This window comes from Aptenodytes patagonicus, chromosome 6, assembly GCF_965638725.1.
Source record: "Aptenodytes patagonicus chromosome 6, bAptPat1.pri.cur, whole genome shotgun sequence".
NCBI classification, from domain to species: Eukaryota; Metazoa; Chordata; class Aves; order Sphenisciformes; family Spheniscidae; genus Aptenodytes; species Aptenodytes patagonicus.
The window spans coordinates 4975939-5097834 of record NC_134954.1 but is presented as its reverse complement, the minus strand read 5'-3'; the positions used below and the strand labels follow the sequence as shown (position 1 = coordinate 5097834).

Here is a 121896-nt window from a genome sequence, read left to right as displayed (position 1 = left end):
TTAACTAGTTTAGAGTGAACTGCACTATTTTTGAAGAAGGAGTTACGCAAGTTTCATCCTTACTGTTGAATGTAGAAAAGTAAATACTACAAATGAGCTTAAACAAATAAAATATGCAATCAAATCAACCTTGGAACGAGAGCCAGAACATAACTGTGTCGATGTGATGGGAGGGACAGAGAGCCGGGCTCTTCTCCATGGTGCCTAGTGTCAGGACAAAAGGCAACGGGCACAAACTGAAATACAGGGAATTCTGTTTAAATGTAAGAAAAAATCTTTCTTGCTGTGAGGATGGTCAGACACTGGAGCAGGTTGCCCAGAGAGGCTGTGGGCTCCATCTGTGGAGATATTAAAAACTCGCTTACCTGCTTAAAATGGGGGGAGGGGGTGGACTAGACAATCTCCCGAGGTCCCTCCCAACCTCACCTGATTCTGGTTTCTGTCACCGACTCGCCCTGCTCACCTTGTCTGGGTGCAATAGGAGTGGGCTGCTACCGGGGAGGTCACTGCCCCTTGGCACCCGGCTCCCCTTCCCTTGCAGAGCAACTCGTTCTTCCTGCTCCCGGACAACTTGATTCGAACTCGGAAGGAAATGGAACAAAATAATGTTCAGAAAGTTTTGATTTCCTGACCTGTTGTTTTTTCATGAGATTCTGCCCAGAACTAGAGTTTTTTTTATAACTGTTTTAACTGACGAGTTGGATGTGGAAGGTGAGATCAAGTCTTCTAGGAGCAGCTGGGGGTGGGGGTTAGAGTAAGCAACTTGTTGGTCAGTTGGGTCTGGAAGGTAAATTGACGAAGCTGATGAACAAGAGTCATGCTGCTTTTCTTACAAGCTTACAGTGATGTAACTTCACCTTTGGGGAATGTTTCTTTTGGTTTTATCCTTGTGAGTGAGACTTTCAGTGGACTCTGAAAGTCTAGAAGAAAATAATAAGACTAACACCCTTTTAACAGAACAGTCAGGTGTATAGAAAAGTGAGCAAAGTGCATAGAGATGTGTCAGAGGAGAGAAAGGTTGGGAAAAGAGAGCAGTAAAAGCAGGTGACAGCAGAGGAAAAGAAGACCAACAGCCTATGACAGTCACCTGAAAAGATAAATGAAAAGTGGGGCTTTTTTCTTACTACATTACGGGTGCATGTTTAGTCTTAACTCCTACTTTCACTCCCTTGTTCATTCAAATGTAAAAAAAAACCACAAGGAGCTAGAAATAGAATTAACTCAAACCCTCTTTTTTGCAGCTAGCTGAGAGTCTATATGTGAACTTGTAAAGGTGGCTTCAAGAGAAACTAGTCTTCGTTGTAATTTAGAGCAGCACTACATCCTTAATATACTATTGGATGCTCACAGTGGCCTTCCCGAGGTGCCATTCCACCAATGCAGCATTACCAAAACACAAGTTTTGATTATCTCATGGTCCTTAACCTATCTGCTCTGCCAGGTTCGGTAGTGACACAATAGGAACTAATTGTTTCAAGCACTTTATGCCTCATGGGATTACCCTATGCTAAATTAATCTTCAACCACTTACTACGGCAGATAAAAAATGGGAACTTTGATCCTTATCTGTTTTATTATACTCCTTTCCCTTCTCTACATCAAATAATTACGTTGTCTCTGAAAGAATGGTTAGTTCCACTATATTCTGAGGTGTGTGATCTGAACATGGGGATGACGGGTACTGCGGAAACTTGGTTGTGTGGAATTTAGGGTTTGGACACGGATACTAAAATAGCAACCTCCATTTCATTCAGGTTTATTGAAGCTGAATTTCTCATATAGAGAGACAGCGATGTAGTGTGATAGCCATGAGTATTTATACAGCGAATGACGTCTTGCTTTTCTGCCAGGATATTCTAGTATTTGAACCCCTTTGCAATTAATTGCACAGCCCAAATTCTCAATAGCTCACTGTCAAAGCAGGGGGAGTATTTAAGTAGGAAAAGCAAGGGTACGTTCTTCTCTTTGGTGTGCACGCTTATGTACCTTCCAGAGAAGTGCAGTACTTCAGAGCTTTGGAACTCAAAGAGCAAGAAAACAATTCCAAGATGTGGTCTGGTGCGATGCAAACTATCTCTAAAGAAGTAGTTTTCAAAATATGCTGGAAGTATTAGTTATTGCCTGTTATTTCTGCTGGACGAAGGACATGAATCTGAATATAAAGTTTGAAAACACTTCTGGGACATTTACTGAATCCCCTTGAAAACCAGATAAGAACAACCAAATTTCACTGTATCTGCAAAATCAGTTATTATTGAAGAGAACGTTCCCAAGATGAACGGAGCACATTTAAATACACTGTCTGCCCACATACTGTGGACAGGACATGGTATGAATGGAACGAAACTGCATCGGGGGAAGTTCAGACCGGACATGAGGATGAGGTTCTTCACCGAGAGGGTGGTCAGTCACTGGAACAGGCTCCCCAGGGAAGTGGTCACGGCACCAAGCCTGTCAGAGTTCAAGGAGCGTCTGGACGATGCTCTTAGTCATATGGTTTAGTTTTAGGTAGCCCTATGAGGAGCAGGGAGTTGGACTCGATGATCCTTATGGGTCCCTTCCAACTCGAGATATTCTATGTTTCTAGGACTATCGTCTCCTGCTTTTAACCTCAAATCCATGTTCCCTTGTGCAACACAATGCAAACCAGGTGGTTATTATCCTCCATCAAGAGATCATTCCGCTTACATGCGCCTATCAGTGTATCACTTGCCAAGGGAAAGAATGGGGCAGAGCACATACAAGTTTTTATTTAATATTTATAACCTTACCTACTATGTGCAAAATGTTTAATTAAAAAACAGTGCTCCATATATTTTCTGTCCACAAACACGCATCCCCGTGCTTGTGGGGGGAAAGGGAGAAGAGGTTTAGGAGCTATCCTCTTGCCACAGGACCCACTACCTTTTTAGCGTGTACAGTGCGACATGTGTGTACGGTGATGGTGCCCTCTGCCCACAAAACATACCTGGTCATTAATGACAGCCACGATAGCTGATCTTAATATGCCTAGAGGCTGCAGTTCCGTCCCGCAGCTGGGGGAGCAATTTCCTGTCATTCTACTTGTTGAAGATGGAAATACGTTTGGTTTGTAGTAAGCTTTATCTCAAGGTATGTATAACGGATTTATTTTCAATACAAATATTTGGTTTTGTCATGACAAACTACAGTGTGAAGTGGAGGAAAGAATGAGATGATGATGTAGGTTATTGTTACAGCGTGGATTATTGTTATCTTTCCTTCTGCTCCCTCGTGTCTTACCAGCTAGACTCTGCTCCTACATCACAAATTGTCATCCTGTGTTTGGTAAACACCTTTAGGCAATGCTGTGTTTTACGGTGTTACCTATAGGATAACATGAGGGGGCGGCTTGCAGTGCTGCCTGTTGTCCTCTCTGGGTTCTCCATGTTTTTCTGCAACTGTTTCAGGGGAATTTTTCGCCTTTTGACCACCTAACTTCTCGTCTCAAATAATTGTACAACCATGATCTGCCCAACAACAAACTATGTAACGCAGATGCATTAGAAAAGCCTCCAACTTATTTGTTCCCCGTTTGGACCTACGTAAACCCAAACAAGAGTATCCTTTTGTATTGCATTTCAACCTTAAGGGTAGGTACGAGCGTTGCTATCACGCTTTCACCTCTAAGCAGCTGGGGAGCAGCCTGCTTCGGCAGGGCAGCGCCAGCAAAGGGCGGATTAAAGATGCACTGCACGGGGTGTCCAGAGTCACCCGTCGAGAGAAATGGCGCTGGGGGGGGGGGAACCAACAAACAAAACCAGAAGATAAAAACCTACAAGCAGGTCCTCTCACCTGAATGCGGAAGAGATGAACTGGGACCGTTTTGAACTGTCCTGGAGATGGCAGCATTGAGCAATTTATTTTTCAGACTTGGCTTGCAACACTTGTTTCCTACTCGAGAGGCAAAAGTTACGCGTACGGTACACCTCAGCCCTGTAAACAGCAGATCGCCTTGAATATGCAGCTTAAGTTAGCACAGAACCATTCGGGGAAACGCACTTAACTGCTTGGCACGACGCGGGACCTTTCCTCGACCACCCTGCCGCACGCCACGGAGGCAGTGCCAAACCCACCCCCCCCCCCCCGCTCCTCGCCAGGTCTTTATTCGGGGAACGACCGCACCGGCAGCGCGGGGGACGCGCCGCTTCGGGCCACGTATCAGCCGGAAGCCTTTCCCGAGGAGCGGAACGAGCCCCAGCCGGGCGGGGAGAGCCCGCCGAGCCCCCCGAACCTCCCCATGGCCGGCAGCCGCGGCTCCCCCGCCCCCCTCACGGCGGCGAGGGCGCGGCTGCCTCGCCCTGAGGGGCGGCGGTGAACGGCGGCGGCTCCGCGCTCGGGCCTGCCCCGCCGCGGGGGGCCGGCGGCGAGGGCTGCGGGAAGGAAGGCGGGAGGAGGCTCATCCGCCTCACCGGGCCCGCCGCGGCGAAAGCCGCCACGCCGCGGAGGCTGCCGGCGGCGGTTATAAATAACACGCCGCTGAATGGCGTCTACGCCTCCTTACTACGCGCCGCGCCTCAGCCTGGCCGGGCACCGCCCCCCGCCGCCGCCGTGACGGACAGGCGGCGGCACCAATGGGGGCGCGGCCCCCGGCGGGCGGTGCGGCGCGGGGCCGGGCCCGGCGGTGGCGGCCCCCGCGGCCGCGCTGAATGAGGGCAGGGAGGGAGGGCGGGGAGCGCCGGGGCGGGCCGCGGGGCCGCGGGGCCGGGCTGGCCGGGAGCCTGGCGGCGGCGGCGGCGGCTCCGGGGATGGTCCACGCACTGGCGCCGTCACGTGTTGTTCTCCTCGGAGTCAGCCTGAGCCGCGGCGGCGGCGGGCGGAGGGGGCTGGACTGGCGAGCGCGGCCCCCGCCGCCTGTTTTGGTGCGGGGCGCCGGGAAACTCCGTGAAGAAGCCGGCGGAGAGGGAGTCGCCGCGGCGGTGCCCGCTCCCCCGCCGGCCTGGGGCACGGGAGGGGGCCGCGCCGGCGGCCGCTGAGGCGCTGCCGACTGGAATGAAGAGGAGGAGGAAGAGAGGATGTTCCTTCGGCACTCGGGCTGCCTCCCCTCCCGCCGCTGCCGGGCTGCGCCGTGTGTGGAAATGGCACTTTCTCTGCCTAACGAGATGGGACTGAATGGGGTCGCCAGCCTCCTCCGCACGCCCGAGCGGGAGAAGCCGCAGCAACCTCAGCGCTGATATTTGGGGAAGGGGGGTGTGTGTGTTGTGGGCGGCTTTTTTTTTGGTTTTCTCTTTTTTATTTTTATTTTTTTTGGGGGGAGGGGGGAGAGGCGGGGGAAAGCAGCGTGTATTTTTGGGTGCAAACCCCCGACTTTGCAAAACAATCTCCGCCCCCAAGAGGATATTTAATCTGCAACAGAAATCGCTACTCGCGGAGGCAAACTTGAGCCGGGGAAGGGGTGCAGGGAGCGGAGGAGGGGGACCCCCGCCCCGCTCCCGGCCCCGGCGGAGCCCGACCCCTGCGAGGGAAGATGCGTTTCTCTTTCCCGGCGGCTGCTCTTGGGACGGGACTTTCGTCTGGACTGGTCGGGACTGGACTTTTTAAGGACGCGCTTACCCATCTAAGGGCGATTTGGGCATAAACAGCAACGCAAACTCTGACTTGGTGCTGGAAGCTGCCTCTGCCACTGAACAGCTGCTCTCACCCTGCTTCTGTCCCTCCCCCGTCCCGCTCTCAAAAGAGGATCCTGAGCTATTTTGCTTCTTTTTTTCTTCTTTTTTTTTTTTTTTTTTTTTCAGTTGTTGTTGCATGAATTTTATTTTAGGTGGTTGTCTTTTCCGGCTGGCTTGGCTGTTTTGGGGTCTTGCGGACTGCTAGCTGCAGTAACAGCTCCACCGCCTCTCATCATGGCCAGCCCCACAGATAATAACGAGGGCTTCTTCTCAGATGTCAGAAAGGTGGGTTACTTGCGCAAACCCAAGAGCATGCATAAACGCTTTTTCGTGCTGAGGGCAGCCAGCGAGTCTGGACCCGCCCGGCTGGAGTATTACGAGAATGAGAAGAAATGGAGACACAAGTCAGGGGCCCCCAAGCGCTCCATCCCACTAGAAAGCTGCTTCAACATCAACAAACGGGCTGACTCCAAGAACAAGCACCTGGTGGCCCTCTACACCAAGGACGAACACTTTGCCATTGCAGCTGACAGCGAGCCTGAACAGGAGAGCTGGTACCAAGCGCTGCTGCAGTTGCACAACAGGGCCAAGGGCCACCACCACCTCCATCACCATCACCACCATCACCACAGCGATGTCACCTTTGGAGGCAGCAACGCGGGACTGGGGGAAGCAGGTGAGGACAGCTATGGTGAGGTGGCCCCTGGCCCGGCCTTTAAAGAAGTTTGGCAAGTAATTCTGAAGCCTAAGGGCCTAGGCCAGACAAAGAACCTGATTGGCATCTACCGCCTGTGCCTGACTAACAAGACCATCAGCTTTGTGAAGCTGAATTCAGATGCGGCTGCTGTGGTGCTGCAGCTGCTCAATATCCGCCGCTGTGGTCACTCCGAGAACTTCTTCTTCATTGAGGTGGGGCGCTCGGCTGTCACTGGGCCCGGTGAGTTCTGGATGCAGGTGGATGACTCGGTGGTGGCGCAGAACATGCATGAAACCATCCTGGAGGCCATGCGAGCCATGAGCGAGGAATTCCGGCCCCGCAGCAAGAGCCAGTCCTCCTCAAACTGTTCCAACCCCATCTCTGTGCCCCTTCGCAGCAGGCACCACGTCAACAACCCTCCACCCAGCCAAGTGGGGCTCAGTCGCCGGTCCAGGACTGAGAGCGTCACGGCCACCTCTCCTGCTGGTGGTGGGGGTGGAGGTACGGGTGGCAAACCCAGCTCTTTCCGGGTTCGAGCGTCGAGTGACGGGGAAGGCACGATGTCGAGGCCTGCCTCTGTGGATGGTAGCCCGGTTAGTCCCAGTGCCAACCGGACCCATTCGCATAGACACCGTGGCAACTCCAGGCTCCATCCTCCGCTCAACCACAGCCGGTCCATCCCAATGCCTTCCTCGCGCTGCTCTCCTTCAGCCACCAGTCCAGTCAGCCTGTCATCCAGCAGCACTAGTGGCCACGGCTCCACCTCGGACTGCCTGTTTCCACGAAGGTCTAGTGCTTCGGTTTCCGGCTCCCCTAGCGATGGCGGATTTATTTCTTCTGATGAGTATGGTTCCAGCCCGTGTGACTTTCGCAGCTCTTTTCGCAGCGTGACCCCAGATTCATTGGGACACACCCCACCAGCTCGGGGCGATGAAGAGCTCAACTACATCTGCATGGGGGGGAAGGCCACCTCCTCTTGCTGCAGCCTGGCAGCCCCCAACGGCCACTTCATCCCACGTACCTGCCACCCGCAGCAGCAGCCCCGCTACCCTAGTACGCCGTGCTGTCCTCGAGGCGGTAGCGAGGAGGTTGCTGACTTGGAGAAGGCGTTCAGGAAGCGGACTCACTCTGCAGGCACTTCGCCCACCATCTCCCACCAGAAGACACCTTCACAGTCTTCGGTGGCCTCCATCGAGGAGTACACGGAGATGCTGCCTTCTTACCCCTGTGGCGGCAGCCGGCTGCCCTCCTACCGGCACTCAGCCTTTGTGCCCACTCACTCCTACCCAGAGGAGTGTCTGGAGATGCACCACCTGGACAGTGGCCACCATCGGACCAACTCCGCCCCGCACACGGATGACGGCTACATGCCCATGTCACCCGGCGTAGCCCCTGTGCCCAGCGGCGGGGGGCCCCCCAAGGGTGGCGACTACATGCCCATGAGTCCCAAGAGTGTGTCGGCCCCACAGCAGATCATCAACCCTGGCAGGGGGGGCCGCCACCCTCCAGCCACGGTGGACTCCAACGGCTACATGATGATGTCCCCCAGCGGCAGCTACTCCCCCGACAGCGGCTCGGCGGGCTACGGCAAGATCTGGACAAATGGCGCCGGCCACCACCCGAAACTCTCGGTGGAGAGCAACGAAGGGAAGCTCCCCTGCGGCGGCAGCGACTACATCAACATGTCCCCAGCCAGCGGCTCCACCACCAGCACCCCGCCTGACTGCTACTTCGGGGGCGCGGGGCAGCCGGGCATGGAGGAGGCCGCCACGGCGGCCCACCACAAACCCATCTACTCCTACTTCTCGCTGCCACGCTCCTTCAAGCACGTGCACCGGCGGGGCGGCAGCGGGCTGGCGGTGGCGGGCGAGGAGGGCAGCCCCCAGCCCCGCATCGCTCTCGGCTCCGGCCGCCTCCTCTACGCCGCCGAGGACTCGTCCTCCTCCACCAGCAACGACAGCCTGGGCGGCGGTGGTGGCAGCGGCGGCGGCACCGCGGGCGGCCCCCCGCTGCAAGCGCAGCCCCCGCGCAAGGTGGACACGGCCGTGCAGACCAAGGGCCGCCTGGCGCGACCCACGCGCCTGTCGCTGGGCGGCCCCAAGGCCAGCACCCTGCCGCGGGCCCGGGAGCAGCCCCCGCTCCTCCTGCCCCCGGAGCCCAAGAGCCCCGGCGAGTACGTCAACATCGAGTTCATCGCCGGCGAGAAGCCGGCCTTCCCCTCGGCCGCCCTGGGGCTGGGCTTGCCGCCGCCGCCGCCGGGCAACGAGGGCGCCGAGGAGTACATGAACATGGAGCTGGGGCCGCCGCGGGCCCCCTGCCCCGCCGGCTTCGCCGCCGCGCGGGCGGCCTCCGCGGCCCGACCCGGCCGAGGCGCGGCCCCCGGCGGCCGGGACTACGTGGCGATGCAGCTGGGGGGCGCCGCCGCCGCCGGGGGCTCCTGCTCGGACTGCGCCGACAGCCCTTCCCCCTGCTCGCCCGCCCTCCCGCTCAGCTACGCCGACGCGCGGGCGGGCCGCTCCGCCGCCGAGAAGCCCCCGCCGACGGCGACGGCTTCCCCGGAGCTACCGCGGCCGCCGGCCGAGCTGTCGGCGGCGCCGCCGCGCTCCTCCTCCCTGCTCGGGGGCCCGGGCGCGGGCAGCGCCTTCACCCGCGTCAGCCTCAGCCCCGGCCGCAACCAGAGCGCCAAGGTGATCCGTGCCGACCCGCAGGGCGGCCGGCGGCGGCACAGCTCCGAGACCTTCTCGTCCACGCCGAGCGCCGCCCGCGGAGCGGCGGGCGGCGGCGGGCTCGGGGCGCCCTTCCCCTGCGGCGGCGCGGGGGGCGCCGAGGAGGTGAAGCGCCACAGCTCGGCCTCCTTCGAGAACGTCTGGCTGCGGCCCGCCGCGGGGGAGGCGGCCGGCGCCCCCGCCGCCCGCCGGGAGCCGGGGGCCGCGCCCGCCCTGGAGAACGGGCTCAACTACATCGACCTGGACTTGGTGAAGGACTTCAGTCACCGCCGCCACCACCACCTCCACCCCCCCGCCGAGGGCGCCGCTCTGCCGGGGGGGAAGCAGCCGCCGCCGCCGAAGCCCCCGGGCCAGCCTCGCGGGAGCGGCCACTCCAGCGACGACTTAAGCGCGTACGCCAGCATCAGCTTCCAGAAGCGGGAGGAGATGTAGGAGCCGGGCGCCCGCCGGGGAAGGTGAGCCGGGGGCGGGGCGGGGGGGGAGCCGCGGCTCCGCTCAGGGAGTTGAACGACGCCGGGCGTCTCTGTGAGGGGAGAGGGCCGAGGCTGCTGGTCGCGGTTCCTTCCCGTGGGGACTGCCAGCTCGCAGTCCGGGGAGGCTTTGGGAGACGCCGCAAGCCGAGCGGCGGTGGCTGTGACACCTTGGGTTAGTTTCCCTGTGCATTTTGGCTTTAATATCTGCAGCCTGTTCCGGTGGCAGAAGCGTCCGGGAGCACAGCATCCCTGCGGGTGTCCCAGCCGCTGGCTCTCACCTGCGCGGGCCGTGTTGCTTCCAAAGCACGCTGGATGCTCCTGTTGAGGCGGGGGTACGATACCGTGCTTACCGTGCTTACCGTGTTGCCACATTTCTTTACTTTTCAGAATTAGGTGTGCTTCAAAAGTGCGGGGGGGGGGGAGGGAAGTGAATTAGCTATAGCATAGGGCTGGAAACGAGAAACTCCCACTGTAATCCCATAGTTTGGTCAGGAATCGCTCCTGTGGCCGAGGGTAAAGCAGTCAACCACGCCGTGTGCGTGGTTGCTTTCCCATGTGCAAAACACAGCTAACGGCATCTACCTCACAGGGCTGTGATGAGTGGTAATTAAGTTTTGTTTGGAAGGTGCTTTGAACTTGAAAAAGACTTCAAAGCCTTATATCTGTCACTTGTGTTGCAACTGATACTAAGCGTGGCTTGTCCCACGCTCACAACAGCGTTACACACTGCATAGGAAACGGGCCATATGAGCCCTTGTCTTTGTCATCGGCTGATGTGTTCTTTTATGTTTCCTTGAAACTTTTCTTTTTTAAATTGGGAGAAACTTCTGCCAGGCTGTTGCACGTTGGTTACAGGCGTGTAAGATGAGTAGGAGCACTGCTGCAAGCAATGCGATGTTTCGGCTACGTGGGAACTTCATGCAGCACGCAACAAATACGTCTTGTTTAGAGCTCACGAAGTACAGTGCACCTGTGTGAGTCCTTTCACGAAAGGTGAAGACTGTTTCGGCGCAGACAAGCATTAGTAGATAGCTAGCCAGTTAGTCTTGTTGCGACACTCGACTTTAGCAGTTTTGTACATATTTGAGCAGCAGCAATCACAGTAGTTTAAGTAGTTGTTATGAATATGTGCAACGACATAAGGGGATGAATCTCATACCACTGTTTACATCGTAAGTGTAATAAACTTACTATTTGTATTGCTTGTTTGCTCGGCTCAAGGGAGCGCTGAAGGCTGGTTGTGGTATGATGCCTGGGATCATATGTTCACCATTTTTATATGTTTTCCATCCTTACAACCTGAACAAAAGCAAAACAATCTCTTCGCATTTGCTACTTAAGCACTTGCTGCTGTTGCCTGTCAGAGCAATGCACTATTAGGTGTTAGTCTTACGTGACCTGTGAATACCAGGTTAATTTCAAAGTTCCAGGTAAGGTTTAAGATCAGCGCAGATATTGCTGGTCTGGTTCAAATGGTAACTGGTAGGAAATTATTATTTTTGTGGATATCTGACAGGAGCGTGCTGGCTGTCACAATAGGTTTTCTGTGACCAGACTTAGGCTGCCACACCCTTTCTCTGTTCTGGGATGTGCTTGCAACAGCCTGTCTAGACGGTCTTCGAGATGCCTCTCGTTACCCTGGGAATCCGTATCTGCCTAGGGCAGCGTTGGTGTTACGAACTCTTCAGGAGGGGATTTTTGCCAAAGGATGCAGCATGTTGTGCTGTATGTCACATTGCTAGGAGCATCACTTTTTTTACCCCCCCTGTTGTGTGCTAAGACTAAGCAAAAATCCTCTGTCAGCGTGTGGATAAATAATCAACGTGTGCAAGAGTATCAGAATGCAGGTCTGGGGGGGAGCAGTGTCATAACTGTTTACTTACACAGGTTTTTTCCAAATGCACTGTTTACTTTTGCTGTAGACAACTTATTTAATTGATCCTGTGTGTCATCTTTAACATAAAAGCTGTGGCAATGTTCTCCATCGTGGTGGCAGGTAGATACCTGCTGTGATTATGCTGTTCAGTGGAGGATCAGGACGTGGAAGACCTGATATAAGAACATGCTTAATATTATGCAGATGTTTTTCAGGGCAGCGTTGTGAAAGGTAGTGCCTAATAGAGTAATTGCTGTTTGAAGTCGATTCTTATTTCCCCAAATTAGGATGGGACTGAGCAAGCATGGCTTCTGGGAGGCAGGGGAAGAATCAGGCTATAATTATGTGGGGAGTTTGTAGCTATGGCTGTTCCCTTTCCCTTCCTACTATAAAGCTGTGTTAGTTGCTTGTAGCTTTCTCAGACATTAACCCTTTGGACTCTTATTTCCCAGGCTGGATTTCTTGCCATCAGCTGAAACTCTCCTCGCAAAATTCAGCCCGACTATCTCAATCTGCTGTTGAGCATGTTAAGGAAAAAAACCCAACAATGTTTTGTCCGTGTTAAACCATTTTTACAGCTGGTTTTTTGACATGTTCTCATACCTTTTTTGCTTTGGAGGTGGAACTTCGGTTTGGCAGGGGAATCAGCCCATGTAGGTTATACCTCATGCCATTCTTGAGAAAATCTGCCTGGAGGTGAGTGATTTACAGGCCTGCAAACAGTCTGTTTGCACATGCCTGAAAAAGTTGTTGAGCACCTTCAGCTAAACTGTTCTCCTGAAAACTCCATGTGCAGTGAGGGTGCTCCAGTTCCCTGAAGCTTTGCGTGCCCTTTCCAACGAGCAGCCGAGTGGGCTGTGCTGCTTTGGCCTCGGCCAGCTTCCCCCCGTGTTCCTCATGGCAGGTGAGGCTGTTCAGGCTCTGGCTGAGAGCGGGGAGGCTGTGGTTGTTGTTTCTCCTGTTGGTGTCTGAGCAACGTGAAAGAGAACGGAAAAGCTACTTGGTATGTTGGCAGGTATGGCGGAGAGGAGACAACATCCAGACTGGGGAAGGGAGAGGTGAAGCTGCAGGTATCAGAACAAGGGATGGGGAAGGCTGCGTTAAGTACCCTTTCTTTGCTCTCCATCTCTTTCATGGGTTATTATTTACACTCTTAATCTCAGAAGTGCCAAAGGGACTGCACGTGCTCTTTTTTTTTTTTTCCCTCCTCTCCATAGAGCAACCTTCCGCACCACCCCAAAGGCCAGAACTATCTGGATAACTCTTGTTTTTACCCATGCTGGAATTTTCTTTTGTTCCAGACTACAAGACAAGGACCCCAAATGTTGGCCATTCATCTCCTAATGGGTAAAATGATTGCTGCTGCTTTGCTGCAAGCTAGCTAACTCCTCTCCTCTTCCCTGCTCCCCTGTCCTCCCCCCCAGCCGCCTCCAAGTTGCTCAGGCATTACATTCTGAAGTATTTTTAACCTCTTTCAAGTGCACTTATTTCTCCTAACATTAAAGATACTGGCTGAAACGATCACATTGTTTTCCAAATTTAATTAAAAAACGTTTCTCTTGCACCCACAGCATTCCTCTGCACTCTCCAATCCCATTGCCTTCCCTGTTGTATATTCTTGGCTGTTTCCTAACAGCTGGCCCTGCCCTCGCCTTCCTCGCTCTCTTCTCTCATCCTGTAAAAAGCGCAGCAGTTTCAATGCAGTCCTGCATGCTCCCCTGCCCAAACGCTTCCCTCTGCTTCCGAGAATTGGGTACTGGTGTGTGTGCCCAGCCTAGCCAGTGACTCTTTGGTGCTTGGATCCTCTGATAAGTGGGCTGTTACGCTGTGGCTGGAAGGCCACATTGCTGCAGCGGTCAAATCATGCTGGGAAACACCAGCCTATGAGATGGAGAAAGTGAGGCGAGAGCTAGGGAGAGGGGAGAGCAGTGTTGCTGTAAGGCGTTTTCCTCTTTGCATGCACCGATGAGCAGATGTTGTGGATCCTGCTTTTGGGATTGCTGTGAGAAGAGGAGGCTCCTAGAATGAGCAGGGGTTTTGAAGATGAACCGCTGATAGCTTGTGTTCTGAGTATATAGTCAAAAAATATTCCGAAAAGGAAACCATTAGATGTTGGCTCCGGAGAAACAGGAAAGGCTGTGGTAGGATAGTAGCATGAATCCAGGTACGTGGCTTTGATCTCCGGAGCTTCAAAGCAAAGCCATTATTCCCCTCATTTCCATTTTGCTGATGAGTCTGAGAACTCGTGAAAGTGGGTGCTAATAACACCGAATAGAATATGTGTAGTGTGAGCAAGTGGTAACTTGGCTCGCTGGCAGCTTTAGTGATGCCTATTTTACCCAGTGTGTGGGTGGGTTGGGTTTTTTTGGTGATGTAAGGAAATGGAATACAGTATAATGGGAACACAGTACAAGGGTATCTATATGGTTGTTATGCCTTTTGTCTGGTTCCAGTTAAAGCAAAGCACTACTGAGGGGAAGAGCTAAACATTCATTTGGGTCTCATGAAAATATACGTGATGGTAAACAGAAAATTACTCATGCAACTCTTGTATAATATACCTGGATTTTTTTTGTTGGGACGTTGCTTGCTTTTTTATTTTATTTCTTTAATAATTTTCAATAGTTGGTTCTGTTTCCTCAAGTTGAAAACTTAAGGTGGAATGACTGAAACACAGCAAATGCCAAAACAAGACGTGTACAATTAGAGTAAGTTTTTTGGGGGAAGTTGTTTCCAGAACTGAAAGAACAGAAGTTTTTGTAGTTTTGGGTCAGCACCAAGGTAAATACCAGTAAGTTATGAAAGTTTTCCATGCTTTATGGGTATTACTGTAGACAAAACAGTGCATTTCTTACTGTAGGCACACACCAGTTTTCCCCCATACCTAATTATTTGCCAAAATTGAGCCTGTGTCTCCACATACTTGCGTATTTGCAGTTCTCCTGTTTAACAAGACCACAAGCTTATAATTAATGTTTTTTGAGGGTTTGTTGGGGTGTTTTTTTGTAATTTAGACAGTAGATCAGTTCCTTTAATCTAGCTACATTAAATAGTAGTATTGATTATTTCCTCACCCCCACCTTGATTTTAATGACAAGTTTCTTGGGACTTTTTTTTTTGTTTTCCTGGCATAAAAATAGGAACTGTATGTTTTATAAACCAATTCAGTCGATTATGAACTACTATCTGGACTTCTTTAGCACATAGGTTTCATATTTAGTCAATGCTTAAACTGGTTTCTGAATGTGGTTTAAATTTGAAAATGAAACAGGACATTGCAGGACAAGGATGATGCTCATTTTTAACTAGCAACTGTGGAGATATCGTATGTTTCCTTAGATAACACTCGTAAATAGAGAATTACAACTCTTAAATAAAATGCAGCAAGCAGCTGTGGAGTAGGAATGTTATTTGACCAATATCTTCAGTATGTTGCGTTGTTTCAGGAGTGCTTTATAATAGCTGAAATTTTGATACTCATTAGGACTATGCAGTTTTCATGATTTTATACATACATGGATGCAAGTACTGAAAGTAAAATATACTTGAATGTTCTTTTGAACAAGTTGCAGTAACTGTATAATAGCTTGTTTGTGAAGAAACTGGGGTGGTTTCTTCCAGTTTATTGAAGCTCTTAAAGTGGATCTGTTCAGTACTGATTATTGTGCAAATAAAGTCACTAGTGAACATAAACTTTAAAAAAAAATATTTTGGTGTCCAGTGATAGATATAGAAAGAAATAGATATTCTTTTCCAAAACTAATTTGATACTAGATTTAACCTCTGTGCCAAGTTTCACTGAAAAGTAATTATTGCGCTTGATTGACAGAGTTATGAACTCTTAAGAGATAGGAGGGAAAAGGGGGGGAAATGCTGTTCACGGGACCCATGCTGTGGCTAGAAGAGAGACTATGGGATGCTGACATAAGAAAATGGGGAATTAAAGGTACAGGCTGGGGCATAGTTGTAGGAACTGGTATGGGAGGGAGATGGAAATGAGACATAGAAATTACGTAGAGGGGACTTAGAGGAACTGTGGTTCGATGACGTGGGTGGAGAGAATTGCAAGGTGTTGGTGGTCTGAAGGGAACTGGGGTGGTGGTATGTGGAAGTTTGAGGATGAGTATAGAGGAAGGCGGAGAGCCTGGATATATACAGGGAGTTTATTCTAGAGGCGCTCATTTTGCATGGTACTGCAGTTTTCTGAAGGTGTTTTTACTTCTATATTTTTCTTTTGATCTTTATTACTGGGATAGACACTCTGTTTAGAAAGCGCATGTGTTCCTTACTTGTGATTAGATTTTTTTTTTTAATATTATTTGGATATTCTGCTGACCTTAACAGGATGATGTGCATGGTAAGGTAAGCAGAATTTGCCTCCAGCTCTTCTTTCCTGAATTCTTTGTCTTCTAGCATCCCTGTCACAACCACCGCAGTAAACCACAGGTAAGAATCTGAATTAAGTACAAGACAAATAAGAATGAGTGAATTTTAACATTAAAAACCCTTGTTTTTATAAAATACATATAATGAAAGGAGAACTATATTCACACAGTTTTTTTTTAACTGCAGTATTTTGTTCTTTACAGTCTACTACTTGGACAGTTACTAGATTTGATTAAAAATGAGGTTCGGTAGTTTCATAATTTGACTTACAGATTAGTAAGTATCGGTGCCCGTAAAATTGTTTAGTTTAAAGAATATCTTGTAAAAGAAAATTTCAAATGGCAAAATTATTGTGGCTTGTTACAGGAGATCTTGTGGTTTTCATTTTGTGGTAAGAGCTGCAACACAAATATATTAATATTAACAAATACATCTAAATTCCCAATTTGTCAGAATGCTAAAAGCTGGCTTTTGGTCATCTGTACGTAATCTGATATGTTAGAGTAACTGTTCATAAAAGTGAATAGCATTATTTTATTTTTACATCATTCTGGGTTTTTGATAAATGATCATCGTGATGATTATTATTCTGAATACATGAGATAGAGGTAGTAAAGGAGAGGTGTTGGTAACTTAAAAAAGATTCTCAAGTTTAACAGCTTTACTCTCCGCTTACAGAAGTGATGGGAAATACAACAAAAGCCAAGGTGTGAACAGATAAAGGAGATTTAAATAAGCCTGGCACTCTTAACTAACTAAAAGATGTCTTGATATATATCTCTCTGATGATGTTTGACATATCTAGGTCATGTTCTCTGAAGACTATTATTAGAGATTTAACCTTGGGTAATTGCAAAGTGTATTTTCGTCAGAGTAGTTTTTGATCAGGTAGGTGAGACAGTGAAAGTTTGTGTGTGTTCAACTGCTCGTAATAATTTGGGAGTCTAGTTAAAAGATCTGGTGTCAGCCACCTGAGCTGTAAGGTGAAACGTACCGTTCCTGTGGTGTCCCTAGTAGAGCTGTTGAAGTGTACTTGTACATTTGAACTGTCTGATGATACATGTTATGAAATGCAGGAAGGTAGTAGTCTGGGAACATCTACAACTTGTAATTTACTGTGTTTCTTCTTCCCCCCCCCGATCTGTGTAGGCTGGATGTTTGTAACCCACTAGGGCACCTAAGCATTGGACAAGCTTTCTTTGAAATGTAGACTCTGTGTGAATAGAAAAAATGTGAATTATCTATCAGCCTTGGTTCTTGTCCAATTTCAGCGGTCTGGCTTTTCGTGTGGTGCACAAATACTTGTTAAGACATAACTATGGGGTAGGAACTCCATAAGCTGGCTTTGCCAGTCAAGAAAATATGTAGCTAGTCTGTGAACGGGAGCTTTCCTTCAATGGAACAGTTCCCTGAAGGAGTAAAAAGCTCAAACATGTGGAGTGGAGGAGACTAAGCCAGTGATTGTATGGGTCCCTTCTGCCCTTACTTCACTGAATTGTAGACTAAAAAAACCCAAACAAACCCAACCCAAAGCTGCCCTTCATTCTCCTCACAAGATCCTGGACATCTTTACCTCACTAGTAACATCCATGTTTAAACGCTGTGCCCAGAGTTGTGGAGAAGACATGTGTCTTGGTTGAGACAATCAAAGAACCTCAGGAAGTGTAGGTGGAGGTAGAAGATTGAGTTTGTTGCTCCTCTTATGGCATATCTCAGCTGGGGTCTCGCTGTTTATCAGTTTTTAAGTGACCGTGGAGGAGTGGAAGGGAGGTGGGGAGCTCAAAATGCCATGGCTGAAGCTGTGACTTGCTTGCTTCAGTTCTGACTCGAGCTTCCCGTGTCCTGCGCTGTGTACAAGAGATGCAAAAAGACATTTAAAGCAACAGCTGATGTCTATCAGTGAGGGAATCTTTTAGATTAAAACACCGGATGGTAACTCATCTTCAGCGTAGCTGGCCTTCATTCTGAAGAGAAGGTTGCTATGTTAGAAAAGGAAATTTTAATCCCTAGAGAACAGGGAATGAGCAACAGGTGAGATGTTTTGGCTTCAGAGACAAACTGGGAGCTCGGAAGCCCTCTGTATGCGCTGCACACCAGGGGAGTGCTGGTGCCCAAGCATAAGTAATGTTCAGTCATTTTGCTGAAATACCTTGAAAATTACTAGTGAAAGGAGACTGTGGTCTTCCAGTAACTTCCTAGTTTAGTTTGATGATTCTTATGCAAGTGATCGACAAGGTGTTTGGGAGTCAGTGTCAGCAGTGATGCATGTGGTATGCAAGAGCCTTCATACTGATATTAAAAAAGGAAAAAAAAAAAGTCTTCTCTTTCCTGGAGAAGATACAGGTGCAACACAATCTCCTTTGCTGTGCCTGTGCCTACGATGACATAGGGCTGGTAGTGTCTGCTGCCTTCCCTGGCATGGTACAATGTGCTTTTTCATGGTACTCATTCTCTAATGGTGATACCCAGAGAAGTAAAGTTTGGGCACTTCTGCTGAAATGATGGCTGTTGTTCCATTTCTGACTCTTGCAGGCGCTGTAGGTAAATGATGGAGATGTTGGCTGAACGGTCTCTGAAAGATGGGATTAATTTTCATTTCCTCAGAAAAGTTTGTGCTGTCATAAGTACAGATTCCTCTCCCGTAATTCCTGATCACAAATTCTGAATTGTTACTTCAAAATAGCAAAATCATAGAATCATACTGTTTGGGTTGGAAGGGACCTTTAAAGGTCATCTTGTCCAACCCCACCTGCAATGAGCAGTGATGTCTTCAACTAGATCAGGTTGTTCAGAGCCCCGTCCAACCTGGCCTGGGATGGGGCATCTACCACCTCTCTGGGCAGCCTGTTGCGGTGTTTCACCACCCTCGTAAAAAATTTCTTCCTTATATCTAGTCTAAATCTACCCCCTTTAGTTTAAAGCCATTCCTCCTTGTCCTGTCACAACAGGCCCTGCTAAAAAGTCTGCCGCCATCTTTCTTATGAGCCCCCTTTAAGTACTGACAGGCTGCAATAAGGTCTCCCCGAAGCCTTCTCTTCTCTAGGCTGAACAACCCCAACTCCCTCAGCCTTTCTTCACAGCAGAGGCGTTCCATCCCCCTGAGCATTTTTGTGACCCTCCTCTGGACCCGCTCCAACAGGTCCGTGTCTTTCTTATGCTGAGGGCTCCAGAGCTGGACGCAGTGCTCCAGGGGGGGTCTCCCCAGAGCAGAGCAGAGGGGCAGAATCCCCTCCCTCGACCTGCTGGCCACGCTTCTTGGGATGCAGCCCAGGATAGGGTTGGCCTTCTGGGCTGCGAGCGCACATTGCTGGCTCATGTCCAGCTTTTCATCCACCAGTGCCCCCAAGTCCTTCTTGGCAGGGCTGCTCTCAATCCCTTCATCCCCCAGCCTGTATGGATACCGGGGGTTGCCCCGACCCAGTTGCAGGATCTTGCATTTATGTAGCATTTATGGAGCAGAATGTTATGGAATAATGAGGAAATAAACTCACAAGTTGTTTAGCCTCAACTGACTAAGACAATGTTCGTTCTCTTACTTTTTTTTCCTACTTTGGAATATATCCATGAGGGTTTTCCTTTCATAGTACAGTTGTATTTCATGGAAGTGACCAACAGCAGGTAGCCCAGCTGCACAGTCCTTGAAAGAGGTAGGAGAGCTCGGCTTGCCCAGAGGATTTGACATGACTCGTAGATGTCAGTAAGGTAACGTAATGCTTGTTTTGGTGAGAACAAAGATCTGTACGATGGCTGCATGAAGGAAAAATGAGCAATACTCACCTTTTTGCAGTGATGGTAAATTCAAACTGAGCTATTTTCATCTGGTGCACATGAAAGTGACTAATTGAAATCCTTAGGAGGATGAAAATATGTTTTGGACAGGTAGGAACTCCTTTGTTAAAAGTGAAAAAATTGCTTCTCTTTAACCTGCTACATTTACCTTATTTCTCTTTTTGACTTCTTTGCTTGCAAAGCACAGGCACAGTATACCATCCCTTCATGTTTTGCTGTGTTATGGGATTTTTAGCACTTGATCCATTTTTGATTTTCTGTATTGCAGAAGAAAGTTGATTGATTTTTTTTTTAACAAGTTGTCGTGGTTTAACCCCAGCCGGTAACTAAGCACCTCCCAGCTGCTCTCTCACTCCCCCCCGGTAGGATGGGGGAGAGAATCGGAAGGGTAAAAGTGAGAAAAACTCGTGGGTTGAGATAAAGACAGTTTAAGAGGTAAAGCAAAAGCCGCGCACAAGCAAAGCAAAACAAGGAATCCATTCACTGCTTCCCATCGGCAGGCAGGTGTGCAGCCATCCCCAGGAAAGCAGGGCTCCATCACGCGTAATGGTGACTTGGGAAGACAAACGCCATCACTCCAAACGTCCCCCCCTTCCTTCTTCTTCCCCCAGCTTTACATGCTGAGCATGACGTCATATAGTGTGGGATATCCCTTGGGTCAGCTGGGGTCAGCTGTCCCGGCCGTGTCCCCTCCCAACTCCTTGTGCCCCCCCCGCCTGCTCGCTGGTGGGGTGGGGTGAGAGGCAGAAAAGGCCTCGACTGTGTGTCAGCACTGCTCAGCAGTAACGAAAACATCCCTGTGTTATCAACGCTGTTTCCAGCAGAAATCCAAAACAGAGCCCCATACCAGCTACTAGGAAGAAAATTAACTCTATCCCAGCCACAACCAGCACTCTAGTGGCAACTAAATTGCAGAATAATAAATATTTGTTGCCCTTTGAAAAACAAAAGGAGGTGCACGAGTACTGAACAGTTAATTGCTTAATCACATACATAGAATGAAATACAGGTAAGGAAACCCTAGCATTTCTAAAGCTCAGGTGCACTGAAAATGATTACAAAGGGAACTTGCTATCTACTGTATGTCGCTCAGGAATCTCAAAAAGCAGGCTGGCTGGCACATCTAGGGTGTGGTCCTGCAAGATGTTTGGGCAGACTTAAACAGCTTGCTGTCCTGAAAAGGGTGGTCTCACCTCAGCCGCCTTTACTCTCATCTGCGTGCTCCCACTGTTTCTCTGCACTGGTTCCATACAAGTGAATGGCAACTATAGTTAGGCTGACATATTATTTAGTGTAACTGTTTATATTTCCTCATTTTGCACATAACGGCATTCAGATTTCTGAGAAACAGCAAAATAACATGTATAAAGAGGAATTTAGTTTGTTTAGGAAGCTGTAAGTATTTTTCTCATTGAAAGTTAATATTTGTTCTAGTGTCAGTATTTTGGAAATAATCTTGTATTTTGTTGACTTTATCATCATCTGGTGAACATGATGCAGAATGTTCTTGAATTCCTTGGATACCTTGATATGGGTGGATAGCCATGTGTGATTTACATCTATCTTACCAGTTCGAGATGAAAACAGAGGCAGATGAAATTAAATAGAAGAGCAGTGACGGAAACCAAACAGCTCCAAATCATCCCTCTTCCTTTTACAAGTGCTTTGCACACTCCTTCCTCCCACGGCTGCTGCTTGGGAGCAGAAGTTAAAGAACTGGTAGCTGCTAGCATCGGTGCACTGTGTATGACCATTGTGGTTTCAATATGTAAATGATGAAACTTTGTTCTTAAATGGATTAACATAGCTGATCAATTTATATGCAAGACAGTCTTGAATACTTTAAACAATATAAGGGTTCTTAAAAATGAAACAAAACTCTCAAATACATTTAGTTCCTTTCTGTATGAAACTTCTTTCCCTAGCAAGCTCTGATACAAGGGAAAAGCCCTTCTGAAGGTGTGCAGGCATGTAGCTAGGGCATGTTTTTTCAGGCCTTTGAACTAGGTTAGGAATGTGTCTCAAGATGGAAGAATGAATAGTTACTTGGTGCTTTTAGCCTCCGGGCTTGAAACTCGCAAGAGGAATGTTATTGTGTCTTCAAAGCTTGTTTCACACAAGTCTTTGTTGAGCAGGAACTTGGAGAGTCTTTGTATTATCATGCACAAAACAAAAACAGCCAGCCACCCAATTTGATCTAACTGGGCAGCGGTGGTGAGATGTTTCTTCAGTAGGAAGGCTCTGGAAAATGGGGTGCATATTTTTCATTAGGAAATACCCTTTAGAGCGAAGGGATTGCCTACACAGACGTTTACCAGCTTGATAAAACTCTCTAATTATACTGATGCAATTCCCCCTATGCACATCCCCTCTTCTCCCCTCCTCTCTATGTAGTGCTTTCCCAGGAAGAGAGCAAATATTTTCATTTCTTTTAAATTCTGTTTTGACCCTGAGGTGGTGGTAGCACATCCCTGGAGAAGGCAAGCTGAGGTTGAGAAAGTGGGGTGGCTCAGGTTGAAGTAATTTTTGTAATGCTTTCTCAAAAATAAACCTGCATTCAGGACTAAATGTGCTGTAATATACTAATATTACCTAAATTAAGACAGACCTTTCAATCAATGTAGCTATCAAGTGTTTAGAGGAAATAAAACCATTTCCCCAGTGAATGTGATTGGTGAAGTATCCAGAATCAGGGTTTGAAGTGCTAAAAACTCGTTTTTGAGAACAGCAGCAGCTGTAGATATCTAGAGAAATTTATTTTCTTTTTAGTATATGACTAGCCTCATTACATGAGTAGTTTATTCAAAGTTGAGTGAGATCAACTGAAACTGAAAAGATAGGAAAATGGATTTTTCTAATTTTTTTTAGTTAAAAAACAATCATGAACTCTACTAAATCTGAAATTTTGAAGTCCGTAATAGCCAAGCCCACTCAATTTCACCTACTAAATAAAGAGGAGTTTTTTGTTTAAAAAAAAAAGGAATTGTCTCTTTATGCAAGGGTTTTTTTGTTAAGCAACTTTCTTATGTGTTCAGGATATTTTGTTAGTTTTTAGTTAGCTGATAACTAAATACAGAGCATACTGTTTTACAGTTTCATCCTGATTTTCATTCAAACACAGCTTGAAAAGTCATAAATATAAAATTTAACCAGCTAGTAAATAGTGACCTGTATTGGTCGTTAATTTTATGTCAAGAATCTGCATAAATATACACTAACAGTATTGTCTAACTAGGGGCTATACCAAATGCTAAATTAAAAGGTTATGTTGCAGATCAGCATGATTTAGTGGTTATCGCTCTTCGAGAATGACCATTAAGAACATAAAAAGATAAGTTTCCTCATTTGCTAATCTAAATCTGATTATTTTAACCACTTTAATTTGAATTAATCCACCGTGAAGCCAAGTGTCAGTATATACATGATAATTAAATATATTTGAACCGATATGATCGTGCAGAAATAAAGCGTAGGCACAGAAAAGACCTGGTTACAGGACCTTGTCTGATCCAGAGGAGGAGGAGCAGATAATGCATGAAATGGTAGGAGGTTGGGAGGGTGAGAGGAGAGGACAAAACCACAAGTAGAGAGAGATGGTGGTTAAATGTATTGAAGGCTAAGAGTGACAGGCAGGCTGTGTAAAATGGCTGGCCAGTTAGTGGGTCTTCTGTAAGAGAAGTTTCACAAGGTTAGAGAAGGCAAAGTTGTGTAGGAAGGGGTACGGGGGCCGAGTGAGCAGGAGGAGAAATTGGAATAATTCTGGGAAGCTCAGATTTCAGCTGATGTAATTGGGCTTTAATGGCTTGAATGATTCATGATATCTTAGCTTGATAGGCTGTTATAAAATTTTAAACATAGGTATGAATGAAGTTACTTAATGCTGATAACGTTGTGGGATTGCAGCACTGATGTGCCAAGAATTGTTAGAGGGAAAAAAATTGTATAAGATGTTGGTAACATTTGTGTAAACATATTTTGGAGGAAGGTTTGAATGATGATCCTTCTGCATGAGTGTGCTATGAAGTATTGCTCATCTTGGCGGGGAAGGGGAGGAATCTTCAGCTGATGTAAGTTGCTGTACCTACTTGAAGTCAATGGGACTAGGGCAACATGCCTCATTTTAGAATGTGTCCCTTTAACTTTTTTTCCTTTTTTTCCTGTAAGCTGTTACTACACTGTTCTGTTTGAATTAATAGCAAGTCCCCGTTAATTTTAATTAGCTATAGTAATGAGTTAGTTCTAAAGTGCTACAAAACGATCTGTAATTCAATGTCTAATTTATCGCCTACCTTGGGTTTTTAATCTTTTCCAAAAATTCTTCTCCTGAAGATTGGTGAGATGTTTGATCAGTCTTGATCCAAGCTTGTTTACTTCTATGTTTGTTAAAGTACCTCATCAGCTTTTATTCCTTTATCAAATAACTCCTGTGATGTTAATTGTGCTTTATGGATTTGGGTCGCATTTCAGCATTTGCATTTAGGTTGAAGGAACAGGTAAAACAAAAGACTATTAGCAGGACTGCTATATGCTTAGAATAAACAGGACTACAGAACACGTAATGATAGCCCTTGCGTTATAGGACTCCTGTTGTTTCTAGAGCTTTGCAACCTGTTTGTGTTTTTAACTGATACACTCTTATAATAGCTTCTTACTGATCTTCACTGTAACTTTTTGAAGGTTTTTGTTTTGTTTTTGTCAAGTCAGGAATGATACACTACCTAGAATCTGTTTGTTTTCACGTCTCTGGCTTTATCTGCATATCCTATAGTCATACTTACAACTTCTACCATTGTCACGACTTTCTCTGTTCCGAGTCTTTAGGCTTGGTTCATGCAGGTACGTGTGACAGATTTAAGGCCAGAAAGAGCTGTGATAAGTACGGGTCATCGTTCCACTTTAGGAGCAGAATGCAGGGCGCAGCTTTGCCACCAGCTTGAAGTAATTGAAGGCCACCCTGGAGTTGCCCTCTCCTTGACTGTGTATTCCTCTGGAGAGTTGGTTTAGGCATCACCTGTGGTTGCTCACAGGTGATGGTGCAGGGGAGCACTTGGAAATGTATTTAGGAGGGAATGCCGGCCCACTTCTCTAGGCAGCAGCTTGCTCCTAGTTTGGTTAAAACCAACTGTGAGACCTCATCTGCAATATTCTTTCAGGCAGCATTTAAACTTCTTTTTTTTCCCCCAATCTGGACTTGGGTTATTTAAAACTTCAAGTGGAACACCTTATGTCATTAGTGCCTTATACTCTCCTTGAAAGCACAGTTGTCTTGGCCTACACTACTGCTGCTTCTGGCCTGGGTTCTCCTTTTGCCAACTGCAAAAACTGTGTTTGAAACTGCCTGCCTGCACAGTTGCTGTGAAACTGTGCCTTTAGTGAGGTATGATCCTGATCAGCTGCGAGTTGGCCAGAACCAGCTGTACCACCAGTCCCTCAGCCCCAGAAGCCTTCGCAGGTATGCTGGGTTAGAATCAGAGGGGTTTTATCGAAATGGGTTTGCTTCTTCACTTGCCCTGGAGGTACTGCTTTTAAGTGTGAATGCAGTATAGGTGTATTTATGCTGTTGAAAAAAAAACTTCTCCATTATGGCTTGTTTTGGTTCAGGTGAAATACAGTAAGCTGTATCTGAGAAAAGGCTGCTTTTACTGGCAAACCTGCACCTGCTGCTTTAGTATTCATGCTAGTTTAGCTGTCTATATTAGTCATCTTCTCAAACAAACCTTTACCACCAAAACCAAAATCCATGCTGACACACTAGCCTTTCTAGTTTAGATAAGGTCATATGCACGTGGACAACATTTTCAGGTGAAAATGAAAAATGTATGTAGTGGCTTCAGACAGCTGCCTTTCAGACCTTCTGATACAGTTACTCAAGATGTCATATGAGACATCCCTTCTGTTCCTCCCTTTCTGCACCCAATTCGCATTCAAATTTAGTGATTATAGGAGGATTCAGTAAGTAACTGACTCCGATAGAAGGAAACATCAGTCTCCCTGAAACATTTGCTGCTGATCTTGTAGCAACTCCGATGAGTCTGGGGAAGAAAATTTTTGTTCTTTTGTTAAAAAAATCTTTTGCATATTGTCCCCTGTGGTGCGATACAAAACTGAATGCATGTTGTCCGGCAGATGCGTGACTGTAAAAACAAAACTTGCTTTTAACTGTTTGTTGAACTTCTAACGTTATGATCTACGTTAGGAAGTAACCTCTTAAAGATAGCTCTGCCTTTCTGCTCCTCTGTGCAACGTTTCCAGATGTATTTGAGTACAGTTGGAGGATTAAAATGCTCCAAGAGCTATTACAGTCATCTGTAGCTTGGCATTTTTTTTTCTTTGCCTCAATTTTCTGTAGCTTTCTGTTTTAAGCCTTATTTATTAAGAAGTGTTACTGTGTTCTGTTTGTTTTTTTTCAAACTACTGGGTCATTTATTTGGCAGGAGAGGGGGAAGGTTAAAGTTCCTCCTTACCTCCTCCCCCTCTCTCCAGTGAAATTTTTGATTGTTCTGTTTAATGAGTCATTTTCTCTACAGCTGAAGTTAATTTAGTGGCTCATCCAAACAATGAGTATTTTCTGAGCAAGGAAGTGAGGGAACTTTAGTTCTTTCCCTTTTTTTTTAACATAAAGGTGTGTCTTGGGTGTTTCCAAAAAACCATGGAAGAGAACACAGACACAGGTTTCTTACTTCTTTGGAAAAAGAACCTTAAATTTTGTGTTGCATGAAGTTGACTTACTGTGTTCAGGTTATGTTGCTTCTCTTCACAGACTTAGGAAATCCACCGATCCAGATGGATGAGTAGTTTTCTTCCACCTTAAGTAGCTCTGGCAGTGCAAACATTTGGCATCTTCTAGTGGATGTGTTTGTCTGTCAGCGACAGGATTCCCCCAAGTTCATTCTGCTTCAGCAACTGAAGGTCACACAATGCACTCTTCCCAGTTGCCATCTGGCAGTTTATTATTAGCAATGGTATGGAAACGAGAAATAAAAGCTGGACCAAAACATTTGACGTATTGTTACAGATGTTCAGTGCAAGCACAGTTCACCTACGCTGTGTGGTGGCATCTCCTTTCCAAGGGCCATCCAGCCCAGCTGTTTGGCATTTGAAGCAGCTTCACTTTCTGCTCGAGACACATCTCCCCAGGGTTTCTTCCTTGCATCCGCATATGCCTTTGGATCTGTTTGCAGTTTGACTTGCAGTGCCTTAGAAAAATAGGCTTAGTTTTGATTTCTCTGTACCACAGTTAACTTTTTAAGCCAGGTAGTCCTTTGTACCATTATCCTGCAGGCAGCAGGAAGAGATGACTTTGCTAATATGTTTGCACGCTGTTGGAGGTATTTTATCATTTAAGAATTGGTAGCAAAATGTCCATTGACTTCACTGTAGCAGAGTTTCCTCAGTAGTATAGACAGAGCAGAGGGAAGTAGGTAGGGTTTGCAGTGCTGTAGTGCTGCCGTATGTTCAGAAATGCTCTTTTCCAAGGGTTCTTTATCAGTATTTAGAAGCTGATAGTGAATGCTATTGAACTCTTATTTTCTCAGTTCTTTCTTTCCTGCGGAAGTGTATGTGCACATTAGAGTGAGAGTTGTGTGCTTTGTTGCTGTTTAAGCCAATCTGCCCAAGAGCATTGTTTTCCAGAGAAAGAGGGTAATCAAAGATTTGAAATGAAAATCACTTGTGAAATATTTCTGATGTGTATGTCATAGATTTGTAAAATCTGTTTTATACTTCTGTTTGTTGAACATAGGGTGTTCTGATTTGGCTGAATAATACCAAGTTATTGTGTGTCAGTGTCCTCACGCACAAGGCTTTGATTAAGGAAGAAAAAAATGCTACAATATTAAAGGCTGGCCTATGTACAAACTTGCACAGAGAAACAAGTGTGAATTAAGGAAGCTAGCATTTTAATACAAGTGTCTTAATACCATGCATAACAGTGACTGGTCTGGGCAAAAGAAAACGATGGCATAAAGTGAAAGATTCATTTTTGACCTTTGGGGAAGACACAGAGACATTTCATAGCAGATCAGGGTGGGGTTGTGTTGTTTGGTTTTTTTTTTTTTTTACAACTGGGTATAATTTTAACTCGGGTAAGTTCAGTGACTTTGTTTACTTATGTGGACCGCAGGTATGAACGGCTATTCAAGGTTCAGTCATCAGCTCAAGTTCCATCTGACTAAACCAGATTTCCCCCCCTCCCCGTAAGCCCTTTACGGTTTTGATCACAGCGTATGACATTATGTTCCTGTGTCGAATCAGGCTGCTGGGCTGAACATGCTGTCTGATTTGGACCGCCTCTTTCCTAGGAAGAAGAAAGGGTTGCTGGAGCAGGTGCGGTTACAGACGTGTCTCTGAACAGCCTCTGGACAAGGGAGAGTTTGTGCCCTGTCAGTTCAGAGCACGGATGGGACTTGTACACGAGGACCTGCGCCGAGGCTTTGGGCATGCTTGTACACCCTCCTTTCACTCTGCTACTTTTTAGACTGTCATTTTGAAGAAGTATTCTTACGCCTGCTCCCATGCTGCCACCTCCTTCGTCCGAGTACAAGCATTCCCGTAGCTGAGCAGGCAGCTACATTGGGGACCTCATCCAGGCTAAAAGTAACCTGGCTTGAGGAGGGGAGATACCAATTTTTAATTCAGATCCGATTCATCGTGCTGCTACGCAGTCCCGTGTGCCTGGGCAAAGGAGGGGATGCTGTGTGTGGTGGGGCTATGTAAAGTAGGTGGGAACACTTCAGGCAACAGCAGGACAGGCTTGTACTGGTTTCAGGTAGACATGAAACCGTGGTCATCATCTTGCAACGTTTTCATTCATTTTTCAGAGTGCTTATTTCATTGGGGCAGGACGATAACTGTGCCTTGAGGCATTATACTGATGGTGTGAAGCAGAATGAGCTTCATCTTTTCCTGCATTAGGATCAGAGAAACTTTCTAAGTCTAATGGCTGGAAGTGAGCCTTATGCACAAAGGTTCTTTTGTTTTGTTTTTGTATAAACCCATTTGATGTTAAGCAGCCAAATCTCATCCTTTATGGTTAGTCTAGTGTATTTTTTTAGAAGCTCGCGGGCTTCCTGTTTAGCTTTCAGCCCCTGCTCCAGAAGGCTGTGCATGTCCTTACATGGTCCTGTCTCATACCTGCTGGGTCAGGGATACCGAAATGGCACTGGGCACCTCTGGTTAGAAATCTGAATTTCTGCTTAGGAGTGTTAATTAGTGATTTTTCTGTCTTTCAGCTATGGAGAGTTTGGTGGGGTTTTTTTAAGAAGAATTCCAGTTATTAATAGAAATGGGAGCGGTTGTGCTGAATTATGTGGTGAGATGGGGGGTTTGTTGTTGTTGTTTTGGTTTGTTTTCTCTTGAATAGCTATCCTGAAAGGATATCTGTCTTCTCTCTCGGTGCTTGCGGAAGCGTATGATCTCTTGCTCCTTGGGAAATGTGTCACACTAAACTCTCCGTAACACTTAGCTAGTAGAACAAATACAATGTTTGAGGCTTATTCTGTAAGCCTGTCATTATCAACACAGATGAACTGGTAGTTTACCTTGCCCAACATATGACTTTACTGATCTATTCCCTGCGTATCAATTTACTTTGCTGTTAAGCACTAGAAGGGGACGCACTTTTTTGTGCCACAAGGCAGATTCTAGATTTTGTTTCTCAGATCTACAAGCAGGTATTTTGATTTGGACTTTTTTACCATCTTACTACTTATTTGAGAGTTAGGAACAGGTGTGTGCTTAATTGTTTTTGTAACAAGGATTAAATGATTAAAACTCAAGGCATTCTTTCAAAGAAGGAGAAATAAAGATTTTTTCCTCATGTTTCAGGACTAGAAAGACAGAGGAGGGGAAAAATAATGAACTTGAAAGAAAAACCTTCTGGATCTTTTCAGGAAATGCCAAATAAAGAGCAGGTCCCAAAGACCAAAATTAGTTAACGAAATTTTTACGTAAAAAGGAGAAACCTAGAAATTCATGTATGGATACCTGATGGGTGACCTGTGCTGTGGGCTCAGTGGGCTGAGTTTGGGAGCAATAACCACATCATCTCAGGCCTCTGGCCATGAAGGAATTAATAGAAGCCGTGCCACTGTAACTCATTGCTCATCTGCTGACCATCCAAATGCTAATCTAGTGCATCATAATAGTGAGGATGTATTTCTAAAGCTTTAGATGATGGTCACTTTAAAGAGAAGTGGGGGAATGAAAACACCCAAGCCCAACTCCAAGCACTCTCTCTGATGATGATGTGTCCCCCTGCACTAGTCTGCTAAGGCAAGAAGCCTCACTGTTCGGATGGAATTTCTCTGATGTGGATGTAGGAAGGATGTTGAATAGTTACGCAATTGCAGCCGAATGTTCATTAATTAATGAGAAATAGCCCGGCTGTGGCCTTTGGTAAGTTGTACATGCGGCTCACGACATGTTGAGAAATATTACGCTGTTATTTCCCTGTGCTCTGATGTACCTTGTCTCTTTTTTCTTTCCCTATAGGTCTGCTGGGGCAGGGACTGTCGTTTTATTTTATTTGTTCAGCGGCCAGTAAAGTGAGGCCTTCAGCTGTGACTGAGGCTCCTGTATGCTGTTGCAGTGCAAACAATACGAATAATGATTATCACTTGTTATCACTTCAGTTCCTGTACAGCACTGGCTGGGCGTTGTCCGAATACGTAACATTCTGCCGCTGCCGAGGTTCAAAGTCTTCGTAACCCCCAAATCAGTAAGCCTCACCTTGTTCACAAAGCTCAAGTTGTCAAGCTTTCTCCTCCTCCTCCTCCATCCTGGCAGCTGTTTCTGCCAAAACTTGTCCAGAAGTGCTGGCACTAGGATTTTTTTTCAAGCCTGCATCATAAAGGTTGTAACCAGGAGTATGACATCTATACCAGCTTCCTTTCCTCTGTATTTAACTTTGAATCGCACGTGTGATTGCTTTCATTGCCCTGTAATCTGTCTTGCTGTCTCTACTCGCTGATTGGTATTTAAGAATAACAGCAATCTTCTTAAAAAGCACATCTGTCATTATTTAATAAGAATTGGGTCCTTTTTAACATCAAGTGATATTTTGTTAAAAAGCAAATGGCAGATGATCTGTCTTTTTTCCTTCCCCACAGTCATTACACGGCTTGTGTAGTGTGCTCCATATACCTTGTGTGAGCTACACTTGGGGCTTCTTCTCAGTGCAGCGGAGCTGAGACAAATGTGGTCGTTCCCCTAAAACAACCTGGAACTGTAGCATTTGGAAGAGGGAGGAAAGCTTCTAACTCTTCAATTTGATGACCCCAGTCATCTAAATTTAAATCTTCAGTGATTTCAGGGATGATGAAACCAGATAGCTTGGGAGGTTCCTCTTTTGGGGGCACCTGAGAGAGAGCACCACCCAGACAACTGGTACAGACGAGCAAAAGGCATCGAAATGCGCAGCGCGATCACTCGAGCTGTGCAGGAGGGAGGGTTTATATTTAACAGATACGAGTGCTAATAATGAGACTTGAAAGAGAGCACACCCTTTCCTTCCACAGCTGTGCTCTGCCACACAGAAGAGACAGGGTAGTTTTCCAGTGGAAGTTTGCTTCGTGCCTTTGCCTTGGGGCAGAAGTTCAGAGAGCTCTGAAATTAGCTTAGAAAGGCGAAAGGGAGAGAGAAGATATGAGGGTAATTATGAATTCTGAAACAGAAGATTTTTTTTTTATTCCATCGTGTACTTCAGGGGATAAAAAGGTTTGGGATTTTTTTCCTCCCCTCTGTGTTTCCTTTTACTTTGAATTTTTACTAGCTTTTTTTACCCACTGCCAGTAAAAGATCTCCTCTGTTTCTTGCTGAAAGCTGTTTGCTTAGCTTTATTGAAGCACAAATAGACAGTTGGGCTATCTTTTTGGACAAAACATTCACAGTCCTTCTATAACTGAAGTCCTTTCCATAAGGTAGGGTATAGCTGTGATTCTGTTTATTTTCGAGTGGTTTTTCCCCTCACATATGAAGCCATAAACTGTAAAGGGAACTTGATATACTCATACTGTATTTGCAATTTAGATTGTAGAGAGTGTTTTGGAGTGCACATGTTTGGCTGCCAGTGAAACCACTGGCTGTGAGTCAGAAGGCATCGAACGTTGTTTTCAAAAGTGTCCTTAAGGATGAGGTCACGTAAATGATGGAAAAATATTTCAGAGTGTTCTGAGAAGCAGTAGAGGGGTATTTTGTATCTTGTGAGTAGGTGACCTGGGGGGCTGGAGGGTACATGTCAGCTTTCCTAGCCTGTATCAGTCTAATAAACCATTTTAGAGGAACTAACAGGGAATCTAAGCGTTACACTTGTGTGGGGCAATTTAAGGCTGGGAATTAGTGGAGACTTAGTTTTCTATGCAGCTTTCCTTTTTCTTTCACTTCAGCTGTGGTCCCATTTCTTGCCTTTCTAAGATAATTTAAAAATATTTCTAGATCAACCTTTTAACTTTTTTTGTGGTTTAGAAATCATCAAATATTTACTTTTAGATGTATTTTGTTGTTGTGGTGTTAGACACTTTTAAATGCCTCAAGTCAAGAACTGTAGTGTCACAGGCACTGCAGGAAGCACAGGAAAGCTGTTTAAATGAGGTTTATTTGCTGCCCGGCTTTGCTTTTCCTTCACGGATATGTTTAATGAAGGACTAAGGTGCTCGCTGAGAGGCAGAAAAAAAAAAATCCTCTTTTTGGTGCTACGTATTCCACTGGTTTGGATCCTGAGCTGGAAATGTGTCACTTAAAAGCGTTAAATGTGAAGAAAATACCTTGTTGACTGTGAGCGCTGGGACCGTTTTGTTCCAGTCCCTCTCCCGAAGCTGCGGTACGTGAGCGCAGTAAATGGGGCAAAGTTCAGTCCCTCGCCCTGAGCTCGCTGGTGCTCGCTGCGTCTGCTCCCTCCCGCCAAATGCGATCCAGCTGCCGCCTCAGCAGAGCTGGGTTGCGATTTCTGCTCCTGAGCCTGTTTATTAAGGTGTATGCTGTTAATATTCCAAGTCGTTATTATTTTAAAAACATTATTACATGCTGAAGCTGGCTGCCAGGACAACTGACAGCTTTGTTTTTGCTGCTGCTGGAGAGGCCAGAAAGAGTTTTGAGCAAGTAGGAGGAATCAGCTGTTGGAGGAAAACCTGTTCCATGGATAAACGGGGGATTGCATTCTCCTGAGTCAGCACAGACTTGAGTGAGCACAGTGCTCATAAGCACTAAATTAACTTCTTTTTAAAAGTGCATGTGCGATATTTTTTTTAATTATCACTGGCAATATATAGACTGTTTCTTTTGCAACGTGGCAATTTGTTTTACGTTGTAATTCTTTTTTTCTTCAGACTTGTAAATTAGTACTAGAATTCCTATCCCATGCTACAAAATGCCACTTCTGTAGACCATCGAATCTTGTATTTGTTTTGTGCAAATCACATGGCTTATATTTCACTAGAGCAAGTGACAGGGTTATCTGTAGTAGGAAACTTAAGTGCTCCACCTCTGTGAGCATAATTAATGGCAGGCTCTGCGCCACTTGCATGTGTAGTCCAAGCTATGCCTGTAATGCTAAGGGGTTGTATTGTTTCAGTTGCAGAAGCGTCTTTTCAGCAACACGTACTGGCACATCTCTGTTGTGCAGTCTCCCTAAATGTTTTGTAGGTTTCCTGAGGCTCGATAACGAGGATGTACTGATCTACCAGCAAAAACCATTATCATTTACTTAAGAGGTACTCTTAAAGGATTGACAGAGTGGTGTAGTTTGATCTTGCTGAAAATTCTTGGATGAAACTGTTTTAAGTTTACTCCTCTATACTGCGTCCATTACCTTGTAGTCAAGCATGACCAGTTCATAAAAGATGTAGGATAACAGATAATCCTCTTAGATGCACTAACCTGTCATCATCATGTGCCTCATCTCCCTTAATAACTTAATGCCTTAATAGATGCAAATCCCAGTCCAGGGAACCTCAAATTAATAATTGGCTCAAATGGAATAGAACAGATAAAAGTGAAAACACGTAAACACTATAGTCAACTGAGGGTAAATACATCCATTTTGACATTCAGTCTGTGATTTGAGACTAGACGGACCACTGAAAACTGACCTCTGAAGATGGGCAGGATGGGCTGTGTTCAGCTCAAGCATTCCTGGGGCAGCCTTTCAGAGCCTTTAAAATGACTGTGAATGTTTCTTTGCCACTGTGGATAGAGGTATAAAACAAGAGGTATCAAAGTTGTAAGCGCAGCTTTAAGGCAGTATCTTAATTTCGTTTGTCAGCTCCTCAGTTTTCTCTTATTAAGTACTGTATGTTTTAAAGGGGGTTTAAATCTAATGTTTTTGTAATGGCAAATGCAGATTAGAGAAACCGAAAGATTTGACCTAATGAATAGAGCAGAGAATTGGAAAGAGGAGGATGAGCTGTAATGTTTGACACATAGCCTTTGCCTGTCTTAAACAGATTATAAATGATGTTATTTATTGCCTCTGACTTATGTGGGGCAGATTGCTTTTTAGGGGAGGACTAGATATACGTGCCAAGGTAAATGTGATAGTAGTAGTCTTTTTCTGCTTTACTAAGTTAAGCAAACTCAGGATGTGCAGGGTAAAGAACCAAAAACCTGATTTAGCATGTGCTAGTATCGCAAATGTGTGTATACTGGCAACTTACTTGTTAACAAGTTGTTGTTGCATATACAGGTTTCAAAATGTTTTGAAAATAGATTCTCCATACAAAGGTTGTAAGGAAAATAAAACTTGGAAGAACTGAAATAGAAGCTATGTTAAGGTTTCAAAGTAAGAGACTTGTCTCTTAAGACTTAAACTGTTCATAAGGAAAAGACAGCAGACATAATGTGAAGTTAGCAGTGGAATTTTAGTGTTTTCTTCAGTTTATGAAATTGCATCTAAGGTTTTCTGATGTCTTGTGTGATTGAAATACACAGAACATCTGGAGTTGGACAAGGTAGGAAAGAATTTGGTAGGATGAAAGGAACAGCATTTGAGAATGGCTTAATTTTAATGAACTAACTGTTTGCACCTTTTGTTTAAAAATGAAACCAGACTTACTCTGAGTGCAAAGCTCATTTAAATTGTACGGAAAATGGACGACAGAAATTTATATAGGTAGGAATGTTTGGGGTTTTTCCCAAAGAGAACTGTATCCTTTAATAATGTTACAAATTGTTTTTACTTAAATGTTGAGGCAAACACCATTCCCTATTTAGAATCGGAAAATAAAAGCACATTATGTGAAGAAACAGTGATGCAGCTGAATTGCTCTTTCCCGATACTCAACAGAGGAATTCAGAGCTGCTGATTCTGTGGTCAAGATTGAGAGGCTGCAACATGTAGCACCATGCAACTTAATGCTTCAAGCTATTCTCCCTTAAGTAGGCACTGCAACAGCATTAAAATCTACTTTGTAAAATTCCTTATTACACAAACCCTTCCTTTTTTTTTTTTTTTCTTCTTTCCCAAACTTACTGATGCTTTCCATGTTTGATGGCCTTTAATTTGCTCCTGTTCTGAACTCTCCTGCTCCTTCCACAGGCTGATTTGCCTTTTTCATCTGCTTGGGAAACTGAAAGGCAGCTCTGACTCCTTCAGAAAAACCCTCTGGCCACTAATGCTGGTGGAGGAAGAGGAGGGAAGCTGAAACGTAACTCCCACTTCAGCTTTCAGGCAGGAAAGCATCGGAAAGAGATTTCTTTCTTGTTCTTTGGAAGTAGGTTACTAATAGCGAAGTCACTTAATACTTTTCTCTCCATTTAAGAGTGGAGGCATTTCTTGGTTTTATTTCTTTCTCCTGGAGTGTTTTTTAACATCCAGCTATTTGATGACAGGTGCGTGGAGAATATGCCAGTAGTTTATTCAGCAGAGCAGCAGGTTGTGAAGAGTTGAGAAGAGCGACATCGCTTTGCATAGCTGTCTGCGTGCTCACAACTTCCGTACTCTGCACTGGACAGTCTTGGTATTGAAGGGAGGGCTTGCTGCGGTCATTGCTAATCAGGTTCAAAAGCTTCTGTGTACTTAGTGTGACTTTGCCATACCCATTACTGGGCATGTTTTATTACTTCTGACTGGCTGACTTGTAGGAAAACAAAACAAAAAACTTCTATTTAAGAGACAGTGCACAAGAGTTTACAAGATTTTCCATTTGAGAACCAAAAGTAGGTTTTCTTCTTTTATAGGTTTTCTCCTTTTATTATTCATTATGTCTAGCTTTAAATTCGTACTGGGGAAAATAGAGTTAAGATGATGGAAACTACTCTAGAGGACAAATGGCAGACCAGGCTTCAGCACCCTTGACAAAAGTGCAGTGCTTTCAACAACATTCAGTTGCAGAGATAACACCCCATTGGTACCAGGTACTCCAGAAGCACTTGTTCTGGGCTGCTGCAAGGTTTTCTGGGCTGCTGCAAGGTTTCTTAGCAATCAAAAAGTCAAGAAAAGAAAGTCAGTACCCATCCATCACCTGATCCCAAATGGAAGATTCTGAGAGAATAGGGGTTTCTGAAAACAGATCTGCTGAGCACAACATTCAGAAAATCCCAACACACACGTTAGGGGGAGGACGGAGAAAGTAGATTTCAAACCTAAATCTGTTGGAATCAGAAATTCATTTGCACTCTGGAATCTGGAAGTTAGTGGGGTTCTTCTGTTTTGCGGGGGGCGGGGTTAGGGCATTTTTTCAGTAGGTACAGTATATGCTAATTGTTACGTGCAATGTATAAGCATCTTTGAAGATGAAAAATCAAAATGAATGTGATATTTGTATTTGTTAGGAAGCAGTCTGTGCCAACAAACCTGAAACAGACTCCCAGGTCTACTAGGTATGGCTAAAAAAATAGCTTTCGCTTGTAAAATCACTGTCTAGTCAACAGAATCTGATGAAACTAATTTTTAAAGTTGAGGATTTTTTGTCTGAAATTGTCTGATGCTTGAGAGAACAGCCATAAAATGGTCCTTTGACTGAGAAAAGCGGGAATCCAGTTTTGATAGTTAATTTAAATTAACTTTTGAGTCTGAATAAAGGTGTTGAGGTTTTGTTTCTTTTCTTTTCTTTCACAGAGCAAACTGCAATCATATCCAGAAGTGGAAATTACCAGTTGGTTGTTTTTTTTTTTTAAACTTTAGATCTGCTACTTTTACCATATGAAGTTTCTTTGATACATTTTAGGGGACAGCCCTCGGCAATGCTGCACATGATAGATGATGATTCCTTTGGTGGTATACAGTGCTCAGGATGCAGCTGAGCCAAAATACTTATTTTCCTAAGAAGATCTTACATTAATCACAGAAGTTTTTAAGGCTTTTGTTTACTGTTGCTGGTTAATTTTCTTGTGTTAAAAGCTGTTGTAGCCCTCTAATTTGAGTAAGTTTTTGTTTAATTTCTGTTGGTGTTGTGGTGATTCAGCTTTGCCCAAATACAAAATTCTTTAGCAGAAGAATCCTGCTTCAATCTTCAATATGATTTTTAATTAGAATATTTTTTTTCTCCAGTGTTACTTTCATTTTTACATTAACTTTTTAAAAGGTAGTTTTGAAGATCCCCTTGACAGTCATTTTTCATTGTAAGGTAAAAGTGAGGACTGATAGCTGACATACAAAACGACATTAGGAACCCTGCTGTCCGGTTGTCATGCTAGAGTATCGCCAGAGTTGGTGTTACAAGAGATCTGATTTCCTCCATAATAGTGGTCAAGCAGCTACATCCATGAACAGTCCACAATTCTATGAATAATCCATTGCAGGTTTTGTAGTTCTCCATCATCAGTCATGGAGGTGTGATGTGGGGGGGGGTGGGTGTTTTTTGTTTTGGTTAAATTTTGCACCAGATTTCTGTCCTGCTTAATAAAACTCCTGTCTCTGGTAATCTTCCCACAATGATAAAACTAGCTCTAGTGGTCTTGATTGATCTCAGTTGCCTTCCCTGTGGCTTCTAGGCATCACTCAAACCAACAGCTCGATTTGTTAACTTGCACCAGCCTCAAAATAATTCCAGTTCTGATGAAAAACAGTATTACTGTTACTTTTGGGTAGTTAGATGCTGTGTCAGTGCTGAGGAATTCCATAAGGCCATCACGTAACTAAGTGGGCAAAAACGCGGTAGATGAATGTCAGCATAGGTAAACATAGGTTTTTAAACATAAGTTTTTTCCAGTGAGGAAAAAATTATACTAAACCGTGCTTGTGTGATGCTGAACTTGGAACTGAGGGTTGCAACTTGGAAAAGAGGCCTTGTGGTTGTCATTGACAGTTCTCCAGAATCATTGTCTGCAATGTGGAGCAGCAGCAGCCAAAAAAAAGCCAGAAAACCATGGGCAGTGCCTTTTGGCATCATCAGAAAAAGGTACTGAGGACAAGAAAAAGGTGTCATTTTGTCAGTATTTGAAACAGTGGTGTGCCCGCCACCTTTTGAGCACTGGGCACAGTTTTGGCGTCCACATCTTAAGAAGGTACAGTTAGTACCCTTAGTTTAGGGAAGGTACAGAGAAGGGCAACTCTCAATCCAAGGGGATAGTATCGCTGCCTTGTGTGGAGTTGTGTCATTTAAAAGGCTCGATTTAGGAGATGAGAGGCTGAGAGGGGCAATGTGATCAAGGTTTACAAAATCATGAAGGTGGTGGGTAAAGTGAACATAGAACTCCTGTCGACAGAAACCTTGCAGTACCAGAATTACAGGACGCTTGATGAAACTGGTTGGGAATCAGTTTAAGACAGATTAAAGAAAGTATTTGTTTACACAACAGGTAGTCAATTTATGCAACTTGCAGCCAGAGGATGTTTTGAAAACAGGCCGTGTAGGCAGGTTCAAAACCGGGTTAGGAGAGTTCATGGTCAGCAGGTAGAGTGTGAGGGGAGTGGACCACAGAACACGGTTTATGGGTTCTCTCTAAATAGCACCTTTTCTGCCCTGTTGGAGATGCATTCTGCACTAGGTGAACCATTGGTCTGACCCAGCTGGGCATTTCTTCTGTTCCTGAGCTCTCAGGCTTAATGGGATCTTTTTGTCATTCACTCAAAATTATATTCTCATTCACGGCGGGGTTAGCTGGGAGGCATGAAGCTTCTCTCTTTTTTTTCATGTTCAGTAAGCTGCACCTACAAGGGAGACTCTTGATCTACTTGCTTAAGTTCATCGTTACTGCAAGCTGAGATGGCTATTGTTTCATAGTAAGCTGGAAAAAATTTTCGTCTTTCTAGCCAGGAAAAAAATACTGGGAAGTCCATCTGGGAGCGTGATTCATCTGGGTCACACTCATCATTTTCCTTTCAGATTACAAGGAGAGGTTTGGGATAGTGCTCAGCTACTAGTGATAAGATTTTATTTAGACTTAGCTGCCTTCAGTTTGTGGTGGTAAGCAGGTACGCTGCTGTTTATGCAACAAGAGTCCAAACACACTTTTTATCACTTCATCGGTGGGACGGATTCCTTGGTATTTGGTTATGTCCCAGTGTGCTTTGAGAAAAGCGAGTTCTTCATCCCCTGCCTCATCTCAAAGTTACCAGCGCAGCATATTGATGCAAGTAAGTGGGTGGATCTTGCTCGTGAGCGAGAGTAAAACCCGCAGCTAGAAGGCATTGAATTATAATCTGAAGAATGCGAGTAGTTCTTTTGTTAGTCTGGGATAGTATATTACACTATTTTCAAGTAAATGTGTTTTTTTAAAATCCTCACAAAGTTAACTTCAGTATAGCAGTGGCTTGTAGGGTGGTAACCACTGGTAACTGGAAGACAGTGAGCCTAGTGCTGTTAGTGGTTTTCTTTGTTATATTTTTAGAATTAATTTGGGTGGAAATCACCTAAAAGACAGATTAATAAAGAGAACTTGGAGTTTTTGCATAATTTTAAGACTGGAGAGACTGCAAGGCTGAAAAATAGCAATTTGAACAAATGCTAAAAATGGCATAATAAGAAAAATAGAAAAAATGGTGAGGGCATTCCTTTCAAAAGTGGTGGGTTTTTGTTTTATTTTTAACTTCAGTTTCTTACAAGAGAGGAATAAATGTCCCATTTTTAATGTAATGTTCTACAATATGTTTTACCTTGCAGGAAAACTTCATTAATGAAGAGAGCTAGGTTATATCTAAATCTGGACACAGTCGGGCTTCATCTTAGTCCAGTGTCAAGCTGCTCTAGAATCTGCCACTAAGAAGGCTATGCTAGCAATAGTTACTATTCATGTGGATATATCCATCTGAATTTTTCTTGCTGCGGCATAGTTGCTTTGGAAGAACTCTTGAGTATGAGCCCTGTGAGAGCTTGTCTTGCTTTCTTCCTGCCTTCCCTGTCCCCTCTTTCTCTTTCCATAACTGCAGTAAAATTTGATAGCTCAAAGTGTAAATTAATTCTGATTTATATGAAAGTCCTTCCTTGAAAGAGGCCATAAATGTCAGTAGTACACTACTTAGAATACAGAAAAAGAGCCTCTGTTTGGGGAAGGGGGGTTTACACCCCCCCCCTTTTTTTTTTAAATGCTGAATTGAAGTGTATAAAGTAAAGGTTGCTCAATAACTTCAGAACCAAACAACCAAAAATAAACCCCAGCTTTTCTTCTTTGGCCAAGAGAATACTTTCTTATTAAATTATGAGATACCTACATTAAAAATGTCAATATTTACTATTCTGTGAACAGTCTTTAATTTTTACTGTTTGAGCCAGCTCTGTACCTTTTTTCATTCATTTTTGAGAGTGTCTAGTGTTTCCACCCAGTGCAATGAAAATATTCTTAAATGTTGATACTGTATTTAGTGGTCAGAATAATCTTTTAATTTGCATTAAATGAGTTCAATGAGGTTATCTAAAAGCCATTCTTGGTGGGCAGGAAAAAAGCACTAAAAGAACACAAACAGATTGGTTGGTAACATGATGAGCACTGACGCTGGAGACCTGAGCTTAGAAGTGTTAGGATTTTGGTTGGTTTGGTTCCAGTCACGGCATGCAACGGGGAAGAACAAATGTGTGGAGAAAACCTCCTTTGGTTTTTGTCCCTTTCTACGATGCGCCTGCCTGAGCGACTCTGGAGAACTTGACTTTCGCCACTCTATTACCATATTACTGCTCTAGTGATGGGGAAGGAGGAGGATGGCGATGTGGATTGTTTTGTGACTTCTTTTTGCTCCCTAGAACTTACCAGCTGTTAAGGAGTGAAGGAAGTGGGCGGGAATGAAGTCTTCCTCAAACCTGTTTGTTTTTGTATGGAAGGCCACAGTATGAAGCTCCTTAGACTGCTTTGCTGGTCCGTTGGTAGCCCTTCCACTCCTCGAAATATTACATTGCTACCACTTGGTCTACACAGGGACAGGGTCCTGGTGGCGGCTGGCCAACCTCTGAGGGTAATGTGGAGCCCACCTCTGCAGCGCAGGGAAGTGTGCGGAGGCCCACCTGATCCTGTTTGTTGCATACAAGTAGTCAGGGATAAGCGTCAACATCTTTTGATCAAGGGGAGCTGAAAGTACGTGTCTGAGTATGCTTTTGATGGAGAGAGCATTTCACAAATGCAGCATAAGAGGAGGTGCAAGATGCTGAGATTCTCTCTGTGGCTGAGTAAAGCCTTAAACTGCATACCAGCAGTGGTGAATTCAGTGCTCTCAATATCCATTCAAGCGGCCTTGCTACTTAAAGCGTAGGTATTACTCCTCTGCGGATGGATGCTTACAGATAACGTTACAGCCTGATCACTACTGAAAGAAGAGAGCTAGAGCTCGCAGCCTAGAAAACTCTAGCAACTTTGTTCAGTTTCTCTGTTTCTATGGAAGTTGTCTTTTTCCCCAACTAAATTTGTAGAGCAGAAACTGAAATCCAATCCAACTTCCTAATATATATGTATTCCTATTGGCAGTTGGATGTGAAGCTTTGCTTGGTTATTTAGTTTTGAGAGATTGGCAAAAGCTGTCCGAAATACTCTTCTTTAATAATGAGGTAACTGACCATAATGTAGCATGTCGGGAAGGCTTGGGCAGCTGCATCCTACAAGCAGCTAGAGGCATAGGAGAGGCAGTGGAAAACATGCAGCTCCAAACTGGATGGAAAGAGGGGACAGACAGATCTACCGTCCCCAGCTGCTGCTGCAGGCTGCAGTATGTTACCACGAACAGAAAAGATGCAGCTTGGCTGTATCAAATGTAAAAGGAGCCTGTTAGAAAGGGAGAAAACCCTCTGATAAACTGTCAAATAAGCCGTATTCCGAGTTCTGACTAGCGTGGGGATGGCGGCAGCCTATCTGTTGCATTTGAGGTTGGAATGGAGGAATTATTTTAATAAAAAGATGAAGTGCTGAAGGCTACAAGCCTGTCTGCAGGCTGGATCCCTGTCCTCTCCCCATTGCAGGTTACTGGTGCTGCAGAACGCCAAACGTCGCAGTATTCCCATGGCAGCCTCGCTAATCCAGCTGCCGCAGTGAGGAGTGACCGTAGCCCGGTCACATGCAGAGATTACCGAAGCTACTAGCTGAAGTCTTGCCATTGATATTTTGCACAGTCAGGTTCTCATCCCTGAAGTTCTGTGAGCAGAAAATTCCTGCTGTTACTCTTGGAGAAATATGTGAAGTATCCACATAATCTCTTCAGCCTTTCTGTTCCCACAAATCACGGGGTGCTTTGACGGGCATGGTTGTGCTTTCCTGGGTGTTCTGCGATAACGTATTCGTTGTGAGAAGGCTGAAGTCTTGTTGTGTAGTTTCAAAGTTAACTATAACACCTCCTTGGAAGTTATCTCAAACTGTGAGATTCGTGGCTTTTTATATTTAGCTCAAATTGTCTGCTATAATTGGCATTTAGACTAGTTATAGAAGGGTAGCTGGCTCGCCATGAAATGCGCTTGTATTTCATGTTACTTAAAAACACGCATCTGTCTCTTTGTCATCTCAAAATCTGCTTTGCAGGGTAAGATTTATTGGCATAACTCTTAAAGTTACTTCCTTTATTTCCTTGCTTGAGTAAGAATGAGATCAGGCTCCCCCTGCATCTTCTTACTTGGCTACACACTTGTCTTGACACCCCCACCCCCCCCGATGGTGCTCAGCTTGGCTTCTAACTTTAGTTTCGCATAAACAGCCAGCAGTGAAACCTAGAGGTGTTGGTTTTCATTGAAGCAGATAGGAAAATTCCAGCAAACATCGAAGCTCTGCTGAAAGAGACACACACAGCTGTGCTGCAGAGTACACCCTTACGCTGTGCTGTGGCGGCGTGTTGACTTGATGTAGTCTTTTCCCCAACATACCGTATCTTCTAATTATAGAAGAAAGCAAGGTAATTACATAGTTGCTTGACTTTGACTTTTTAGGAAAAATGAAAATACCTGTATGGCTGTGATGTTTTATATTGATAGCTGTTCTCAATGCCTTGTCAGGGCCTTTGGGTGATACGGAAAGAAAAATTAAGTTGATGAATTCCTTCAAAATATTCTGTGAATGGTGTGAAAACAAAATACAGTGCAGGTCAGAAGTTTTTGGGTTTTTTTCCCGCCACCAGTAAATGTTTTTTATTAACTTCCAGTTCAGTTGCACTATCTCAAGGTTAGTTATAGTCTTTCCAAAATTACAAAAATAGATACATGCAGAATGATCATTCCCAACTGATCTGCAGGGACATGCAGAGGAGCCAGCAGGCTGTTAGATATGCTTTGAAATCTGAAGTAATTATAGCTGTCTCTCTGAAGTGTTGCATTCAGTTTATAAACACACTTACGGAAGGATATTGGCCAATGCGTGTAGGTATATCATGGAACAGTTAATGAGCAGTTAAAGGATGGAGGAAGAATGCTGGGAAGAAGCACTGCTCAGGAAAGTTAAGATATCATGGGTGTCGGGTACTCATCTGGTGTGAATCTTACTTGATGCTTTGTTTTGTAGTGACATGAACTCATGTTGTTTCTTCTTAGTATAACTTGGAGCTCTTCATGCAAATGTTTGCAAGTTTGTGGTAACTAGAAAAATTGCAGCATAACAATCATATTAGTGACATGTATGATACTCTTGCTTGTTCTTTATTATATGTGGTTACTATAAATATCTTGCTGTACATGAAACAGAACTAACACCACCATCTCACTTTTTCAAACAAAATTTCCCTCATTTGATGATTATGCACTGAATTAGAAAACCCGATGCTATGGGTTTCTAATATTAGTGTAATTCTTCCTTTGGAAGAGCTGTCTGGCTTAGTTACATTCTGTTCATACGATCTTCGTTCAGTTGTAATGTAGAAATAACTGGTAGTGCATACCAAAACATATAGGAGGTGCAGCAAGGTTTCTGAATTTGATTTGCTGCAGCTGCTGTGCAGTGGTTAATATGTCCGGGTGTTTATCAGCTGCTGAAGTGTGCACATAGGCACATGCGCACACGCACCCCAGTTTAACTTGGTATTGTAGCCTAGGGCTTAGTGCCTGTCTTGTGTGGTTTGAACCCAAGTATCTGCTTTTTCCAAAAGAAAAGTGTACATGAAATGATGGAAGAAAAACGTGAAGCAGAGGACTTTAAGGTAGAGTTGTTGTTCTGCACTGTGCATAGAACGTGTTTAGTAATGGCCTTTCAAAATTATAATCAGTATTTTTCACAAACGATAATATAATTAAAAACTAAGTAACCCATTCCAATCCACCCAACTGGTAAATTTAACAATGAAGTAGCTGCGGCACAAGGAGCTGCACGTTGTGGAGCAGGGAGCACAGTTAGTTTCCCGAGCTGGAAAGGGGCCAAATCCACAGAAGGTGAAGAGGGGCTGGCGGGGCCTCTCTGCTGTAACTTAATCCGAAGAACAGATAAATTCTTTTCAAAGTCAAAGCAAGTAATGAGTTCCCTCCTGGTATACCAGTGTTATACCGATTTATAAACGGCTGCTGTTTTCATGTCGTCTTTACAACCTGTAAGATGGAGGGGCTTGAAATTTGTTTGTTTGGGTTTTTTTTGCGTGTGTAGACACTAGATTAATTTTTTGTGTTTCATTTTATGTTGGCATGTATGGGTACTAACACTTTATTTGATCTTCACAGAAACAATCGCCACCAACTGCAGAGAATGGTTTAAAACTATAGGAAGGCCAAATACTGCTTGTTAACATAGTTTGATTTTAGTATTGTGTATACCAGGGCCTCTCTTAAGCTTTTTTTCTGATAAAGGTTAAAATCACGGAAAGTAAAAGTCAAGTTATTTTCTCACAAGAGACCTGAGCCTCTATAGAAGCTATCTTTTTATTAAGTTAAAATAAAAACTATACCGAGGAATTAGAATCAACAAACCTACTAGAAACATTGTTTGCAAGTGAGTTGCCAACTCAGTTAGCTGCTAGCAGCGGCTTATTTTGTAAGGTGGTAGCCGAGATATCATTTGGCAGCTACAGGTAATTTTGGGATACGTGGGAAAGAAAATCATCAATTCCTGTTGACTTCAGGTAGGTTTGCAAACAGCGAATTGATATGATTTATGAAATGTCTGAAATCCCAGCTGCAAGTTCTGTGTGGATTTATTCATGAGAGTCTGCAGACACACAGAAGATTGTATCTGTGGGTTTGTAACCACGTCCGTTTTCCCCTTTTGGGGAAATCTAGGTTCTTGCCTAACCTAGCTGCTTTTGGATACTGCTATCGTGCAGGTTACACGATTATATTCAAATATAAATGAATATATAACAGAACACTGTTTTGTGGCAGATGAAGGCAAAAGGTAAGCTAGGTCAAAGTACTTAGTATATTTTGAAGCACTGTTGATCACACAAAGACTGTCCCTCAACTGTTAAGTGATTTTAGTGTTTCTGTTTTATCTCTCAAAAGGTTAGCCTGTAAGCTGCTTCAGGACAAGAGTGATGAGAGCTTTGAAAGCTTCTGGATCGTCTGTTTTGAGTGCATTATTTTCTAATGATTGATAAACCTGTGCACATAATTTTCACCTGTAGTTGGTACTGACATGGAAGATGGCATGTACTGTAGACATTTGAAGGAAATGCTGAAATAAATCTTGCTTTATGCTAACCTATATCAACAAAGTAAGAGTGCTTGGATATGTTGAATTGTGTTTGTATATGTATATACTCACGTGTATCAGTCTCTGTGTGGGCGTACCTATGTGTGTATAGAGAGGGGGAGAGAGATAAAAACTGTGTTGTGGCAAATGAGGGCAAAAAGTGGGCTAGCTCACATAAAACCACACATGTATAAATGATTGCAATATCAAGGTTGCTTGGGTGGTGGTACGGGTAATCTGTGCAGTGGAGTGAAGCATGCCTTTTTCTCCCTGCCACCTGACCGCAGTAACCTTTCTTGTTGCTATACCCTTTGAAGTACCCTGTCTACTCGGACTGAAGACTGAAGTTTAATTTGCATAGTATTGCAGGAAATGCAGCGTTTGAAAACGACTGTTGTTTTGTCCTTCATTCAGGCACAACATGTTTTGAGTTGTATGGAGAATATTTTAAAGAGTGGATGCTTTAGAAATACAAACAATTGGAAAAGGAAAACGCAGCTGTTTTCTATTACTATTTAATATTATGCTCATCTGTGGCCTCTAAGTAATGGGTACCTGTTTACGTATTACAAAATATGAATTATAATTTTATAAACATACTGTTTATATATATAAACCAACATACTGGTTTCCTAAATAAAGAAAAGCGATATTGGCTTATAGAAAGACTTGCGCTGAGACAGTCATTGAAGTCAAAAGAAGCAGCTGGTATACAAGGATGGGAGCGGGGAGGAGCCTGGGCTTTATGGACTGCCCTTCCCGTAGCTCAGGTACCAACTCCCTTTATGCTCAAATCTGTTTGTTACTACCAATGACTTTCGCTTACTAAATTTAGGGTTTGTTGTAAATGAAGATTGCAGCATTGTTTTCCTGTAACTGAATCTGATTTGTAAACCCTTAAGCGAAGGGGAAAGTCTTCTTTAAACCTTTTAAAGCAAAATGTCAGTAGACATCTGTGTTCTTCCCTGGTTTAATCACTACATCTAAATCGCAACTGTGGGATGTTTCCAAAACCTTGTTCTCCTTTCTTATATTTCCGTTAATTTTGTGATCTCACTTTCAACGAAGCATGGCTTTGTTTAGTGAAGTGGGTTAATATTTTCTGTATTTCATATACATCGTATAACTGAAGTGGCCAGTTCAACATTTAAAATATACAGCTTTGAAATCTTACAAATGTCTGAATATATTACTACTTTTTGTTGTCATAAGATTGCTGTTACTGAAAAGACAGTGCAGAAAAATTTGGTTGTTTACTCCTCTCTTGAATGTTTAAGCTGAGAAATAATATAGCAGCAGCAAGGAGGCATCTGAGCACAGAAAAGGAAATAAGAGTATGGAAGCATGGGTGGACGTATTCTTAAGCCCATCTGGAAGACACTAGACAAATAAAAATAGTAGCAAAAGAGGGGGTTTTGTGGGTTTTTTTAATAAGAAGCTGTGTTTACAATTATGCAAAGATTGTGCTAGCAAAAATCTGATTGTCTAAGATGAGCTGGCTTTAAAATAATCGTTATGTTGTGCCCTACAAGGAAGTTTAGGGTATTTTAGTTAAGTTGCTTATTCTTTTGAAAATGTGTATTACAAGAAGATTTTCACTTTAAAAGTCATGTGAATGTCTGTATTGTCTATGTTTTGGACGGTAAAATAGCAGAGCATCTAACTTACTCATATTTTTGACAATTTTCAGTGCTTAAGGCTGAAATTTCCCATGCTTGTTACCAGTCCCCTCCAGTCAAAATTAATTGGAAAGCTTTATCTAATAGAATTTAAGCATCCTCAGTGAGGTGAGAACACTATTCCTTTTTCATCCTTTCCAACCGATACTTCGGACAGCTCTGATGTTTTGCAGCTTTTGAAGTGACCTTGAAGTTTGGAAGGAAGTAATCGCTACATTTCAGGTGGTGTATTTGTTTGAAAGCCATGCTTTATGTCGATACTCTAAGTAACTGAAAAATGCCAAGTTGCGTTTACGATAGAACTTGCTACCCCTTTCAGTTATTATTTCTAAAAGCTGTGGCTCCCACTGTGTGTGCTTCCACAGACCCTGATGCATCTTTTCCTAGCAGCTGGGACTTTTAGCTAGAAGAGAATCACAAACAAAAAGGAAAGTTTGAAAGGTTGTTTTACCTTGCTGAAATACCAGGACTCAGACTTACAGTAAGAAAAGGTTCCTGTGTTTGTGTTTCATCATATTGTCTCTGTAGAACAAGATGCCTACAGATGCTGCAGAAACTCTGACTCCTAATTGTCGTGATTCTTAATTAAAATTAAACATTGCGTTAAGCATTATGCATGGTTGGTAACTAGACATGAAGTAAGTTTGAAAAGTTGAAAGGAATGTTTTTGAAGAGAGATGAATATGCAATTATTGGGAGTGGAGAAAATGTAGTAGAAAACAATCATTACCAATGTAGGATGTTATTTATCTGTAGAAAATAAGTGTTCTTTGTTGTTCCCTTCTCTTCCTTGCAAGATGATTCTTATTTCTAAGAGTCCTCGGAATTTGAACTGGGAATCATAAATTGTGTCTGGCAATATGGAGGTTTGAGGGTGGGTGAGTGTCTGGTTTTGTTTTTTAGCTGAGGCAGGGAGCTGTCCTGGTTTTGAAGTTTTTTGTTTTTTCCAGTAATGCAATTGAACTTTTTATTTTCATGCTACTATAGCCTGCTTTAGGTCCTTTTTGTATATATGCATACTTATAGGCAGTGGTGTTATCCTCTCACATTTTGTACAATGCAGGTGTTAAGTAGAAAACTCATGTTGCAGAAAAGTGTGATAAGCGATATATCTTCTGATAAAATTCTAAACTGCAAGATACGTATGACGACACAGTTGCAAAGTTGTTTTATTTTGTTCCTTATGTGATTTAAAATTATGAAATGTACCTTCAAAAAAACTTTTTAATAATACGAAAAATCTGCTGTTGTTGGAAAACAGATGGACAAAATAACGTAGACTGAGATCTCTTTGGTTGCCGTGCTGTGTACGTTGGTTTGTTTTTTTTTTTTCCCAAAAGGCCATGAAAATGGAAGTTTTACAACAAAAATACTAGCTTTATCTTAATTAAAGCCTTCATTTAAGGGAACTGGACCTAAAATTAGACTTAGAGTAATTTTGGTTCTGGCATGACGATACAGATGGAAAGTAGAAGTCAAGATACTTTCTGCCATTCTTCGTATGTTCTCCTTACTGTCGCAAGGACATTCAGACTCCCTACCACTGGAGCTGCAGGGAGTTTCCAGACATATACAAGAACTTAAAAAACAAATGCAATAGCCTGTTGGATTAAGGGGAGGGATACGGGGAAAATTTCATATAGATAGCTTCTGAAAGCAGAAAAGGTTTTAAAAGGGACCATGCTGTAAAACTTCGTTACTGTGGAGCCTTGGCTTTGAAAGTAACTTAGTACTAGGTATCATCAATGGCATAGCTGCTTGGTTGCAGTCTTATTGTGGTTTGGGTTACCTTTATAACAAAGGTCAGAGTGACGAGAACTTTCTTGAAAATCACACTGTTGCTTGTCACAACCACTGATTTTTTTTTTTTTTTTTTTTTTTTACTACTATTTTTTTAAATTTTATTTTATTATTTCCCTCTGCTTTTCAAGCTGCCTTCTCCCATCTCAGGCATATGTTTGATCTGCACTTGCTCCTTGAAGTATAATGCAGGCTTCTGTTTTTTAAGTTATATCTATAAGGCTGAATGGAACATTACCCTCCCTGTTTGACCTCCCACGTGTGATACACTATCCATTAAATCTCATGTAATATTTAAGAATTTAATACATTCTTTGCATAACATAACAGTAATAGTACTGACAAAACACTGCTCCAAGCAAAACTGCTTATACACACAGATGATCTGTGAGCAGTGGAACTAATGAAGCCCTGTTTCCTATAGGTTTGTCTTACATATATTAAGTGGCCCTTGTGTGCCCGCAGTACACCCTCTGCCGCTTTTCCTCTGCGGTGTCTGCCAGACGGTGCTGGGGCTGTTGAGGAGGTGGGTGCAGGGGGCTGATGGTGGGTGCTGACCAGCCTGCTCTCCGCTCTTTGTGGAACACGCGGGTGAAAACTGCGCCTCGGAAAAGGAATCCTTTACTCGGCCATGGATTTTTACAAAACGTACAGCAGCTTAGTGTGTCTGAAACTTTATGTCTTTGCCAAAGTTAAACTGAGTTTTACATCCTGTTTAGAAGGTCTGCTCTCTATTCTACCAATGACATAAGCTCCATTTCTTCAGGAAACCAGACCAAAGAAACTAGTGTGAGCTAAGTTTCTGGAGTATGGCACGACGTATTTTGTCGTCTTGGTGACCGTGTTACTCGTGCTGTCCATGCCCTCCTTTCCTCTCCTGTCACTTCATTGTCTTTGGGTTTTGGGCTGACTGTATTTCTGCTTTGCAGCAGATGAAAGTCTTTGCCCCTTGACTGGCTTCTGTTTAGCTGCCGGTTGGGCAATCCACTGAGCAGTCACTGAAGGAAAAGACAATATTTATGTGCCTAGAATAGTTATTTTCAGGGTGTTTTAGTCAATGGCTTTTCTGTGGTATGGCTGAACTATAACATAGATTTCAGTAGTGGGATACCCAGTTGTTAGAAAACCTGATGGTGAAAGGAAGCACAAGGTAATGTTCGACTCAGTAATTTGTCTTGAGGACCTTTACTTCTGTATGCCAAAGTTCATCGTTTTTCCTAATCCTGCTTGCTTCTCCTTCTAGCACATTTTAGTTTTTGAACTGCGAAGTGCCAAAAGTATGCCTAGTTTTGGACGTCAAGGAAACTGCTCCATCATCATCACTCATTTAAACAGTACTATAGTCAGTAAGACTAGCAGTTTCAGTAACTACTTGTCAGATACTATTTTGTCAAACCGTTTCTAAAACCCTTATTGGTGCTTAACTAGTATAACATTAAACCTCTTCGTGTTTCAGGAAGAGACCTTGTTCTGTGTAATGTGTGTTTTGAGTAACTTTTTGAATTAAGTTGATATTAAAGGATGATTAATAGAATTCATTTTGGGGAGAGGTTTAAATGTAGCATCAATTACTTTTGTAATCGCTGAGACTATCAGCAGTCCAAGATAGTTAAAAATTCCTCTCTTGGTTAGGAAGACTGGGTGGCCGATGGTGCAAGTTCGTGTCATAGGTTATGAGAACATGGAGAACTTTCCATTTTATGAGATTATATCGTGCGGTCGTACAGTGTAATAAGGCTGAATTTTTATATATTTTGTTAAGGTTAATGTTTAGTGGATGTTTTCAATCACTGATTAACCAAGACATCTTAATGAGATGTGATATCATGTACAGATCCTTTTGTGTGCATGATAAGACTTTAATCTGTATTACTATATGCTTTTAATTTTCAATTGACTTATGCTAATAGCTTCTAAAGGGTTATCCTTAATACTAGATTTGACAACTGATGAAAGATTTACGTGTCACAATAATACGGTATCTATCATCTAGTGAGATACTTACTGATACTGTTGTGAACAACTTTCATTATATGGGAAAAATTTCCACTCGGCATGTTTTTTTAAAAGAATTGAAGTAAGAATTATTGAATTAAAATGTCTGACTGCATATTCTGAGATGAGAAGAACTTTCACCTACTTTGACTTTTGCTTGTGTAATTATACAGTTTCATAATGCTAGATTGGTGTTAAAATTATATCTGATAATTAACGTGACTGTTGATTAGTTTCCCATTTCAAATCATGGCAACTGAACAAGTGAAGATTAGTCCATTTAAGCTGTTAGTAACTTTAAAATATAATATTGGCAGCCATTCAGGCTTTTAGGATTTCACTGAATGAAACTCTAAAGAGACTTGGTTTGTCTGATTGGTCTTTATAATTTGGATTTAATTCACAGCTGTATCCAAATAGGGCTCCCGCCTCCCCAAGAGCCTGCCAGGTGCTGCTTCCTCTGCCCATATACTTCAAACTCGAGAGAGCTCCATTGTTTTGAATCAGAATTACATTTCCTTTGCGCTCTTTCATCACCCTATATTTACTATTTTCTTGTTACTATGGTTTCTGGAAATAAATTGGACGACAATTGTTTTGAAAACCTAATCTATATACAAACAAGTATTTCGGTGTTTAAATGGTACAGTGAATAGTTTAGCCATGAACTACCTCAGAGCTCATTAAAGTGCTCGGCATTGTTTTTGAGGTTAATCCCATCGCAGTCCAGAGTATCTTGATTGCTAAATCAGTGGAAGTAGAAGGGTAGAGCTCTTGCTCTACCAGTAAAGGCTTATTTTCTTATGTTGGAATTTTGTTTCTTTTTCCAGCTAAAAATTCTATTTGCATGTAGAGTTTACTTAATTTTATAAATTAGTTTTAATGTGGAATAATGCTTGGCAATATATACAGTCTCAAAATTCTCAAATGTTATTTATTTTCTTAAGCATTGATGCTTTTGCCCCCACCCTCATGCATATGCATTCTTGTCGTTTAAGTCCATGTAGTAAGAAACTAGTATTTCCCACATATAACGTATTCTTCTTCAGTTTGTAGGCAGCGTTCAGGGAATGAAGTGTTTTTTCAGTTCTTTTTATTCTCATCAATGTATGGCTGGCCCAATGTTTTATTTATAGCACCTTGTCCAGATGCTGCCCCGCATCTGTCGTCATGCAGGCACTTATCACCCTGCTGTCTGGCCCCTGCCACCGTCTGAACTCTTCTGTCAGGTAGCAGTTCTCATCTCACAGTCAAGACACTGAGATACGGGAAGATTAAGGCACGAACCTAATTCCCTAGACGTTATAGTGGCTGTGTGTGTTTGAGATATCATGCCTTCTTCCTCCCCACGAGAAAATTCTGTGTAGAAAATAGATGGGGTAGATGTCTTACCTATTTTACATGAGACCAAGACAAAGTAAATTGAGTAGAATTTTACAGCAAATCAAACCAAGAAGCACAATTAGATTTCAGGTCTTTCTGCATCCAGTTGTGCGCTTATCCACCTACCCCTAAATTGCATACAGCAACCACAGCACTTCATTGCTGAAGAGCTTTTGAGCATGGCTGATGCTTTGGATTTCAGTTGTCACCTTAAGTGTCAAAGGATTCTGAACATCAGGTTTGAAGTACTGGGAAGAGGAAGATGTCATATGACTCCACCTCGAAGTTTTGCGATTTATGGCAGAGAGAGAGAAGGTAAAAAGGTCAGGTCAAATGGGTGCAAATTACTAGAAACTAGAAATAAATTGTGAATGTATGTGGATGTACATGAAAATACATTCTTACTGAAACAAATTTATGTCAGATGTCTTAGACTTGTAAGATTTGTTATCTTCCTGGTCTACAAAGGAGAAAACAATGGGTCAAAGCAGTTCATGTAATTCATTTGATGTCAGACTGATGGTGGTATCTTGGCGAAAAGCTAAATCTGTAGTTAAGTAATTGTTTTCTAGTCCAGCTTCAAGTTGTAACAAACTTTACTGTTGCTTTTTGCCTTTTACCAAAGGCCTTCTCCTTTACTTTATGAAAGCGCTACCTCTAATTTGTTTTCAGCTGTTATTTCTGCTGTACAGTACAGTTTTTGTATTAAGGCATAGCAAACTATCAAAATAATGGATGCTGTGTATCTACCCTGGCTTTCCAAACTTCTTGTTACAATTTTGTCAACTTTATGACATTTTGTTTGTTCTTATCCCCTCCTCTGTTTTCTTGGTGTGTTTTTCAGAACGTGTTTTCCAGCACCTCCCTATTACCCTTTTTTGATATTTCATGCGCTGTTGTTGGGAATTGAGGAAGTGTTTCATCCAAAATCACTGCAGAACTTCCTTCCCACGCTGCTGCCAGAAGTGCTGCAGACTAGCTACTTCATTTGCACTGGCAAAATTTCAAAGGGAAGGTCAGCTGGCCAGGTTATCCCCCTGCGGGGCTTCTGTGTGTCTTCCTTTTAAATGCCATTTTTCTTCTGTCTGTTCTACTTTTTCCCCTTACTTGTCCATTGGGAGGAAAATGGCTCCAGCTAAGCTGAATGGTGTGAATCCTTGCTTTAAGGTGGAACTCTCACAATTTGGTGTGTATCACGAGAGTAGTTTCAAGGTAGTTCAGACTAATTATGTAGGGTTTTTTTTAAGATGTCAGAGAAAAGTAAATCTGGCAGAAAATGAGCATGATAAAGTCGGGTCAGAAAAGCACGGGAGAAAGTGGCAGTGTTTGGCTGCAGGAATGGGGAAGCAGTCCGCAATGCCAGAAAGGCGTGCGAAATACAAATTCACAGGAGGATAATGAAAATGAAAATTCAGCAGCTGAGATCTATTCTGATTATGTGGTAGCTACGCTGGGTGTAACGTGTTGCTGAGCTCCACTGCTGATGTAATTTAGTTGATATAACATGAGCACAGCTTCAGTGCACTCGAGTTTGGTCAAATTTAATTGTGTGTGTTTAAACTGATAACAAGCTGAGGAGGTGTGAGTGTATCTAAAGGCACACAGATCATCTGCTTCCCCACAGGGAGAGCAGTTGTAATGGTTCCCAGCATTGGTGAGTTTTATTGAATTCCAAACTACCATAAAAGTAATTTAAAAAAAAAAAAATTGTGCTAAGAAAACTCCATTGAGAAGCAAATTGCATAATGAAGTTGTGTGTCTGGATTCCCCTTGTTAATATGGTTGATAAATGGTTGTATGTTTGATAAAGATAAATACTGTGCAGTGTTTTCCTCTTTCAAGGATACAGCTGTACGAAGTGCACTTCACTGTTGCTTTCTTGAACTGGGAGTGGGTTACTGAGTCGTCGGGGAAAGCGTGAATGCCCCAAATTCTTCAGGGTTAGACTCTGAAAACTGGGTGAACTGAACAGTACAAATTCCGAAATAATGAATGACACTGGTCGTTGAATTTGCAAGTTTCTTTGAATCTTAAAAACAGAAGCAATGTTGTCCTGTGAAGGCTGAAGCTATTAACTAGATGATACACATTTAGGTTTTGATGACCCTTCTCATTATTGCAGTCTGGTGGAAGGGAGAAGACCCTGGGCCAGCAGTGGATTTATCTGAGGAACATCAAACACAAACAATGCTGCCAAGAGTATTAGAGAAGCATTATGAGAAGATTTGGGATGAACTTGGGGTATTAATATTCCCTGGCTTCATAGTAACATTATTATTTTCAGTCGTGAAACAAAGGGAATTTCTCTTCATGTAAGCTGGACTCAACCTTCAGCTGATTACTCAGCTGGACTATTAGTAAGAGGAAGGGGAAAGATCCAGAGCTTCAGTCCTTACAAAATTGGAAGAAACAAACATGAGACTCCCACTTATAAGGTAGCACTTTTTCATGAGAGATACTCTTCCCATATTTCCCATTTCATAAAAAACAAACAACAAAAATCTATGGGCTGCATCTTGTTTTTTTGTAATTTGCAACTGTTAGGCAGTTGTTTTGCTTTACCGCTTAGCTATATCACTGCAAGAAAAGTTGTAGAATTTCTTTATAAAACAGACTCTTGAATTTAAGCTCTTTCCTTCTAGACTTAGTCATATCTTGTTTCTTTTAGTCTTCAAGAAAAACAAAAACTCGGTAACTCTTTTTTCCAAAATTGAAAAGATTAAATATTTAATCAGAAATTCAGTACTTGGGTCAAGTCAGTTTTGTTCAGACCCCTAACTGCTGCTGATTTTGTGTAATAGAGCAGGAGATCCCTTAAATAATTTTTATACATACAAATTTGGTGAATTCCTTTTTCCAGTATCTTTATATACCATTGCGGAGAGCTGGCTCATTTCCTCCTCGTCACGGGTGGAAACGGGCAAAGCTGACCTCCAGCAGTGGTCACGTTCCTTGTGCTAGGTGCTTGGGGCAGGCAGTCCTTGGCTTCCTGGCTATGGCAGCAGCCTTTCTTGCTGACCCTCGTGATGGGTTTAGTTTTTGTCTTGAGTGAGTTTAAATCAAGTTGACATGCTGTGAAGTTGAAATCAAACGTGAATTCTTTGCTGGGCAGAAGCTCATCCAAAGCACGTGTGTGGTTTAGTTTGTATTTTCCCACTGTACTTACACCCCAGGAAATGGGTTCTTAAATGTAAGAACCTGGTTCTGCTCATCATCTTATTTTAAAAGTCTCTTAGTTTTTGGTTTTTCCCACCTTCTCTTTCTGGGGAAAAGAGGAAAATCTTCCTCTGTGGTGAGGATGACTTGTTTTCAGTGCTATACATGGAGTGAATTTTGTCTGAACTCGTAGCAGAAAGACTGTACCATCTATTACTGGTCCTTAGGTTCCTCTGTCAGTGAATGACTACCTATATGAAGAAGAAAAAGGAGATGAAAACACCAAACCCAGTTATTCGGCCTGATAGGAAAGGACTTGGTGAAACCAAATCGTCGGTAATTCCCCACTTAGGACATTCACAAGAAAGCTGAAATAGGCATTTTGGGGTACAATGAAGAAAAGCTTATCTAGGCTTATTAAATGTAGATTATAGCCTGTCAAGTTAAATAGCAATGTTGTAATTACCTTGTTTAGTTCTATTTTGAATTCCTTTTGTTAGTACTCAGGCTGCAATTAACATACTAGAGCAACCATTGTTTCTTCTTGCATTCCTTTACTCTTTCTACGGTCCATGTGAGATTGGGGAAACTGTACAATGTATTTCCATCTCTTTGAAAAGAAGTTATTTGAGCTAGTTTAAATTTTGGTTGATGTTTTTAATTTATCCGAATGGGATACTTCTCATATCTGTGTGCACATTAGTAATACCAAGAAATATGTAAACAGACACTACTTACGATCATCGGTATGGTGAACACAAAAACAGGTGGATAAATTCAGCTTTTAAGTAGGTGTGCACCGTTTCATTAGAATTAGGTGATGACTCATGCAAATGTCACCAAGACAAGAGCTGTAAATGAGCTTTTCAGGACTACTTCATGTGTTTACTTTGTGTCAGATTTCTAAAGACACTTGGTTATACCTGCCCAGACAAAGGGTGCCCAGGCTGCATGCCGCCCTCGACTTGTGAAATTCGGCTGGTGTATTTTCATAATGGCTATCTTTTTATTTTCAGCTTTCGTCCCTAAGCTTTTTATTTTTTACTAGGTAGATGTGTTCATTATGCAGTAAATCACAGAATGGGATGCTCTATATGATCCCAAAGTAAACAACAAGTGCACGTACTTTTAAAACCTTTTGTTTCTAGCTAGTAACTTTGACAGGGAGTCTTCAACAAGTCCTCGTTGTTCATTGTTTCAAATGAGATGCTGGTGGGATGGGTACAGCTTTGGAGAATACGTTTGGTTTAGCAAGGTTGATGGCAGAGTTGGGAAATGATCCTCCTTCGGTAGATCTGGAAAAGTCTGTGGTTTCTGCAGTCAGGGGTCACCTTTTCATTGACCTGGCTCTGTTATCTGTAGAGTTGTTTCCTAAACAGATGTCCAGCTAAAACTGGAAAGGTGTCACAGGGTGCTAAGCAGGTCTGGTGTTTGGGAGCCGCGTTTTGCCGTTTTGAAATGAATTGACCCTTTGGAAGGGCATTTCTATTGGTGTTTTAGGGACAAGACACATTATTGGCCCTTAATAGCAAATAGAAGTTTAAACTGGTGACTGGAAAGTCTTTTGCTTGAAGATCGCTTGAGTTTTCACTTTCATTTCTTTTGATATATTTGTTCCTTCTTGGTTACTTTTCAAAGAGAATGGATTGTAAGGAAGGAGTAAGGATTACACTTTAAGTGTATTTTAACAACACATCTATTTTATGTATGGAAATTCTGTTAACTTCAGGAAAGATATATTATTAAATTGTCTAGACACTCTGCTCTTAGAGAGTTCAAATTTTAAGTACTCCTCTCCTTCTCCAGCTCCCCGATAATGGAAATAAAATGAAGTATCAACTTATTTTTAGTTACTGGATTTAAGAATGGGACTTCAGCTGTAATAGGAACTACAGCTAGCTGTGTCGTATCCAGCCTGGACTAATAGATTTAAGAAGAAAGCGTTGCCAGCTGGAACGTGCATGAGTGTTATCTGCACGTGTGTTGTAACAGATGTTGAGCAGAGACTACTTGTCAAAGGTACCTTGTAGTAACTTTTAAAGATGCTTGTTTGTTTCAGTACATTTTTCTCGCATCACTAATTTTTTCCATAAAGTCAACCACAAACTGCATTATTGGGGACTCCAGCTGAAACTTGTGGTGAATAGGAAATAGATTAAACACAGGTTTTCCCTTTTCTCTCGTTGCCAACAGTGATGTCAGTAGTTTTAATGGTCCTTACCTCAGCTCGCTGCAGTCCTAGCACTCTCTATTAAAACACTTGTCTTCTGCACTGTTTTTATATGTTGTTAAGGAAATGCTGATGGCTGTTGATAAGAAACAATGAGGTGTCCAGCCGATGACTTCAATTCCGAATAAGGTGCTTCTGCCTTGAAACGTACTGTAATAGTTCACTGAGGAGAGAGGAGATTCAGATTGTTTCGTCAAAAATTTAAGAAATATTCTTTTAAGTCCAGCAAAGAGCATTTGTACGCTAAAATTGAGGATGGGGCTTTTGGCTATAAGTTATGCACAAACAAGAACTCCCTGGATCCAAGGCCTTATAGGTTGACCGTATTTCCAGTGACCTTGGAGGAGCAGCTTTGCTCTCAGAATGGCTGTTTTCTAGGCATTTTTGTGCATTCAGACAGAACGGGCACCGCTGTCCTGTAATAGTAGCACGGGTTGTCGTTCTCAGTTACACAATTTTTGTTTTGTGGAAAGAGATTTGTCAGAGGAATTGGGGATGTGAAAGCAAATAATTGCAATGAATAATTTCAGACAGTCCATAGCAGAGTCTAAATTTATTTTCCTTCACAAAATTAGAAGAAAACAAAAGCTGCCGATACATTTTTATCAAAGGGTTGACAGATAGATTTCCATGTTGTACTGCTAAAGATCCTCGAGGTGTAATTACAAGCTTGAAACTGCTCTGTGCCCCTGCGTCCTGTCATACCTGCAGCTGAAGTTTGTATGAAATGCAGCCTGTACCAGCTCGTGTCCTACATGATTCTGGCTCTCAAGTCTCAGACTCTTGGATATTTCAGCCTGCTGTGTTTTTTCACTCTTTTTACACGTGCGCAGGACTTTAATATGTGAGCGTCTGGGTTTCTGTAACTGTGGGTTTCCTCAGTATTATTTTCTTAGTGAATTCCTCTAGGAAGTGTTCTGTTTTCCAAATAGACTTGTTAGTCTCTTTCTTCCTTTGCTCTTCTGACTTCTGAATCGGGGAATGAATGCCCGCTAGTAGCGGTCACAATGGCTTCTTGGTCATATTGGTTGAATCGGTGAGGAATTGGATTGGACGGGCCATTTTGTTCAATACATGATGTATTTGAGATTAGGTGACCTGAATACTAGTGAAGAGGCGTAATACTTGGCCCTGATACTGCAAATTATTATTTATTTACTTAAAATCTCTTAGAAGAATAAGGTCTAGCGATGTAGAAAAATTGTGACTTGCTTTCCTTCCGCTCGCCCTGTACGTGCAGGGCAGGTCGGGCTGTGGGGCCCCGCTGGTGGGCACCCAACTGTTCCTGGGTGCTCCTGGACAGGAGCCGGCTGTGAAACACCCGCCTCAGATACGCAGCACGCAAATCACGGAGCATGCTTTGCTCCTCCGTTTCAATGAAGCCATTTCTCCTTTGTCGCCCGTCTTTATTAATAAAGTATGGCATTACTGGCTAATTTTAGGTCCAACATAGTTGAAAGCTGCAAAGCTATGTGAAGCTGTGTATAGATATTTGGGTAGGAACATTCCAGTAGATCGCAATGTGAGTGCAGAAGAAAGTTGAAAGTAAATAAGAGATCTGTGAGATAATTCTCCAGGGAGTTTTCACAGCATACCACACATCATTTGCAGGGATAGGCTTTCCTTTCACTTGAAGGACCACACAAAGTAAATTCTGTTTCTTGGGCAATTAAAGAATATAGGACAGGAGGTCTTTTCAGTTTTTTTACTTCAACGTGTCTATGGGAAGCCTTTATTTGTACTGAGGAAAATGCACTGTTTACCTATCTTTTCAGGAGCATAGTTAATATCGAATATAGAAATAGACACACTTTTATGTAAAATCTAAGTCTTGCTTCATCAGAATTTAGGCGAAACTCCTGAAATGTAAATGATGGTAGTCCTCTAACCCCAGTTAAAACAAAAATAGTATTCATTTCACTGGCGCGTTGTTCAGTCCCCGGTGGGTATGGCTGCATGCGACTGTAGCGTGAAGAGAGGAGGGACGGGGCTGTGGTCTGCGGTGGCTCGGGGATCGCATGCTTGGTGAGAGGCGCACGCTGTGCGTGCGTGCGGCCAGCCATTGCGGCAGGGCCTGGGGTGCAGCGGGGAGGCACCCCACGGCACCCCGGCGTGCGGCCTCAACCCTGCGTCCCCCAGCAGGGACACCACTCCCCGCTGGGGGCCAAAGCATCTGCCGCAGGATTGCCGGCAGGACACGAGGCAGATCGGCACCGAGCGCGCCCCGCTGTGCGCTGCATCGCTCGTGATCAGGGCCCTTGTGCTGATGACCTGCCTGTGTAAAATGGACTGAAAAGCAGAGTTGAGAGGACTTGTTGACAGAGACAGTTGCACCGTGTGCTAGATCAGGGAGGCTGGAGCCATGAGATGAGGAAGACTGGTGGGACAGGGTCAAAGGCAGCTTCTGACACTCATTCCCCAGTAAACCTGTGCTTCGCATTATTAGGGTTGCAGGGCCTTGTTATTCACCCAGTCCTCTGTCAGAGAGAGAAGCAGAATGTAGATAAATTTGTGGACTTTAACAGGATTTTCTGGATACAATTTTTTTTGTAACTTGTATGTCTAGAGGGAACGGTAATGCTGCACCCCTAATGCTCCATTCCTTGGTCATCCTTCTCATGCAAGCCGTGGCATTTGCAGGTGGCCAGGAAGCCCTACAAGGAGGCCTAATGAATCTTTCTTGTAGTGAGTAAAAACACCACCAGCAGGCTAATGGTTTGAGCTTTTCTTTCTCTTGTCACGGGAGCTTGTCGGAGTTAATCAGTATGGACACTTAAATTGTTTCTGCTTAGGTGAATCTCTTGCAAGTTTTAAATGTATTTCTGACTGCTTTGAATTTTATTGCCAACATCTGTTCTAAATGCTTTTGGGATTGAGATGCTTGAGTACAGTTCAACTGTGTATGCCATAATTTTTCAAGGTGCTAACATTTTCGGTTTGGATGATAACTCTTTTAAAGGAGAAAAAAAAAAAAGGAGGGGGAGGGAAATAAAAGCTTTTAAAGTGCCCATGATGCTAATTTTCTTTCTCTTTCAATTTCAGAATGATGACCTATACAACCTCAGCAAATCCTTCTTTAACTCATGGGTATCAAGACTATAAATGTTTCATGCTATCACAACTAGGACCTCACCTCCTCCTCCTCCTCCTCCTCCTCTTCCTCTGTAAATGGGTACGATGCATCCAGTTCAGTTTGTTTACTTTACACAAACCTCAGGAGTTAGTTGACTGAGCTGCACATCCTGTGTTGTGCCAAGCAGAAGCACTGTGACACCTGGACAATGAGTCTCTCTTACTTCATCCTCTACCATAAGGACTTAGCTGGCCACAATGAACTCATGTGCCCACCACTATGTCATGGTGAGAATGGGTATTTTACTAGCACATTTACACAACTTCATTTGCTGCTGAAAACCTGTATGACAAATCATCATTGTAAATTATTACATACAAAACTTAATGTTGGTTGAAGAGTATTAAATATTTAACATAGGTTTTGATTTATACATGTACTTTTTTAATTAAAATGTAACTTTTCCTACAGCACATCTTTTTTGATGTGGAACTGAGGTATACTATATTCTGTTGTAAACAGAGTGGGAAACCTGCTTAAAACAAGGCTTCTAAGAATAGAGTAGGGTACTATTCTTGTTTTAAGATTGTAATTCAGAAAATAATATAATATGAGTCATTGGTCCCTGGGCCTTGATTGTACAGTCATATTTACTGATACTATCAGTTGTAAGATAACCCTGATGTTGAGTTCTTTCCAAAAGAAAAATAATTTTGTACTCCTTGTAAAATAATAGTCTGTATTAACTACAATGAAGACAAACATTACTGTACATGGTATTTACAAGTGTCAACTTGAATTCATCAATTGCACAGGAACTGACAAAAAAAATCAGAAAAAAGAAATCAAAGTCTTCCATTGTATATATTGTAAAGAAAAAAAAACAACCAACAGAAAACCACAAAACAAAATGAAAACAAAAAAGGGTGAACTTTTCGAATTGACTCTTTCCCTGGAATGAAAATGTGGGTGTTTGTAAATTCTGGAAATCTCTTTCTATATGTAATAAACTAGATACTGTTTTATCCGCTGTAGTGTTTTTTGGGGTGTTTTGTTTTCTTGGTAAGCTGTCTCAAATATCTCAAATTGTCCCACCAGGTTTCTTTGATGTTTCCATTGTGTGTAATTGAGAATGGCTGTGGATCACCACAGCTCAAGAATAAAGTCAAGTGTAATTAGGTGTAGTAGGGAGTATGCTTCCTTGAATTATTTCACTAAAGCTCTTGTTTCGGTTTTCTGGAGAATCTTCAGGATACAGCCCTCCTTCCGCTTAAGTTGGTGGAAGTGTTCACAGCAAGTGAAATCACTGGAAGCCGTAGCAAGACTTCAGCATAAAATTTAAAAAGAACGGCCCAGATGATTGTCTGGAAATCAGTGCAAGAGGAAGGATGAGGAAGAATTCTTCGGTGACTCGCCTGTGCTCCACTCTGGTTCTATGCAGATAGAAATTCTTTTGTGCATAGCATTTGCAGAGCCTTAATTCTTTTTGGGACTGGAAAAATACTGAGATCATGGATTCCCAAGGAAAACGTTGTTGAAGTGATAATTGAACTTGAAGCCATGTCAGGTCCCTGATGGTCCCTCCTCCTGCTTCTCTGAAGCAACTCCATGGACCAGTGCACATTCGACAGGATTCTTGTTATCAGGAAAAGGCAGGCACTCAAAGCACCAGCTCTCCCTGCAGAAAGGCTGTCAAACCCTCAAAGAAGGGGTTTCTTTCCCCCGAGATGTTTGTGATGTCTGGGGTTAGGCTGTGGTTAATGCCGTGTCCTCTTCTGACTGCAGTATAGATGAAGGGGCGCAGCTATTTTTCACCTCTCCTTTTGCTGGAGGCTTACCATTCCCTTAGATCTGCTGGTATTATTGCACGTACATAACCACTTTGACCCTGTGAAGTCAAAATACTCACTTAAGATAGGACTTGCAGCGTAAGAATACTTAAATCGTTCCAGATCACTGGGAACAATTGCTTGAGTGGTGATGCTGGCAGATTTGGGGATGTTGTTGCATGGTGAGGCTGCAGCCTGAGAAGGACCTGCGACTGCCCAGGGTGCTGCCTTTGGAAATCTTGGCCTTTGCTGACAGAAGAGTTGCCTCCCAAAGAGGCTGATGCCAATCAGTAAGACATGAGGCTTTGCTTCTTTTTTACATAGGAAGGGGCAAGTCGATCCACAGTAGCTTGCCTGTTACTCTTGATGAGCATTGGTGTGTATTTTTCCAAAGACCCATTAATATCTAAGGCGGCAGCACTCGCTTTAAAAAGAAAGCCACGTGCATCAGACCGGTATTTAAATTTGTAAGTTACCCATTTTCATTTTATCTTAAGATCCTTCTTTTTTGTTGTTGTGTTGTTTTTTTTTTACATGGGGTTTAGTCGCAATGAAAACTTGCGTATGTTCTGAAGTAAAAACATAAAAACAACTCACCCCCAACCCCTTTGCCCACAGCCTTCTCCAGCTTAATGAATTAACAAAAATGTTCACTGTGTTGATTTGGTTGCTAAATATTAGCCCGTGTTGATGTTAAAGTGCCTTGGATAGAACAGTATTTTATGGCCATTGTGCTTTGCATTGTTGCAGATAATTTGCATGCTCTAGCAATTACTGAATAATAGGTTTGTAGGTGCTGGAAGCTACTGTTAAGTTTTAAAAGACATTAGTGAGCACATTTAATCCTGGTAGAAGTATTTCACAGTGATACATCTATGAGCAAATTTTGTTCGTAAAATAAGAATTTTAAAAAATTGTAGGAATTGGCAATGGTCATTACGGAAGGGAATGGTGAGGGGAGGATAGTGCTGATCCGGTGGGTTTCCGTTCATGTTAATGGTAACGTACGGCCAGAGAAACAGCTTGTTAATGATGTTAACGTGCATTGTTTTTATGTTAATTGTTATTTTTTTCCTAGTAAAATTAAACATGCCTGTTTAGCAAATGTTTTGAAAAGGCTTTTGAAGCAAAATGCATTCATAACCAAACCTGAAACTCTTGGTTCTTTTCTTGCATAGATTTTTATTCTTATAAATTGCAAACTTTAATAAATAGACCATTATGAACCGAACCCTTTTAAATTAAAGCATAAATGCCTCAAAAATATGGTACTATACTATCTTACCCTTTTATGAATTCTTTTGTTGTGTCTGCCACAGAACAGGTTATAATTTCTTTAAGTTTGAAAATGAGCAAATGGGATCAGTCCTATATCGGCTAGTAAAACTGAGATGCTCGGGAGTTTATTTTGCTTTGAATTTTTTTTCAAGTGGAAGTTTCTGGTTATGATTTGAGTTCCTTTCTGGCTCCATTACTGGGACAACTTCAGTTTTCAAACCCTCTGTACTGAATGCGTTTCTTGGTGCTATTGGTTGAAGATGAATGGGGTTGGAGAAACCATTTGAAGCAGTCTCCAGGAGGACAAGCAACACTTACACGCTTGGGTTTTTGCAAGGATTGCTGTGTTCAAGCTCAATTTGATGCTGAGTTGACATGTATGTTGTGGAACTCTAAATAAATTTTCGTCCGTCTGGTCTTTGATATTAACCTCTTTAATTAGTATTTAAAATGTCATGTGTCTCCTATAGTGTTTATTAATTTTTTTTTCCAGCAAAAGTACAAATGCAGAAAGCAAAAAGGAAACTCAGGCCACGTTTATAAGCATATTCTAGTGCTGTAGCCTTACTTTCTGCATATTTAAGAATTAAGCATCCGTGTCCATCTTGCTACCAGCTGACTTTTAGCTGAAGCTATTATTCATGCCCTCTGTTATGCTCAAGGGCTGTGTAATGAGTAGTATGTGCTGAAATGGGTCCTATCAACTTCGCGTGTGCCGTATTTCAGTTACATAACTCCACTCTGCAGCAACAGATTAATGCAGCAATATGAACAGCCTTCACGTTTGCTTTCGGAATGATCAGCTGAAGCTGGTGCTTGCTGGCAGCTTACGTACAGCGTGTCAGCTGTTAATTCAGTCAATCTGGCTAGATGTTTGAGTGCTTTGTTCTGCAACTTAATTCACCTAAGCTAGATTAGTTTAAAGAAGCAATACTGAAAATAATGAAGTTAGGGTGAATCTTTTGCCCATCCCTTGTGTGACCTCCAACCCATCTTTGGGTGCAGCTGATGGTTTTTTGGTTTTGGGGTTTTTTTTCAGCCTGCAAGCGTTGAGGCTAGTTCACTGGTGTGAAGTGACGGTATTCACCCTTGTCCGGTTCACCTTGTATTTACTGGCTTATTAGTAATTTCATTAAGCTGTGACTTTGAAGATACCATAAATAAGTTGTCTGTGAACTTATTGGATGCCCGTATGAAATTCTTCAGGGTGTAGGATGGAGAATGGGAAAGACTGGAAGTGGAAAAAAAAATCGGGATTTTCAGTTTGTAGAAAAGCTCGCTCTTTTCTGTCTTTGTACTTCTAAGGTGATACTATTCTCAAAAAAGATTAAATGAGGAATCTGAGATGGGGAGGACCATGATCTGTCATACTTGCTTCTTTCCGAATGTATGTTCTGAAGGAATGTTTATATATAAGGAAAAGGTGGAGGCTAATCAATGACTACTTGAGAAAGCAGGTGTTATTCTAACTTCTGTATTTAAGTACTTTCAGGTTGGAAGTTTTGTATTCTACATTTGGACTGGCAGTAATGGGATAATCAAACGCTAGTGTATGCCTGCAATGGGCAGGCTCAGATGTTACAGAAAACAACCCAAGAACTCTGCATCTGTGCTGTAAGACAGAGTAAAGCTGGGTGCAAGGCCTCTTGGAGGGAGGGGGAACTCGAACACCTTGTGCCTCGCGAAGCTCGCTGGGAACATGTTTTCTGTAGAAGGTTCTTTGCCATTCCGAACTCCTGATCTGAACTGGTAGATGGTTTGAAAATTGGTACTTTGCTTTACCCAAGGGCCATGGAAAAGTAACTGCTGGGAAATCCCCTTGACACTGCACAACCTATAGAAAGGCTCTGTTTGGTGGGTATCCCTCTGGCTGCAAGGATCCCCAAAACTCCCATTTCTGCTGTAATTAGGTACTTGGCGCTTATATTTGGAGATGGACAGTAAGAGAATCAAATAAAACCTGTATGCCTTCTGTAGATTAAACCAATTGAATACATTTCAGAGAAACGAAGTTATCTGTAGGCAGGTAAACTATATTGAATCAGAACAACAGGAAGAGGAGTTACTCTGTGTCACGGCTTGAAAAAAATGGTTATGCTTTTTCAACTACTCTTAGACCCTGCTTCTATCTATAGAAATTGAAGCACTGATTATTTAGAGGAAAGAGACCTGACTGGAGAACTTGCCTACTATGTTTGTAGAGGGTAGAGTGTTGCAAGGAAAAACCATTAAAGCAGCAGTGCTTCTACAGAACTGATAAAAAATTAAAAATACCAGATAACGTCTTAGATATTTTTGCCAGTAATTTTTGAAAAGGAAAAGTTCTGCCTTACTGCTCTGTTCCTGTCTGACTATCCAAAGGCTTGTGGCATTACAGTGTATTGTACACGGCAGTCACAATCTCTGCCTTTCTTTTATACTTTTATTTTTTAATTTCAAAATCAGTCTGGCACGGTTTGGCTGTTTGGTGTCATGATTGAACCTTCCTGGTATGGAAGCAGGGCTGAAAGTCCCTCCTGCTGCGCATAGCTGTGCTGTACAGGGCCGGGGGGGGGGCAAATTTCTGAGGTGCCCTCCTGTTCAACTAGGAAGCGATAGCTCCTGTCTCTCGTTCTCTTGTTTGGTTTTTTTTTGGTTTAATAACTAATTATTAATTAGACTGAATAAAATGTCAGTTGTGCCATGAATTATTTATTGTGAATAAAACACAATAAAGTTGAAATGTCGGGGGTTTCCTCCTCAGTTCATTGTGGACAGTGGTGCTGCTGCCCCGTTAGGTTTCCTCACTGCCGTGGTAGTGCCCTGTTTTTCCATTTTTTTAAACATTAACTGAAAGAAGAAATGATAATTATAACCATTTCTCAATTTGCTGTTTTACCTTCAGCTGGTGAATTTAGAACAGCATTTCATTTTTCTTTAAACTGTTGTTTGGAAATTTGATTAAGGCAGGCGTTTGAGAACAACAACAACATTTCTCACATACCCCGATTCTCTCTGCAGTCAGCTGAGGTGGCTGGAAGGCAAACTTGTCATTGTTTTTTTTTCCTCGGGTCATATCTTCTGAAATCAACACCAGGTTGCTGGCTTTTGGTTTTAAAAGGCTGATGGAAATACGGTAAGTGTCCAGTTCCTGCGGGCGCGGTCTCAATCCAAAACATGGATTGAGCCCATGAAGGGCCAAAAAGTGGTTATTTGTCCTTTAAATATGGATAAGACTAACCTGAGAGAAAAAAGGGTGTCCTCTAACAACCTTTAGATACTCGCGCGGTTTCAATAACTGGAGTTTGATTGTCTTTTCTCCAGAGCAGCCTGAAGGCCCCGTGCACTGAACCTGCATGCTTTTACCTCCTCAGAGGAGGAAGTCATTGCTGTCCTGCCCAGCCGGCCATTTTAACACAACATCTGGCTTTCCTCAGCTACATGGCAGAGCAATCTAGCTCATACTGTCAGCGTGCCTTTATCAGTAGCATGTTTTGCATTAATTTCAGCTTCTTCACAGTGCGTCTGTGGTTGCCGTAATGCAGGCTGCTGGTGGAGTTCTTGCCAGCTTCCCTTAGTCAATCCAGTCCATCTCCTTCATCCACACCGCCGGTGCCACCTCAGCGGGATCCCGCAGGAAAAGGTAAGCTGAAATTCTCTTTCCTAAATCTGCCAGGAAACAGTTTGCCTGGGCTTCTTCCTTGTCAGGCTTTCTCTGTGTGAAGTGGCCTGGTAATCTGTTGGCTCATCACCAGTCTCCCAGTCACGTGGCTAATCCTGAGGGTTGTCATCTGAGGTGAAAGATAAGGAGAGGGGTCTGAACATGACACATGTATGTGAAAGATCAAGAGACTTCTGCCTGCTGTGTTATTTTTAAAATTGGAGCTAACAATGAGACATGAGTGATCTGTTTTTCTTACCTCTTCCAAAACGTTGTATGAATGTGGACAAATCATTTAATATTATTGCCTTAGTAGTTTTGTGTATGCAAAACAAAAATGATTTTTACCTTCTTCACCTAGTTGTTAGGAGGATTAAGTAAAGAATAAGAAATACTCGACTCCTGCAATGTTGGGCAACGTAGAAATGCTTGTAAAGAAAATACGTAAACTTTGTTGTTGCAGAACAGTAGTACTGTCCAGCCCTTCTTACCTCTCCAGATTTCAGCGTCCACTTCAATGCTTCCTCTGTTCTTTTTAATATCAGCTTGCTCAGTCAGAAAACTTCATTGCTGGAAGGTTTCGTTCTGTGTTTAGTCCAGCAGTCCCTTCCACCCTTGAGTTTCGTTACAACTTTTGCACCGTCAAAGTGTTCTCACCAGAAGATAAGCGTTTTAAGCCAGGTCTGCAGTTCTTCTCAAAAAAACTTCTTTGTAATCTATTAATGGAAGTTGTGCTTGACCGTGACTCAAGAGACTGCTGCTATTCAGGGAGACCAGTGCAATGCCTGCTGAAGATTCATAAAGTGATCTTTACTAAACAAAGCCTATAAACTAAATACAGAAGCTTAAAGCAAGTGTATCCTTGAATTAAGAACGGCTCTATACACATACATAAGTGCTTTGGGGTGTCTGTGTTTGTTTTTCCAGCAGTTTCATTGTGAGAGCTAGAAGTTCTATGAAGTGAAGGTCTTCAAAGCTTCCTTGAAGGTATGATGCTCTTCACCACTAATGTCTTGACTCTGTGCCCTGTCAAAACAGAAGCCTCTTTTAGTCACAGTGAGCTAGTCTTTGTCCTCCTCTTAATACCTCTGCCCATGGATGCTTCAAGGAGGGAGCTTCTTATTGTTGAGCTCCTCATCTCTTCACCTTACTGGCGAGCTCCTCATGCCTTCTTGAAACTATTTTTCTTTGCTTTCCTCTTTTCTGTGAAACACTTTTAGCACCTGAACGTCCTTTGGCCGTTGTACGCTGGCTTTGGGGACAGTGCTGGCTTAGTGAAACCTTGCCCTCTACACAGCTGCTGCTACTGCACTACCACAACATGCCAGCAAAACTTTCTGGAGACGTAGTGTGAGCAGTATCACTGAATTGACTTGGACTTAAATGACCCAAGAATAGGGGAAAGTGTGAAATCCTTAACTTGAAATTGCCACTGAAGGCAGTGGATCCTGAAACTAGAGCCTCTCCAATTTTACTGTGAGTAGATGGACTTGTAGCATTAAATTTTTTGGGGAAATAAGGCTGTTTTTCCACATCATAGAATTACTTTGGTTTTAAAAAGCTCTGTCCTTTCTGGTATCTCCAGCTGGAAATGATGGCCTGACGGAATACTGCGTGGTTTTACCTGGTTGAGTAATTTTGTTCCTGACTAGATATGTGGAATGATTTCACTGGAAGTAAGACCTCCAAAATAAAAAGTGAGCTCACTTTTTTTTTTTTAAAACATCATTTAATAAATACAATTTAGAACATGATTACACAGGTTATAACGCTACTCAAAAGGCGGAACCTTCCAGCGTGAGACCTAGCAACCTATTAAACTTATTCTGGCTTTAGAAGAAGAGAAGCAAGAAACTAGAAGACTAAGAGCTCAGCGAACATGCTACTTTCTTTTTGATGGGATCCAAAATGAACTTAGTGTTCGGATCAGTCTCTGTCACACAATGTGTTTGTTACACACCTTGCTAGCTGGCAGCGCAGTGAAATTGTTTCCTAATGCAAATTCCATCACTGTAAAATAATCGCATATCCTTGCTAAGCAAATAACATTGTCATAACTGTGATGTGGGTTTGTCAGTCCGTTTTCTTAAAGTGTTGGTATTTAAGCAGGATGTTTGTCACATATAACAGTAATATAAATTGATGCCCAATAGATTAGATCTTTTAAGGCGAGCTGTGATCAACATCTCTATGAGTTTCATGGCTTTTTGGGGTGTTTTTTGTTTGTTTGCTTGGGGTTTTTTTCGCCACTTATTACATCTGCGTGCATGCATAGTAGAAACCACTTTCAGAAGCTTGTCAGTGAAGAATCAGTAATTGATCGCATCGCAATAGACATTCAGATAGGTGTTCTCTAATAAATTCACATTTGATCTTTCTGTAGACACTTCAAGTGTCGCTTTCCAGCAATCAGCAGCTCTTCTAGCTCCAGTGATCACCAGAAGTTATTTTGGGAAATTACAGGAAGTACACGCTTAGTCTGAAAATAGTTAAGGCCAATTCTTAAAAAGAGGACTTAAGCCATGAATTACTTACAATTCACATAGATAACTGTCATTATATTAAAATACTTCCCTAAAAAATATTTCAATAGCTATAATGAGAAGGAAACAAGAAACAAAACTCAAAGGAAATTAATTACAAGTCCAATGTGCTCAAATTCTCCCTTTGTCATCTTTGCACATTTTGTTGTTTTCAGTGTTTCTGCATATTCTTTTTCAAAGCAAACTTTACCCAGCAAGCAAGAGTCAGATTTCTCACGCCTATCATTTGCATTCCTTGGTTTCGTCTCTGTTGTTTTCTAAGGTTGACAAAGATAAATTTAGATTGACTTTCTTTGATTTAACAGCCTTAGTGTTCTAGTCTAATTCCACCTTTAGGATACCTATTTGGTGCTATTGTGGTACCGCAACGCTGTCTCTCTAAGTGTAACACTGTATACATTTTCATTTATTATGAAGGAAAATAATTCAAAAACAAAATTGTGAGAACTCTTAAGGCTGTGCCTTCCGAAACAGGTTTTACCTCCTGTGCTCCTTCACGGGAAATGAAAGGTCAGGAGAGTAGAAACAGGAGTGCTTGTTTTGCTGCAGTAAAATACAACGCTTCCGTATGATCATGATTTTAAATTACTTCTCCAACTTTGTCACTGCCAAAATTAATCAGGGTAATGTATGGCAGAGTGAACTGAAATACACAAACACAATAAGGTATCCTGACTTCCTAAGACAGGAAAACAAAGCGTTCGTTTCTGAGGGGGAGTTGAATTAACAGAAGATAATTCTCTACCACACAAAGTGTTCCATAAGAGATTGGTGTGTTGGTTTGTGTTGCATTTTGTTTAAATAGCGAGGCTTAAAATGGGGCTGCTTAAAGGAAGAGGGAGTTCAGTGTCATAAGGATTCTTTCTTTGGGGGCGAGGGGAAAAAATCGTGGTTCCCTGCCAGTTTTTTTAATATGATAATGGGAACGGTACATGGGTTGGTGTGGGAGTATGCTGTGCACAGGCTTCCATAAACCAGTGTCATGAGGGACACAGCAAATGAAGACTCCAGATTATAATTATTGCTTAGTCGATCCCCTGTTTTAGAGCCAGTTTAGAGAGCGGAGAATAGAGGTAACCCTTCCTCACACCAGCAAAATTTGAAGGAGCTGGAAGCTAGGCGATAGGCTCAAGCTTGGACACGTGTTTACGCAGGGAAGCGGTGGGTTAGAAAACGTAGCCAACAAGGATTGGAAAAAGCCTAACAAAATCCACAGTTGTGATCTTTGCCCATGGAAATGGCATGATCAAAGCGGAGCTTGGATGCTGAACTTAACCCCGCTCACACCAGAGGGATGATCCTCTCCTCTCTGGCCTTATCTGATCCCCCCTCAGCAGAAGTGACCTCAGGAGCAAGGTGCACCACGTCATCGGAGGGCTCAGCCAGCGGCCACTGCTGTCTGCGACCATGCCGATGGCCCTCCGCGTGGAGCATGCGTGCTTGCAAGGGTGACGTGACAGGTCTGCTGCCCAGGCAGTGGCTGCACCCACTCCTGCTCTAGTGGGAAACCGTCTGAGTGCCATTAATCACTCATCCCTGATGCATGGAGTTAGCGGCCACCGTTCAGGTGTACAGTGGTAACGTACCTGAATAAAACAAATGGGAATTTGGCTGCAAGCTTCTGAATGCCTGCCTTGGTCGCAGTAGCAGGCAGAACATGTCATGACTAAGTAAATTCCTGCAGCCCACACAGTCAAAATGGTCCTTTTTCGGTTTTATAATTTATGAATACGTTGCTGGGAATAAACATAGGGCTTGTGTGCTCCAGGCAGTGTTTAAAGCTCTATCTTGCTCTTGTTTCACTGCATAACTAAATCCCCGTCACAGATGGTAGCCAGGCCAGAGACAAAGCTTATAATGAATTGATGTTAATTTTTTTTTAACACGTACAGTTAGATTTTTTTGTAAACATTTCTTTGTTCGTACCTTCTCATGTATAGAATATCCCCACGTCCTCTGCACCTGCGTGGAAAATCTGCCACTGCTCCTAGAGTGACGTGACCTAGATTTTTAAAACAAAAACTGAACCCAAGAGGTTTTCAGCTGTAGGCTTACATTTTCACTGGAACTGAACTTTCCCAAAAGTACATTGGCCTTGATCAAGGTCTGGAACGGGTGAGCCGAGAAGGGAATTCTTGCAACTCAACCCTGACTTTCAGATCCAGCTAGCATAATTATAGTTTAGCTACTGGCCAGTAGTACTGCTCTGGATAGCATCAAAGCATTCTTGTAAAACATTTTGAACTGCTCCCAATGACCACTTCTGTGGTCGGTATATAGTAACTTCTGAGCGCATATTCAACTGTGCCTTGTCCAAAGAGTTATGCAGTTTCTATATACAGACACCAGCACAGATCCGTGTGAATTACCCATCTACCAAAAAGCTCAGTTGTAAAGACCGGATACTTTGACTACCCGGGCGTTGTGGCATCCATTGCATAACTGTACTTCAAACGCTGTCTGGAGTCCGTGGCAGCGTCCCAGGCGGGATCTATCATATCGGCTAATGCATCCGGAATGGGCTGTATCAAAAACTTTAGCAAATCAATGCCTACAGAAATGTAATTTGACTTTAATCAATGTTATTGTTAGAGTAAAAGAGGAAAACGTAGATAAAAGCTTTAGGAGTACAGAAGGGAAAAATTTAATTTGTAGGAAGCTAATTAATTTGTTTTTAAGATGCCTTTTTTCAGTCCTTTGGCGGAGTGCAGATTGTTTAAAGAAACTGACTTGCTGGAAGGAAAAGATGCACCCATAGCAGTGCTGTTTCTCTATGCAGAGGTTAGCGTGAATTATTTGTATTTATTTTCCTCTTTCTCTAAGGACCTAAAATACATTAAGGTTATTCAAAAGAAAATAAAAAGAAGGAAAAAGGGAATGAGGTGAAACTGTAGAAGATAAGGAAAGACGAAACAGGAAGAGCGTCAGAGAGCGTGTCTAACAAAGCGCATGCGTGTGTATGTGAATGTATGTGTGTAAAACCAACAAATGCTCCAACAGCACTGCCTGCAAGCTAACCAAAAGTCACAAATCACCCTTGAAAACTCAGTTCCAGTTTTATCCCACAACAGCCTTAACATCTGTATTTAGTAGACATTTATTCATTAGTGAATTACACGAAGTGATGGTTTTTGTATGGGGTTCAAGCCATGGTTTGCTTTATGTTGTAGTTGTGATGCACGCGCTCTATGGGTTGTATTTAAAGATGAATAACTGTTGGAGGAAATGCTGAATTACAAGTGTTTCAGAGTATGTTAAATACTCACCCAGGACTCAATTTCAGTAATAGACCTGTTTCTGCGAGGTGGGGTGCAGGTCAGCAGTTTCTGTTGAACCAAGGGAAGTCTGGAGTTATCTTCCTGCAGGTGACAGTCATCCTGGATCTCTGTCAGTGTGAAAGAGGTCAGTGTATGATTCTAGCTTCTACAGCGGGCTGCTTAGTAAATTAGATAATCCTCTTCTATTGCTGTTTGATTTGAGGGATATCTATTCTGGAAAAGACCAATACAGGTAAATCTGCCTACCTGTTTAGATGATATCTGAACAATGTCTATGAAATTAAGAGGCCAAATATTTACATTTAACTGTAGTCATTGCATATTAATTCCTGTTCATATTTATAATACTCTGTGCAATGAAAGAAATTAAGTAGTGAAATTTCCTGTAGATGTATGTAAGATTATCACAGCTGTCAGTCAGCCTATTCTGATAATACTGTGAATCTGGGCATTAATTTTCAAATGTTCTCCTTTTCCTAGCTTTCCATCAGCTTGCTGCTGCTATTCTTAACTCCTGAGCAGTCAGCGTTTGGGTTGGAGGAAGATGAAAAGTAGGTATTTCACGTCTGTGTTTCTTACTGAGGACAGCTTAAAAGCTGGAGAGGTGCATCTGAACATTCGTGGGAAAAACTATGCGAATACAAATCGGAACTAAGCACTATGAATTTTCCATTTATTGTTTTTAAAACAGGTGAGATTTTTGTAAAGTAATTAGGAATTACTGTAATGCGACAGATGTAGAAAGCATCTTTATTTTTTATTTCCAGCTTTTAGAATTGGCCTGATTTCTACAAGTGCAAGGTAATTGAGCTCTAAGGTTATAGTGCATTTCTGAGAACCAAGCCATTTGCTGCTACTTCTGTACTTCTGAAACTAACTTCTTAAGGTATTCGGGACTATAAAAAGTGATTTATATAATTTCTGGATATTGTGAATTATTTGCAAAAAACTTGTATTTTCAGGAAAAATATTGCAATTCTTACCGCACTGTTAAAGAGCAACAGAAAAAAAAAATCATGTTTGCGTGAGCTATCATGCATCGTTTGGGGATTTAGATCTGTCTTTCTTTAAATTTTATTATGATTTGCAGTGCTTTTTCTGTTTTGTTCTGTTGAAAGGAGATAGTGCTGATAAAGAAGCAACTCTCCTCCTCCTGCTTGGTATGAACTCTTGCCTTTAAGTTCATAATCCACGTATTTAAAAGAGTGCGTCTGTGCACATACATGTGCATGCACATAAATAACAATTTTTTAAAAGAGAGAGAGAGGGGAATGCTGTGAGAACCGCCTCAATAACTTTATGAACTTAAGTGCTGACTGCTCTTAGGAGTTATGATCCTTCTGTTCTATGGTGAGCATTGCTGTAGGGTCATATTACTATTCTTTGTGCTGTATATATTTCCTTGCCTTCTTGCAATAAAAAGAACCCCTGCTTTTATTGTAAGCATTTCCAATTTGTAACAGACCAGCAACCCAGTGTTGTTTCTTTGGCAGGGTGAGGCCATCAAGACCTGTCCTTTATGGGACTTTCCAGGTGATTTACTAGCTATGACTTTCCCTTCATATCGCATTTGAAGTTTCATCAAAATAATTTGGAATGTACTGGGACCAAATAAATGGCATAGGCTAAAGTATCTGTTTGCCAAGATAACCACACTAAAACTTGCCAAACCAAACATTATCGTTAGAAACATGGCTCGACCATAATGCCTATCTCGGAACTGGAGCGGGAATGGTTTCACGGGAAAAAGTTTGCTCAACGATATTACGGGCTCATAGACCCTACATTTGGAGAAGAGAAAGCATACCTAACTTAAATAAATTTAAACTGCAGCCAGTACTATGGCTTGTGGCTGATCTTTATTACCTGCTGTCTTTTGAGATTCTACTTTTTTATTTTTTAAACGCTATCTCAAGATAATTCATAGAATCATAGAATCATTAAGGTTGGAAAAGACCTCTAAGATCATCGAGTCCAACCGTTGACCCACCACCACCATGCCCACTAAACCATGTCCCTAAGTGCCGCATCTACACATCTTTTAAATACCTCCAGGGATGGTGACTCCACCACTTCCCTGGGCAGCCTGTTCCAATGTTTAACCACTCTTTCAGTAAAGAAATTTTTCCTCATGTCCAAAATTCCCCCTCCCCCCTTTTTTTTTTCCTTTTTTTAAACTTGTTTCCCCTAGTGCTGTTTTTGAGGATTCATTAGAGAAAGGAAACTATATTTCCAACAAAGACTCTTCTTCCATTTTGCCTTTGAATTTTGTGACTATAGGATGCCTCACAGAATATAGAGCTGATTCTTGGCCTTTACAGTGTTTAGGGAGTTTAGCTTGAAGCATCATTGCAGCATTTGAAATTAGGAAAAAATAAAGGTTACATGATGAGGTTATTGGGAAGGAAGGGGGAAGAGATGGACTGGATGTTGGGCTTATCAGCTTTGCATTCAGTACTGGAGTCAGATTCCCAAATTTAGTAGCATCATCCAAGAACAGCTTATACCTTTTAAGTGGCTTAAAGGCTGAGGCTCTGAGAGGCAGTTTCCACACTTTTCGTAATCTACCTGAAGTTTGTTAATAGAGTTATGTTGGTCATGGGCGGGAATGACAGGCAGGGTAGGTTCCTCAGCATCCAAACCTCGCCCAGCCCCACAGAGGAAAACCAGCACAAGTTGATAAAGCCAGCTGCTAATTTAGTTGAAAAGTCTTTTCCCTTCATTTTTGTGAATGAACCACTCGGGTGAGACAAGTGCTGTGAGGGGAACGGTGGCAGCGGGAAAGCCATGTGAGCAGTTTGTCACCCAGGGACCGGACTGCAGTAGTGCAGATGCAAAGCACCAGATCAACAGGATAAAAAGGGATTAAGTAATCAGGGCAAGTTCCTTTTCCTGACAAACTCCGTGGAAACTTTGCTGTTGTTTCCCCTTGTTCTTTAGCAAGGAGAGCTATGATTAAAGGGCAGTGCTGAGATTGTTTCTCCCCTGTATGGAGTTCGTTCCAGTAGGTTCTGAAGAGGGAGAGGGGATGATGAAGCGTTAGACTGCTGTGCTTTCAGCTGGCCTTTCCTGTCCCTTTCACTTAAGCTTTTCTATCAATGATCATCCAAATATATGCCATCTCGCCTCATGAATGCATCTAGTGTTTCATTTCGTCCTTGGTTCAAATTCTCAAGTGGTTTGTTTTGGTTTTTTTTTTCCACAAGCATCAATGCAGCTCGTGTTTTGTTCTTCCCATAGTTTCCATCACGCTTTGACAAATTTTGACTATCCTTTCACCAGCTTTATCGTCACTTGTCTCTGTGTTGCTGTTTCTCAGCTTGTCATTTAATAACTGAAATACTAGGACACATAAGAACATGGGAAATGACATATATCACCCAGTTGTCATGTTTGGAATTGTAGCAGCTCTGTTGCACATGATACAGTTGTAAATTAAAATTTTCCATTGACCTGGAGCTTAAAAGGGTATTCTCAGTACAGTATTTGCTTAGTCAGTTTTGCTGCTCTTGATATATTTTTATCTGTGTTTTTTATATTCCTATTTCTTATTTCATTTTGCGATTCCTGGTAAAAATCCATTTCTCTGGCATGCCCTTGCCTTTATGGGAGGTGACGTTTGCAACCGTTCTAGAGATTGAGTGAAAGGTTTTGATTGTAAACCAGTTGGCAAAAAGTATACAAAATCCTGCGTGTTTTATCTATGCAGGAAGTTACGAAAATTGACTTTTCTTAATATCAAAGGAGAAAGGAGAAAATTATGTCTTTTAAAAATAGCTGTATCTGAAATAATTCAGAATAGGAAGGTTTTATGAGACCTGTCTTTATAATTCTGGGATTGATGTATTTGTCTCTTTAAAATTTAACTACAGTCAAGAGAAAAATTAGTGATTATGTAGTTTTGACAATGTAATACAGAGCTATTTTTAGTAACTAAAAAAGCTTGTCAAAAGCACCTGCTTTCCACCAGGACTAGCACACTGAAGCCAATACGGGATTTGAATCCAACCCATTTTTGAATTGTGACAGGCCCGAGAGATGTCTAAAAATTTTGAGATCTCAAACGCTTTCTGATTTCCTTCAGACTTTACAGGTAAGTTCTGCCTTGACATAAGGTCTTGAAATTTCAGACACGTTGGTGTTACTTTGCTGAAGGTGAGACAGTATGTGTCAAAATCAGCTTTCGAAGGGAAGGGCTGTTTCAGCCTTCACTGCGGAGAGGCTATTGTCTCTTCAGAATAAAGTAATAGATATTTCAGAAGTGCTTTGAAGTTGTGCCAGCCTCCTCACAGAGCTGTGAAATCTGATACCTCCGCTTTTAAGCTGTTTGTGAAAGTACAAACTGTAGTACTTGTGGAATTCATTCACTGACTTCCAAACTTGAGTCTGGCCTGGGAATGGGAAGAAAGAGGTTTAGAAAAAGGGGAAAAAAAAAAGACTTCAGTAGTATGTGGCAGTTAACTGTCAACTTTGGCATCTTTTCAGATTTGCGGCTTCGTGCTTTCTAGAGATAAACTGTGACTTTTCCCTAGGGATTGGAGGATTTTATTTTCTTTTTCACTGAAGCTCTTAGGATTCTATGACCGTAGGAGCTAAGTAAAGTGCAGAACTACAGGCAAGACGCCTGCCATGCTCTTAGATAGTTAATTTAAGGTTGCAGAACATTTCTTGCAGCTTGTTCCTATTTACACTAGTTTCTCAATATTTTCCATTTGTCATACAGATAAATAGGATCCCTCTGTCTGTATTACCATGCTTTGTCATGTTTCATCTGGGTTTGCCTGAAACCTTTTGTCTCATTAACAGGTGAATTGAAGATTTGCTGTGGGCTCAGAGCATTCCTGTGCACCTTCTGTGACAGAGGATCTCGTGTAAAAGCAGAGAAGGAGCAACCCCGGGAGCAACCGAATCTTGAAAGAGTCAAACTTTCTTATCCTTTTCGTTCTCATTAGAGCTCAAATGTGAGCGGGCAGCGAGGCCTCTGTTTCTGCTCTGCAGCCTGTTGCTTTTGTTTGATTTCAACAGAGCTGAAGGAAAATATCCACTCACGTCTCTTCATAGTGCTCTCTGGGCTTGTCTTGACTATGCAGTACGTTTGAGTCATAACTTCAGTTTCGCCCCAGCTCAAGACTTGTCCAAATGCAGAAACCTTTAAGATGAGGATGGTGGTGTTTTTACTTGAGCTGACTGGCCTGTCTGGTTACATAGGCTACAGCTCGAGTTAACGCAGTTTGTCAGCTGCTAACGCAGTTATTCGGTGCAGTAATCCAACCCCTCTGTGCAATGCAAGGGTTATTTTGCAGTGCGGCTGCTCTCAGCTAAAGATCCCAAAGAGAGGGCAGGCAGTGAGAGATGAGCATGGATTACTACCTTGAGGGGAAAACGAATGGAAAAGGTGCAGTTCTACTTGCTGCGGACTGATATGACAGATTTCATGGACATGTAGGGAAAAGTCAGAAAGCTCAGGCTAAAACTGAATTGCAACTGCCAAGGAAGGAAGAATAGCGAGGAAATACTTGAGTAATCAAGGTGGAGGAAAGCAGAGGTTTATTACTTAATGTGGAAATGAGCAAATAATAGGTGATCTATTTGATGTCCTTCTCCTTTCAACTACCATGGAAAAGGTGAATTATGACCAGATGCTTAAAACAGTTAATTTTAATAAAAATAGGACTGAAAAGGAACAGGTCAGGTGTACTTGATAGATAAGAGAGATTATGCAAGTCAGCAGGACTTCATACGATATCCTATAATATGAAAAATTTGCAAATGCTAAGCTATCTGCCATTCTCTTTAAGAAATGTGGAGTCTCCTGATGATGTCAAGAAGGCAAATGCATTACCTACGTTTGAAAATGCAGGGGCAGCTGAGGGGAAGGAAGCCATGGAGAATTTGGAGAAAGCTGATGCTTATTCAGTGTTGAATATGAATAATGGCATAAATCGTTAGATGATACTTTTAAAATCATTCTTGTCCTTACAAATATGATAAATAACTATCATGGTGCCACTACGTACTGGTGCTACTGGTCTAGTAGATTTGGTGGAACCTTTTTTCAGAGACAAGCTAGGACACAGTCCCACACGACATTCTTGTAAGCAAATTAGGCTGGTTTTATCTATCGTAAAAACATGATAAGGTGGGCACACAACTGACTGAGACATCCCGGGATGAACGGGCAAATGAGGATTTAGAATTTCTGATCTGAAGACTGCCCAGGGAGGTCATGATGACTTTGCTGCTGGAGTCTTTTAAAAACAGCATAGATATATGGCACTTGATTGTGCCTCAGAGGTGGGATATGGACTAGATGATTTCCTGCGGTTCCTTCCACTTCTGTGTTCCTGTGACTCCGTGACGTAAGGCTAACTGGGGAGATATTAACTCAAGTGCAAATAACTCAAGTTAACTGTGCACTGAAGACACAACCCTCAGCTTAATAGATGTCATTTTAAAACCTGGCTGGAAAAACGTGCTTTCATATGTGGTAATAGTGTCCCAAGAGTACATCCCAAGATGAATGGTAGATTCAAGAATAATGTGGACTTATTGGAGAGGCTCCAAAGTGTGAATGATCAAACAACTAGGAAACAAACCTAGAAGGCGGACTGAAACAATTTGCATTGTGTAGAGAATAAAAGACCAGAGGAAACATTACAAGAGTCTTCAAATACAGAAAAAGCTGCTGTAAAGAAGAGCAGTATGTGTTTGCAGAGAGTAAAAGCTCTGCAGTAGAAGGAACAAGAATTAATGGAACTAAATTGCAGCAGAAAAGATTCAAAGAAGGCATTAGAAAAAAAAAGAAGAGGGGGAAAAAAAACCCAACTATCCAAAGCAGGGATAGCAATGCAGTGGAAAAGATTGCTTGGGTGATTATGAAATCTGTGATGAACTTAAAGAGCAGGTTAGAAAAATACCTCTCAGAAAGGACAAATAGTTGTTCCTACTTTAGGACCTGGGATGGACTGGATGTCCTTTCAATGTCCCTATCTGATTTCTTTTTCAAAGATCTTTTTCCTCCTGAGGAGGAATGCTTTGCCTTGATACTTGAGGTACTCGGGGATTAAATTTATTCATTTACTTTTCAAAATAGAATTATTACTCTCTGTTCCTACCAAAATTGTCTGCCTAGCAAGTAGGGAAAGTAGCCAGGACTGCATCTGAGGTTTTCACCTTTCTGTTCCCTGTTTGTCTGTGATGAGGAATATGTGGAAGATAACCTGTCCTCTACCCCATTGCAGCCAGCATTGCGTATGGGAAGACAGAGATGCTGTTTCTTTGCATGAGATACTACGAGCTGTGAACAGGTAGGCCATACTGCATATCCAGACATTGCAAATGAAACTGTTTTATGCAGTTGTTGCGTATGTGAATTCCTAATTAGCATTTGCAATGGTTCTTCAAATAACACCTAGACTGGTGTTAATCGCACATATTTAGATTCTGTTGCAAGTAAAATCCTCCCATAGCTAGAGCTTTTGTCTAAATTTTCATTGTCTTTTGGGTACAAAGCTGTTGGAGAATGTGATGTAAATTAAAAAAAACAAACCTGGATGCAAAATGTAGCTCATATTTAGGCAATGTCAGATAAATTTTCTGAGGCTAGATCTGTTAAAAACTACAAAATGATCTGTCATTTCTGTTTGGAAGTTCAGAAGGAAGCAGACAGTTTGGATCAGGCAACAGTCTGCAGTGATATGTCCAAAACAAGAGCTTTTGTTCCAAACTGGGCTGATGCATGCCACCAAATATGCAAAGAATGCAGGGCCGTTTGTGGTGCTACTACAGATACCATCACCGGAAAGCTAAGCACCCAAATTCCTGTTGAAATAACATTGCAGTTAAGATGAAGGCAACCACAATAAGGCAAATCCAAAGCAGAAGGATGCCATTGCCTGCAAGTACACTAATGTTTGATATAAAATGATCTCTGGTATTCTTTGAAATCCGTCATTTGCAGACCTCTCCCTCAAGCCGGTGCATTGGCTCAGGCAATTAGCTGTGAAACCTTTCAGGGTCGAAGGGTCGAGGTTAGTTACGAGAAGGGGGTTAAGAATTTTTGAATCAGCTAGTGCGATTTCGGTGAAAAATCTACGAAGGCTGCATCCCTTACATCAGGAAATGATGTTTTTCCAGTTGACATTATTTCCAAAATCAAACATAGCCATTTATGTGAGAGCTCTGTGTGTACGTATGTGTGAATTGGAGGAGTTGTTGCACTGGCTTGTGAAAAGGCTCTACCAATTGCTCGGAGCAATTTTCATACCCATTTCAGCGGTATTTTTGTAACACCACCACAATTAACAGTTAAGATTGCATTCCTACTTTAAAGTAAAGTGGGGTTTATTTCTTGTTGTTAGGTGTGAAAATAGTGGTTGAACATAACCAAAATAAACACTGTTCTTGGTGAAAAAGTTTATCTTTCTGGAAAATTGTATGCAAATGTATTCATTCCTTTGGGAATTCAAAAAAGTTAAGAGTAACTTTCTTTAAATTTTACAACTTCTCTGTAATGCTTGAACTGTCAGGACATTTTAGTGCTTGAAGCTTTAGGCAGGCATAGACTGGAATCCACTCCAATAGGTTGACTACCTTGAAAATAAGTTAAATGAGCAAAATCTCTAACATGACACATCATTAGTAGTAGCTGAAGAATTAAAAATCCCCAAACCCACAGAGCACCAAATCTGCCAAATGGCACATCTGAACTCTGACACTTGGCAGTTTTGGAATTAGCTCCTTTGAGCAGCTGGTAGAGTTCATCTTCAGTAAAGCAAATATTTTGCAGAAGCAAGTTTATTTTTTACCCCAGAATTTGGGGCACAATAAGGAGCTGCGTTTCGCAGGATTGCGACTCAAGAGGTTGCTCTGTGTCAGGATCACCATCTGCTGATGTTTGTCAGTGTGTGCTGCAGGGGAGGTATTTTTCATCACCCATCGGGGTGAGCTAAAGTAAATCTTTTCTGCTTGCTGTGGGTAACTTTTAAGAGCTAATAAGCACAACTCAGCACATCTGGAGAGTAGGCATTCATAGCTATTAAACACCATGGTCTTGGCTGGTTACAAGCCCTCCTCCCGCTGGAGGGAGGCGAGAGGGACCCTCGGCCTGACCCAGGCTGGCATTTCTGATGCTGGAAATCTGGGTGCCTGGAGGTTACCTGAACGGGTTTTGCAGAAAAAATGGCCTGGAAAATACTGATTAATATGTAAAAAGGGGCTGCTATTGCAGCAGCGGGGGCTGGCACCAGTGGTGAAATGCGAAGTAAAGCAGATTAAACCCCCTCTGGAAAGATCAGTTGGTAAAGGCAATGATTTGGATACCAACCTGCCTGTTAACCCATCTAGAGGAGTCACTGCAGAGGATTCCCCCGGCCTCTGTTTTGATGAAGTCGCTAAGCGGTATAAAATCACAAATTCAACACAACTGGTATTTTACTGTTTTTCATTCAAACCATTTTTCAATTATGCTTCTTTTCCTTAAGCTCTTAATACATGTATCAGATTAACAGATTTTCCTGCCTTTTTAAAAGGAAACTGTGTGCTGGTACTAAGCAAAAAATTTAGGGAAGAGGGACAATTTATTTCCAGTGTCTTTATCTTCCATCAATGACATTCTCTTTGCAGAACTGAGTTTGTGTTTTAATGGATAGGTCTAGTCAGAGCGAAAACGAAATTTCACAATGTATTTTTTTGTAGAGAAGACTCCCAATGCTAATGAGCAGCCGAATCTGTCTCGGGAAAACAGTTTGTTACTAAAAATAAATTGCAGCCTAACTGTAACTAAAATCAGATTGCAGAAACCAAGCTACTCTGATTCCTGATTTCTACTGCAGAAGGAGATGAATCTATTACAAACAGCTCTGATTATTACATATTTTAAAATGTGCCAGCTGAGCCCTGTTTTGAAATTAATCCACTTGTGAGCGTCTATCAAATAGGCTTACAGCATTCTCCGGAGACTTTCTTCAGACTCCCCAAAGCCAGTGAGGAACCAGTTCATAGTTATGAGGCCAAAAGGAAAAACAGTGCACACGAGCTATTTATAGAATATGAAGCAAAACAGTGTGATAAAGGGCAAATGAAAGCTTTCAACGAGAGGCTTCTTTTCGTTCGCAGTCATGTGGTCTTTACACGCAATTTATTTTTTACTATACAATTTAGCAGGGAAATTAAATCACTCGACAACAGCCTTTTTCTGCTTAGAAAAGAACCTTTCAGTGTTTCTTTACCATTTATAATACGCTTACTTGCGGCTGTCGCTGTTTGAGAGGTTTCGTTTGCAGAAGTTTCTGCAGGGGCCAGTACTTTTCTGGCAGGTGCCGGCAGAAGTGGTGACCAGAGGTTGCCCCGGGGAGCATTCGGTGTTCGGCACTGAAAACCACTCTCCTGCCCAGGACAAAATGCAGAGTTCTTACTTGAGCCCCTGATGTTTGTCGGCAGACCTTTTAGCAGGGCCTGTTGCGACAGGACAAGGGGGAATGGCTTTAAACTAAGGGGGGGTAGATTGAGACTAGATAGAAGGAAGAAATTTTTTATGCTGAGGGTGGTGAAGCACTGGCACAGGTTGCCCAGAGAGGTGGTGGATGCCCCATCCCTGGAAACATTCCAGGTCAGGTTGGACGGGGCTCTGAGCAACCTGATCTAGTTGAAGATGTCCCTGCCCACGGCAGGGGGGTTGGACTAGGTGACCTTTAGAGGTCCCTTCCAACCCAAACTATTCTATGATTCTATGTTTGGGACAACAGGACAAGGATCTATCTCCTCTGAAACTTTGACGTTTAAAGGCAGTAGTAGAAGCAAGTAAAGGGGAAGCCAACCTTTCTAATTGCTTTTGTGTGCCATCACTCACCGAATATAAATGTCCTTGTTCCCTATTCCTGCCCTTTTGTTCTCAGTGCAAAGAGCAAAGAACGTTTCTGTCCTCGGATTTTATCAAACAAGCCTCATCCAGGTATATTTTGAATATATTTCTTTGAATCCTAGTTTATTTGGGTCAAGTATCTCTGTGCTCCATCTGCAGGGGCCTCCTTTAAGCAATTCTGACCTTGAAAAAAAACCTTTAACCTGGGTGCCAATTTGCGGCTTAGCCCCAACACCATATTCAACTCTTTCAGAAATGTAGGAGTTGCCAATTTTTTGACACTCACTTAAATTAGATACTTTACTGCCTAAATGTGATGCCTCCAAGCAGAGGAATGGTGCTGAGGAGAAATTGCATGAACTGTGCCCTGGAGGTCCAGGCAGATAAAAGTAGGTGGCTTCTCAGATAGATTATTTTGTGTTGTTGTTGTTCTCTTTCCTTTTTGTGTCTGTGATAAAGTTTGAGGGAGACTGAAGAAACTGGATAGTTTATCTCCCAAATATGGAGAATGATGATGTCATTTCAGAATATTTCGCAGACAAGGTGATTTATGGCAGCAGCCTTTTTTTCTTGGACGTTAGCAGCACATTTGTGGGTTCGCTGTGTGTGCACTACCTGTGCTCCCCACCACTTCAGTAGATCAGGCCATCACCCAAACTGTCATGTCTCACCTTTACCAGATTCCTCTTCAGTTCTTGGAGCTCGTGTGTTTGCTTAAAAATATTAATACTTCACAGACTCATTCTGCGTTGTGACAAGTGAAAGAGTGGATAAAATATCAAGGCTTTAACACCTAGTGATGCTCTATGGGAGCTAAACACTGCAGCTAGGAAGCTGGGTAGCAAGGATCAACGAACGTGATACATCTATCTGTATTCCCATATGTCAGTCTCTCAGACAATTTCACAGATTTGCTAATGGGAACAAGGCTTTTCAGTAAAGCTTCTTCAGGGCCCTTACAGAGATGTGAATGTACTCCAGAACCTTGATGAGTGATAAGAGGAAATACTGAAAGACAAATTTCCACTGCCGCTTCTCAGACACATGAACTCCTTCATAAGTCAGGAGTCACTCTGAGTTTAAAGAAATCAATGCTGGCTTCCTCCCAGGCTGCGAACTCTTAAGAACTCTGTTTTACGTGTGTGTGTGTGTATGGATGTATATACATATATAATGTTATTTTCAAATGCCCAGTGGAAATTTAATGGAGCTGCAGGAACAGAAGAATGGAGAAGAACTAATTCTATATCCAGCACATAACCCAAACACTGCCGCTGAGTTGATACCCAAGAGGAAGTCAGGGCAGTAACGCAAAGCCAGAGTTGAGGGGTTGGGGGCTGCCCTAGGGAGCTTGGTCCAGTCGAACAGCTAGAAAAATCCCCACCTTCTCCGCTCCTCTAGTGTTCTTGCTGCACACTAAAACTGACCTGAAAAAACCCCAAGCAAAACTGGAAGAAAAAAGAAATTGGAAAGCGTGGAGGAAAAAGAGAAAGAGTTATTTTCAGCAATGTATTCTGTGGAAGTTTTACTTTACTGGGCAAAAATTAAAATGGTGATTTTGAACTTCTGAGGTATGCCGTGATGGCTCGTTGCAGTTGTTCAGATACATCGCGCTCCCATTTCCCTCCACATCTTGAACTTCCCAGTCAGACTAACGTCTCTGGTGAGACGTTGCCTTTCCATCCAACAGCCGCACAGAGCTGAAGCAGAAGAGCGAGTGGCTGCATTCGCGGATGGTTGCGGAGCATGCCTAGCTCTGTTGTGCAAGGCGGGAAGGTGTTCCCACTCTGTCATGCCCTGTGCAAGAGCAGCAGGGCCCGGGCACCCCAGTCGCAAGAGGTGGTGGCAGGCGTGCGGAGCGTGAGTCATTGGAGCTGCCTGAGCTTGGCTTTGCTTCCCTCAGATGGGTGTTTCTGAGCACGTTATGAAGTCTCAGCTCATCTGTTCCTGTCTGCTGTGGCATCGCTGATATTTTTTCACTTGTAGTTATTTGTGTGTGAAGCCAGTACAGCTCTCCTCCTAAGTTAGGCTATGACCAGAGCTACAGTCAGTAGGTTATAGATGGAAAAACCAAACCCCCACATGCTAGTTCCCTTAGCAGCAACGTGGAGCAAGGGCGAGTCCAAGAGAAGGGCTTTAAAGCTGTGGTGTTGGAGCACAAGTGGACACAAATCTGCCTCACCGCACTGCTTGTCTCAGCCTGAGACTCGCCTCTTGTTAGCGTGGAACAGGCTGATCCCATTCGTTACTGTCACCTTCAAATATAAATCTGCTGGAACACATAGCTCTTCACAAAGCCATCCCGTACTCCCACTACGTGCTAAAAAACAAGACTGTGCTTGTAAGAGCACACCGTAAAGTGGCAGAGTGGTTTGGTTTTTGTTTGGTGTTTGTTTTTTTTTTTTAACGTGATCAAGAGGGACAAGAGACACAGGAGACCAGCTTAAGGATATTCAGATCACAAGACTTTTTGATGAAGAGAACATGCAGCTGACTGCTTATGCTATTCCAGAAAAATAAACAGCACTTGTAAATATCTAGTCCTCTTGCCATCTCTGAAGAATTTCTGCCAGCTGATGTAAGTATCTGAGGAAGAGTTTGGAAAGCTGTCGCCCCTAGGCTGCCACCCTTGTGTGTCGGCAGGGTGAAACGGAGCAGCCTGCGAAATCCGGGGCAGGGGAGGATGAGCAGAGGGGACTGTCCTGCTCCCGGTTCTGCTGGATCATGTGTTGTGATCCACGCGTCCTACTGAAGTACATGCAAGAAGTGTATGCACAGGCACACAATTTACGGTAAAGACTTAAAGGATGAACCTGAATGGGCACAGACCTGTTTTAAGAGGTTGCTGAAACTACCTCCTAAATTATGGGACTACATCGCATGCTCTTGTGTGCTCTCAGCTGTCTAAAACTGGCTTTTGTCCTGACATTCCAGATGCAGCTTAGTCCTTTGGCACAGAAGGGGATCCCCCGGCATAGCCGAGGGGGGCTGAGTACCTGGCAGAGCAGGGGGCTGGCTGGAAGGGCACCCAGCACACAGATATTTAGCTGAGGTTTTGGTCCTAGGAACTCTTTGGACTTGCTATGAAGTAAAGCAGCCTTTACTCAGACTTCTCTGGCACAAAGGCAGCACTAGAACTGGGAGACTGCCATATCTGCAAGTTTTACTGTTAATAGACATGTTTTGAAGCAAGCATTGATTTGTAAAGTATTATGTAAAGTGATACGTCTCTTTCCTGAAAAGTGGCTGAAGCTTCAGAACAAAGCATTGTGCCTTTTATGTATTTCTCTTTCCTTTGCTGTTACTGTTATAAAGACTACTGCAAGAAGAGTTTTAGTTTTGCTGTAAGAATTCATCTACTTCTGCCCCTCGTTCCTCATCTGAAGTCAGTGAAGTGAAAGTTCAGGTAGTTATCCAGGTCTGCTTACCCAATTTCAGGTCTAAGAGTTTCCAAAATACACCAGAATTGCTGGCTTTGGACTCCAGCCCACAGACACATGCGATTCTGATGCAACATGTCTGATTCTCTGCGTTGTTACCTCCTTTTTCAGTGCTTTGCTTATACTGCAATAAGACTGAATTAAGCTTAACTATATCATGAGTCATACGTGAGCACACATGCAGGTCTGTATATACATAGAAACAGGGAGATAGGAAATACACTATGATACTTACAGTGCTTAATAGCTATATATTTGCATAACAAAATCCAGCCTGTTCTGTTTCCATTTTTACACAGACTTGTCTGATTACTTAATCCAAAGCCTCATCCTACGCTTAGTTACTGCCGAGGCTAGCCAGCAGGCAGGAGGTGAGCTGAGTTGTGTGTGGTTAGTCCCCATGCAAGTTGTTCTTTCCTTCTTTTCTTCCCCTGCTCTGCCGTTTGCTTGCTCTTCTTTCTTTTTTGCCTGCTTTCTTTTTTTCTGGTCGGTTGGGTTTTTTTTTTTCCCTGTCATCATTTTAGATTATGAGCTTCTTGGGTCAGGAGGTTCTTCACCTACGTGTTTACATTGCCCCTGGTAGCACTGGGCTCTGATCCCAATTTTGGGTCTGTGTGCTGCTGCAATATAAATAATAATAAGCGTTGCTGCTTTGGCATGCAATCAGGTTGGAGTCACTGCAGCTCCACTATGCTTGTGAGCACTACCCATTGCAAGACTGTTTTCTTAATTTTTGCCTGAAAGTTATGCTGTGTACAGTACAAATAACCCCCAGCACAGCAAAATAATAAACAGCAACAGCATAGCAAAAACTTTAAGCTGTGCCAATGGTGAAAGCATTTTCTTGCAAGAGTGCAAATGCGCTGTAAGCACTTCTTGGTTTGTTAGACATCTTGGGTTGTGTAAATATAACTAATCCCATCTAGATTATCGTAAAGGGAGTTTATTGGTGAGTCCGAGGTCAGAAACCCCCTAAGGCCAAAGGATAAGGGAAACAGGTGCTTTCCCGGAGCCTTAGAAGTTATGCTACAATTAGTTTCTTCCTTTCCTTTGGGCTTAATAATGTACTAAAGTTGGTATATTATAGCTATGGTAACATTTATAATAAGAAAATATGCAAATACAGCAGCAACATAATTTTTCCAGGCTGCTTAGCAAGTAAATGATTGTGTACGGAATGGCCTTCAATCCTCTGAATATCTTTCTGTCAGAGACAGCTCCTGTAATTTATGACGGCAATAAAACTACTGATTATTATTGGACAAATTTCTCAGACATGGAAAAAAAACTTCAGACATTTTACTTTCAAACCTTTCAATATGTAACGAAAGGTTTGGGGTTTCAGAAGTTTAGTCCCTGAGGATAAACAAATAAAGTTGTAAAGAGCACACCTTGCTAATATGATTGCTCCTTATTAGCATAATAGTTTTCAAATAAACAACCTGCTAATGTCTCTAATAAGCAATTACTCCATGATGAAACCTGCAAATGGAGCCCACTGGTGGGTAACAGATAACAGTAAAATCTGTCAATAAAACAAATATTGTTCTGCCTGAACAGCTCTCTTCTTCACTCCAAGAGAAGAACAGAGCTGCCTAGGTATTTTTATAGGCTGATATTTGACAGCCAGACATGTTACAGCACTGCTCCTCTGATACATTGCTACGATGTTATGTGGAGTCTTTACTCTTTACAGTGTTAGTGTTATAACAAAATAAGGCAGAGATCTTTACTTAGTTGGGAGCTACCTACTCGGGGTACTTGAGTCAAATAAAACCGCAGAGGATGAGTGTTTGCCCAAGAATAGTGATTTGACAGATTATTAGGGTTTTCTTTCTTTCATAAACTGAAGATCATAATTGAAAATTTGGAGTCCGTCCTATCTCTGAAACATGCAAATGAATGGAAATTGTGTCTCAGGATTCTTTTCTTCTTGCTATTCTAAAACATAAAAAATCATTTACGGTGGCAAAAAAGTGTTAAATACATGCAACAATCTCACTTTCTCAAACATTGAAAAGTGTGAAAAAATTTCATAATTTTTCAAGCATAGTTGACAAACTATTTTCAAAACGTTTGCAGACATAATTTACATACTTGCCTAGTTGCTTTACCATCGATTGGAAAGCCGTGTTGTGCTTGCTTTGGTCTCTGTATTTCTGCAGTCATTTTTCCAAAATCATTTTGCATATGTTCTCGGTTTTCAGGAGATAAGGGTATGGAATTTGAGAGGGCCACAACTACCCAAACCTTTCCGAATTCCATGGTGAGTATGAGTTTTTTATTTTATATATAGCTTTGGAGAAAAGGGATCATTTGAAGGAAAACCTTGAGCCATTCTTATCTTTGTTCCACTTCTGGACTGACATCATGGTACGAAAATGCAAGGAATGTACAGTAAAGCCTGCTGTGGGAAGAAGATCTTGGCAGAGGGATGATTAATGGTGTCTAAAAGAGGGAAAACAGTTATGTAATAAATACAGCCCATGAGATTCAAACTGAAGAAACCATCACAGGTGCAGACTGTAAACAGGCCCTGGAGGAAAGAATATTGGTCTTTCAAAGGTGGACTCTGTAAACAAACAGATGAGGCATAGGAAATATCCTTTCATATAAATTTTTATGGTACAAATCAGTACATGGAGCACATAAGCACCATAAGTGTTTATAAACTCAAAGAACATCCGTACTGCAGTAAAGCAGCACAAATAGTGCCGCGGTGTAAATTTATATAGCGTGGGGAAGATGTGTGGTCTGATGGCTCAGTCGGTTTTTTTGACTTTCGCAAATGACATGATTTCTGCCTCTCTGGTTTTGTTTTGTTCCATTTAGCTGCTCTCAGCTACATAATTGTTCTTTTAGCTTGTAAATATTATGGTCGACCTCCAGCAAAGTTTAGATGAGGCCAATCCAATGTAAACAAGTGTGTCTGCGCCAATGATGTGAGTAAGCAAAGCCATCTCTTGTGATATTTCCTCCCCCTTTTCCTAACTCCCCTGGGACTGCAAGAGCTTTGCAGAGCCTGCCATGGTAGCACACAGCCTGGAGTTCAGTTTAACTGCCTGTCTGGGATTTTTTTTTTCTTTTTTTTTTTTCCTTGTATTTGATGTAGGAATTTATCCAGTGAAACGAGAACAATGGACCAGAATAACTTCTGGGGAGTGTCCTCGCGTCTGTCCATGCTTCTGTCCCTGGCCCAGAGATCACTGTCCGCAAACTCGGCACAAAGTTAATACAGGTGTAACGTGCGGTGCCGAGGGGTCCAGAAGGGTTGAGGATGAGTAGCGACTCCTGGTTAGCTGTGGCCTTACGCAATGTTGCAACGCTGTGGCACGGCACGGTGGTGTTGCAACGATGCTGAGCAATGATCTCAGACCCTCTGCTTGGCTGTGCTGGGACCGCAGTTTTCCGGCGGGGCTCAGGCTAACCCGTGCTGCTTTGCACTGCAGCAGATAGGAAGGCCAGCAGTGTTGCAGGTCCTGTGGTTTGACGGCACTGTCAGAGCTGTTATGGTGCAAGAGTCGCAAGCGCTCTTACGCTAGAGTCACTGAACCCACCGCTTGAAAGCCTTTGAATTAAAAAGGAATACATAGCATACTTTTTACCCTTGAATATTATCTTTGAGTAAAGGGGTTTCACTCCACGTTGCTCTACTGTTTCAGCCCAAATTCGGCCAACCAGATTTAGCAGCGCACTAATCCACTGTCACTCTGTACAGCCCCCAACCTGTAGGACATACCGTCGACACAGTAAATGAATCCCATGGGCTTTCTGCTGTGTAAATGCAAACACAAGCATGCAGGTAGGTTTTCCCTGCACGCGAGCTCCTCCCCGTTCCTTTGGAGCCCCTTGCTGTTGTGCACTGAACGCAGGCACTGCCTGCTCCCCTGCACCCAACCTCTTCCCGTCTCCTGGCCTTGCCTTCCCGCCCGAGTTGTGCCTTCCAAGTGCCCAAATCCTGGTGCTTTTTGCAGCTGTAGCAGTTCAACGCTAGCGGCGACCTTACATCGCACGCCTCATCCTCCCGTAAGCAGTGAGCTGCCTTTGGTGGCTGGTGGGTCAGGATTTGTGATTAGATACAAGTTAACCTTTAAGGAAAAAACCCACCAAAGTAATCATTGCAATGCTATTGATCTCCTGGGAACGGAGCCTGGGAGGTGCCTGACATTTTGCATTATTATCTATGGGAGAGGAAGGAGCTGGGCTGTGTTTTCCCACAAGAAATGTATCTATTTTTGTGTGCAAAGTACTTACTTTGCCATGGGACCCAAAACAGTTCTCATTCACTGACTCACGGTCTCTGGAGGCTTATTCCCTGAGCTTAGGAGGCAAATGCTTTAGTGATTTGCAGCTGGAAAAGTGACAGCCCGATTAGCTAAAACTGTTAATTTAAAGGTAAAGATGTTACCTGTTTACAGCCATCTTGGCTTTGAAGAACCAAACGGTTTCTACCAGCCCTGTTCCTCTGTGTTTACATACAGAGTTGCTGTAGATTTGATCGTAATAGCTATTGGGTGAGAATCCGAAAGCAATGTATCAACAGCATATGATTTATTCTGTAGTTCTTGTGCAGAAAGCCAAAATATGATTTCATGCTTTCCTGTTTCTCTTTAGGGTGCTTTTTCTTTTTCTTTTTTCTTTCTTTTTCTTTTCTTTTCTTTTCTTTTCTTTTTTTTTTTTTTTTTTTGGTCTTCTTATGGTATAAAAATCATTCATTAGCTATTTGCTATTAAATTTGTCCAATAGCCTATTTCCTTAATTATGGATAAATGCTTACTGATGAATCTTTCCTTCCCAAGAGGCAATCTCTCCAAGGGCCAGGCAGAAACTACAGGAAACGTATTTGGACAGTGTTCAAGTCGCATCTCTTCTTGTGGTGTATGGCAGAGCCAGCACGGGTCAGTCTGGCCGCTCATGGCCTCAGATTGATCCACAGGATGCTTCCACGTGCTTTGCTTTTTTTGAAAGATGAGGAATGTCTGTAGTCAGCACTCATGGTCCAAACAGCTGAAATCTCTTTTCTGCGTCTGTGGAGGGTCTGATGGTTGGACCCCAGTCTGCCTTGTCCGCATGGAAGGAAAGGACTAGGTGGCAAATGTGCTCTGGGAGCTGCCAGTGTCCGTGCAGCCTGGGAGTTGTGGCAGGTATGAGACACTGGCAGTTGGGACCAGATGTCTAAGCAGGTGTCATGGTTTAACCCCAGTCGGCCACTAAATACCATGCAGCCACTTGCTCACCCTCCCTGCTCCCCGGTGGGATGGGGGAGAGAATCGGGGGAAAAAAAAAGTAAAACCTGTGGGTTGAGATAAAGACAGTTTAATAGGACAGAAAAGGAAGGGAAAATAATAACAATAACAATAATAATGATAAAAGAATATGCAAAATAAGTGATGCACAATGCAATTGCTCACCACCCGCTGACCAATGCCCAGCCAGTCCCCGAGCAGCGATCGCTGCCCCCCGCCCCGACCAACTCCCCCCAGTTTATATACTGAGCATGATGTCATACGGTACGGAATACCCCTTCGGCCAGTTTGGGTCAGCTCTCCTGGCTGTGCCCCCTCCCAGCTCATTGTGCACCTCCTCGCTGGCAGAGCATGGGAAGCTGAAAAGTCCTTGACTTGGTATAAGCACTGCTTAGCAACAACTCAAACACCAGCGTGTTATCACATTATTCTCATGCTAAATCCAAAACACAGCACTGTACCAGCTACTAGGGGGAAAATTAACTCTATCCCAGCCAAAACCAGGATAGTGTGCTTTTCTGTTTCATTCATAGATTACATGAGGACTGTTTAACCTTTAGACAAAGCCTGTCCAAATAAAATGTTTTACCAAAGGAACAAAATACCAAGGAATGGGATATAACAATATTTAGAATTCCTCCACATTGCACAATCTGTGCAATACACTTTGGATGAGTCATTACCAAATGTGCACGGTAGCACTTCTTCATATTTGGAATTGTTCTTAAATCTATATACCTAATCAGCTCTTTAAACTATGCTCCAGGCATAGTGAAGTGGAAAGAAATATTAAAAAAATGCCTGCAGAGATTGAGTCTCTTGGTATTTTTGGTAAATGCACTGCATTTGCTCTTGTTGGGGCGTTCATTAGTTTGAAATGTTTGTCTTAATGCAGTTTATGAGTTATTGACAGTAAAGGAGATTCTAAAATGGCATGTTACCATGGAATATTTTTACTGTTAATATATAATAAAGAGGTAACCCTCATTAATCCAAAAGTCAAAATGCAACTTCAGATTTCTTATTTAGAAGATGATATCTTAATTGACCTCCACCTGGGAGATGACTGGGTAAAGTTCATGTGATGTTTTTGCATAAGGTGTGGCTGTCAGTTAGGTGCAGTTGGTTGTTTTGAGAACCATAGCAAAGAATTTCGGTGCGGTGAAACCATTTTTGCTGCCTTTTCACCAAAGCCCAAGTTTTCTGTTGGCTTTCTACAGCTTGGCTGGAGTGAGGCTCTCTGCCACAGTATGGCAGAGCGTCCATGAGCTTACGTACCTCTAGGCACGTAGGCAAGCAGATCTACAGGAGAGCACACTGGAGCGGGATCCTAGCTGTATGTTGTAGTGTATGTTATGAAACAACTGAGAACTCCTTGCACCACCTTTTTTACACTGGTGGGCAGGGAATGGGCACACTGTGGTCTGAAATGCTGAGTGTGGACAGAACTGGCAGTCAGTACCTTGTGTCTTTAGTGAAGGAGCATTTTTGATCCCAGTCTGTTTGTGAAGTAACAACTACTGTATGCAAAAGACCTAATGTGACTGATTATGTGCTTTTTCTTCCTATTCTTTTGAATCAGCCTTGTGCAGAATCTTTGCTCAAACTCCTTCTTACTGATGTTTCACGCTTTCTGCTTTCCATTATTTGCCAATTACTAAAAGGAGGTCTCGTAACCAACGCAGCATTGAGTAGATCTTAGAACAATCACTAGTTTCAGCAACTCTTTCTATTCTCCCTGCTTTTGTAGCTTATTATAAAAGTGTCAATCTCTCACTGCTATCTAACAAACAAACTTCTGCCCTGGATCCATTTCCTCTTGGGCAGTTTGCCAGGAATAACAAATTTAACTTCAGCTCTCAGCTTAAGAAGTTTCACTTCACTGAGTAGAGTTCAAGTACAGTCTATTACCCTGACTGAGTGATAGAGGAATCCTTTGATGTTTGCTTCTTGAGTGGCTTATACAAGCCAGGGCTTCCTGTAGGAAAAAGAACTGCAGTGGAAGGAAATACTTGATTGATCAGGTAACCTCTTCCTCTCTCTCTTATTTGAGAGTGCCCGAGTGCCCAATGACAGAATTATGCAGAAATATAAAGAGAGACTCGGCATGTGCTCCACCAGCAGAAGTCACGTATGGTTTGATGATGTTGCTCAGTTTATCAGATGAGAGGGAGCAATCCTGCTCCTGCCACCTTCCTGTCCCCCACTGCGTTCTCCCACCGCTTTCCCTGCATCAGCTCTGGTGCACCACCATGGCTTGCTCAACCTGCTTAGTTTGTAAGACTTAACAGCTGAAGTTAAGTTTTCTGCCATGCCAATGAGCTGAACTGGATAATTAGGAGGGCTCCTGCCATAGAAGGGGCTGGGCTGCGCAGGCGGCACCCGGAGCGGGAGGCACAGGGGAGAGGGGAATAACAGCATGGGGGAACAGGAGTCCTCCATCTGCAGCTGCCAGCCAGCAGGTCAGCCTGGCTGCATCACTGACCCATGGACTAGGGGGGTCTTCCAGAGCCCTTTGACCTTCAGCTGTGTCCCACTCTGAACTCTTCTGGAAGATACTGTTTTTCTTTTATGATCACCAGGGGCTAAGTTCACTTTATCATATAAACTGTTTCAGTGCCGCGTTTTGTCTCTCTATAACAAGGCACAGTGATGCTTCGTTCCCAGTGATTCTGACAAGGAAGTTGGAGGAAGAGGTAGACGTTGGCTAGAGTGTATAGAGGAAAAATAGGGAGTGTGCATTGAAAAGGTGATCAGAGCATAGGGACTGGCTAGGAGCATGGAAGAAAGGGAAGAGGTACCAGCAAACCTTGCATTGTGTAAGTTGTTTCAAGATACCCACTGTTCTTTGGTCAGTGGTCATGAACTGCTGTGCTTGATCTCCGAGCTTGTGTATTTAAAAGCTCCCTTTGTTAGCATGTCACTCACAGATAATTGCTTTTTCTGGGCCAATGTATGTTCATAACAACTTTGTCTCTCCCTGATCTTTATAACTGGGGCCACAATGCCTGTGGTGAGTGCAGCATTGCTTTCCTGTCCGTGCTGGAGCTCCTGGACACAGTACTGATTCGCAGAACTCTCTCCTTTAACCAAGGGGACAGCTGGGCAGTTTGTGAGTAGCACTGCAGTGTCAGAAGTAGCTGTGCTAATAGCTCACTATTACTGGCAGGAGAGGACATCCTCCCCTTCTTAGCTCCTGGCCTTGCAATTCTGCTGTTTCCCTTGAGTTGGATGTGTTGGGTGCCTGTCAGATGATTATTGAGCTGATTCAACTCACTAACCCAAAAGAAAACTATCCCCATGTAACATTGTCACCGTTGGCTGAAAGGAGGGCATGAAAAGGTTTGGAGGAAAACAGCCTTTATTTTGCAATTAGATGTTGCAATACCTGTGGATATTGCATGTTCCACAGTGTTGCAAGAGTCCCTTGAGCAGAACTCATTGCATTTGGTTTGTAAAAGCTTCTCTTAAGTATGGGCATTGGAAGTTGTGAAATTACCCATTATTCAGTGCACGCAAAGTAACAATATATTTCCTAAATTATTTTATTAAAACTTACTTTGGATTGTGTAGAAGTGGCTTTTCCTTCAGCCATATCCATGCCCAAGTTCTGGAGCAATTTTAATCCTGAGCGCTCTGACTCTCCTGAGCTCCTTTGTTGTATAGTTAAACACTTTAATAAGGTCTAATTTATCTGTAGAAATGCACATGTTGGAGACCTCCGTGTTTTCTCCCTTCGCAGCTCTGATGGAGCAGGCAGTTTCAGAGTACCCTCAGGATGACTGAATAAACCTGGGATTGTCTTTTTTCCCCAAGTGATCTGCTGTTGCTATCCACCTTTCAAGATGTAGACTCCCCCCCCCCCCTTCCCCCCCTCCCGAGAACTTCTGAAACTTTTTACAGTTAGCCCCAAGAGTGTCCCCTGCATAGTGGACACTGACATTTTCCAATCAGCAATGTTATTTTTAAGCTCTGCCATGTCATCAGCTAGTCATGTATCTTACTGCTTCACAGACCCTGTGGCCTGCTTGTGCCTGCAGACAAAGCTAGCACAGGCTAGGGAGAGGGTAATTCCTCCTTTTCTGCCTGCCCCTTCCCCTCTTACATCCCGGAGGTCTATTTCTAGCTGGGAATGGGGGCTGATTTTGAAAGGGCAGGTGACTATATGTGACTATATATGACAGTGCCTTCTTGAATCCAGACACCTCTGCTGGGTCCCTTCCTCTACTGCCTGGCTTCTCTGAATCTCTCCTGTAACCCAAGGTGCTGCTTCTTCCCGCAGTGGGACTTTCGGCTCTAAAAGTGCTGTCAGCACTCTTGGGAATTATTTCAAAAGGAATTATGATTTTCCTGTTGTACAACCAAGATGTGCTTTCTTTGAAAACCCCATGCACTACACCTCATGTGGGCTGCAGAGGTCATTTTTTTTGCGCTTTGGTACTCTTCCTGCCTTCCCATAGAAATGCTGCTCATCAGCTAGTTCAACATTTGTGCATTCCTTTTCTTGTCCTAGAACTCAATGGTACTCGTTTCTCAGTCTGAGGATGGATAGAGCGATGGTCCCTCACTAAATGGAAACATATTTTTCCCCTGAAGAGATTTGCTTTTATCCAACTCGTTTCTTGAAGAAAGACAAGAATGCCAGAAACAGAGATGTGAGCTGAAGCAATTTGTTTGTCTGACTGCAGGCTCACCCTTACTTCAAAGTACAGTACGGTTGTGTGGTCAGACTGTCAGGTGCACATCCTGAGTGTGAGGAAATGAAGTTTACAATGACTGCAAATGGATAAGCTTTTAAAAAAAGTTGAATTGGCCAAGTCTCAATCACGTTCCTCTTGGTACTACTCATTAAAAAACATGTTCTTACTTTCTCATGAACTCTCTTCTGGATGAAACGTTAGAATGAATTCCATTATGCTCATCCTATGCAGGTAATAAATATTGCAGGACTCCTCTGGAATAAGTAAGTGATAAAATTCTGATATCTTTGCCAAGATTCTCATTTTTGCATTCAATGAAACACATTCCAAGGTGGTGGAAAACAGAGTTTCTGGTTTGTAGAAAATTTTATTGTTGGTGGTTTTTAATTTGGTTTTGGACCTCAGTTTTTAGGATCATCAGCTTTGAAGCAGGAATCCAGGCTGGGTCCTGGCTCAACTGGCTTCTGACCTGGGGAAGGTTTGGAACAAGGTATTTCAAATTAACAGCGTTTTCTTTGGATAAATTCTGACAATTTAAAATGTCTAATACTTCATACTGCTGGTCTATTGGATTTGTTGTGCAAAAGAACCAGACTCTGTCCCAGCTGCCTGGAAACCTTGTATTTTCCCTGGGTGTGCTCAGGGAGACGCACGAGCAGGCACCCCAGCATCCCTTCTGGAAAGTCACCTCTGCACAGGCTGTGGTATCTCCCCTTGCAGCTGCAAGGCTGAAAGTGTACCTTTTGTGGCTGACTGCAGTTCCGATGGTAAACGTCAAATGTACTGACTATTTACACTGAGAAACAAAGCAGCCCTACAGCAATAGGACTCCTAACGGCCAGCATTTCTTAACTGCCAATTTACTTCCGTAGTAACTGGGATAAGGCCTTAGGGGGAAAAAAACATGACAAGGAACATGGCAAAATATGAAGCCCCTTTTCTTTAGTAGCAGCTGCTCTCTTCCCACAGTTGGCAGTGAGGGAGCAGACATGAAGAGAGCCTGAAGCTTCTTTGTACCCAACATGTAGCTTCGTGATTGATTTCTTCCGCTAGCAGAGGACACGTAAGAAATTCCTGCCCCAACAGATTGTTCCTGTCCCAAAGTTTTTAGCTGGCATCATGTCACAGAGCCAGTACACACGCCGCCCCACAAGCAGTTGTATCCCTCTAAGTATCCCTGTGTCCCTGGCGTGGTGAGCTGCAGCGTTGTGGCTGCTGGCGGTGTAGCTATGAGCGAAAATGCACACTCAGAGCACACCTTGGGCAGCCAACGTAGCCCGAGGGCACGGAGCCTTCCCGTCCGTTGGCCAAGTAGCACTGCATGTCCTGTGTTGCTCTTGTTCATTGTTCTTGCGGGTGATCGCAGTCAGTGTGCTGAAGGGTTGGACGTTTTTCTTTAACGAGAGGAAAGAAGACTATGATAGAATCACTTGATTAAAAAAGCCCCATACACAAGGAAGGACAGAGGGAGGAGAAGCACAGCCCTGACACCTCTCCACCAAGAATGAAAGAGGAAAATGATAGGTCTTTTTTAGGAAGGCTGCTTTTTAGGAAAGCTTTGCTGCTTTCTTATGAGTCGCTCCCACTCAGCTGGAGGGCCTTGTGTTGTCTTTTGCCCAGCACAAGAGGAAATGAAAGCATCTACCACAGAAATTATAGGCCTCACCAGCCAATGTCCATTGAGTTCAGCTTTGGGAACTTCACGTTTGTTGTGCCAGCAGCTCAGTGTGTCTCTCTCTGTATGTGCTGCTGGTAAAGGCATTACTTGTGAATTGGTTTTCATAGAATCATAGAATCATTAAGGTTGGAAAAGACCTCTAAGATCATCGAGTCCAACCGTCGACCCAACACCACCATGCCCACTAAACCATGTCCCTAAGTGCCTCATCTACTCGTCTTTTAAATACTTCCAGGGATGGTGACTCCACCACTTCCCTGGGCAGCCTGTTCCAACGTTTAACCACTCTTTCAGTAAAGAAATTTTTGAAGAAAGACTTTCTGGAAGACTTTTTGAAGAAGACTTTCTGGCTTTTTGGTTTTTACTTTTGTGGAAAAACACCCCGCCTAAAACTTTGGAGAGAGGATGACAGAGAGGGGAGACTGAATGCAGTAGACATTTTTACATCATTATTGAACTGTTCAGAAGAGAGAGGGAATCCTGAAAGTTCTCTGATGATTTGAAACATTTTCCTTTCTGTGGAAAAGCCCTTGCAGAAGTGGATTCTGGTTTTTTGGCTGGCACTCCCCAGCAGCTGTTGCCAGCTTTCTTACAGGTCTGGTAGGAAGCGCATAGACTGTGGTGTGCTGCAGGACTGTGTGTTCCTTGACATGCTTTGTCTCTGTGACAGTCCCCAGTTCTCATTTCAAGTTTTAAAAGTCTGCACAACGATGAAGGCTTGAGCATCACACTGCGCAAGTGCAAATGGAAACCACCTTTGTTTGACCTCCTAATGCCCACGGTCTTTGCTAATAAAGATTCACTGTGTAACTCCCCATTAAAAGTGGCAGTTGGAGGCCAAGAAGAAAATCAGTTATCCAATGTTTGAAATATCCGTTTAGCTGCTGGGAGCCACCATTTGATCTTGAGCAGGATGCTTAGATGTGTTCATTTTTAAGTGTCAGGTAGTTCGATGACTTCGTTCAGCATTTGCATTTTATGGGAGTACATGTAACCTGAAGAACCAAAGGGAAGTTTGCTATTTCCTGTAAACATTTTTATATAAAAGTGTCACATGAAAGGCTGTTGGATGAAAAAAAAATACTGTATTGTTGAGTGCCTGGAAAAAATCACTTAGGCATTATCTTAATCCTTGGCAGTAACTGTTCCAATGTATACTGTTTGTTTAAGAAATCTAGAACACTGTTCCTGAAATGACTTTCTTAGGACTCTGTGTACAGAGCCAAGTACGGGGAATCTGTGTATGGATGAGTAGATAGGGGCTGTCCCCTTCGGGAGAGGAAGACCATGTGAGGGTGCAGAAGGATTCTGACCATTTTACCTGGAATTTAATTCAGACCCTGTTGGGTTAGCAGTGGCATAAGCCTGTAACCAAAGCAAGTAAGCCTAAAGGTTGACGGTCATTAGGTGATTTTCCTTATACTGCAACAATATGCATTGACAGAGAATTCTCTCTCCTCATCTTCTCAAGCTCTTTAGATTGGTTGAAAGGTGTTAAACACACCACTTTTCTAGGGCTTTAATCTTTATGGGAACAGTGTTACGCTGCTCTCCTTGTGTAAATATGGTTATGTCTGGGAAAAAAAGAAGAGCAGAGAAAGAAAGAACTTGGAAAAGCCTGAAGATACCCAAATGAGACAAGCGAAAACACATTTTGGGAGGACGAGGTGTAAATCAAAGATCTTGGAAATATTCAACAACAAATTTTGTCCTTTCAGGTGGCAAAAGGATGTTGGTCATTAATTTTGTGTTTAATCTTGTATCCTACCACAGAAATAAAAGTTGAAAGAGCGATCTCTTGCCTGACAACAGAAACAGATTGAGAATTTTGAGCCTTGATACGTCCTTAGCGGAAAATAAGTGCCAGTAAGAAACAAAAACATCCCTTTAATAGGGAAATTGGTGGCACAGGTCATCATCTATTTTGACAAGTCGTTTTCTCTTGTGTCATTTGTTGTTTTTGCTGTTATCTGTAGGAATGATCAAGGAGGCTGATATGTCATTGGAGAGCAGGAGAGAGGTCGCACATGAAGCATGTCTTCTGTACTGTCTTTAATTGAACCTTCCCTGCTGCTTTTCCAGGCTGGTGGCTTTTCTGCACAGAATTAGCTGCAGGCAGCACCTTCAGAGAAGCCAGGTTAGCATTGACAGCTTGGCTAGAGCAAAAGGCTTGAAAGATAGCAGGAGAACTGAAAACATTGATGGGGAAAAATTTTTGATAATGGTAGATGGAAAACAGATACATATAAATAGAGGAAGGCAGCCGTAAAAGGTCAGTAAAATGCATAATGGAGGAAGACAGGACACAGTCTTTCAATGTTTAAAGGACCTTCTATTAACATGTGACAGTTCCGGACACATGAGCCAGTCTCATGCAGCTAGATACTTTTCCCAGGAAACCTTTAAACTTTTTAAATGTCCTATTTTTATTTTTGTGGTGCTTTTCACAGCTGCTTATTTAAAGATCTCAGGCAGCCTGCGAGTGATGGTATTAAAGAAATATGAAGTGGCTGACAAAATGGCCAAACAGCATGACTATATTGTGTTTATTGAGACATACCTGCCCCAGTCTGTTTTTAATTCAAGAATATTTGGTTACCAGTTGCTATAGTGAAGGTCTGAGGAGGAATCAGCATCTTTCCTACCTCCTGATGCCATTGTCCCTGAAGGAGGAGGGAGAGAACACAGAGCCCCTTATTTCAAATATCCCTCTCCTGGGGCAGTCTTCTCCAAGAATTTTAAAGTCATCTCATTTATCTCTATAACCCTGGTTTCACCTTTTCCTTGAATCCTCATTGAATAATGATGGCTAATTCTTATTTACCATTTCTAATTTGTCGCTCTTTAAGTGCTTTACAGTGAAGGTCAGGATGGCTCTTTTTATTTTACTGTAGGGAAGGTGAGGTCCAAAGAGGCAAAATAGCCTTGACCCTGTGATCCTATTCATTCGGGCCCCTCTGCTGTACCTGAATGCTAGGAAGTCTTCAGAGGTTGTTTGCCCACCGTACCAGAGGAGTTGGGGAGAAAGCTCCCTCACCCCTTCTCTCCTGCTCATCAGAAGTAGCCACCTGACGTTGCAAATTGTGGTCCCTTTGGAGGCAGGACAGGTTACGTGTTGTCCTCATAAATTTTCAGGTAAAAGAGATACTGAAAATGGTGAACATGTTTAAGAGGGGAATTGGCCCCCTGGGGATACTTCCTCTGCTGTACTTTTCTTAAATGCTGTTATAGCGAAATGCCATGGGACACTTTTTTCTGTGTAAGGGAGAAGTTATATGGCTTGAAATTGTATGATATTGAATTGTCTGGGCTAAATAACAGCCAGCAACTTAAAGCCGCCTTTTTGGTCTCTGCGTATTTCCGGCATTTAAAATTTCTTTCTTTTTTTTTTTTAATCTTCTTTTATTTTTTGTGGTTTTGCTTGCTTTCCTGGTGTGTCCCTGAACCTTCAGGAGGGATAAGAAGCAGTGCCATCTTCAGAGCTTTATTGATAGCCAGAAGTAGCAAACCAGAAGCAGTGTTAACTATCCAGTGCAGAATCATTCCTGTGTTTGAAATTTATTTTATATAACCTGGACAAGAAAGAGCTGCTAAAAGCCATGTAGAAGATAAATATAGAAGGTGCATTAAAATCATCATTACGGTGCTGAAGTCGGATATATGGCTGGGTTGTCAGAAGCTTGAGTCGCTGTTGCGTGCTCTTACAGTGGACAACTTGCTCAATGAAAGCTTGATCTGAGCCCTGTCCTGACCGCCATGCTTTGCTGCAGTAACTCTATCAAAATTCCAGTTCTTCCCTCGTAATTGCAGAACTGCCCTTTCTGGGCTTCCTTCCTGAATGCAGGACTATCATGTCCTGCTGGCTGTGGCCCACTGCACTCGGTCCCTTTGTGCACTGTGTTCAGTGCTTGGCCAAGGCGAGGCTGTGATACTCCCTTGTCAATCCCTCACCTGAGAAAGTAAAGGAGGAACCATTAGTCCTGGCCGTAGGAAAAGCCACAGAGATTTTAGGCCAGGGTTTTTTTTTTTATTTTTCTGATGTTGCATTTTGTGCTATACCGTTCAGGACAGAGCCAAAGTCATACAGGCAGGCGCGTGAAAGCAGTTCTAAGCTTTTCCCTGTCACAGCAACTTGTCAGGGAATCTCTAATAGCTATTTTTATTCTCGCTTCAGTTGAGTCAAATCCATTCCATTCAAAATTACTGCCCTGACATTTGAACCTTTCAGGCAGACTGCCAGTGGCAGCACCTTATTTTTCTGTTGGAAAAGGAGAAAAAAAAATCGTTGACATGTAATTAACGGAACCAGATAGAATTTGAAATCTGAATGACACCCATTATTGAATAATGAGCTTCAAATCCTTTGTTACAGATCGCTTTAACATAGCAATGGTATGGGAGGATTCAGAGAGGATAGCAACTTGTTTTGCTTGAGCAGTGATCTTGTACGTAGAGAAATGCTCATGCGAGTTGTTCCGTTAAAGACATACCTCTACAGAGCAGACAAAATCTTGGACCAAAATGGCAAATGGGGCGGGTAGGAGTGAGCCTATGCAGCAGTAAGACACCAAACACATCATGGGAAATCAGAGCAAATACTTAAAAATCCCATATTTCTGTTTCCTTGCACTGCAATGAGCTCTGTGAAATCCCGCGCACCCGGGGTGCTGGGCAGGCGGTGTGCGTGGAAGGCGAGTGTGGAGCGATACGCTGTGCGTCCTGCGTGTTGCACTTATGCCGGCCTTACGGCTGTCAGATAGACAACCTGTGGGATGCCTGGGGTCTGTGAGGAAGAGGGAGGAGGAGAGGGAGAAGGAGGGAAAATCTTACTTTGCATTCTTCAACTTGCTGAACCCCTGCCTGGGTGTCTGTGTATAATTTTTTTTAGAATCGGGACTGTAGAGTTCTAGACAGGTGAACTCTGTCTTGCATCTACTTTTATGAGGTATCCATCCACAAATGTGTTTCTGTCTGTATAATCGTTGTCTCTCAGAATACAAAATATTACTAATGCGTACCTTCTAATTGAATACTAAGCTATAATTAATTGTTCTTTTCAATTAAGGGGGAGCTTTGATGACCTAAGATCTCAGCATATTGAAAGTAATTAATTGTAGATTAAATTAGAAGCCAAATTAGGCTTAACAAAATAAAATTCAAATTTGAGAAAATGCTTTTATGCTGTAAGGGGTAAGCTTTACATGGGGTAAATGGTTATAATTATAATTCGAATTATCTTTTTATCAGTCCCAAAATATCAAGCTTCTCTGTTACATGAAACCTAGATAAGTTTTGAAGGCATTTTGTATAGTACTATGGGGTTCAGAGGAGATAGGTAGGGGTGTCAGGCTGACACCAGATAGAAACAAATGTAGGTTAGCTGGAATTCTAGGGCAGCTCAGAGATGTTTTAAGAAAGTGTGATTCTATAATGTTTTTAAGAAGATGAGAGAGGAAAAACAAACAAACGTTTGCCTGTTTGAATAAGACAGTCTGCAAAGATTTTGACATCAGTTTTTAGTGGTAGCTGAAAGCTGAAGGGTTTTAGGAAATTGCTGTTACAGAGCTGTCTCTGTGGGTAGAGTCAGAGGAATGTTCTTTAATGCCACATCCCAGGATCTGAGCTGACAAAGCTGGTTTCTATGCAAAATGCGTAAGACACAATCTTTTTTATGTCTTTTGTAAAAAAATGACTGGACCTCTGGTAAAGTGATTGCAATGCTCCAAAAGTTCAAAGATTTGCTCCAGTTAGACCCCCTGCAACTCAGAATACTATTGAAATTTTTCTTTCTTATCTCTGGACAAATCCCCTCGCCTGAATCCAAGCCCGCCCCATGCTCTCTTGCTTCGACTCGTTCCTGATCTGAATCAGCTCCCACTCAAGCTTCTGTATTGCTTGAAGAATCTCTGTCCGTCTGGCCTGACAGGCTGCCGCCACGTATCAGGCACGCTCAGGGACTTTCCTCAGCATTAGAAAGGTACAAAATCTATTCAGTGCCTCTGCCTGTGAGGAAGCCTGTCAGCAAGCAAGATTTGGAGACAATCCAGTTAAGCATTATTGAGTCTGCTGAGACACAACTGTGTGTTTCACGGAATATCAGCAAAGGGATCCCCCCACACTTTTTGGAAAAGAAATGGCTGGGTGATTATATGACGATATGTATCCAGGCGGACCTGTCTCTGGAAAATGTGATTTGGTTTATGCTGTTGAGAAAAGTCAGGTTCCAAGATAGTTTTATCAGTGTGCTCATAATTCTATGATAAGTGTCACCCCTGACATAATCTACCTGCTCTCCTTCTTGGATCTTATTTTTGCAGGTACATTGGAGACCAATAAATTAGAGTCCAACTCAACAAACTGGGACACAACACAATGCAGTGAGCTAGTGTCACAGAATATTTGAGTATCCCACATGTTGATCCCGTTGAGGTTGTAGTGAGGTGGGTGTCGGTCTCTTCTCCCAAGTAACAAGCGATAGGACGAGAGGAAATGGCCTCAAGTTGCACCAGGGGAGGTTTAGATTGGACGTGAGGAAAAATGTCTTTACTGAAAGAGTGGTGAAACATTGGAAGAGGCTGCCCAGGGAAGTGGTTGAGTCACCATCCCTGGAAGTATTTAAAAGACGTGTAGATGCGGCACTTAGGGACGTGGTTTAGTGGGCATGGTGGTGTTGGGTTGACGGTTGGACTCGATGATCTTAGAGGTCTTTTCCAACCTCAATGATTCTATGATTCTATGATTCTATATCCTGGGGACAGATCAGTACAAAGCTGGTTAGAGAAGTCGTTATGCACTTCAACTGTTGCAGTTTGTGTCAACTTATGCAAGAGGCAAAGGAAAGCAGCTAAAATGTAAAAGAATTAATTCACTTGTAGGAACAATTTCTGGCAGAGTCCAATAGTAAGAACTTTTACTACAGTCTTGCTTTAATACCTGACATGTTAAGTTAAAAATGCACCTTGTTTAACACATCTTTTTTATATAGGTATGTAGCTTCCAATGGAAATGGTTTTATAGCTGATGCAACCTCTTAATGGGAACAGGTTTTCTTCTAAAAAGAGAGCAGGGTAAAAATAAAATAGTGCCTTTATTAGTGCTTCGTCACTGAAAACAATGATACAGTAGCTCCATGTGCTTCATGCAATTGCATATGACGTGCCCATGCTAATACTGCAAATGTCTTGGGTAGTATAGAAATACTACTGGTCTTTAAGAAGTGTGTCACCAATGAAGTGTACATTAGACAGCTGTGTTGTGTTCTGACATTAAGCTCTTTCAGTTTTATTTTTTATCTGGTCAGTTGTGGTATTCTGATGGGACTGGAGAAGATAAGGTTACAGGAAGAGGCTGATATGAGAAAACCTTATGTGCTACATTAGATTGAGTGGGTCAAACGCATGGCATTGTATATAGATAAAGAAGTCTATTCTTGTTTGTTAGCAGTTACTTTTATTATGGAGCAGAAGAAAAGATAGTGCTGCTTCATCCCTGTTTCAATCCAGTAGAAGTCCATTCCTCATCTAAGCTTTAGTGATTGTTTATTCAATCTGACATGATGTCTTTGGGAAGAATGACATAAAAGAAACGTCTGGAGAGGAAAATGCCACTTGACCTCACAGGCTTGTCCCCCCTTAAGTTTCTCTTAACCCCCAGTTTTCTGTTTTGTCACTATATCCTTTAATCCCTTCTCTCTCCATAAAAGTGCCAAGATGTCTCCAAGCCACTTAGAGTGCAGTACTTGTTTCCATGTTCTTACTTGGCAACTAATTCCATGAGTTCATTATTCTGACCCTGAGTGAAATAGTTTGAATTTCCGGTATACACAATTATTTTGGGTTATGACTTCTGACTTTTGAACCCCTCACCAGAATGTACCATTTAAATCTCTTCATCAGCTCTGAGTGCTGTTACCGGGTCAACTCAGTGTCAATATTCCTCTAACAGCATTATGCTAGTCAGAATTTCTTCCTACGTCTTCTCTTGGAACAACTGCAGCAAAATCTGGGATCTTCTGTTCAGAGGGCATGATCCTTCCACTATTATTAATGTTCTCCAGGAGTCATGGGATTGTTTACAGCATATGAGACAGTTAGGTGCTTTATGAAAAGTAAAACTGGACTCAGTAACTAATAGTCCTTGTGTATTTCACGCTCTCCGCAACTGTGCTGGACTGCATTCTGATCTCATCTGCAGCAATACAAATAGTAAGTAGCACAAGCAATTTTAGTACATGATCTGAGTGCAAAAAGAGGTATAACTTGAGAAAGCATTCAGCACTGGTATTCCTGATCTGCCGTCATTCCTCTGTCTAGTAAAAATATTCTATATGCATTTTGTTTTCAGTGTTTAAAACATCTACAATAAAAAAAGAAAGATAGCAGATATTAACTATCCGGTCACTGCACATGGAAATAGATCATCTGTTTTATTTTATTCTTTCTTTCACACATTTGGCTCTGTAGCTGTAGGAAGTAATATGATATTAAAGAGTGATTTTCCTTCCTGTTGCTTCCTCCATTTATGGTATTGATATTGTCAAGTACTCCTGTAAAATAAACTAGCAGCCCAGACCCACTTAATCCAGCCAAACGTTAGTCTACCAGTATATATCTTTAGTGAAGACCGATTTGGTGGAAGGGAGTTTAATTGAGGGTGCGAAATGGACATACGGATGGATTCCCAGCTGGAACCGTTTTGAAGTTTGTGTAAAAGCCGATGATAATCTCCTAAAATGCACTCTCAGCCAAAAAAGAGCAGAAAAGGGCTTACACCACTGAAGTGGTATTTATTTTTTATTTCCTTCCTTAGCTTACTATCAGCCATGGGAATTTACAAGCTTTCCAACAAGGCTGAAGAAATCCAGGAAACCACAATGACAGATCCACTTGAAAAGACCATTTCATGAGAGTGAGTTGAGAAAATACAAAATATTTTTTATCAGTGGCTGAAGATGTCTATTAGAAACATCACTAATAATACAAAGTCCAGTGTAGTAAAAGGAGTGTTTCTCATGCAAAGCTGGCAGACATTTGTTTGCATCAATATTTTTTTTCACATGAAAGCCATTATAAGCAATCCAGTTCTCTCAGAAATGAGTGTAAGATTACAAATTTTGGGCACATTCTTTAAATAAGCAATTTGTTATTATTTTAAAATATTAATTTATAAACAAGAGATCTGCTAAGAAAAATCTCTGTGTTCTTGTGAGGTTTTCTGACTATGCAAGTATCAATAAAAGTTGCGTGAAAAGTTTGATTGTGTGAACAACATAAAGTGTTGATCAGGATAAGAAAAAAACTCTTGTTCTGAATCTGTTGGGCTTGAAAATTCTTGCTTCTATTTTGGCCAGAAATAAGAGGTAGGATGAGGAAGGAAGCCTTTTTAGAAGTACGTTAGTAGCCATCAGCCAAAACCAGAAAGTGCAGAGGCACACAAAATGAACAGGCAAAAAAAAGGTAAGAAATTCCTTGCAGACCTCAAAGAAACAAGTACAAAATAAAATAAAAACCCTTGGCTTGAGGTTAGGGTAAGGATTTGGTGCTATTGCTCTTTATTCTTCCAATTTTTGAGGAAGATTTTTACCCCCAGAAGTTCTTTTTCTTCCCTAGGACAAATTCAGGGAGCAGAGTGTAAGAAGTCCTACTCAGGTGATTTTGAGAGAACTTCTGACTGATACGTTCAAAAGGAGCAGAAGAGTTAGCCCCACAAAACCTTGTATTTGAAATATACGGCCACCCAGAGGAGTCAGTGCTTGCCTGCGCTGTGCCCCTCTGTGTGTGGTATTTGTTACACCTCCCACTAGTTTGAAGGATTTTTTTCTATTGGGTTAAGTTGTGCTTCTCCTCTGAGAAGTGATAATCCAGTATATCTCATCTTTGTATTGTAAACGTGCTGATTTTCATGACAGTGACATTTCTTCTACTTATTAATTCTGTAGGAACTGTTCAGAGCCTGGCTTTGAGAAAGAGCGTGGTATTCGGTGCCATTTTGTGCTGCTTCCACAGAACTGTACACAAAGTCTCTCACCCGGTTACGCAAGTGTTGGCCTGAGATTGCTTGGGTGTTACCGAGAGCATACAGGTGTTGAGGCACCCGACTGCCACATTTCTGACGGGATGTGGTATGCTGGGAAGAGAGAGTCAGACATGGTGTGTGAAGGGCCTTCGCAGTGAAAGCGACTTGGCTGGACAGTCTTGCGCATATGCGCCCATCACCTAACCAGGTGGTTGGTTAGAAGTGCCTCAGCAGAAACTGCCCATGTTGACCTCCAACTTTTTCTGCTCCAGAGACCTCCCTATCCCCACCTCCCACTGTTCCTCCACCTGCACCAGAAACTCAAAGCTCTTCTCTGCCCCTTTCCCACTGTTCATCTTCCCACAACCCTTCTCATCCTGGTGGGCCGGGGAGGGAGTGGAGTACACCATGTTACTCCTCCGCCTTGGGCTCAGAGCCAGTTCAGAAGAACAATTTGTGTACGTATTGAGACTGGGCAGTAGAGGAGTTCTGGGCAAGCAAAATCATCTTCTCCCTTCCATTTCTAGACAAAATTCTGGGGCAGTGTGGTAGTCCGGTGCAGAGCTGTAATCAGTGTCTTTATTTGTCCCACAAACTATTATTATGGGTTGAGATGGAGAAAGAAATTTGCCAGAGTGATTCTCAGATCACAAGCTGAGCTTCCAAAGCAAGCAAAATAAAATAAAATGAGCACAATTTATGTGGAAATCAGTAAGATACAAACAGTGTGGAATCTCCAGTGTAGTGCTAGTGGGAATAGCCAAACTATTGTAGTTAGTGAGGTACTGCTGTATATCTGAGCATGTGGATTTTAGATTGCTTCTGGAAAATGCTCTTTGTCAGCTATGCTATACTTCTTTTTTCACGCTTTGCGGAGTCCTCTGCTTAGTCTACTTTAGTCTCATGAACAGAAGTTTCCTTGACTGCTGCCTACAGGTGATAACAGTATCACATGAAAACAATATATGGGCAGTGATGCCCATCCCGAGTATGTTTTTTTGGAGTAGAGATTCATTTAGAACAAGGTTTTGGTGCAAATGAAGGCGTATGGGTCCACACTCTCCAGACTATTAGCTGGCTTTTTCAAGAGGCTTTTTTTGCTGGATTCCGCGGCATGGTTTCTAGTACGTTCAACACCAAGAGCTATTAATTTAATAGGATTGAGATTGTTTCCCATAACACAGTGCTCCACTGTTTCCTTGTAAAAAATAATCCTGTGGGTTTTTTGTAGGTTACATGCAGTCCTCAAGATTTTGTAATTTCTTTGGAAGATGCCTACAATTATCAACTAACTTCAGGCTTAATTAGCTTATTAGCTTGTCTTGTAACTCTGCCTGCCCTTTAAAGTTTCAGCTTTTTTCCAAATGTTGCCCAGAGTGTCATTTTGTACTTATTTCAATTTTGTGGATGCTTGGTGATGAGTTCTTCTTGGTTTTGAATCTAGTTTAAATAACTATGCCTATATAGAACCTAGTTTGTATAAAATATCGTACTGGCACCAATGTAAACAGAGCTGAAATGGCTAGCAGGCCACAGCATAATAAATCAGAATGGTTAGTCATCCTTCTGGGGCACAGATGAGTCAAGCTCAGGTCAAGACACTTCTGGGAAAACTAGGTAGCTGGTAAATGTATTACCAGCTGACTATCAAAGTCCCTGGGCCATACCAGGAAATATCCCTGACTTGGGCAATTCTTCTCTTCCTGCAATGACAGAAGCAAACCAACTGCTTAACAACTCTTTCTCCTTCCTTCTATTCCTTGCTACCAGTTTTGGCAAGCCAAACAAATTGTTTCTCCATGACATTCTCTGTATTTGTGGGCTAACAACAAAGCTTTTTATTAGGTGAAACACTATCTGCAATGTAACATGCAGCCTTTTTTTCTTCTAGTAGACAAGAGGCAGGGTTACCTCGTGATCTTTTAACATTTATTTCTTTAATCATGTTTTACTGGACCTTGTTTGAGAAGAGAGATTGTCATTTCAGAATAAAGCAGGAGCATTTTCTTTTACTGTACCACATTCTACCATGATGTGCAGAATTAAAGCCTGTGCTCCCACCTGAGTAAAGATGACATAGTTCGCTCCATTACTGGGATGTGAAACCAAAAAAACCACCTGTTCTCATCAATATCTCTTCCTTTTCATACTGGTAGTTAAGGGGAGACTTGAAATGCCCTGTTGGGGCTGAGCACTGACACCTCAAGGTAAAGATGTTTCTTAATCTGAGCTGGAAACATCCACAGCTCCTTTTTATTTCGATAGGCGGAGCTGATCAGCAGATCCACAAGGCCCTTTGCCTGTTTATTTTGTTTTTATAAGTAACTACTCTCCAAATAAAACATAAACTCCTTCTATCTTAGCCTTTTTCATATCATCTTATTTTAGATGTCCCTAGATATGCCACAAACAGGGATGGCCTTGGTGATTTGTTCATGACCTCACCAGGGATGAATTTACTAGGGAGTCTGTTAGTTGCCTCTTCTCCCTCCCTTCCATCTGCCTGTGCCTATTAGCCCTTCTCAGTACAACGTGTCAGCCAGGACCTGTTGAACATCGTGGCTGGATCCAGGTCTGATCTAATCATTCGCCTCCGTCATTCATGCTGCTGAAGCTTTGGGCTCTAACCTCATTCCAATGTGCTGTCTTTATCTTGGGTGTACCTGTGTGTCAGAGGTGTAGTACCATCCAGAGATTTGGGATGAACAGAGCTGATGGGAGTGGAACTGTCTGGAAATGTTCCAGTGACGCCAAGGTCTACAAACACAGATCTGTTGAGGCTGAAATGTTTGGAATTACATGCATTTTTGCTGAATTGCTGCAGCTTTGCTAAAGAATATAATCTTGCATCTGGCATATGGCTATCTTGGGAACGTGATCTCAATGCCTCTTGGAGCCTCAGGTCTCAGCTGACCGATAGCGGCCTGCCCTGCGTCAGGAGACTTTGGGAACTCAGCAGAGGAGCAGCCCATCTAGGGGATGTGCTCTGAAAGGTGGGTTCCTTGTGTTTGGTGCTCTTTCCAGTTTCGGAGCTGTAGATCTCAGAGGTTCCAGATACTCAGCCTCACATGTGTGAGTATATTCTTTGGCAAAGTCCTGTACAGTGCCAAAACAAGGAACTGAACACGTTCCTGTTCCTGCAGTGTGTGATCTTCTTTGTCTTTGCTTCTTCGAATTCCACTAGGACAGACAGACATATAAAGAGTTATTGTGACTCTGAATTTTACCAGTGAATATATATATTTCAGAATTTGTGTTCTGTGAGCCGTATCAGTCTTAAAGTTTGCTTTTGAATGAAAGGCTCATTTAACTTACCAACACAATGTGAGCGATGCACCCGTCCTCTCTTACAGTGAAGGAGTTGCAGCTGAAGACATATATCTGACATTCGTTTTGACTCTTTGCTGTTTGAGATGTAGACCTATGTACATCTTTCATGATACATCTGAGAATTTTGCAACGTGTGGACAACTTGCAGACACGGAAAAAAATCGTCAAATGATTTATTTAGATCCAGTCTGTACATGCCAGTGATGTTCAGGTAATAAATAACTTTGCGCAAACAGATAAAATTATCTACAATGCAATGTATTTGTATACATAGCCCCTGATTGCTGTTTTGGTCACTTATCTACCTTGACCAGAGCCACACTTTCTAAACCTATGAAAAACTTGAATTAGTTTCAGAAAAGAAAAAAGGTTTTGTCACAACAGAGTTTGATTATTCCACTCTGGTAGATACCACAAAGGATTTGATATTGCTGGGTTAGGTAAGTGTGGTTCTTAGGTTCTTCTGAGTGATCTTTTTGAAGCTCAATATGTAGAGAGCTTGGCGATAGGCACTTTACAAAGCTTAAGGTAAGATATATGTCCTGCGGCCTGTCCAAGGCTCCGTTTCTTAGGCTGGATGGGATTCCAAGCCTTCAGACAGATAAATCATGTATATGGCTCCTGGGAGATTCAGATGTTAAACTGATCCTCTCCTGATGATAAAGCTCAGTTAAGTATCCCCTAAAGATTTTAAAATGTAGGCTTCAGTCCTACAGTTTAAGGCACATCGATTCACTGGCTTCAGCTAAGGATTTACGTGAAAACAGGTGTCCTCTAGCACATAACACATGGCAGGATTGATTCTCCCTTATTTTGGTTTCTGTGACACTTTTACCTGAGAATAGGGAAAACCAGTGTTACAGCCATATGGATACTGTTCTCAGTGGCATAAAAATCCTAGTGGTCTACAGAAATTGAATCTGGCTGGTACTTTTGTCTGACTGAACAGATCTAGTTATCAACTATCGTTTTTGTTTTTTTCTATTGCTGCAGTTGTGAATGGGACTTTAGAAATACAGGCAATAATGGCAATGCCACAGAGCATATGTCTGAAATTGGAATGCTGTCTTGGTCCTGTGGATTTTAATTTGTAACATTGGTCTTAACTCTGTAAAAAATCCAGGTAGAAGTATGCTTCTGGCTTCACACATCTCTTTTGGACTCATTTCTTGCAAACAGAACCGTTCTACTAGAAGCCCCTTCCACAGAGAACTCTTTGTAGGATTAGGACTGTAAGCAAGCTGTGACAGAAATGCCAGCTGTGACATAGCATTGCATGTCAGTGCTGTGGGAAGATGGCGAAAGAGCCTAGTTCCTGCGCCACACTTCCCATTCATAGATTTTGAGGACTTCAGTGTCATTTTACAGTGATATCCCAAGGTTACTCAGCAGATAAGTGACACAGCTGGGAATGAAGTCCAGGTGTCCTGAGCCCCAGTCCACTGCTCCATCCATCCCACCTCCAAAGAAGCAACGTTTGCAAAGAGCTGTAGGAAATGCCCGATTTGCCTGTGTTTCACCCCGGGAATGGAATGCTAGGTCAGCAGTATTTATTTTCTTATCTTGATCCCCCTAATTTTTACTTTTTAAAGCACTCTCTCTGTGATGGAGCCTCTTGCAAACTCAAAACATGTTGCTAGTAGAGCTTGGAAAATTTCTTGCAAGTTATTGATGCTTGTAAAATGGTGATTCCCAAACTTTGCCTGTGGAGCTTGGAAAATGGTGGTGGGAGGAACCGATCCCCTGGCAGCGTGTCAGCTGCGGTCCTGTGTGCCGCTCCGATCCCACCGATGACTGGATTTGAGAGTAAAGCACGGCTGGTCCTGCCTCTGCCCTGCGCTGGATTTCACCCCATTGCCCTTGCTCTGAAGTTAATGGGTTTAGAGATACGAACTCACTGTGTGTTTCTCGGTCTGGAGCTAAACAGATTGCCGCACTTAAAAGCCCCACCACCCATTGCTACAAATCTATTAAACATCTCCAGTTAACCATACAACCTCCTGCTTCAGCAGCTGAGCATGTAAATTCCTGTGACCAAATAGCTGCACAGTTAACTGCTTTCACATGTACTCACACCGTGCCCATCTCAAAAGGCGAAATCCTAGCCTGGCTTCGCCCCATGGGCAGCCGGCCAGTGACCAGCACACGGCTGTTTTGGGGTTCGGATGGGGCACCCTGGAACCTTACTCTTTACAACTCCCTGGGAGTGGGGCAGAGGCTGAGCGGGCGGAGGCAGCCCAGGTGATGGTGGGACCTCTGGCTTGCCCTCGTCCTCCTCTCCCTGTGGCACTAAGAGCCAGTGGTCGCTGTGGGAGGCCAGACTTGCTGCCAGGCTTTCCCAGGACCTGATCCTGATGGAGCTGGGCGATAAGGTTCATGGTGGCTCCCCAGGCGTGGCTCGGTGTGGACTGAGGTGCTCCCTCCCACAGCCCCACTGCACTTATGGGAGGGGAAACTGCTTTTATTTTTCTACCTCCCAGACTGCGGAAAGGTTTTTGTTCAAAGTGAAACAATGCATATCCGGGCAGAAAGCACTGTGGCAGCTCTGAGGGGCAAATAGTTTCCCCCAGCTGCCCCCTGCCCCGGCTGGTTGCTGTCGCCCTGCTGCCCTGGGGCTGTGCTCTGCGTGCCCACCCTTGAGCGTGGCACGGAGGGGCAGTGGGGCCCGGGGCCAGCCCAGCACAGAGGCCCGGCGGTGGGTGTCTGGGAGGCCGAGGTGCGCCGGCAGCAGTGCTGTAAGTAACCGGCCACGTTAGAAACAAAAGGGCCGCGTCCCCCCCGGTCTGGAAGCAGGGGCCGGAGAGCCCTCTGTGAAAGGCAGCGGTTAATTTGAAACACAGGCGAAAATCGCGGCGGCGCTGGGAGCGTGTTTGCCTTGGCTGCTCCGAGGCCCACGCTGCAGCACCGAACAGGCCCCTGGCCGCCGGCCAGGCTGTAATATTTCCTTTCGCTGTTGTTCAGAAAGGCATTCAGGAAAACAATTGAGTGCAATGAGGCCCTTCCCGTTCCGGCGGCGTGCGTGCCTCCAGCGAGCAGAGCCCGGGCCGTGGGGACCCTGCCTGGCCTGGGGGCAGTGGTGGGGCCTGGGGCCATGCTCGGCCCCGCGGCGGGCCTGGCTGGATCTGAGGGAGCCGCCTTCTGAAAGCCGTTTCTCCCACCCCTCAAGGCACAACGGGATTTCTCCCGGCAAACAAAAGGAAATGTCACAGCCGTATTTTGGTGTGGGGTTTACGGGCGTGCAGTTTAAAAGGATTTATCCATGCAAGAGCTGTGGCTTTTTAAAGTATTCAGATAGCAGGGGCCACACACCCCCAGCACGTGCAGCTGCAGCCCCGTGAAGACGATGGCGTGGTTTTCCTCTGTGGGAGGAGGAATACATTGCAGTGCTACAAAGCACCGTCGTAGCTGGGTCTGTCTGGGAGGCAGTGTTGAATGAATTGCTTTAAAATAAAAAAGCCACTCACCTCACACTGTTAGTTATATGGGCATAAAGTCTGCGCATGAAGCAGGCCTCCGGCTACCCAGGATGTCAGCTATGCAAAGGAAATCATATGGAACATAAACTAATAAGGACAGAAATGCTCAAATTACATGCTGTTTGCATTACCTGGGGCACGGCAGCAATAAACGTGAACACAAGGGAAGCTTGGTAAGTCTCTCCCTCCTTGTACATGTACAACCACACCAATTGTAATGGAGCCAGCCAGGTGCTGGGAATGCCCCTTCACAGCTCAGGGAAGCTCTGCGACTGCCTGAGACCTTGCAGGATCCTGGCTCTTAGTGTCCAGCACTTGCTGAAGTGTTAAAACACCACCGACTTAGGGAGAGCGGCTTGATGTCCTTACATAAATTGGGACAACCCCATCAAGGTCATGTGTATGCTTGTTAATAGCCCTGGTTCATTGCTGGAGGGTAGTCCTTGGTCTATCTGTGACAGGGCAAATCTCAATGTACAGAAAGCACTTGATGGCCTCGTGCTGATGGAGTTAATGGAAAGCGAGGTCAGCAAATTCTGGATGGATGACAGGATCTAAGAGTCTGATGTTTCACATCTGCGATGGCCAACTGGTGGTCCAAGAATTGAACCGGGCCACAGCGAGTTTTTCTTCTGGCTCTTGGGAACGCTGGCCAGTTCACATGAATGCTTCAAGGGGCTCAGGAGGAGATGTGTCACGTTCTACCTCTTTAAAAAGACAAGCAAGCTGGGAGCATGATGGTTTTTATCTACTGTAGTGTAGCCCAAACATGTCTTCTGGTGTTCTTGCCTGCTGACTCTTCAGCTGGACACAGAAGTTCTTCTCCCTGCACAAGTCGGCCATCCATGTTTCAGACGATGGGAGGAGAGAGGGGGATTGTCTGCATCCCAGTCACCCTGCCTCTGCCAGCTAAGGCACTAGCAGCCAAAGCTGTAGCTAGTTAAGCTAAGGCAGAAGGGGATAATCAGTGGTAGGAGGGAATTGCGTAGGGCAGAGGACTAGAGGGCTTTGTGATCACCTGTGTGAAGCTTGTTCAACTACACTTTTTAGTGTCCCAACTCTACAGAGCATTTTTTATTACAGTGACCTTGCATTTATGTTTTTTTTCCAGGTCATTTGAGCCTTGTCTAGACCCATGCCTTTCAAAACAAACTTCACAAAGAGAATCAATACCTTAGGTGGCAGAGTTCATGCAATTCAGAGCGTCAGGTGAGCAAGGTGAATTGTGTTGTAACGCATGTGAGATTGTTGAGGGGAATGCTGCTGGGGAGTCACTGAGATTTTTATCCTGGACTTTAGGAGGAGCTGGGATAGGTCTGTCCTGAGCTTCCTTGCAGATCTGAGCTTGTGGGCCAAATCAGGCACAAACATTCTACGACGTGTTCCTGATGCCAGGGTAGTTCTATGTGGGCCAGGACAGGCTCCAGAGGGGTTCATCAGCCCCTGCTAATGGCACAGGGAGGGGTGCCCACCTTGACTCAGTACAGCCCAGAGAAGCTGGGCAGCTGGGAAAGAAGCAGCTGCCGGGGCTGGTATATAATAGTAAAAACTGGAGTCAGAAACCTTGGCTGCAGCATGTTTTCTGGCCTCTTTCTAGCTGCCCGCACCGTAGCTAGTGCCTGCTATCTTGCTCTAGGGAAATAACTGCTTGTTGGGTGAAGCCTTGCGCATGCTGACGTGGCACTTTCACTGCTGTTGCAGCTCGAGTTCTTCAGTTTAGGGATCAAATTTAAAGGTGTTCAGGAGGCAGGAATGCTAAAACTGTAACTTTGAATTGTTAAGTGGTGTCTCTCGTCAGAAGCCTGTTAGGATGGGGTTGTGCACAAATGACCATTTTGAATAGAATAAGCTTTTTCTTTTGGGCTAATGCTCACCTGACATCTTATTACAGGAACTTGTATTGGAAGGACCATAGCCTTAAGGGCAGGTGCACTGGTCATACAGGAGAGCATCCATTTTTCCAGGGTAGTTGACAAGGCCTTTGGCATATTGCAGCCTAAATAAATTTTTATTTATATTTTAATGACATTTGAAAAGCACTTGGACTATTTTGAACTGGGTTTCTTTCTAAATGCATTCTAAATGCTTTTGTCTCTTTTACATGCACCCCAAACCTCTTAACAGGAGTAGTTTGTGCAAGACCTTTGGGCTGTTCCCAGTGTCTGCAAAATGAGCATCGGTTGCTTTTTTCTTTAATGCCAGCAATTGAATTACACTGTTTTGTGTTTCAAGACTATTCTGGCAGGGTAGGGGTGGGGGGGGCTTGAAAATTTACCTGGAAAAGTCATCAACAAATGGTCCCAAGAGCACAAGCTGCAATTTTCAGGTGCATTTTTCTTCTTCCACATCGGAGGCAAGCGGCAAAAAAATGCAAAAAAATTGCACAGTTCTTGTTGCTGTTCAGACTGGAGAGGGATGCTCTGCACGTTTCTCTTTTGGGCAGAACAGTTGTATCTCACATCTAGCAGTACCAACAGGGAGTTGTAAAAAGCAGTCTCCCCTGAGTGTCGCACCTTATCGTATTTGAAGAAACACTAGCAACTGTGTTTCAGTTACAGTGAGTTTGTAATGTTCCTTTATCTCTGTGAAGTCTTACGTTTTCCTAGAAGTTGTGGCAGCCCATGAAATGGACTTCGTTTTGGAGTTATAAACTCTGAATTCAAATTTTATCACTTCTTGGAGCTTAACAGAGCACTAGGTTTGCGATTTTATTCACAAAGCTATGGATCATTGCAAATTGCTTCCTACTATTTGACAGCTTCCTTTTTAGAAATTTCAACACTCCAGCTATCTGCCTTCAGCAGTATATGATTCTAATCACTGCTATGATTTCATAATCCCCCTTTAATTCAGCAAACATTCCAGATTATCAACATATGTGATTTGTATTTTGGGAGAGCACAGTGCAGCAAAATTTTCCTGTTGTCAGGCTTTTAGGTTTTCTGGCTGAAAGGTGCATATTGTTAACCAGGGGTAATGTCTTAGATATAGTTTATAAATATATGTAACTATTTCAGGTTGTGACATTCCCTTCAATGAATGTAAGAAGTAAAGCTGCAGAGTTTAAAGCCAAATTCAGCAGGAAGAAAGAAAATTACTTCCATATATCTTCTGTATGTCATTAAATGGAAAATGAGATAATTCTCCCATACATCTGAAAACTAAATAAAGAGGTCTATTCTCCTCTCAGTTTCTGTGGATAACTTCAGCTAATTTTTGTGGCAGTTATGCACGCTGATGGGAGAAAAGATGCCTCAAGTAGGATGATACGGTATACATATATTACTAAATAAAATGCTCATTTTACTTAGGATAATCCGTCTTTGTTCCAGATATATGTATGCATTCTTCTTACAGCAAGTATTTCAGTTGTCAGGATGACTTGATACATTTGTTCTTTGATGTCAAATTCAGTTGCATCACTGTGGAATGGTTGCTACAGAAACCCCAGCCCAGTTTTTAAATGTATTGAGTTCACTCCTTTTTACTTAGAGAAGCTGGATTTGATTTCTTTCCTGTAAAGAAGTTCATAGTAAAATGGGTGAAACCTCTAAAACTGCAGCAATAAGCGTGACAAAAATACCCAGATAGTGAGATCAGAGACAATAAGGAAAAAAGCAATTTAAAGTCCAACAAACAAAGTCTATCTCTTGATAAAATGCTCCCCGTTGTAATTGAAACCAGAGCTAAATTAGATCAATACTAAAATATTAAAGTGTGCCAAACCTGTTTTCTGTAGGCTTTGCTATAATTGGATTCTGATGCGAGAGATAGCTTAAGTAGGCAAAGTCTGTTGACTCAAGACCATGATTATTCATAGAATAAGAGCTTCCTGCTAAGGTATACAGTACTTTTATCCGGTGTTTCTTGAAGAATTAATACATTTCTATCCTTCCCTTCAATGCTGATGCATTTGAAGTCCGTATCTTGCCTACAGTAAATCTCTGTCTTGCTTAACAAGAAACTATTTCACTGTATAAGCAAGGCATATTGACAACAGATTTAACCCAGACAACTCAGCTTTATTCAATCAGAAGAATGCTGGCCTGGTTTCAGGTTTCTGGGATACAGGCACAAATGGACATGCCCCAAGTAGAATCCATTTGTTTTCCCATGAATGCACCTAGTAGGAGGTCAAATAAAAATAAATATTTTGGCTGTTTAGAACAAGATAGATTACTGGAGTATTTGTGATTCAGATTGGAAATGTGATTACAACAAGCAGAGGTAGCATCAGAAATATGTTCTGTTGAGAGTCAAAATAAGCATTGTTTTCTCTCTCTCTCTCTGTTTTAAACTGTGGTTATTCCTTGTCTTCACTAATCAGATTTATGAGAATAGCTACATATATCTTAATGCCCCTCACCTCTTTGTAGAAGTCGTTCTGTTCAGGAGTTAAGGAAAAATAGCCATTTGTGTAGCCTGTCAGGATTTTTTTTTAATGTAGGTATAACTTATGCAAAGGAGTAGTTTATGGACTTCCCCGTGATAGTAAGAATAAATCAATTTAGATCCAGTATACCAGGGGCCTCAGATTCTCTGTGGAGTTCCACCAAACAATGGAATAAATTGTGCAAGGGCAATTTGTCCCTAATGTTTTTGGCTATTTGATTTTGTTGAGGTTTTGCCGGTATTATTTAGATATTCCCTGTAATTTATACTGCAGTGTAAAAAAACCCTGCATATTTGCCTGCAGGGGAGTGAGTGCTCACTGAAACAATCCTTTGAACATAATAAAAATGAAATCCCCAGGTAATAAAAAAATCCCCGGCTTTTATGAATAATGCATTTGTGGAGCGGGGGGAGGAAGTACTTTTTAGATTTACTCCCCCCGCTGTCCCCCACTCAACCTGTTGGCAGAAATAAACTCGAGGTTGGGAACGGGTTCCTACATTGCGAATGTGTTCTCAGGCTTTTTTTTAAGGTCCTGGCCTAAATGCTGCAACACAACCAGACACTAAGTACTGGTAATTCTGATTTATTTGTTTGTTTGTTTGTTTTTAAAGTCTGTGGGTGTCTTCCCCTGTGTATTGACCATCTGGTTGTGGGTTAGACTGTTTGGGATTTGCCTGGCATGCTAAAAAGCAACACAAAATTGCAAAGTGGTTGGAGGCCCATTGACGATGGTTTGTTTGGGGTCCTCAGTGAGCTTTGACAGAGAGCAGGTGTTGTGATGATAAATTCAGGATGGGGTTGAGGATTTCTCTCTTCAGCTGGTAAATGTGTGGGAAATGCTGGAGGCGCACTGTAAAAATAAATGGTACTTATTCAGGAGATACTGAAATGGAAACACTTTTGTGTCACAGTCTCAATGGAAAAGCTGTTTGAAGATTTTAATGGATTTCACCCCGTAGCAGTGGTTTGGGTTCAGTGTAGGAGGATCCAGACTCAGAGTTGAATTATGGCTGTCGAGCCTAAGTGAGACTTAAAACTGGAGTTTCAGTACGGTTCCCATGAACGAGTGTCCCAGTCGTGAAAACTGCCACAATACCTATCGCTGTACCTTTGTTTTTCGGCAGCGCATAGCCTGTGCTCCACTGCCATCGCAGAAATCCCATGCCTTCTCCATCATTTCATCAAGTGACTCGGACGAGCTATTGGTTTCCAGTTCTCTCTCTCACTGAGATAATTGCTCTGTGGGGTGGAAGAAAGGAAAAAAAAGCTGACAGTTTCCAAACTGAGGATACTGGAGGAAATTTCCGTAACGTGTGTGAGGGGTGTACATCAAGCAGTAGAGAATCGATTTCTA

General features: G+C 42.8%; 1 protein-coding gene across 2 annotated transcripts; it reads left to right on the top strand.

The window, feature by feature from the left end:
- Positions 1 to 5717: 5717 nt before the first annotated feature.
- IRS1 (insulin receptor substrate 1) lies at positions 5718 to 61859 on the top strand. Of its 2 annotated transcripts, none has more exons than XM_076340901.1 (2): positions 5718 to 9505; positions 60804 to 61859. In XM_076340901.1, exon 1 carries the CDS (start codon positions 5862 to 5864, stop codon positions 9480 to 9482), a length of 3621 nt encoding a protein of 1206 aa, XP_076197016.1. In that variant the 5' UTR covers positions 5718 to 5861; the 3' UTR covers positions 9483 to 9505; positions 60804 to 61859. The 2 variants fall into 2 exon arrangements, with proteins under 2 accessions (XP_076197016.1, XP_076197015.1); XM_076340900.1 differs by lacking the exon at positions 60804 to 61859 and adding an exon at positions 45329 to 45528 and having other exon boundaries at positions 5781 to 9505.
- Positions 61860 to 121896: the final 60037 nt, after the last annotated feature.

Bases quoted from the DNA above. Each gene is read 5' to 3' on its own strand.
- IRS1 (XM_076340901.1), top strand. From the start codon at position 5,862: ATGGCCAGCCCCACAGATAATAACGAGGGCTTCTTCTCAGATGTCAGA.